General features: G+C 45.9%; 1 protein-coding gene across 1 annotated transcript; it reads right to left on the reverse strand.

Moving 5' to 3' along the window:
- Positions 1-13,215: 13,215 nt before the first annotated feature.
- LOC144692807 (cilia- and flagella-associated protein 45-like) lies at positions 13,216-105,842 on the reverse strand. The gene is made up of 12 exons (XM_078561882.1): positions 105,813-105,842; positions 105,050-105,184; positions 85,692-85,837; positions 85,290-85,434; positions 80,411-80,581; positions 64,909-65,087; positions 57,160-57,289; positions 55,966-56,112; positions 25,872-25,985; positions 19,391-19,584; positions 13,985-14,209; positions 13,216-13,377 (listed from the first exon to the last, which is right to left on the reverse strand). The coding sequence occupies exons 1-12, from the start codon at positions 105,840-105,842 to the stop codon at positions 13,311-13,313; spliced, it is 1,683 nt and encodes a 560-aa protein (XP_078418008.1). The 3' UTR covers positions 13,216-13,310.
- Positions 105,843-144,179: the final 38,337 nt, after the last annotated feature.

The following is a 144,179-nucleotide window of genomic DNA, read 5'->3' on the forward strand; positions in this document are numbered from 1 at the left end:
ATGGGGCGGTAATTGGCCGGGTTGGATTTGTCCTGCTTTTTGTGTACGGGACATACCTGGGCAATTTTCCACATAGTTGGGTAGATACCAGTATTGTACCTGTACTGGAACAGCTTGGCTAGGGGCGCACAAGTTCTGGAGCACAAGTCTTCAGTACTGTTGCTGGAATATTGTCAGGGCCCATAACCTTTGCAGTATCCAGTGTCTTCAGCCACTTCTTGATATCACATGGAGTGAATCGAATTGGCTGAAGACTGGCATCTGTGATGCTGGGGACCTTTGAAAGATGAACCATCTCATTGACACTTCTGGTTGAAGATTGTAGCAAATGCTTCAGCTTCATCTTTTGCACTGATGTGCTGGGTTCCCCCATCATTGAGAATGGGGATATTTGTGGAGCCTCCTCCTCCAGTGTGTTGTTTAATTGTCCACCACCATTCACAACTGGATGTGGCAGGACTGCAGAGTTTAGATCTGATCTGCTGGTTGTGGGATCGCTTAGCTCTGTCTATCACTTGCTTCGTATGCTGTTTGGCACACAAGTAGTCCTGTGCTATAGCTTCACTAGGTTGACACCTCATTTTTAGGTATGCCTGGTGCTGCTCCTGACATGCCCTCATGCATCCTTCATTGAACCAGGGTTGATTCCCTGGCTTGATGGTAATGGTGGAGTGGGGGATATGCTAGGCCATGAGCTTACAGATTGTGTTTGAGTACAATTCTGCTGCTGCTGATGGCCCACAGTACCTCATGGATGCTGAGCCTTGAGTTGCTACATCAGTTCAAAATCTATCCCATTTAGCACAGTGGTAGTGCCACACAACACAAAGGATGGTATCCTCAATGTGAAGGCAGGACTTTGTCTCCACAATGACTGTGCAGTGGTCACTCCTACCGATACTGTCATGGACAGATGCACCTGCGGCAGGCAGGTTGGTGAGGATGAGGTCAAGTATGTTTATCCCTCTTGTTGGTTCCCTCACCACCTGCCACAGACCCAGAATAGCAGCTATGTCATTTAGGGCTCAGCTAGTAGTGGTGCTACACAGCCACTCTTGGTGATGGACATTGAAGTCCCCCATCCAGAGTACATTCCACCCCCTTGCCACCCTCTGCTTCCTTCAAGTGGTGTTCAACATGGAGGAGCACTGATTCATCAGCTGAGCTAGGGTGGTACATGGTAATCAGCAGGAGGTTTCCTTGCCCATATTTGACCTGATACCATGAGGCTTCTTGGGGGTTGGAGTCAATGTTGAGGGCTCCCAGGGCAACACCCTCCCAACTGTATACCACTGTGCCTGCACCTCTGCTGTGGGACAGGACATACCCAGGGATGGTGATGTCTGGGACATTATCTGAAAGATATGATTCTGTGAGGATGACTATGTCAGGCTGTTGCTTGACTAGTCGGTGAGACAGCTCTCCCAATTTTGGCATGAGCCCTCAGATGTTAGTAAGGAGGACTTGGCAGGGTCAACAGGGCTGAGATTGCCATTGCTATTTCTGGTGCCTAGGTTAATGCTGGGTGGTCTGTCCAGTTTCATTACTGGTTTTCATCTGGTAGCAGTTTGTTATAACTGAGTGGCTTGCTTGGCTACTTCAGAGGGCACTTAAGAGTCAACCACATTACTGTGGGCCTGGAGTCACATGCAGGTAGATCCCCATCCCTAAAGGACATTAGTGAACCAGATGGGTTTTTACAACAATGGTTTCATGGTCATCTTAGACTTTTAATTCCATATTTTTTATTGAATTCAAATTTTGCTATCTGCCATGGCAAGATTCGAACCTGCATCCCCAGAGAACAATCCTGGGTCTCTGGATTACAAGTCCAGTGACAATACCACTACGCCATCACCTCCCCCTTTACTAGATTAGCACCTGGACTGATTAGTTGTCTTATGAGGAAAGGTTAGACAGACTGGGTTTATTTCCACTGGAGTTTAGAAGAGTGAGGGATGATTTGATTGAAGTATACAAGATCCTGAACGGCCTTGACAAGGTGGACGTGGAAAGGATGTTTCCTCCGGTGGGTGAGTCTAGAACTAGGGAGCACTGTTTTAAAATTAGGGGTTGCCCTTTTAGGACAGAGATGAGGAGAATTTTTTTCTCTCAGAGGGTTGTGCGACTTTGGAACTCTCTATCTTCGAAGGGGAATGTGGAATTCGAAACACAAACAGATCTGCCATTATCTTATTGAATAGCGAGGCAGGCTCGGGGGGGCCAAATGGCCTAATTCTGCTCCTATTTTGTATGTTTGTATGTAATATGGAAAATTTTCACTAAAGCAACTCTATTCCAGAACAGTGGCATAAAATAATGTCAGCTGTACTGGACTCCTGTGTGCAGACCATTAGTTCAAGCATCACGTGGGGAAGATGTTTCCATTAGTAGGAGAGACTAGGACCCGAGGGCACAGCCTCAGAGTAAAGGGAAGACCTTTTAGAACAGAGATGAGGAGAAACTTCTTTAGGCAGAGACTGGTGAATCTATGGAATTCATTGCCACAGAAGGCTGTGGAGGCCAGGTCATTGAGTGCATTTAAGACCAAGATAGATAGGTTCTTGATTGGTAAGGGGATCAAAGGTTACGGGGAGAAGGCGGGAGAGTGGGTTTGAGAAACTTATCAGCCATGATTGAATGGCGGAGCAGACTCGATGGGCCGAATTGCCTAATTTCTGCTCCTATGTCTTATGGTCTTATCATCGTCAATGAAAATGATGCTGAAATATGTGACCTCCTTGAACAAAGATGGGCAGCCTTCTTTGCCTGGCAGAACAAACCAAGGTTGCAAGTCAAGAAGGCAGTATTCTAACAGCTCAAGGCTGATGCTTAGGGGCAAATCCATAAGATAAGGAACATGTGGTTGGAAGAGAAAGTTAGACCAACAAAATGCTGATCAGCATGACATGCAAAGCTTTTGTGAAGCCAACAGGACTATCTATAAGCCAAGGTCAAATGGAAAAAATTCCCTTCACTCACAGGATGGCTCTTCTTAAGGATGACGACACTGGAAGGAACATTTTCAACAGCTCCTCAACTGTGAATCCACAGTGGCAGCTGATACGGTCCAGGCTATCCCCCTGTACCGTGTGGTATAATCTATACCAGAGCTGCAGGAAGCAATCAAATGGGCAAAAAACAACAAAGCCTGCCAACCCAGTGGTATTTCAGCTAAGGTCTTCAATGCTGGTGGGCTTCTTGCTCACATCAAGACTCCGTGCACTCATCTTACGGCAGCAGCTGTTTGACAACAAAGACCTCCGCAAGTCAACAAAAATACTAATCTACAGAGTAGCTGTTGTAGCCACACTGCTGCACTACAGTGAGACCCGCATCTTCTGGATTAAATGGGAGCATCTTTTAACAAATTTAATCCTTCTTGAAGCCAGCTCCACAATCATTCAGGGAAAACTCCTGCAAAATCAACTATGATGGATTGGACACTGTATCCAGATGGCCAAAAGCCACCTCGTCCATCAGGTCGTGTTTTCTGAACTCTCAATGGCCATCATTCCAGGGGTGAAAATAAAAATGCTTCACAGACACTCTGAAGCTCTCCTTGAACACAGAAAGGTTGACATTACTGACTGTGTGGAGCTTGCTACCAATTGTTCAAATGGCAACAACCTGTCCAACAAGCTGCATCACTCTTTGAGTCACAATGTTTAATGATGAGGCACAGCAGCAGAAGGTCATGTTTGACAAATTTGATTACGTTTTTTGAGGAGTTAACAAGGAGTGTTGATGAGGGTAATGCATTTGATGTGGTCTACATGGACTTTAGCATGGCAGTCTGGTCAAGAAAGTTAGAGCCCATGGGATCCAAGGCAAAGTGGCACATTGGATCCAAAATTGGCTGAGAGGCAGGAAGCAGAGGGTGATGGTAGAGGGATGTTTCTGTGACTGGAAGTCTGTTTCCAGTGGGGTTCCGCAGGGCTCGGCGCTGGGGCCCTTGCTGTTTGTGGTGTGTATAAATGATTTGGACTTAAATGAAGGGGGTCTCATCAAGCCGTTCGTGGATGACACGAAAATTGGTGGGTAGTAAATAGTGAGGAAGATAACCTTAAACTGCAGGAGGATATCAATGGACTGGTCAGATGGGCAGAGCAGTGGCAAATGGAATTCAACCCAGGAAAATGCGAGGTAATGCACTTGGGGAGGGCTAACAAGGCAAGGGGTTACACTATGAATGGTGGGGCCCTGGAAAGTATTGAAGATCAGAGGTACCTTGGAATTCATATCCACAGATCCCTCAGGGTAACAGGGCAGGTAGTTAAGGTGGTTAAGAAGGCATATGAGATACTTGCCTTTATTAACCGAGGCATAGAATACAACAGCAGGGAGGTTACACTGGAACTGTATAAAACGCTGGTTAGGCCACAGCTGGAGTACTGTGTGCAGTTCTGGTCACCATATTATAGGAAGGATGTGATTGCACTGGAGAGGGTGCAGAGGAGATTCACCAGGATGCTACCTGGGCTGGAGGGTCTGATCTATGAGGAAGGATTGGATAGGCTGGGGTTGTTTTCCTTGGAGCAGCGAAGGTTGAGAGGGGACCTGATAGAGGTGTATAAGATTATGAGGGGCATAGATATGGTGGATATGAAGGCATTTTTTCCATTAGTAGGAGTGTCAATAACCAGGGGGCATAGATTTAAGGTATGAGGTAGAAGGGTCAGAGGGGGGCTGAGGAGAAAGCTTTTCACCCAGAGGGTGGTGGGAGTCTGGAACTCACTGCCTGAAAGAGTAGTTGAGTCAGAAACTCTCGCAACATTTAAGATGCATTTAGATATTCACTTGCATTGCCATTGCCTCCATGGCTATGGGTCAAGCACTGGAAAATGGGATTAGTGTAGTCAGATCTTTGTTGACCGGCGCAGACACGATGGGCCAAATGGCCTCCTTCTGTGCTGTAAACATCTATGAGTCTATGAAGGAAAGAAAAGGAAGTAAATCCTGCATTTCTGTTCCTACTATCCTGTGGGACATCCTGCCCCATGTGCTTAAAGACCTGTGGGTCAAGAGTCATCCTGCTCAGTCACATGAAGACCCACGGTAGAAACTTATGATCCTGAGTAGATGTCATCCTCGAATTGAAGGGCAGGCGATGACTTCACTGAAGACACTCTCACTAAAATCTGTCACCTGCTGCAGTCTTTGCTCTGGCAAAACTGAAGCGGTATCAGCAGAATTTTCAAATTTACAATCCCTGTTTTAACCCTGTCTTCAGCTTTCTGTCATTTTAACTGTATTACACGCATTTCCTTGTAGAAGTGCCTTCTCTCTTACTGTCTGCTAAAGAACTGAATACACTAAGAGTTCTGTGTGTTCTCTTGCAGCATTGCAGACTGAATCACCATACCTCCATTAGCTTCTATTTGCCTTTTTTCAGTTACCTAGCTTTCATGTCCATAGCAACCTCAAGTCACTTGGTCACTTCTCAGAAATGACCTCACAACCATGAAATCCAATTACATCCTCCTTTCCAGAGTTATTTTTGTTTCACTTTGGCCCAAGGATGTATCAAAAATACAAGCTTCTTGCAAACTGCAGAGTTCATAATAACAGTGGCTGGTGTCTCCCAGTTTCTCTCTCAGGGAGATAGCTGAACACTGACTAGTTTCTCTCCCTCCCTTCTCTTCGGGAAATATCATGGACACTGACTGTTGTTTCTCAGTCACTCTGTGTGTGCTACCCATACATGGCTGGTGTCTCTCAGCTCCCTCCTATGTACAATGATTGGCGTCTCTCATTCTCCTTACTCTCAGGGAGAAATCTGTACACTAACTGATGTCTCTCAGTCCCTTTCCCTCAAGGAGACACCTGTATACTGACTGGCATCTTTCACACCCCCTCCCCCTCACTCAAGAGATATCTGTAAACTGAGTGGTGTCTCTCACTCCCTCCCTCTCTCAGGAAGATGTTTTACACTTAATGGTGTCTGACTGCCCCTTTCCCTCAGGGAGAAATCTGTACATGGACTGGTGTCTTTCAGTCCCTCATTCTCCCAAGGATCTTTCAGTACCTCTTCCTCTCTCAGGGAGATATCTCAACTCATTGTTGTGGTTCAATCCCCTCGCTCTCAATGAGATATCTGCACAACGACAGGAGTCTTTCAGCCCTTTTGCTCTCAAGGAGATAATGGATAATGTGGAGTTTCTTGAGTGTTTTTGGAGCCAATTCATCCAGGCAAATGGAGAGTATTCCATCACACTCCTGATGCCTTGTAGATGGTGGACAGACTTTGAGAGAGGTGAATTACTCGCTGCAGAGTTTCCAGCCTCTGACCTGCTCTTGTGACCACAGTATTTATATGGCTGGTATAGTTCAGTTTCTGGTCAATGGTGTTCCCTAGGATATTGATAGTAGAGGATTCAGTGATGGTAATGCCATTGAATGTCATGGGGAGATGGTTAGATTCTCTCTTGTTGGAGATGGTGATTGCCTGACACTTATGTGGCATGAATGTCACAAAATGTATTGCCACTTGTCAGCCCAAGCCTGAATGGTGTCCTGGTCTTGCTGCATTGGGCATGGACTGCTTCAGTATCTGAGGAATTATGAATGGTATTGAACATTATGTGATCATCAGCAAATATTCCCAATTCTGCCCTCATGATGGAGGGTAGGTCTTTGATCAAGTAGCTGAAGATGTTTGGACCTAGGAACTCCTGCATCAATGCCCCAGGATTAAGATGATTGGTCTCCAACAACCACAGCCTTCTTCTTTTGTGCTAGTTATGACCCAATCTGCCAATTCCCATTGACTCCAGTTTTGCTAGGGTTCCTTGATGTCACACTCTGTCAAATGCTGCCTTAAACTCAAGGGTAGTCACTCACAACTCAACTTCTGAGTTTAGTTCTTTTGTCCATGTTTGGATCGAGGCTGTAATGATGTTGCAAGCAGAGTGGCCCTGGCAATACCCAAACTGAGCCCATTATTGCTGTGTAAGTGCCACTTGATAGTACCTATAATGTTTGCTGATTATTGAAAGTAGACCGATTGGCTGATGATTGACTAGGTTGGATTTGTCCTGATTTTTATGCACAGGACATGCTGGGCAATTTTCCACATTGTTGTGTAGATGCCAGTGTTATACCTGTACTGGAACAATTTGGCTAGGGACGCAACTAGTTCTGGAGCACAAGGGATGTTGTCAGGCCCATAGACTTTGCAGTGTCTAGTGCCTTCAGCCGTTTCTTGATATCACGTGTAGTGAATTGAATTGACTGAAGACTGGCATCTGTGATGCTGAAACCTCAGGAGCAGGCCAGATATCTGTACACTGACTGGTATCTCCCAGTCCCTTCGCTCTCAGTGAAGTGTCTTCTCATGGACTGGTGTTTTTCAGTCCTTCCCACCCAGGAAGATATTTGTATACTGACAGGTGTCTGCCAGTTACTCTGTCTTTCAAGGAGATATCTGTACACTGGTTTCTCACACTCACTATACTCTTAGGAAGATAACTGTGCACTGACTGGTACTTCTCAGTCATTCTCCATCAGGAAGATATCTAAACACTAATTGTTGCCTATCAGCCCTTCTCTCTCAGGGAGGTATCTGTACACTGACTAATGTTGCTCAGTTGCTCTCGCTCGGGGTGATATCTGTACATTGACTAGTGTCTCTTGGTCCCTCCCTCGCAAGGTGATATCGGTACACTGACTAGTGTATCTCAGTCCCTCTGTCAAGGAGATATAAGCACATTCAGGTGTCCTGAGGTCTTTCTCCCTAACGGAGATGTTTGTACAGTGACTGCTAACTTTCAGTATCTCTTTCTCTTTCAGGATGAGCCTCAGTCCACTCACTCTCAGGAGATATCTATATACTGATTAGTGCCTCAAGTACCTCATTCTCAGGAAGTATCTGTATACTGACTGGTGTCTCTCAGTTCCGTCTCATAGGCAATAACTGCTCTGATTGGTATATTCAATCCTGCTTCCTCATGGAGATAGCTGCACACTGACAGGTTTCTCTATCTCAGGGAGGTATCTGTACAGTGGTGTCTCACAGTCACCGTACTCTCAGGGAGATAACTGCACTGACTGATGCCTCAGTCCTTCACCCTTAGGGAGATATCTAAACACTGACTGATGTCTGCCAGTCCCTCTCCCTCAAGGAGATATCTGCACACTGAGTGGTGTCTCTTAGACTCTCTTTCTCTGTCAAAGAAATATCTGTGCATTGGTGTCTCTCAGTCCCCTCACTCAGGAAGATAACTATACACTGTTGAGTGTGTCACAGCCCTTTGGTTTATGTAAAGAAATATCATTTTTTCAAAAATATGTGGGATACTGTGAAGCAGGCTTGTGGGGACTGTGTGTATGTTTTATATGTGTGTGTGTGTGTTTGTGTGTGTGTGACTAATTTAATTAAACTAAAGGCAGTCAGACTGAGAGGTTTAGCTCATCAAAGGGGTTAAGTGCAAAGGCAGGCATTTTGAAATAGAAATGGACAAGTTAATATGGGATACAAGTAAATACAACATGAATAGGAATTTGCATTAGGAGATGAATGGTGAGTTGAATTTTAAGCTGTGGAATTTACTGACAAAGAAAAAAGGTAGATAAATCCCCCGGGCCTGACATGATATTCCCTCGGACCTTGAGGGAGACTAGTGTAGAAATTGCAGGGGCTCTGGCAGAAATATTTAAAATGTCCTTAGCCACAGGTGAGGTGCCGGAGGATTGGAGGGTAGCTCATGTTGTTCCGTTGTTTAAAAAAGGCTCCAAAAATAAACCAGGTAATTACAGGCCAGTGAGCCTGACGTCAGTAGTAGGTAAATTATCGGAAGGTGTTCTGAGAGATCGGATATACAATTATTTGGACAGCCAAGGGCTGATTAAGGATAGTCAGCATGGCTTTGTGCGTGGTAGGTCGTGTTTAACGAACCTTGTAGAGTTTTTCGAGGAGGTTACCAAGAAAGTAGATGAAGGAAAGGCTGTGGATGTTGTCTACATGGACTTTAGTAAGGCCTTTGACAAGGTCCCACATGGGAGGTTAGTTCAGAAGGTTCAGACACTTGGTATCCATGGAGAGGTTGTAAACTGGATTCGAAATTGGCTGTGTGGGAAAAGACAGAGAATGGTAGTGGATGATTGCTTCTCAGACTGCAGGTCTGTGACTATTGGTATGCCTCAGGGATCTGTGCTGGGACCATTGTTCTTTGCTGTCTATATCAATGATTTGGATGATAATGTGGTAAATTGGATCAGCAAGTTTGCTGGTGACACTAAGATTGGAGGCATTGTGGACAGCGAGAAAGGCTTTCAAAGCTTGCAGAGGGATCTGGACCAACTTGAAAAATGGGCCATAAAATGGCAGATGGAATTTAATGCAGAAAAGTGTGAGGTGTTGCATTTTGGAAGGACAAACCAAGGTATGACATACAAAGTAAATGGTAGGGCACTGAGGAGTGCGGAGAAACAAAGGGATCTGGGAGTTCAGATACATAATTCCCTGAAAGTGGCGTCACAGGTAAACAGGGTTGTAAAGAAAGCTTTTGGCATACTGGCCTTCATAAATCAAAGTATTGAGTATAGGAGTTGGGATGTTATAGTGAGGTTGTATAAGACATTGGTGAGGCCAACTTTGGAGTATTGTGTGCAGTTCTGGTCGCCTAACTACAGGAAGGATATCAGTAAGATTGAGAGAGTGCAGAGAAGATTTACTAGGATGTTGCCGGGTCTTAAGGAGTTGAGTTACAGGGAAAGATTAAACAGGTTAGGACTTTATTCCTTGGAGCGTAGAAGAATGAGGGGTGATTTGTTAGAAGTTTACAAAATTATGAGGGGTATAGACAGAGTAAATGCGAGTAGGCTCTTTCCACTTAGATTAGGAGAGATAAATACGAGAGGACATGGCTTTAGGGTGAAAGGGGAAAGGTTTAGGGGGAACATTAGGGGGAACTTCTTCACTCAGAGAGTGGTGAGAGTGTGGAACGAGCTACCATCTGACGTGGTAAATGCAGGCTCACTCTTAAGTTTTAAGAATAAATTGGATAGATACATGGATGGGAGAGGTCTGGAGGGTTATGGACTGGGTGCAGGTCAATGGGATTTGCGGAATAATATTTCGGCATAGACTAGAAGGGCTGAATGGCCTGTTTTCTGTGCTGTAGTGTTCTATGGTTCTATGGTTCTAAGATCATAAATAAATAAAGCAAAATTATTAAGTTTATTTTTCCCAAAAGTGGTGGTCATAAAGACAACATGAAAGGTTTTAGGTTCTAGGAAAGGTAACTTTCAAAAGACAGTTAAAAGCAATGGGTTTAAAGATGAGAGGGGAAAAACGTATTTAAGGAAAGATTGAAAGCTGTATGAGGTGTGTGTGACCATGTGATCTTGAGGAAAGTGCTGTGCGAGAACAATCTTGTGAAGGAAACAGCTTTCAGCCACTCAGAAAGTAAGGTTTTGTTACAAGCCTTGGATTTCCATTGTCGAGTGAGAGGGAGAGATAAGCCCTTATAGCAGCAGTGTGTGCCTTGCAGTAGTATTACTGGATTTTTATAGATTAAGAATCTATAGGGACTGTTGCCTGGAAAATGGTGTTTATTTGTGAGTCTAACTAAGTAGGAATCTTTTGGGAAAGGTTATAAGATTAAATTTAACTGTGTAACTGTAATCTTGTGTGTTTAATTTTTCTTTTCTTTTGTCAATAGATGTTTTAATTTAATATTTAAAATTTTCAAAAGTGGTAGTGGAATCTATACCTCTGACTTCAGTACACATACCTTCTCATAATAAAAATACAAATTGAAAATTATTGCAAGAGCTTGGCCAGGTTTCCCTTTGGGTTTTGGTCAGCACAGCAATTACCACCTGCCATATCATAACAGTTACAAAAGCGGGTATTTAACAGTGGGTAGTTTTTGCAAGGAGAGGTTTTGCTGTTTGACACTGACAGTGGCCAGGAGTCATGGTGAGGGAGTGGCTCCTGTTTTAACTCTCTCTGATGAATGAATAGAAGCAGATGAAGATGAAGACACTATCCCTTGTGGCCATGTGGGCTTCACAAATTGGTAACTGTAGCATGCAGACCAACAGGTCAAATGGCACACTTGCCTTATTGCAGCAGTGTAAGTGCAATGAATTATATAAGGCCTTGGTGAGGCCACACCAGGAGTACTCTGTACAATTTTGGTCTCCTTCCCTAAGGCAGAGCATACTTGGCCTAGAAGGAGTGCTATAAAAGTTCACTAGACTGGTTCCTGAAAATTATCCGATAAGAAGAGATTGTGCAGACTGAAAAGATATAGGGCAAGATTTTATGGTCACCTGTGGGTGGGCTTGCAGGGAGGGCATAAAACTTTGTGCATGTCTTTCTCGCCACCTACCGACCATCCCCGCCCTGGCCACAATTTAAAAACAGCCGGTGAGACCTCTTGCCCTCGCACCATTTGAGGCCCTTATATGGCCAATTAATGGGCAGTTAGCGGCCACTTCCTGTCCGGCCACAATGTTTCAGCTAACAGGAGGAGGCCGATGGTAGTGGGAAGCCTGGCCTGCTAGGACCTTAGCCGGGAAAGAGGGTTTGCCTCCTTCATGGGCTGCATTTTCCAATTGGGCCCCGTTCCCCACCTTTCTCCTTGGATGTCCACTCCCCTCCAGCATCCTGCCACACCGTCCACCACCCTACCTTCCGCCCCCAGCCTCCGATCCTGGCCCTGCCAAGAGCACTCCTCACCTACCTTTCATCTGGATCCTAGCTTTTCTTTGGGGATTGGTTGCCATCCCAGCAGTGGCCACCGCTCCCTGCTGGGACTAGGAAGCTGCTGGCCAATCAGATTGACCAGCAGATTTCGGAGGTGGAACTTCCTCCCCAGATGGCAGAAGGCCATCTCAAGCCAATTAATACTCTTCAGAGTGCGAAATGGCTACAGGGCAGCCTACGAGAGTGGGGGGAAGGGGGGCAAATTTTACAGTGATATTTTCATTAGTGGATGGGAAACCTCACCACCTGTAAAATCCTATCTATAGAATCATAGAAACATTACAAGATAAAGGAGGCCATTTGGCCCATCAATTCAATGCTGACTAGCCCTTCATTCCCTTAAGTTTTTAGAAGAATGAGAGGTGATCTCATTGAAATCTATAAAATTCTTAGAGGATTTGATATGGCAGGTGCGAAGAGGATGTTCACCCTTGCTGGAGAATCTACAACTAGGGGGGTTACAGTCTCAGGATAAGAGATTGGCCATTTAGGACTGACATGATGAAAAATTTCTTCACTCAGAGGGTTGTGGGTCTTTGGAATGCTCTATCCCAAAGACTTCTGGATGTTCAGTTGTTGAGTGTATTCAAGACACAGGTCAATATATTAGTGAAGAATACGGGGATCGGATGGGAAAGTTCAGATGAGATAGAAGGTCAGCAGCCATGATCTTATTGAAAGATTCGGCTAGCTGGCTTAAGGCCTCCTCTTAATCCTATCCCTAATGTTGTTCTAGAGGCAGAGACAGTGACAGAGCAAGCCAGGCAGTGAGAGAGAGCGAGACAAGGAGAGAGAGAGACACAGAGAGAGAGAGGGACAGGGAGAGAGACAGAGTGGCAGAGACAGAGAAAGGTATTTATTGTTGGTTCACTGAATCTGGGGTTTAAGGTGAGTCAGAATCTGGGGTGAGGGGTTATGGTGAGGAGTTGGTGTGAGGCATGAGGGCTTTGGGGCTCTGGATGAGGAATGAGGGGTTGGGGTAAAGATTTTAGGAATGCAAATAGGGTTTAGAAGTGGGGATTTGAGGGGTGCATAGTGGGTGGTTGGTGCTAAGACATGAGGGCTTGGGTATGAGGGGTGTAAGTTTAGGGTTGAAGTGTGAAAGTTGAGGAGTTGGGGGTCTGGGGTGAGGAGTTGCAACTGAGGGGTATGTTGAGGGGAGAGGGTTGAGGGTGAGCGTTGAGGGGGGTCAGGGTTGGGGGTGATAATTTGGTTTATGATTAGCATTAGGGTTAGGGTTCAGCATTCGAAGGTGAGAATTTGGGGTTGGGTGGGGTTGGAGATGAGGATTTGGAGATGAGGAGGTTGGGATGTAGGGATGAAAGGTTAAATGTAAGGGCATGGGGGTGAGGATTGGGGATGCGGAGTGAGGGGTTGGGACTGGGGTGGGGGTTTGTGGTGAGGGTTGAATGGTTCTCAAAGCCAGTGAGATAGCATATAGGAAGCAGATGACAAAACACGGGACTCTTTGCTAAGTTTGAGAGTGGCAATGAGTCACGTGATGTTTAATTTATTCTTTATATGTTTTAAAGACTACATTACACATCAAACATGAAATCTCTGAATGTAGCCACCATTTTAACGCAACTTGTCCCTATGCCGTGACAGCTGCCAATCGCCGCTCAATCTCCCGACAATACTTCTCCGGGAGGCCGACAGACCTGCAAAACAGGGGTCAAAAGAGTTACAGAGACTGGAACTAATGCCAATTCATGATCAAAACACTTCCCACTCACTCCCAGAGTAAACACAGCATCCAGCTGCTTCCCACTCCCACTTAACACAATCTCAGTGGGACCCAAACTCTTTCCAATTTACTCCCATTGTACACAAGCCCAATGGATCAACCACCTTCTCATTCTCTCCCATTGTACACAATCCCAATGGACCCAAACACAATGCCATTCACTCACCCTGTGGACAATATCAATGGAACCCCAACCCCTTCCCATTCACTCCCATTGTCCCAAATTCCAATGGAACTAAGATAAAAGCAAAATACTGCAGATGCTGGAAATCTGAAACAAAAACAAAAATAGCTGGAAAAACTCAGCAGGTCTGACAGCATCTGCGAAGAGGAACACAGTTGACATTTCGAGTCCGTATGACTCTGATGAAGGGTCATATGGACTCGAAACGTCAACTGTGTTCCTCTCCGCAGATGCTGTCAGACCTGCTGAGTTTTTCCAGCTATTTTTGTTTTTGTTCCAATGGAACTAAAACCCTTTCCCATTCTTTCCCACTGTACACCACCCTAATAGACCTGACCTGAGTTCCTCGAGTTTCTTGCGCTTGATTTGGTCGAGACGAAGCCGTCGTTGATAAGCTTCCTCCCTTAGTTGCTTTCCTTCTTCAAAGTATGCTGCCCGCTCCGCTATATGATTCTGCTCCTTCTCACTGATTTGCTCCCGAAGGTCGCTGGCATACTTGGTCCTGCCATACCTCTTGTCCTCCTCCTCTTTCTTCTCCTTCTCGATCTGCTCTTTCTGCACCCTGCAAATTCAGTGCCATCAGTTTCTGGGAGAGCCAGTAAAGTCCCTTACTTTGAACCCTGCCTCTATATAATCGACAGTACAGGAGAACTACCTGTATCTAGTAACTCCCTTAGCCAACATCTCCAGAACCTGTCAACCAGGTGGAAATCCAAAGGGGAAAGGACATTGATGGGCATACTGAGAAACCCCTCAACAACATCAGAACTGATCACCCAGCTCTGTATCATGAGGATCTCTCACACTTTGATGGCCCTCTTCAACAATAATCCAAATATTAACTGAAACTGGGATAAGCATACACTAATAAAGGAAAGTCAACACAAATTTGTTAATGTCAAATCATGATTGACTAGCTTACAGAGCTTTTTTGATCATGTTGCCAAATTCATTAGAGTTTTATGAAGATGTAACAAGCAGGGTAGAGAAAGAGGTACCAGCAAATGTCATGTATTTGGATTTCCAAAAGGCATTTGATAAGGTGCCACATAAAAGGTTACTACACCAGATACGAGAGTGTGGTGTTTGAGATGATATACCAGCATGGATATGGAGGACTGACTAACTAACAGGAAATAGAGTCAGAATAACTGGATCACTTTCAGTTTAGCAAACTGTAACAAGTGGAGTGCCACAGGGATCAGTGCTGGGGCCTAAATTATTTACAATCTATATTAATGACTTGTATTGACTGTATTGTATTCAAATTTGAAGACAATACAAAGATAGGTCAGAAACCAAGTTGAGGGAAAGATACAAAGAGTCTGCAAAGGAATAGGTTAAGTGAATGAGCAAAAATTCAGCAAATGGAGTATAATGTGGAAAAATGTGAGGTTGCCCACTTTGTCAGGAAGAATAGAAAGGAGAATATTATTTCAAATGGAAAGAGACTGTAGAATTCTCCTCTACAGAGGGATCTGGGTATCTTTGTATATGAATGACAAGAAGTTAGCATGCAGGTAACAAGTAATAAGGAAGGCAAATGGAATGTTGGATTTTATTGCAAGAGGGAATTGGGTATAAAAGTTGCAAAGTCTTGCACCAACTGTATTGTGCATTGCTGAGACCGCACTTAGAGAACCGTGTACAGTTTTAGTCTCCTTACTTAAGGAGGCTTCAGAGAAGGTTCATTAGGCTGATTCCAGGGTTAAAGGGGTTTTCTCATAAGGATAGGTTGAGCAGGTTGGGCCTATATTCATTGGAATTAAGAAGAATGACAGTTGATCTTATTGAAACATATAAGATTCTGAGGGGGTTTTACAGGATAGATGCTGAGAGGATGTTTTCCCTCATGGGGGAATCTAGAAGTAGGGGGTTTTTAAACAAGGGGCCTCCCATTTAAGTTGGAGTTGAGGAGAAATTCCTTCTCTCAGAAGGTTGTTAGCCTTTGAATTCTCTTCCACAGAGAGCAGTGGAGGCTGCTATTCAAGGTTGAATTACGCAGATTTTTGGTCTACAAAGAAGTCAAGGATTATGGGGAGCAGACAGGGAAGTGGAGTTGAGGCCATGATCAGGTCAGCCATAACCTTATTGAATGGTATAGTAGGCGCGATGGGCCGAATGGTCGACTCCCTCCCCTATTTCTTTTGATCTTATGTAACAGACAGTGTTGATGAGGGTAATGTGATTCTTGTGGTGCACAGGGATTTAAAAAAGACATCTGATAAAGTACCACACAACAGGCTTGTCAGCAAAGTTGATAAAAAGGGCTGTAGTAGAAAGAATGCAAAATTAATCACAGAATTTTAACGGCACAGAAAGAGGCCATTCTGCCCATCGTGTCTGCATTGGCTCTCCAAATGAGCATTATGGCCTAGTGCCTGCCTTTTCTCTGTACCCCTGCAAATTATTTATATTCAAATAATCATCTAATGTCCCTCTTGAATGCCTTGATTGAACCTGCCTCCACCACACTTCCAGGCCGTGCATTCCAGACGCAAACCACTCGCTGTGTGATAAAGTTTTTTCTCATGCCACATTTGCTTCTTTTGCAAATCACTTTAAATCTGTGCCCTCTCGTTCTTGATACTTTTACAAGTGGGAACAGATCAGGGATAGAAAATAGAAAGTAGTGGTGAATAGCTGTTTTTCAGACTGGAGAGAGGTGGGTTCCCCAGGAGTCAGTACTAGGGCCACTGCTTTTTTGATATGCATTAATGACATGGACTTGGGGGAACAGGGTGCAATTTTGAAATTTACAGATGACACAAAACTTGGAAATGTATCAAATAATGAGGGGGACAGTGATAGACTTCAACAGGACATAAACAGGCTGGTCGAATGGACATGTGACCCATCAAATTCAACTCAGAAAAGTGCGAGGTGATATTTTTTGGTAAGATGAATGAAAAGGGGCAATACAAGCAAAATTATACAATTTAAAAGAGCTGTGGGAGCAGAAAGACCTGGGGCGTTTGAGAACAAATCTGTAAAGGTGGCAGGGTAGGTTGACAAAGTTGTTAACAAAGTATAATGCAATCCCTGGCCTTATAAATAGAGGCATACAGTACAAAGGCAAGGAAGCTCATGCTAATCATTTTTTAATTCATTCGTGGGATGTGGGCATCACTGGCTAGGCCAGCATTTATTGCTCATCCCCAATTGCCCTCGAGAAGGTGGTGATGAGCTGCCTTCTTGAACAGCTGCAGTCCATCTGCTGTAGGAACACCCACAGTGCTGTTTGGGAGGGAGTTCCAGGATTTTGACCCAGTGAGAGTGATGGAACATCGATATAGTTACAAGTCAGGATGGTGTGACCCTTTTCAGGGAGCTTGCAGGTGGTGGTGTTCCCATGTGTCGGCTCCCCTTGTCCTTCGAGGTGGTAGAGGTCGCAGGTTTGGAAGGTCCTGTCGAAGGAGCCTTGGTGAGTTTCTGCAGTGCATTTTGTAAATGGTACACACTGCTGCCACTGTGTGTCGGTGGTGGAGGGAGTGAATGTTTAAGGTGGTGGATGTGGTGCCAATCAAGCAGGCTGCTTTGTCTTGGATGGTGTTAAGCTTCTTGAGTATTGCTGGAGTTGTACTCATCCAGGCAAGTGGAGGGTACTCCATCACACTCCTGACTTGTGCCTTGTAAATGATGGACAGGCTTTGGAGAGTAAGGAGGTGAGTTACTCTCTGCAGAATTCCTAGCCTCTGACCTGGTCTTGTAGCCACATTATTTATATGGCTAGTCCAGTTCAGTCAATGATAAACCTTAGAATGTTGAGAATGGGGGATTCAGTGATGGTAATGCAAGTGAATTTTAAGGGGAGATGGTTAGATTCTCTCCTGTTGGAGGTGTGTGGAGCAAACATTACTTGCCACTTCTCAGCGCAAGTGTGAATATTGTCCAGGTCTTGCTGCATTTGCACATGAACTGCTTCAGTATCTGAGCAGTTATGAATGGCGCTGAGCATTGTGCAATCATCAGTGAACCTCCCCACTTCTGACCTTATGATGGAAGGAAGGTCATTGATGAAGCAGCTGAAGATGTTTGGGCTGAGGACACTACCCTGAGGAACTTCTGCAGTGATGTCCTGGAGCTGAGGTGACTGACCTCCAACAACCGCAACCATTTTCCTTTGTGCTAGATTTAAGTTCAACTTGTGGAGAGTTTTCCCCTTGATTTCCATTGACTCCAGTTTTGCTAGGGCTCCTTGATGCCACACTCGGTCAAATGCGGCCTTGATGTCAAGGGCAGCCACTCTCACCTCACCTCCGGAGTTCAGCTCTTTTGTCCATGTTTGAACCAAGGCTGTAATGAGGTCAGGAGCTGAGTGGCCCTGGTGGAACCCAAACTGGGCGTCAGTGAGCAGGTTATTGCTAAGCAAGTACCGCTTGATAGCACTGTTGATGACCCCTTCCATTACTTAACTGATGATGGATTGTAGACCGATGAGGCGGTAATTGGGTGGGTTAGATTTGCCCTGTTTTTTGTGTACAGGACATACCTGTGCAGTTTTCCACATTGCCGGGTAGATGCCAGTGTTGTAGCAGTACTGATACAGCCAGTCTAGGGGCACAGCTAGTTCTGGAGTACAAGTTTTCAGTACTATTGTCGGAATTTTGTCAGGACCCAAACCCTTTGCAGTATCCAGTGCCTTCAGCCGTTTCTTGATATCATGTGGAGTGAATTGAAGTCTGGCATCTGTGAGAGAGACTGAGGTGGATCATCCACTCACCACTCCTGACGATGGTTGCAAATGCTTCAGCCTTGTCTTTTGCACTGATATGCTGGGCTCCCCCATTATTAAGGATGGAGATACTTGTGGAGCCCCCTCCTCCTGATAGTTGTTTAATTATCCACCACGATTCATGGCTGGATGTGAACGACTGCAGAGCTTCAATCTGATCTGTTGGTTGTGGAATTGCTTAGCTCTGTCCACTGTTCATACTCCTGTAAAAGTCAAACTTTTGAGACCATTTTAAGGCGGAAAATTAAAGGGCCGACTTTTACATGGGTAATGTTTTTTGAGGGGCTTACTTTCAGCTATCAAAGCTTGTGGTTCTCACAGTCAGCAGAGGACTGTGCTGGGGTTTCAGTCTGTTTTCCAAGTTGTTTTCTAGGGGTTTACTCTCGATGGGCTTATTTTCGATGGGCCACACAGACACCTCTCGGGCTGGTGCACACTAACTCTGCAGTTTGTTCCAATCTTACCTCTGTCATTTCAACAAGAAATTAAACTTTTACTAAAGTTCCCCGATATCTCAGTGGGAAAATTGCACTCTGTGTTCTAGCACGGATGCAGAAGGATCAGAAAAACTCCTGCTTCAAATACTGGTTTCTGCTGTGTTACTCTGAACACAGAATGGGGCAGTGAGCTGAGTTGGAACAGAATGTCCTTGGAAAGTCAGGGGTTGGCTTCTACACGAGTTATATGAAAAATTAATGATGTTTTGGCCAAAAGTCAAGGGTCGGCTTTTACATGAGAGTGATTATTATTTGAGTATATACAATGTGTGGTAGAAACAGATTTAATGATAGCCTTCAAAATACTTGATGGAGGAACATTGGAGGGAAATGGAGGTAAAGCAGAGAGCAAGATGAAGTGAAATGGTTTTTGAAAGAGCTGGTGAAAATGCGATGGGCCGAATGGCCTCCCTGTCTACTGCACTATTCTAGGATACATCTGATACACAGTGAAACATGGAGGCTCCGTGTTGCATTTGAAGCCCGGGACCCCAGAATGTCAGTGACCTACTTGAGGACTCTCTCGAATTCCTGTCTTTCCTTGGTGGCCTGCACAACCAGGAAATGCTGCTTCTGCCGGATTTGATCCGAGCGAGATTTCTTCAGTATCGCAAGCACCTCAGCTTTCTTGCGCTTATCCTCCAGTTCCTTCCGGCGCCATTCACGCTCCGTGGCCTCCTGGCTCCTCTTTGCCCGCAGTGCATCCTACAGAAGAGAGAAAAAGGGTTGAGCAATTCTCTCAGTGAGGTATTTATACATTGACTGGTGTCTCTCAATTGTCTTTAACCAGTGGCAAAAGAAAGAAATATGAACTGCTAACTTCTAACACTATAACTGAAACTCTACCCCCTTCTTAAATCCCTATACCCACACACATAAAAGACACATAAGACACACAAAACATGAATTTTAAGGGTGGGTTAAAACAGTTCAACAGCACCAATCTGGAGTACAGGATTCACTTGGTTGATTTTGATCGATGTCTTCCAAATTCCTTTCAGTTCTTGTTGATGACATGAGGTGGTCTTCCAGCACTTTCAGTATTAAGTTCACTGGTTGAGAACTTGCTTTTCAGTGTCTCTAACAGTGATTTTCCCCCTTTCCTTTTTGCAGGGATTTCCTCAGAGAGAGAGCAGGTTAGAGAGATATGAAGAAGAGAGATTTTAGATGTTTTCTCTTTGCAGGCCAGGAGCTTTCAGTTGCCCTGCTCTTCACATAAAACCTTGGTCACCTGGTCAGGAGCTGTGGGTCTGGAGTCATATGTAGGCCAGACCAGGTAAGGATGACAGATTTCCTTCCCTAAAGGACATTAGTGAACCAGATGGGTTTTTACAACAATTGACAATGGTTAAATGGTCATCTTAGACTCAACGCAAACTGGAGGAACAGCACCTCATCTTCCAACTAAGCACTTTACAGCCTTCCGGTCTGAATATTGAGTTCAACAATTTTAGATCATGAACTCTCTCCTCCATCCCCACCCCCTTTCCGATTCCCCCCCTTTTTTTCCCAATTATATAGATTTTTCTTTTCCCACCTATTTCCATTATTTTTAAATGTATTTCCATCCATTGTTTTATCTCTACTTTTTAGCCTTTTTCAATTCCTTCACCCCACCCCACCCCCACTAGGGCTATCTGTACCTTGCTTGTCCTGCTTTCTACCCTTAATTAGCACATTCCTTAGATAATATCACCACCGTCAATGTTTGAGCCAAGGCTGTAATGAGGTCAGGACCTGAGTGGCCCTGGAGGGACCCAAACTGGGAGTCAATGACAGACAAGTAGTGTTGCTCCTGACAAGTCCTCCTGCACTCTTCATTGAACCAGGGTTGATCCCCTGGCTTAATGGTATGGTAGATTGGGGGATATGTCGGACCATGAGGTTACAGATTGTGTTCGAGTACAATTCTGCTGCTGCTGATGGTCCACAGCACCTCATGGATGCCGAGTCTGGAGTTGCTAGATCTGTTTGAAGTCTATCCCATTTAGCACAGCGGTAATGCCACACAACACAATGGCGGGTGTCCTCAATGTGAAGGCAGGACTTTGTCTCCATAAGGACTGTGCAGTGGTCACTCCTACTGTCAAAGACAGATGCATCTGTGGCAGGCAGGTCAAGTGTATTTTTCCCTCTTGTTCGTTCCCTCACCACCTGCCACAGACCCAGTCTAGCAGCTGTGTCATTTAGGACTCGGCCAGCTCGGTCAGTAGAGGTGCTACCGAGCCATTCTTGGTGATGGACATTGAAGTCCCCCTCCCAGAGTACATTCTGCGCCCTTGCCACCCTCAGTGCTTCCTTCAAATGATGTTCAACATGGAGGAGCACTGATTCATTAGCTTAGAGAGGGCGGTATGTGGCAATCAGCAGGAGGTTTCCTTGCCCATGTTTGACCTGATGCCATGAGACTTCGAGGGGTCCGGAGTCGATGTTCTGGACTCCCTGGGCAACTCCCTCCGGACTGTATACCAGTGTGCCACCACCTCTGCTGGGTCTGTCTTGCTGTTGGGACAGGGCATACCCAGGGATGGTGGTGGTGGTGTCTGGGACATTATCTGTAAGGTATGATTCCATGAGGATGACTATGTCAGGTTGTTGCTTGACTAGTCTGTGAGACACCTCTCCCAATTTAGCCCCTAGATGTTAGTAAGGAGGACTTTGCAGAGTCCACAGGGCTGTGATTGCCGTTGTCGTTTCCAGTGCCTAGGTTGATGCCGGGTGGTCCGTCCGGTTTCATTCCTTTTTTGTGACTTTGTAGTGGTTTGTTACAACCGAGTGGCTTGCTAGGCCATTTCAGAGAGCATTTAAGAGTCAACCATGTTGCCGTGGGTCTGGAGTCATATGTAGGCCAGGCTAGGTAAGGATGACAGATTTCCTTCCCTAAAGGACATTAATGAACCAGATAGGTTTTTACAACAATTGACAATGGTTAAATCGTCATCTTCGACTTTTAATTCCAGATTTTTATTGAATTCAAACTCCACCATCTGCTGAACCCGGGTCCCCAGAGCATTACCCTGGGTCTTTGGATTACTAGTCGAGCGACAATACCACTACACCATCGCCTCCCCTGTGGATTCTAGCATTTTTCAATGACGAATATTAGGCTAAGTGGCCTATTGTTTATTGCTTTCTGTCTCCCCCTTTTCTTGAGCAGAGGTGTTACATTTGCGATTTTGAAATCTCCTGGGATCTTTCCAGAATCTAGGGAATTTTGGAAGATTATAACAAATGTATTCAATGTCTCTGCAGCCACTTCTTTCAAACCCAAGAATGCAGACCATCAGGTGTAGGGGACTGTCAGCCTTTAGTCCCATTAGCTATCCTAGTCATTTTTTTTCTAATAATAGTGATTGTTTTGAGTTCCTACCTCTCATTTGCCTCTTGCTTTTCACCATTCTTAGAATACTTTTTGTGGCTTCTACCGTGAAGACCTATACAAAGTGCTTGTTCAAAGTCTCTGCCATTCCCTTGCTTCCCATTATTAATTACCCATTCTCATCTTCTAAGTGACTTATCCTTATTTTAGTTATTCCTTTCTTTTTTCTGAGTTTTAACCGTCTGTTTCTTTGTTTCTTGCTAGGTTACTCTCCTACTCTGATATCTTCCTCACTACTTTTTTTTGTCATCCTTTGCTGGTTTCTAAAATTTTGCAAATTGTCTGGCCTACTACTAAATACCATTCTTAACCTCCTCAGTAAGCCAGACATGGTGCATCTTTCTCAATGGAGTATATCTTTGTTCAGGGTTATGAACTGTCATTTTAAATGCTTGTCCAACATCTATCCTTTTAACCTATTTTCCCAGTCCCCTGTAGCCAATTCTGTTTTCATAGATTTTTACTTGCCTTTATTTACCTTTAAGGCACTAGCTTCAGACCCAAGTTTGTCCCCCTGAAACTGAATGTGAAATACCATCATGTTCTGATCACTCCAGAGGTGAGGTGAGAGTGACTACCCTTGACATCAAGGCAGCATTTGACCAAGTGTGGCATCAAGGAGCCGAGCAAAACTGGGGTCAACAAGAATCAGGCGGAAAGCTCTCCACTGGTTGGAGTCATACCTAGCACAAAAGGAAGATGGCTGTGGTTGTTGGAGGTCAATCATCTCAGTTCCAGTACATCACTGCAGGGGTTCCTCAAGGTGGTGTCCTTGGCCCAACCATCTTCAGCTGCTTCATCAATGACCTTCTTTCCATCATAAGGTCAGAAGTGGGGATGTTCACTGATGATTGCACAATGTTCAGCACCATTCGTGACCCCTCAGATACTGAAGCAGTCCATGTTCAAATGCAGTAAGACCTGGACAATATCCAGGCTTGGGCTGACAAGTGGCAAGCAACATTCACGCCACACAAGTATAGGGCAATGACCATCTCCAACAAGAGAGAATCTAACCACTACCCCTTGACATTCAATGGCATTACCATCGCTGAATCCCCCACTATCAACATCCTGGGGGTTACCATTGACCAGAAACTGAACTGGACTAGCCATATAAATACTGTGGCTACAACAGCAGGTCAGAGGCTAGGAATCCTGTGACAAGTAACTCACTTCCTGACTCCCCAAAGCCTGTCCACCATCTACAAGGCACAAGTCAGGACTGTGATGGAATACTCTCTACTTGCCTGGATGAATGCAGCTCCAACAACACTCAAGGAGCTCAATGCCATCCAGGTCAAAGCAGCTTGCTTGATTGGCACCACATCCACTAACATTCATTCCTTCCACCACCGATGCCATCTACAAGATGCAGTGCAGAAACTCGCCAAAGCTCCTTCGACAGCACCTTCTGAACTCATGGCCACTACCATCTTGAAGGACAAGGAAACCAGATGCATTGAACACCACCACCTGGGAGTTCTCCTCCAAGCCACACACCATCCTGACTTGGAAATATACTCAGCTGGAATATTGTGTACAGTTCTGGACACCATATTATAGGAAAGATGTGAATACATTAGAGAGAGTGCAGAAGAGGTTTACAAGAATCGTTCCAGGGATGAGAAACTTTAGCTATGAGGATAGATTGGAAAGTTTGGAACTGTTCTCCATGGGGAGAAGAAGGCTGAGAGGAGATTTGATAGAAATGTTCAAAATCATGAGGGGGCTGGACAGAGTAGATAGGGAGAAGCTGTTCCCACTCATAAAAGGATCAAGAATGAGAGGGCACATATTTAAAATGAATTGCAAAAGAAGCAAGCGTGATGTGAGAAAAAACTTTTTCACACAACGAGTGGTTCAGGTCTGGAATGCACGGCCTGGAAGTGTGGTGGAGGCAGGTTCAATCGAGGCATTCAAGAGGACATTAGATGATTATTTGAATAGAAACAATGTGCAAGGGTATGGGGAGTAAGGCAATGGCGTTAGGTCATAATGCTCATTTGGAGAGCCGGTGCATACATTATGGGCTGAATGGCCTCCTCCTGTGCCATTAAGCTTCTGTAATTCTGCGATATATCACTGTTCCTTCACTGTTGCTGGGTCAAAATCCTGGAATTCTCTCCCACAGTACTGTGGGTATACCTACACCACATGGACTGCAGCGGTTCAAGAAGACAGTTCACCACCACCTTATCAAGGGCAATTAGGGATGGACAATAAATGCTGGCCTATTCAGCGATGCCCACATCCCATGAGTGAATTTTAAAAAATTGCCTAAATGATCCTTTACCATGTAATTATTAACTCATTCTTTCTCATTACAAATTACCAGGTCTAAAATAGACTTTCCCTGGTTGGTTCCAGAATATATTGTTCTAAGAAACTGTACTGAACATACTCCATGAATTCATCTTCAAGTCTGTCATTGCCAATTTGATTTATTCTATCTATATCAAGATTAACATTTCCCACAATTATTGCAGTGCCTTTCTTCTAAGCTCCCATTATTTCTTGATTTATGCTTGCCGTACAGTGTAGCTACTGTTAGGGATTCTATAAGTTACTCCCATCAATGACATCTTCCTTTGCTATTTCTTATCTCCACCAAAACTGATACTGCATCTTGATCTTCCCAACCAAGATCATTTCTCCCTGCTTTATTGATCTCATTCTTTATTGACAAAGCCACCCCACCTCCTTTTCTTTTCTTCATATCCTTCTGAAGTCAAATTACCTTGAATATTCAGTTTCCAACATTAGTCACTTTGCAACCCTCTGTAATGGTTATCTTATCATAACCATTTGTTTCTATTTGTACTATAATTTATTCATCTGGTTACAAATGCTGCTTGCATTCAGATAAAGTCTTTAATTCTGCCTTTTTAACATTTTCCTCTACTCGGACCTTATTTGCTGGTGCACCCTTAGTCAATGTATAAATAATCACGCTGCATGGCAATCACCTTGTTAAAGACAATTGCTAGTTAAATGGGTAATGGGCATTGATTATCCCATCTAAACAGAATAAAAAGATACAGCTGGAACACTTTGTGTGGAAGTTAGTAGTAATGAGGAGTTATATGGACTTGAAATGTTAACTGTGTTCCTCTCTGCAGATGCTGCCAGACCTGCTGAGTTTTTCCAGGTACATTTATTTTTGTCTTGAAAATAAACCAGTTTGAACCAAAAGGCCAGCCTGGATTAATTCTTCCACTGCAACCTTTTATGTTTGTATGCTCTATCTCTTTCTGTCATGCTCTGGTAATCATGACCTTTATTGCTTTCTGAATTATTACCTTGTCTTTTCTTGTGATTGAAAATTTAGGAAGTTAACATGAACCCTCTTTCCTCTGCTATTTAGTTTAAAGGCCTCTCTACAGTGCTTTATGCTAGGTATGACTCCAACCAGTGGAGAGTTTTCACCCACTTCCAACTGACTTCAATTTTGCTAGGGCACCCTGATGCTAATGGGTCAAATGCTGTCTTGATGTTAAGAACAGTAGCTCTTACCTTACCTCTGCACTGACTGGTCTCTCCTCAGGGATATGTCTGTATGGTGACTGATGTCTCAGCTCTTTCCCAGAGAGAGAGAGACTTCTGTACCTACCTGTTCTGCCTTGTGATCATGTGCTCGTTTTTGCAGGGCCTGCAATCGAGCCACTTCGATAGCCTTTTCCCGCTTCAAGCGATTATGCTGCTCCTCAAATTCAGCTTCTCTTTTCTGGGGAACAAAAGTGCAGGTACAAAATGGGGTTAGTTACTGAATTAAGTTCTCTCCTTCTCTTGCTCCCCTGCACTGTCCCCCTCTCTCCCTCCCTCCATTTCTTTCTGTCTGAATCTCTTTCCCTATCCTGCTCTCCCTCTTGCCCCACCTAGAATTGGAGAGTCTGTATCAGCTTAGATAAATTGGCTTAAAGACAAAGGTGAATCATTTTTCAGACTGGTGGACAGTGGGTGGAATTTTCCCAAACTTGCACTAAGTGTGGTAGTGGGTGAGTTAAACTGTTTTACCTGGTGATGGTGGGTTTTCATGCTGTATTGTACTGAGCCTGCCTCATTATTTATGCACTCCCTGGAAACATGCTATTTCCATGGTGGGTGGGCTCTCATTTGCCTGTCCACCATCACCCTGCTGCTGCATTATGCTGGGCACCATGTTTAAAGTCTAGCCACAAGCACACATCTCAGTACTTCCAGTTCACTGCTGCATGGAAGACATGGCCCTGGGAAGATTGCAGCCCCCTGATTTAATGAGGGGGCTCTTGAGTGATGTTTGGATGCTGTGGAGGCCTGCTGGGATGTCCTGTACCCCTGATCTGGCAGCAGGATAGGCAGCAATGTGACCAATCTGGCTTGGGAGATGGTGGTCAGTGCCAACACCTTCAGAAGAGGACTGCCATCCAGTGCTACAAGAGGATGAATGATCTCTGTTCTGCCAGGGCAAGTCACAATTTTCATTACACTCATGTGCACACCCAACACAGACAGACACACTTTCCCCATCTCTATCCATGCAGGACAAGCTGGCACACTGAGAGGTCGCAGACTGGTGGTGGAATACCAGAAATCAAGGTCCTCGTGGACTTTGGTTCAGTGCTGCTCTACCAAGTGAGGATCCTGCAGTGCATCATCCATCAGACAACCATGCTGTGTACTACCATGTGCGCTCTCTCTCTCTCTCTCTCTCTCTCTCTGCTTTTGCAGGCACATCTGCCAAACAACTGACAGTCCATGACTAGGACCTCCAATCAAGCCTTGAAGAAACCTCAAGAGGAATCTGGAGGCACCCTACCTGAAGTCCCATTACAGCACTCATCCACACCCTCCACCAGCACAGACACACCTTGGTGGGACCTAGATTTAGGGAAGCCTCTGGATCACAATCTGGTGAGCACATCGCACTGTCTGATCCACTGCAGGTGGCAGCAAGGACTTCCCAGGTGTCTGGAACTCAGAGGACTGCTGGAGGCCAGAAATTTGCTGTCTGAATCAGATGAGCCTCTGGACTACTTCATGTCACTGTTGCTGAAGCTGCAAAGGCAAGCTTGGGAACATCAAGATTGCAAGGCACGATGGAGTCTGCCTTCAGTCTGAGGTGATAGTGCTGACATGCCAACACACCAAGGTCAACACTGGTAGGATGGCAACTGCCATGGAGACATTAGTCCAGGATTTTGCTCCTGCACTGCTGAGTGGGCTCAACTCCATTGCTGATGTCATAGTTGACCTCCAGCAGTGTGTACATGAGGGGTGCCAGGCAGCTCAAATCTTTCTCCAGCTACCCCTGCTCCTCAAGGAGTCAGCCTGGGGCCCCTGCACCTCCGTAGGGAGGAGGATCTGCAGGTGCGAACTCTGGGCCCATCCATCCAGGTGATACTGAATGTCTGGCTCATCTGACTCCTCTTTTCCTGTGACCTCAGTAGCTCTACCTCCACAGGCTGGGGAGGGTGCCACTGCCACACAACAGGACCCTGACAGTAGGGCCCTCCAGAGGACACTCACTAAGTTCATCACAGTCAGCAGGCTGCCTCCACCTCCACTGGATGTCCAGGGAGCACCAAGATGTAGCGGCAGGGTTAGGACATTTAAGGAGAACTAGTTGCACAGCCTGGGCATAGGTGTTAATCACTTGTACATACTATTCACTATTGTCCATAAACTCCCAAGAATGTCACCCTGCCTATGGCTCCTTGTTCTGATGAGCAGTGTTCTTGTCACTCAGATGTGAAACCTTTCTGCACAAGATAAAGGCAAGTGTCTCAGTCCAGGGCCTCTTCCCTGGGCTGTGCAGCCTTCAGACCAAAATCATAGTCCTGCCTCTCACTCCCTGGATACATAACTGATGCCTGCACCTCAGCGGTGCAACATCCATCTCATTGCTGCCAGAATGTAGTGGGCAGGCGCCACTGAGTTCTCTTTCTCTGGGTGTGCTCTCAGCACTTTTTTTTATGGAGGGGCTGGCCTCCATCTCTTCAGCATCTGTGGCCAGTGATGCTGTGCACCACCTGCTGAACAGCTCAGGCGCTGAAGGTGGACAAAGTGTTAGATGCTTCTGAAGTTTCATAGCTGCATCTCTTATGATATGATACTGATCATGGAGCACAAGCGAGCTGCCCTCAGCCAGACAGGAGTCAGACATTCTCCGAGGCTGTGTGAAGATTTATGAAATGTCCTCATTGCATGTCGTCATCCTCCTACAACTGAGCAACTATTAGGGCCTCCACTACATTTCCATGATAGGAACATTCTCAGTGGGTATTCGCACTACCATAAGCCAGACTGGAGTCAAATGTTCACAAATGCAAAGTGAGGATCTATGGGGTCACCTCACTGCATGTCGTCGTCCTGGTCCTCCTCCACCACAAATCTGGCAGCTAAGGGCCTCCCAAGTACCTGCCTTGTCTAACCAGTGCAAAGGCCTCAGCCTCATCCCCACTAGCAGCGTCCTCATTGGAGATGTGCAGCTCCTCCATCTCCTTAGCCAGTTCATCTCCGTTGGAGCACCAGGTTCTAAAGGGCACAGCAGACAGTGAGAATGCATGACACCCTCTGCAGGCTGTATTGCAGGGCCCCAGACTGGTCCAGGCATCGGAACCTTATTTTCAACATACCAATGGTCTGCTCCACCTCCTCATTATACTGTTGCTCTCCTGCAGTCCGAGGCAGTCATCAGCAATGGCTTCTGCACGTAGTCATCTTCGAGGAGCCATCCCTGCAGCTTCTGTGGACTCTGGAAGACTCCAGGGATCTGTGACTGACTGAGGGATGTAGACATTGTGCACACTTGCTGGAAACCATGCGCACCTGCAGGATGCGTTTCTGGTGGTTGCACATTCAACAAATAGAAGCCCATGCAGCTGATGCAGTCCACCGTTGCAACAGATGAGTGCAGTCAATCGCACCCTGCACCTGTGGGGAAACACAAAATCTGGGCAAATCTAATCGCTCTTGTATCCTGGCTGTCTTTTTCCCAGGTGAAAGGTTATGTCATCGCAAAGATGGCATCCGTCACCTCCATTAATGCATTTGTGGATGGAGGCTTGAGAGATCCCACAGAGGTCACCTGTGGAGCCCTGAAGGAGCCACTGGCATAGAAGCTGAGCACTGTGGTCACTTTCACAGCCACTGGCAGTGGATGCCTACATGCCCCCTGTGGCACCAAATCCTGCAGTAACTGGCAGATGTGAGTGACCAGTTCCTAGACATTCGCAGTATACAGTGACACTGGTTTTCAGTCATTTTCAGGAATGAAAAGTGATGTCTATAGATACTGGCCTGCAATGGCTCGCTGTGGCTCTTCGTGTACAGGAGCCCCAGCCGCCCCTTCTTTGAGGTTGCTGCTTCTGCCTCTGCGGCCGGGGGCCCCAGTCGCTCTCCTTTTCTTTCTTCCTCCTCCTTCCCCACCCCCCCCACCACAAACTCTTGGTGCTTTGTAGGCCATCAGATATACAGCTAGTTCATCAGGTTCCATGATCCTGATGTACTCATCCTGCAGGATGAAAAAGACATGTGGTTACCATGGATGTACTAGAAACTGTCCTGGTTAAGTGTGACAGCCCCTTAACATTTCCTGGAGAGTGCTGGCTACCACTTGGATGGCCAGAGATTAGTGTGCTGCATGGCTGCCCTGTTAGCTTGAACCATAGGGGAGACTTGTCCAAACCAGGATGCTGGCTAGTGCAAGGGGCTGTGAGCACCTCCAGCAGAGACTGCTACGTGGCCAGCTTTAGTGAGGAGATTGTATGATGTGTGCAGTCCAACTGCTCTGCAGTCCACAAGTGCTCATGAATGTGCCTGGGGCAGGGGAGAGCTGTGGAGAACTTGGCAGCACTTTGATGCCTCAATGTTGCTTGAGTGGGCAGATCAGCTAGGAGCCCAACACAATTGTAATGTGGCTGTGTGAACTTCCTCAGTTTCAGAAGAATGCTCTTTCTATAGAGTCATGAGGTCTACAGTGCAGAAAAAGGCCCTTCAGCCCATCGAGTTTGCGCCAGTCAAAGTAAGTACCCAGCTATTCTAATCCCATTTTCCAGCACTAGGCCCATAGCTGTATGCCATGGCATTGCAAGTGCACATCCAAATACTAAAATGTTAAGGGTTTCTGCCTCTCCCACCCTTTCAGGCAGTGAGTCCAAGATTCCCCCCACCCTCTGGGTGAAGAAAATCTTGCTCACATCCCTCTAAACACCTGGCTCCTACCTTTAAATCTATGCCCCCTGGTTATTGATCCATCCACCAAGGGGAAAAGTTCCTGTCTACCCTATCTATGCCCCTCAATTTTATACACGTCAATCATGTCTCTTTTTCCCCCCACCCCCCTCCCCCTCAATCTCTTCTGCTCCAGGGAAAATAACTCCAGTCTATCCAATCTCCTCATAACTAAGTCTCCAGCCCAGGCAATATCCTGGTAAATCTCCTCTGCACACTCCGGTGCAGGTTCCCAAATGTGTGGCCACTTCCTTCACCCCACCCCCCAGAATCCACCTTATCAAATTACCCTGTATCCCATGTGCCTTTGCCTTCTTTATAAGTCTCCCATGTGGGACCTTCTCAAAGGCTTTGCTGAAATCCATGTAAACTACATCAACTGCACTACCCTCATCTACACACCTGGTCGTCACCTCAAAAAATTCAATCAAATTTGTTAGGTATGACTTCCCTCTGACAAAACCATGCTGACTATCCCTGATCAAACCTTGTCTCTCCAAGTGGAGTTAGATTCTCTCCTTCAGAAATTTCTCTAATTGTTTCCATACCACTGACATGAGACTCACCAGTCTGCAGTTCCCTGGCTTATCTCTACAACCCTTCTTAAATAGCGGAACCACATTAGCTGTTCTCCAGTCCTCTGGCACCTCCCCCATGGCCAGAGAGGAATTAAAAATTTGGGTCAGAGCCCCTGCGATCTCCTCCCTTGCCTCCCTCAGCAGTCTGGGACACAAATCATCCAGACCTGGAGATTTGTCCACTTTTAAGCCTACCAACACCTCCAATACCTTGTCACTCCCTATATCAATTTGCTTAAGAACCTCGCAGTCTCTCTCCCTGAGTTCCACACCTTCATCCTCATTCTCTTGGGTGAAATCGGATGTGAAGTATTCGTTCAACACTCTAGCGATGTCCTCTGGCTCCACCCATAGATTGCCCCCTTGGTCCCTAATGTGCCATACTCTTTCCCTGGTTATCCTCTTCCCATTGATATACTTATAGAATTTCTTGGGATTTTCCCTACTTTTACCAGCCAGAGCTTTCTCATATCCCCTCTTTGCTCTCCTAATTGCTTTCTTAAGCTCCATCCTACAATGTCTATACTCCACTAATGCCTCCGCTGATTTGCTTCCCTTGTACCTGCTAAAATCCTCTCTTTTCCTTCTCATCGTATCCTGAATATCTCTGGTCATCCATGGTTCTCTGGGCTTGTTACTCCTTCCTATCACCCTAGAGGGAACATGGTGAGCCTGTACCCTCCCCATTTCCTTTTTGAATGCCGCCCCCCCCCCCACCCCCACCCCCACTGCTCCTCTGTAGGTTTCCCCACAAGTAGCTGTTCCCACCTTGGCCAGATCCTGCCTTATTTTACTAAAATCCACCCTCCCCCAATCCAAAACATTTTTTATGCAACTTGTCCATCTCTTTGTCCATAACAAACTTAAACTGTACCACGTTGTGGTCGCTATCATTAAAATGCTCCCCCACCACCACCTCAGCCACCTGTCCGGCTTCATTCCCCAGAATTAGGTCCAGCAATGCACCGTCCCTTGTTGGACCCTCTACATATTGACCTAAAAAGTTCTCCTGTACATATTTCAAGAAATCCACTCCATCCAAGCCCTTAAAACTATGCCTATCCCAATTAACGTTGGGAAAGTTGAAATCACTTAATATAATTACCCTATTATTGTTTTTACACACCTCCGCGAATTGTGCACATATTTGCTCCTCAATTTCCCGCTGACTATCTGGGGGTCTATAATAAACACACAATAATGTGGCTGTCCTTTTTTTATTCTTAAGCTCTACCCACAAAGCTTCATTCGATGCCTCCTCCAAGATATCATCTCTCCTTACTACAGTAACTGATTCCTCAACTAATAATGTAATGCCTCCTCCTCTTTTACCCCCCTCCCCTGTCTCGCCTGAAGATTCTATATCCTGGAATATTGCGCTGCCAATCCTTCAACCACATCTCTCTGATGGCTACTATATCACAAATCCACGTATCAATCCTCACCCTTAACTCATCCGTTTTACCTGTAATACTCCTGGCATTAAAGTAGAGGCCATCCAGCCTTACCTTACTCCCCTGAAACTTAAGGTGGGTAGAATGGGCGGGCAAGTGGCAGGAGGCATGTGATACAGAGAAGTGTGAGCTGTTGCATTTTGGCAGAGATAAGGAGGCAAACTGAAATCAATGGCACAGTTCGAAAGAATATGCAGAATCAGAGGGCAGTGGGTTGCATGTGCATCAATCTTTGAAGGTGGCAAGACATATTGAAAGTGTGGATAGCAAAGTATATGGGATTTTGGAATTCATAAATAGAAGTGTTGAGTACAGAAGCAGGGAAGTTCTCCTGAACCTTTATCAAGCTCCAGTTAAACCTTAGGGTATTGTATTCAGTTCCATTTGCACTTTATGAAGGATGTGGGGGTCCATGAAAGGGTGCAGAGGAAATTTACTAGAATGGTTCTAGGGATGGGGAATTTTAGCTGCAAGGTTAGGTTGAAGATGCGCTGGGGTTTTTCTACTTGGAGCTAAGGAGATTTAATAGAGTTGTGTGGGATTATGACACAAGAACACGAGATAGGAGTAGAAGACCCTATAGCCCATCGCGCCTGCTCTGCCATTCAATACAATCAAAGCTTATCTTCAACTCCACTTTCCCACCTGCTCCCCATGTGCTTAGATTTCCTGAGACCAAAAAAATCTGGCTATCCCAGCCTTAAATCTAGTTAACAATGGAGCATCCACAACCCTTTGGGTTAGAGAATTCCAAAAATTTATAACCCTTTGAGTGAAGAATTTTTTCCTCATCACAGTCCGAAATGACCCTTATCCTGAGACTGTGCCCTCATCTTTTAGATTCCCCAGCCAGGGGAAAAACCTGTGTCTACCCTGACAAGCTCCTTCAGAATATTGTATGTTTCAATCAGATCATCCCTCATTCTTTTCAGCTCCAGCGAATGTACCATAGATTGCAGCGTATAAGTCAACCCAGCGTATATGACGACCCCATTTATTCAGCCTGAGAAATCCTGTTTTTGCATATACTCGGTGAATACATTGACCCCGCACCCCCCTGCTTTCAGTCATACATGCTATTAGTCAGCCTCAGTTTTTCACACCACTAATGGATGTTTTATTTATTGGTACCTCATAACTGGGTGCAAGGGATCAAGCAGGCAATACAGGCTACGTTGCGAAGACGCACGGGAGTTTAGCACATGCCCACACAGAGTAGATCCCATGTGGCGAATGACAAAGATGGCAACCACCCACACCAGCAGATCACTTTTATACTCGGCATATAAGTTTGTGAAGGGATTTTGAGGCTTCAAACGTTGTCTTATATGCCAACATCTATAGTAGGCCCAGATGATAGAGCCTCTTATTGTAGGACAACCCTCTAACCCTAGGGACGAATCTAGTGAACCTTCACTGTTCTGCCTCCAATGCAAGCATTCTTCTTTCAGTTCTCTGCCCAAAGGCAGGTCCGATCTACCGCACCACAGCCTCCACCACAGGTAGGGTAAGTAGGCAGGTCCTGAATCCACCCCAGCTGAAATGTGGACTGAACCCGGAGCTGTTGGCACCAATCTGAACCACACTGGCCATCCAACCAACAGTCAACTGGCACCTCAAGGAGTCTGTATTGCTGAGGCAACATACATTTTTACATGCATATTATTGTCTGGATCTATGGAAAGGATCTAATTTTCTTTATATCACATGACTGACCAGGAATCTCTCCTGCTCTTATCACCTGCCATTAGTATATGTTGGAACGGTTTGTAGGTTAACAGTCAACCTGTTTGGCTGTGTTATGAATGCACTTTCCTTGGCCATCAAGACCTGGAGTGGGACTTGATCCCAAAGCTTCTGGCTCAGAGGCAGGGATGCTACCCGCTGCACAACAAGAACTACTATTACAAGTATATCTTCCTTAAATATGGAGACCAAAACTACACACACTACTTTGGGTGTGCTTTCACCAAACTTCTGCATGGAGCTCGATCCCCGTTCTGGCTGGAGGGATTCAGGGCCTACCTTCTTGCCTATCCATGGCAGAGGTCATGGCACTGTGGATCAGACCTGCCTTTCGGCAGAGAACTGAAGAAAAAGAATACTTGCATTGAAGGTAGTACAGCATAATCCAATCCCCTTGCAATAAAGACCAACATGCTGTTTGCCTTCCTAATTGCTTGCTGTACCTTGTTTTAAATTCATTCATGGGATGTGGGCATCACTGGCTAGGCCAGCATTTATTGCCCATCCCTAACTGCCCTTGTTCAGAGGGCATTTAAGAGTCAACCACATTGCTGTTGATCTGGAGTCACATGTAGGCCAGACCAGGTAAGGACAACAGGTAATTCCCTAAAGTAAACCAGATGGGTTTTTACAACAATCAACAATGGTTTCATGGTCATCATTAGACTTTTAATTCCAGAATTTTATTGAATTCAAATTCCACCATCTGTCATGGTGGAATTCAAACTCGACTCCCCAGAGCATTATTCTGGATCTTTGGATTACTAGTCCAGCGACAATATCACTATGCCATCACCTCCACCTGCATGCTAACTTTGCGTTCCTTGTACAAGCACACCCAAGTCTCTCTGAATGTCAACCTTTACAAGTTTCACGCTTTTAAAAAAAAAAAAATATTCTGCTTTTCTATTCTTACGATCAAAGTGTTTAACTTCAAACTTCCTGACTTTCTACGAACATATGAAATAGGAGCAGTAGTAGGTCATTCAGCCCTTTGAGCCTGCTCCAGTATTCAATAAGATCATGGCTGATCTGTTTGTGTTTTGAGTCCTACATTCCCATCTACCCCTGATAACCTTTGATTCCCTTGCCTAACAAGGACCTATCTGCCTCTGCCTTAAAAATATTCAATGACTCCGCCTCCACCACCTTCTGAGGCAGAGAGTTCCAAAGTCGCACAACCCTCTGAGAAAAAAATTCTTCTCATCTGTCCTATAAGGGCGACTCCTAATTTTAAAGCAATGCCCCCTAGTTCTACACTCACCCACAAGAGGAAACATCCTTTCCACGTCCACCTTGTCAATACCATTCAGGATTTTATATACTTAATTTGCCATCTGTTGCCCACTCACTCTACCTGTCTTGCATCTCTCTGTAGCCTTTCTGTGCTATTCTCACAACTTACATTTCCACCTACTGTTGTATCATCAGCAAACTTAGATACATTACTCTCTGTCTCTTCATCTATGTCATTAATATAGATTGTAAATAACTGAGGCCCCAGCACTGACCCTTGTGCCACACACTAGTCACAGTTTCCAACTTGAGAATGCTCCATTTATCCCTACTCTTTGCCTCTTGTCTGATATCAATCCTCTGTCCATACTAATATATTACCCTAACTCCATGAACCCTTGAATCAACCTCTATGTGGCACCTTATTGAATGCCTATAGAAAATCCAAGTAGGCAATCTCTAATTTCTGCATATCTTCCCTACTAGTTATATTCTCAAAACTCTAAGTTTGTCAAACACAATTTCCCTTTCGCAAATGTTGAATTTGTCTGATCATACTATGATTTTCTAAGTGCCTTATAGTAATAGATTCCAGCACTTTCCCAATGTCTGATGTAAGGCTAAAAAAATTGGCCTGTAGTTCCTGGTTTTCTCTTTCCCTCCTTTCTTGAAAAGAGCTGTCATAGTTGCTAACTTCCAATCTGTTGGGACCATGAAGATTCTAGGGAACTTTGGAAAATTACTGCCAGAACATCCATTATTTCTGCAGCTGTCTCTTTCAGAACCCTACCATGAAGGCCATCAGGTCCTGAGGATTTGTTGGATTTTAATCCCTTAAATTTCTCCAGTATCTTTTCTCTGCTGATATTGATTTCCTTAATTTACTTACTCTTTTTAGCACTTAGGTTACCCTCTATTTCTAGTATGCAACTTGCATCTTCTATTGTGAAGACAGACATAAAATATTTTGTGTCTATGTCTCTGCCATTTCCTCATTTCCCATAATTTCTCCTGTCTCTACCTCTAAGGGACCAACATTTACTTTAGCTACTCTCTTCCTTCTTATACAGTTGCAAAAGTTCTTAAATCTATTTTTATATTCTGGGCTAGTTTTCTATCACATTCTATATTTTCCCTTTTTATTAACTTTTTGGTGGCCTACTGCTGGTTCCCAAAACACTCCCAATCCTCAGACTCAGGCTTGTTACTGGGTTTTTCTTTGCAACATTGTAAATGCCTTCTTTTAATCTAATACTATCCTTATAGTGGTACACATTGGTACTAACGACATAGGCAGGAAGAGACAAGGTCCTGCAGCGGGAGTTCAGGGAGTTAGGCAGAAAGTTTAAAAAACAGGACCTCTAGGGTTGTAATCTCAGGATTACTCTCTATGCCACGTGCCAGTGAGGCTAGAACTAAGAAGTTACTGCAGCTAAACACGTGGCTGAACAGATGGAGTAGGAGGGAGGGTTTCCGATATCTGGGTCCTTGGGATCTCTTCCGGGGCAGGTGGGACCTGTACAAGAAGGACGGGTTGAATCGAAACTGGAGGGGCACCAATATCCTGGCTGCAAGGTTTGCTAGTGTCACTCGGGAGGGTTTAAACTAGTATGGCAGGGGGGTGGGAAACAGAGCAATAGGTCAGCAGGTGAAATAAATGACTGGGAGCCAGTGAATATGGCCAGTAGGATAGGAGGAAGAGCAGGCAGGGAGAAATTACTGAACACAGTGGGACTGGGGGTCTGAAATGCATTTGTTCAATGCGAGAAGTATAACAGGCAAGGCAGGTGAGCTTAGAGCTTGGATTAGTATTTGGGACTATGATATTGCTATTACAGAGACTTGGTTGAAGGATGGACAGGATTGGCAGATAAACGTTCCAGGATTTAGATGTTTCAGGCAGGATAGAGAGGGATGTAGAAGTGGTGGGGGAGTTGCACTATTGGTTAAGGAGAATATCACAGCTGTACGACAGGAGGACACCTCGGTGGGCTCATGCAGCGAGGCAATATGGGTAGAGCTCCGGAATAGGAAGGGTGCAGTCACAATGTTGGGGGTTTACTATAAACCTCCCAATTGCCGGCGGGAGATTGAGGAACAGTTATGTAGGCAGATTTTGGAAAGATGTAAAAGCAATAGGGTTGTTGTAGGTGATCTTAACTTTCCCTGTATTGACTGGGAATCACTTAGTGCCAGGGGTCTGGATGGTGCAGAATTTGTAAGGTGCATCCAGGAGGGCTTCCTGAGACAATATGTAGATAGTCCAACTAGGGAAGGGGCAATACTGGACCTGGTATCAGGCAATGAACCCGGCCAGGTGGTCAAAGTTTCAGTAGGGGAGCATTTCGGGAAAAGTGACCATAATTCAGTAAGTTTCAAGGTACTGGTGGATAAGGATAACAGGAGTCCTTGGGTTAAGGTGCTTAATTGGGGGAAGGCTAATTATAACAATATTAAGCAGGAACTGAGGAATCTAGACTGGAGGCGGATGTTTGAGGGCAAATCAACAACTGACATATGGGGGGCTTTCAAACGTCAGTTGATAAGAATTCAGGACCGGTATGTTCCTGCTAGGATGAAGGATAAGCATGGCAAGTTTCAGGAACCTTGGATAACAAAGGATATTGTGAGATTAGTCAAAAAGAAAAGGGAAGCATTCATAAGGGCTAGAAGGCTGGGAACAGATGAAGCCCGTGGAGGATACAAAGAAAGTAGGAAGAAACTTAAGCAAGGAGTCAGGAGGGGTCATGAAAAGTCATTGGCAACCAGGATTAAGGACAATCCCAAGGCCTTTTATACATATGTGAAAAGCAAGAGGGTAGCCAGGGGAAGGGTAGACCCACTCAGGGACAGAGGTGGGAATGTGTATGTGGAGCCAGAAGAAATGGGAGAGATACTAAATGAATACTTCTCATCAGTATTCACCAAAGAGAAGGACTTAGCGGTCGATTTGTCTAGGGAAGAGTGTGTAGATAGCCTGGATCATGTTGAGATCAAAAAAGTGGAGGTGTTGGGCGTCTTCAAGAATATTAAGGTGGATAAGTCCCCAGGGCCAGATGGGATCTACCCCAGAGTACTGAGGGAGGCAAGGGAGGAGATTGCTGGGGCCTTGACAGAAATCTTTGTATCCTCACTGGCTACGGGTGAGGTCCCAGAGGCCTAGAGAATGGCCAATGTTGTTCCATTGTTTAAGAAGGGTAGCAGGGATAATCCAGGAAATTACAGGCCAGTGAGCCAGTCAGTGGTAGGGAAATTATTGGAGAAGATACTTCATGACAGGATTCACTACCATTTGGAAGCAAATGGGCATATTAGTGAGAGGCAGCATGGTTTTGTGAAGGGGAGGTCGTGCCTCACTAACTTGATCGAGTTTTTCGAGAAAGTGACAAAGATGATCGATGATGGAAGGGCAGTGAATGTTATTTATATGGATTTCAGTAAGGCCTTTGACAAGGTCCCTCATGGCAGACTGGTACAGAAGGGAAAGTCACATGGGATCTGAGGTGAGCTGGCGAGATGAATACAGAATTAGCTTGGTCATAGAAGACAAAGGGTAGCAGTGGAAGGGTGCTTTTCTGAATGGAAAGCTGTGACTAGTGGAGTTCCGCAGGGATCAGTACTGGGACCTTTGCCGTTTGTAGTATATGTAAGTGATTTGAAGGAAAATGTAACTGGGCTAATTAGTAAGTTTGCAGACGACACTAAGGTTGGAGGAGTTGCAGATGGTGAAGAGGATTATCAAAGGATACAACGGGATATAGATCATTTGGAGACTTGGGCGGAGAAATTGCAGTTGGAGTTGAATCTGGACAAAGGCGAGGTAATGCATTTTGGAAGGTCTAATAAGGTAGGAATTATACAGTAAATGGCAGAACACTTAAGTGCATCGATGGGCAGAGGGAACTGGGTTTACAGGTCCACAGGTCACTGAAAGTGGTAACGTAGATGGATAAGGTAGTCAGGAAGACATAGGGCATGCTTGCCTTCATCAGCAGGGGTATTGAGTACAAAAGTTGGGAAGTCATGCTGCAGCTGTATAGAATCTTGGTTAGGCCACACTACCAGAAGGATATGGAGGCGTTGGAGTGGGTGCAGAGGAGGTTTACCAGGATGTTGCCAAACTATGTCGCTTACAATTGAATTTCATGTCAAGTTTGAATTATGATCACTAGTACAGAACTTGAGTATTGCTGAGAAAAGAGACTTAAAGCTTTTCATCTTGCACTTATCAATACAATGAGAAAAGAACAATTTATACTGCATGTGAATAAAGTGCTGATTAGTTGGTAGGTGGACTATGATTGGTTGAGGCATTGTCATGGAGAACGCACCAGAGAATCACAGAATCACACAGTGAAGAAGAGGCCCTTCGGCCCATCGAGTCTGCACCAACACATGAGAAGCATCTGACCTACCTACCTAATCCCATTTACCAGCACTTGACCCATAGCCTTGAATATTATGACGTGCCAAGTGCTCAGCCAGGTACTTTTTAAAGGATGTGAGGCAACCCACCTCCACCACCCTCCCAGGCAGCACATTCCAGACCATCACCACCCTCTGGGTAAAAATGTTTTTCCTCACATCCCCCTAAACCTCCTGCCCCTCACCTTGAACTTATGCCCCCGTGTGACTGACCCTTCAACTAAGGGGAACAGCTGCTCCCTATCCACCCTGTCCATGCCCCTTATAATCTTGTACACCTCGATCAGGTCGCCCCTCAGTCTTCTCTGCTCCAACGAAAACAACCCAAGTCTATCCAACCTCTCTTCATAACTTAAACATTTCATCCCAGGCAACATCCTGGTGAATCTCCTCTGCACCCCCTCCAGTGCAATCACATCCTTCCTATAATGTGGCGACCAGAACTGCACACAGTACTCCAGCTGTGGCCTCATCAAGGTTCTATACAACTCCAACATGACCTCCCTACTTTTGTAATCAATGCCTCGATAGATAAAGGCAAGTGTCCCACATGCCTTTTTCACCACACCACTAACATGCCCCTCTGCCTTCAGAGATCTATGGACACACACGCCAAGGTCCCTTTGTTCCCCAGAACTTCCTAGTGTGATGCCGTTCATTGAATACTTCCTTGTCAAATTACTCCTTCCAAAGTGTATCACCTCACACTTTTCAGGGTTAAATTCCATCTGCCACTTATCTGCCCATTTGACCATCCTGTCTATATCTTCCTGTAGCCCAAGACACTCAACCTCACTGTTAACCACCCGGCCAATCTTTGTGTCATCTGCAAACTTACTAATCCTAGCCCCCACATAGTCATCTATGTCGTTTATATAAATGACAAATAATAGGGGACCCAGCACAGATCCCTGTGGTACACCACTGGACACTGGCTTCCAGTCACTAAAGCATCCTTCTGTCATCACCCTCTGTCTCCTGCAACTAAGCCAATTTTGAATCCACCTTATCAAATTACCCTGTATCCCATGTGCATTTGCCTTCTTTATAAGTCTCCCATGTGGGACCTTGTCAAAGACTTTGCTGAAATCCATATAAATGACATCAGCTGCACTACCCTCATCTACACACCTGGTCACCTCCTCAAAAAATTCAATCAAATTTGATAGGCATGACCTCCCTCTGACAAAGTCATGCTGACTATCCCTGATCAAACCTTGCCTCTCCAAGTGGAGATAAATTCTCTCCTTCAGAAATTTCTCCAATTGTTTCCCTACCATTGACCTGAGACTCACTGGACTGTAGTTCCCTGGCTTATCTCTACAACCCTTCTTAAATAGCGGAACCACATTAGCTGTTCTCCAGTCCTCTGGCACCTCCCCCATAGCCAGAGAGAAATTAAAAATTTGGGTCAGAGCCCCTGAGATCTCCTCCCTTGCCTCCCTCAGCAGTCTGGGACACAAATCATCTGGACCTGGAGATTTGTCCACCTTTAAGCCTGCCAACACCTCCAATACCTTGTCACTCCCTATATCAATCTGCACAAGAACCTCTCAGTCTCTCTCTCCCCAAGTTCGATACCTTCATCCTCATTCTCTTGTGTGAAGACAGATGTGAAGTATTCATTCAACACTCTAGCAATGTCCTCTGGCTCCACCCATAGACTGCCCCCTTGGTCCCGAATGGGCTCTACTCTTTCCCTGGTTATCCTTTTCCCATTGATATACTTATAGAATTTCTTGGGATTTTTCCCTACTTTTACCAGCCAGAGGTTTCTCATATCCCTTCCTTTAATTGCTTTCTTAAGCTCCACCCTGTACTTTCTGTACTCCACTAATGCCTCCGCTGATTTGCTTCTCTTGTACCTGCTAAAAGCCTCTCTTTTCCTTCTCATCGTATCCTGAATGTCTCTGGTCATCCATGGTTCTCTGGGCTTGTTACTCCTTCCTATCACCCTCGAAGGAACATGTTGAGCCTATACCCTCCCCATTTCCTTTTTGAACACCCCCCACTGCTCCTCTGTAGATTTCCCCACAAGTAGCTGTTCCCAGTCTACCTTGGCCAGATCCTGCCTTATTTTACTAAAATCCACTCTTTCCCCCAATCCCAAACATTTTTTTTGCAACTTGTCCATTTCTTTGTCCATAACAAGCTTAAACTGTACCATGTTGTGGTCACTATAAAATGCTCCCCCACCACCACCTCAGCCACCTGTCCGGCTTCATTCCCCAGAATTAGGTCCAGTGATAGTGACTGACAGTTAACTGCCAAGCAGTGTTTGAAATTTAAACCAGGCAATTTGACCCTGATTGGTCAAGGCATTACTCTGAGGAATGAGGCAGTGAATGGCTGTCACTTACTTTGTTCAGCTGAAACAGGCACAATGTGTGTACATGTTCTTCCTGTCTGCGATGAACAAGACCCTGTGTATTAATATATGTAGCTTCCAGTACACACACATGCGCCACACTGCGCGCCCGACTGACAATCTTAAATTGGTTGTCAGGGTAATTCTTAGCACACTGAGGATTATTTAGCAAATTGCAGAAAGACATCTAATGTTGAACACTGTTTTGAGTTTTGCAAGTACGGGCTGGTTGGGTACCGTCAATACTTTGCCCTTTGCGAACAGTGGCCGGGACATGCTGTTTGATCCGATCTGCCAGTCTTTGGGATGTACGGCCTACATACCCAGCATCACACTGACACTGAAATTCATATACCACATCACTCATTTGTGTGATAGGCAGAAAATCTTTTTGGCTTGACGGCAGCATCCTGTTAGTGGCGAATACCACTCGTGTTGCTACTGCATAGTAGCAGCGTGAAACAGCGAGCTTCACCTGTTGCTCAAGTTTTTGAGATACCTTGTCCTTCAAGGATAATCAGAGGTAGATTTGGCATTTTTCAGGGCTGAAAGTGACGGCCGTAGACCTGTTCATGAGTTTGTGTGATATTCAGTGAGAAATAATCTCATCAGGGTAGCCATTATTCTGCAGGATGTTTTTGATGCGCCCTATTTTAGCATCAAGCTTGCATGGTGAGAAAATGCTCGGGCCCTATTTACAAGGTTACTGAGAAGGCCAATCTTATAGCGTGTGGAACTGTAAGAATCCCAACCTGTTTTATGGCCAGAGAAGGCATGCTTGTGGTAGACCTTGGTAGAGGAGGGGAAGTTCATTTGATGGCTCCATTTCAAAGGTGAATTTGAGCGCAGGATGCAGCCCATTAAGATATAGAACCATGGAACCATAGAAAAATTAAGGCGCAGAAAGAGGCCATTCAGCCCATCATGCCTGTGCTAGCCGGAAAAAGATGAAAAGAAGCTAGCTGCTCATTTTATCCCCACTCTCCAGCACCTGGTCCGTAGCCTTGCAGGTTACAGTGCTTCAGATGCAGATCCAGGTACCTTTTAAATGAGTTGAGCGTTTCAACTTCAACCACCAACTTAGGCAGTGAATTCCAGATGCCCACCACCCTCTGGATGAAAAAGATTTTCCTCATGTCCCCTCTAATCCATCTACCAATCACCTTAAATCTATGCCCCCTGGTAATTGATCCCTCAGCGAGGGGAAACAAGTATTTACTGTCTACCCTATCTAGGCCCCTCATAATTTTGTGCACCTCAGTTAGGTCATCTCTCAGCCTCCAGTTCCATCATTACATCCCTGCTTTTGTATTCAATACCTCATCCAATAAAGGAAAGCATTCCATATGCTTTCTTTGCCACCTTATCCATCTGTCCTGACACCTTCAGGGACCTGTGAACATGCACTCCAAATTTTTCACTTCCTCAACGCCTCTCAATATGCTCCCATTTATTGAGTATTCCCTTGCTTTGCTTGCCCTCCCCAAATGCACTACCATTACCTTTTCTGGATTGAGTTCCATTTGCCACTTTCAGCCCACTCAACCAAACCATTGATATAATTCTGGAGACAACAGCTACCCTCACTGAATCTTAATGGCACAGAAGGAGGCCATTCAGCCCATCGTGTCTGCACCAGCTCGCCAATGATCATTATGACCTAGTGCCACTGCCCTGCCTTTTCCCTGTATCCCTGCACCTTGTTTCTATTCAAATAATCATCTAATGCCCTCTTGAATGCCTCGATTGAACCTGCCTCCACCACACTTCCAGGCAGCGCATTCCAGACCCGAACCACTCGTTGTGTGAAAAAGTATTTTTCTCACGTCACACTTGTTTCTTTTGCAAATCACTTTAAATCTGTGCCCTCTCATTCTTGATCCTTTTATGAGTGGGAACAGCTTCTCCCTATTTACTCTGTCCAGCCCCCTCATGATTTTGAAAACTTCTATCAAGTCTCCTCTCAGCTTTCTCCTCTCCAAGGAGAACAGTCCCAATTTTTCCAATCTATCGCCATAGCTGAAGTTTCTCATCCCTGGGACCATTCTTGTAAACCTCTTCACTCTCTCCAATGTGTTCACATCCTTCCTATAATATGGTGCCCAGAACTGTACACAATATTCCAGCTGAAGTCTGATGAGGATCTTGTATAAGTTCCGCATAACCTCCCTGCTCTTGTATTCTATGCCCCTATTAATAAAGCCCAGGATACTATATGCTTTATTAACTGCTGTCTCCGCATATCCTGCCACCTTCAATGATCTACGTACATATACACCCAGGTCTTTCTGCTCCTGTGCTCCCTTCAAAACTCCACCCCTTATTTTATATTGTCTGTTAATGTTCTTTCTACCAAAATGCATCAGTTCTCCGCATTGAACTTCATCTGCCACCTATCTGCCCACTCCACCAACTTGTCTTTGTCCTCTTGAAGTTCTACACTGTCCTCCTTGCAGTTTACAACACTCCCAAGCTTTGTATCATCCACAAATTTTGAAACTGTCCCCTGTATACCAAGATCTAGATCATTAATATATATCAGGAAAAGCAAGGATCCCACTACCAACCCCTGGGGAACTCCACTACAAACCTTCCTCCAGCCCGAAAAATATCCATTGACCATTACTCTCTGCTTCCTATTTTTCAGCCAATTTTGTATCCACATTGTTACTGTCCCTTTTATTCCATGAGCAATAACTTTTCTCACAAGTCGGTTGTGTGGCACTGTGCCAAAAGCCTTTTCAAAGTCCATGTAGACCACATGTCAACAGCATTACCCTCATTGATCTTTTCTGTTACCTCTTCAAAATACTCCAGCAAGTTAGTTAAACACAATTTCCTCTTTAGAAATCCATGCTGGCTCTTCCTTTTCACCCCATATTTTTCCATGTGACTACTAATTCTATCCCAAATAATTGTTTCTAGAATCTTGCCCATCGCTGCAGTTAAACTGACTGGTTTGTAATTGGCTTATCCTTACAACCTTTTTTGAACAAGGGCCTAATGTTTGCAATTCTCCAGTCCTCTGGCACCTCCCCTGAGTCTAGGGAAGACTGAAAAATTATAGCCAGTGCCCTTGCAATTTCTACTCACTTCTTTCAATATCCTTGGATGCATCTCATCCGGTCCCGGTGCGTTGTCAACTTTCAGTACCAACAGCCTATTCAACACTTCCTCCTTATAAATTTTGAACCCTCTTAGTGACAGAGTTTCCTCATCTTTCACCATGGCCTGGGTAGTATCTACCTCCTTGTCAAAGACGGATGCAAAGTATTCACTTAATACCTCAGCCATAGCCCCTTCATCCACGTGTAAATTCCCTTTTAGGTCGCTAATCGGCCCTGCTCCTCCTTTTACCACCCTTTCACTATTTATATGCCTATAGAAGACTTTGGGATTCCCCTTTATGTTGGCTGCCAGTCTTTTCTCATAATCCCTCTTCGCTTCTCTAATATGCTTTTTCACCTCCTCTCTGAGCCTTCTGTATTCCTCTTGGTTCTCAATTGTATTTTCTACCTAACACCTCTTCACGATCAACTACATGGCCAATTTATGTGTCATATGCAAATTTCCCCATCATACTTCCCACATTTATGTCCAAATCATTAATATATGCAATAAACAGCATACTGAGCCCTGTGGAACACCACCAGAAACCATTTTCCATTTGCGAAAACATGCAAGGAAATTATTACATGCAGCTGCGGATTTAAGTATAGGAAACGTATCATCTGCATACCAGAAATATGCGAGGGGTAGGATGTTAGGTGTCATTCCATCGAAGAGACGTTTCTCATGGAACCCAATAAAGATGTTTGCGAGAGCTAGGCCTAGAGAGGGTCCCATGGCAACACCATCTATTTGAGCATACATGGCATCACTAATTCCTCAGTGGATCTTTTACTGTGAGATTACATGATTCTAGATCTAAAATAGCATTATTACTAATTGGTTCCACAGTATATTGCTCCAGGAAACTATCATTAAAAGATTCTGCAAACTCATCTTCTGGAACACTCTTGCCAATTTGATTGGTCCAGTCTACATGAAGGTTAAACTTCCCCACAAGTATTACCTTTGTTAACTGCTCCAATAATTTCTTGTTTAGTGCTCTGTCCAACAGTATAACTACTGTTAGGAGGCCTATAAACTACTCCCACCAGCGTTTTCTGGCTCTTGCTATTCCTAATCTCCACCCCTACTGATTCTACTTCATGATCTTCCGAGCCAAGATCCTTCCTCACTAATGTCTTTATGAACTTATATACATACGAACATACGAATTAGGAGCAGGAGTAGGCCACTCGGCCCTTCAAGCCTGCTCCGCCATTCATTAAGACCATGGCTGATATTGTAACCTTAACCCCACATTCCTGCCTACCCTGGATATCCTTTCACCCCCTTGTTAATCATGCATCTATATAGCTCTGCCTTAAAAATATTCAAAGACTCTGATTCCACCACCTTTTCAGGAAGAGAGTTCCAAAGACTCATGACCCTCAGAGAAAAACATTTCTCCTCATCTGTCTTAAATGAGCGACCGCTTATTTTTAAACAGTGACCCCTAGTTCTAGATTCTCCCACAAGAGGAAACATCCTCTCCACATCCACCCTGTCAAGGCCCCTCAGGATCTTAAAGGTTTCAATCAAATCCCCTCATACTCTTCTAAACTCCAGTGGATACAAGCCTAACCTGTCCAGCCTTTCCTCAAGAGGAAACCCACCCATTCCTGGTATCAGTCTAGAAAACTGTCTCTGAGCTGCTTCTAATGTATTTACATCCTTCCTTAAATAAGATCACCAATACTGTACACAGTATTCCCGTTGTGGTCTCACCAATGCCCTGTACAACTGAAGCATAACCTCTCTATACATTTGGAATCAATTCCCCTCACAATAAATGATAAAATTCTATTAGCTTTCTACTTACTTGCAGTACCTGCATACTAGCCTTTTGTGATTCATGTGCTAGGACACCCAGATGCCTCCGAGTCTCACAGCTGCATCTTTTACAATCAGGGCTACCCATCCTCCTTTGTCATTCTGTCTATCTTAACAAAATATCACAAATGCTAGGATGTGTATTTTCCAACCTTGCTTACCTTGTAACCACGTCTCTAATGCCGATTAGATCTAAACCATTTATTTCTATTTGTGCCACCAGTTCATCTATTTTATTGACAGGTTTGGATAAGATAGACAAGGAAAATCTGTTCCCATTAGCTGATGGTACGAAGACTAGAGGACACAGATTTATGGTACTGAGCAATAGATGCAGGAATAATGTACGGAAGAACTTTCTGACACAATGAGTTATAGCAACTTGGAACTCACTGCCCTTCCATTTTGGAAGCGGAGATGATGAATGGTTTCCAAAGGAAATTGGATAGGCACTTGAAGGAAATTGCTCCACAGAGAGCTGGCATCAACTCGACGGGCTGAATTTTTAAAAATTCATTCATGGGATGTGGACTTCGCTGGCTGGACCAGCATTTATTGCCCATCCCTAGTTGCCCCTGAGGAGGTGGTGGTGAGCTGCCTTCTTGAACTGCTGCAGTCCATGTGGTGTAGGTACACCCACAGTGCTGTTAGGAAGGGAGTTCCAGGATTTTGACCCAGCGACAGTGAAAGAACGGCGATATATTTCCAAGTCAGGATGGTAGGTGGCTTGGAGGGGAACTTCCAGGTGATGGTGTTCCCATCTATCTGCTGCCCTTGTCCTTCTAGATGGTAGTGGTCATGGGTTTGGAAGGTGCTGTCAATTCCTGCAGTGCATCTTGTAGATGGTACACACACTGCTGCTACTGTGCTTTGGTGGTGGAGGGGGTGAATGATTGTGATTGTGAATGTGGTGCCAATCAAGCAGGCTGCTTTGTCCTGGACAGTGTCAAGCTTCTTGAATGTTGTGGGAGCTGCACTCATCCAGGCAACTGAGGAGAATTCCATCACACTCCTGACTTGTGCCTTGTAGATTATGGACAGGCTTTGGGGAGTCAGGAGATGAGTTCCTCATCACAGGATTCCTAGCTTCTGATCTGCTCTTGTAGCCACAGTATTTATATAGCTAGTCCAGTTCAGTTTCTGGGTGTTGATGTTGATAGTGGGGGATTCAGTGATGGTAATGCCATTGAACGTCAAGAGGCGATGGTTAGGTTCTCTCTTGTTGGAGATGGTCATTGCCTGGCACTTGTGTGTTGCAAATTTTACTTGCCACTTGTCAGCCCTAGCCTGGATATTGTCCAGGTGTTGGTGCATTTGGACATGGACTGCTTCAGTATCTGAGGAGTCGCAAATGGTGCTGATCATTGCGGAATCATCAGTGAACGTCCCCACTTCTGACCTTATGATGGAAGGAAAGTCATTGATCAAGCAGCTAAAGATGGTTGGGCTGAGGACACTGCCCTGAGGAACTCCTGCAGTGATGTCCTGGAGCTCAGATGACTGACCTCCAATAACCACAACCATCTTCCTTTGTGCTAGGTATGACTCCAACCAGTGGAGAGTTTTCCCCCTGATTCTCATTGACTCCAGTTTGGCTAGGGTTCCTTGGATGTTATACTCAATCAAATGTGGCCTTGATGTCAAGGGCAATCACTCTCACCTCACCTCTGGAGTTCAGCCCTTTTGCCCATGTTTGAATCAAGGCTGTAATGAGGTCAGGAGCTGAGTGGCCTTGGCAGAACCCAAACTGGGCGTCAGTGAGCAGGTTATTGCTAAGCAAGTGCCACTTGATAGCAATATCAAGTTGATGACCCCTCCCATTACTTTACTGATGATCGAGAGTAGAATGATGAGGAGGTAATTGGCCGGGTTGGATTTGTCCTGCTTTTTGTGTGCAGGACATACCTGGACAATTTTCCATATAGCCGGGTAGATGCCAGTGTTGTAGCTATACTGGAACAGCTTGGCGAGGGGAGGGGCAAGTTCTGGAGCACAAGCCTTCAGTACTATTGTTGGAATTGTGAGTGCCCATAGCCTTTGCACTATTCAGTGTCTTCAGCCGTTTCTTGGTATCACGTGGAGTGAATTGAATTGGCTGAAGACTGGCATCTGTGATGCTGGGGACTTCCGGAGGAGGCCGAGATGGATCATCCACTCGGCACTTCTGGCTGAAGATTGTAGCAAATACTTAAGCGTTATCTTTTGCACTGATGTGCTGGGCTCCTCCATCATTGAGGATGGGAATATTTTTGGAACCTCCTACTCCAGTGAGTTATTTAATTGTCCACCACCATTCACGACTGGATGTGGCAGGACTCCAGAGCTTAGATCTGATCCGTGGGTTGTGGGATCGCTCAGCTCTGCTTACCACTTGCTGCTTATGCTGTTTGGCACGCAAGTAATCCTGTGTTATAGCTTCACCAGGTTGACACCTCATTTTTAGATATGTCTGGTGCTGCTCCTGGCGTGCCCTCCTGCATTCCTCATTGAGCCAGGGTTGACTCCTTGGCTTGACGGTAATGCTAGAGTGGGGGATATGCCGGGCCATAAGGTTACAGATTGTGTTCAAGTACAATTCAGCTGCTGATGGCCCACAGCACCTCATGGGTCCCCAGTCTTGAGTTGCTAAAACCGTTCGAAATCTATCCCATTTCGCACGGTGGTTGTGCCTCACAACATGATGGAAGGTATTCTCAATGTGAAGATGGGACTTCGTCTCCAAGTCTGTGTGCAGTGGTCATCCCAGTGCAACTCCCTCCCGACCATATGCCACTGTGCCGCCGCCTCTGCTGGGTCTGTCCTGCCAGTGGGACAGGACATATCCAGGGATGGTGGTGTCTGGGACATAATCTGTAAGATATGACTCCGTGAGGATGACTGTGTCAGGCTGTTGCTTGTCTAGTCTGTGAGACAGCTCTCCCAATTTTGGCACTAGCCCCCAGATGCTGGTAAGGAGGACTTTGCAAGGGCAACAGGGCTGAGTTTGCCATTGTCGTTCCCGGTGCTGAGGTTGATGATGGGTGGTCTGTCTGGTCTCATTCTTTTTTTGAGACTTTGTAGAGGTTTGATAGAACTGAGTGGCTTGCTAGGCCTGTTCAGAGGGCATCTAAGAGTCAACCACTTTGCTGTGGGTCTGGAGTCATGCGTAGGCCAGACCAAAAATGGGCATCAGATTTCCTTCCCTAAAGGACATTAGTGAACCAGATGGGTTTTTACAACCATCATAAGAACATAAGAAATAGGAGCAGCAGTAGGGTATTTGGTCCCTCACGCCTGCCCCGCCATTCAATAAGATCATGGTAGATCTGCCCCAGGCCTCAACTCCTCTTAGCCCTCAACTTCTCCATATTTCTAAAATCTATCGACCTCCTCTTTAAATACTTTCAGTGATCGAGCCTCCACGACTCTCCATGGTGGAGAATTCCAGACATTCACTGCCCTCTGAGGGAAGAAATTCCTTCGCATCTCAGTTTTAAATGTGTCTCCCCTTATTCTGTAACTATGTCAACCTAGTTCGAGATTTCCCTACTAGTGGAAACATTATCTCAACGTCTACCCTGTCAAGACCCCTCAGAATCTTGTACGTTTAATTAAGATCACCCCTCATTCTTCTAAATTCTAATGAATAAAGGCCTAACCTGTTTAGCCATTCTTGACAAGTTAACCCCTTCATCCCAGGATCAGCCTAGTGAATCTCTTTTGAACTGCCTCCAATGCCAGTATATCCTTTCTTAAATACGGGGACCAAAACTGTACACAGTACTCCAGGTGCGGCCTCACCAACACCCTGTACAGTTCTAACAAGACTTCCCTATTTTAAAACCCCAACCCCGAGCAATACAGGCCAAAATTCCATTTGCCTTCTTAATTACTAGCTGCACCTGCATGCTAACTATTTGTGTTTCATGCACAAGAACACCCAGATCCCTCTGTGCTGCACTTTTTTGGGGTCTCTCTCCATTTAAATAATAGTCTGCCTTTTGATTCTTCCTGCCAAAGTGCATGACCTCACACTTTCTTCCGTTAAACTCCATCTGCTAAGTTTTCGTCCACTTACTCAACCTGTCAATACTTCAATCAACAATGCTTTTATGGTCATCATTAGGCTTTTAATTCCAGAATTTTTTTTTATTCGTTCATGGGATGTGGGTGTCGCTGGCTAGGCCAGCATTCATTGCCCATCCCTAATTGCCCTTGTTCAGAGGGCATTTAAGGATCAATTACATTGATGTGCATCTGGGGTCACATGTAGGCCAGACCAGGTAAGGACAGCAGATTTCCTTCCTAAAGGGCATTAGTTAAAAAGGTGGGTTTTTACAACAATCGGCAATGGTTTCATGCGTCATCAGACTTTGAATTCCAGACTCTTTATTATTGAATTCAAATTTCACCATCTGCCATAGTGTGATTCAAACTCATTCGGGTCCCCAGAGCATTACCTTGGGTCTCTGAAATACTAGCCAGTGACAATACCACTATGCCACCACCTCCTCAGCAACAATACCACTACACCTCCTTCTGTGCACTAAAAGACTCCTCCCCTACTTCCCTGCCCACTTTGTGTTTCTGTGTCTCTGTGCGTCTGTCTCAAACACAGAATCACAGTGCAGAAGAGGCCCTTCGGCCCATCGAGTCTACACCGACACGTGAGAAACACCTGACCTACCTACCTAATCCCGTTTACCAGCACTTGGCCCATAGCCTTGAATGTTATGACGTGCCAAGTGCTCATCCAGGTACTTTTTAAAGGACGTGAGGCAACCCACCTCCACCACCCTCCCAGGCAGCGCATTCCAGACCATCACCACCCTCTGGGTAAAAAAGTTTTTTCCTTACATCCCCCCTAAACCTCCTGCCCCTCACCTTGAACCTATGCCCCCTTGTGACTGACCCTTCAACTAAAGGGAACAGCTGGTCCCTATCCATCCTGTCCATGCCCCTCATAATCTTGTACACCTCGATCAGGTCACCCCTCAGTCTTCTCTGCTCCAACAAAAACAATCCGAGTCTATCCAACCTCTCTTCATAACTTAAATGTTTCATCCCAGGCAACATCCTGGTGAATCTCCTCTGCACCCCCTCCAGTGTAATCACATCCTTCCTATAATGTGGCGACCAGAATTGCACACAGTAGTCCAGCTGTGACCTCACCAAGGTTCTATACAACTCCAACATGGCCTCCCTACTTTTGTAATCTATGCCTCGATTGATAAAGGCAAGTGTCCCATATGCCTTTTTCACCACCCCATTAACATGCCCCTCCGCTTTCAGAGATCTATGGACACACATGCCAAGGTCCCCTTGTTCCTCAGAACTTCCTAGTGCCATGCCATTCATTGAATACTTCCTTGTCAAATTACTCCTTCCAAAGTGTATTAACTCTCACTTTTCAAGGTAAAATTCCATCTGCCACTTATCTGCCCATTTGACCATCCTGTCTGTATCTTCCTGTAGCCCAAGACACTCAACCTCATTGTTAACCACCCGGCCAATCTTTGTGTCATCCACAAACTTACTAATCCTACCCCCCATAGCCCCTACTCATAGCCATCTATGTCGTTTATATAAATGACAAATATTAGGGGACCAAGCACAGATCCCTGTGGTACGCCACTGGACACTGGCTTCCAGTCACTAAAGCATCCTTCTGTCATCACCCTCTGCCTCCTACAACTAAGCCAATTTTGAATCCACCTTATCAAATTATCCTGTATCCCATGTGCATTTGCCTTCTTTATAAGTCTCCCATGTGGGACCTTGTCAAAGGCTTTGCTGAAATCCATGTAAACTACATCAACTGCACTACCATCATCTACACACCTGGTCACCTCCTTAACAAATTTGACTGAATTTTTTGGGCATGACCTCCCTCTAACAAAGCCATGCTGACTATCCCTGATCAAACCTTGTCTCTCCTTCAGAATTTTCTCCAATAGTTTCCCTACCACTGACGTGAGACTCACTGGCCTGTAGTTCCCGGGCTTATCTCTACAACCCTTCTTAAATAGCGGAACCACATTAGCTGTTCTCCAGTCCTCTGGCACCTCCCCCGTAGCCAGAGAGGAATTATAAATTTGGGTCAGAGCCCCTGAGATCTCCTCCCTTGCCTCCCTCAGCAGTCTGGGACACAAATCATCTGGATCTGGAGATTTGTCCACTTTTTAGCCTGCCAACACCTCCAAGACCTTGTCACTCCCTGTATCAATTTGCTTAAGAACCTCGCAGTCTCTCTCCCCAAGTTCAATACCTTCATCCTCATTCTTTTGGGTGAAGACGGATGTGAAGTATTCATTCAACATTCTAGCAATGTCCTCTGGCTCCACCCATAGATTGCCCCCTTGGTCCCGAATGGGCCCTACTCTCTCCCTGGTTATCCTCTTCCCATTGATATACTTATAGAATTTCTTGGGATTTTCCCTACTTTTACCAGCCAGAGCTTTCTCATATCCCCTCTTTGCTCTCCTAATTGCTTTCTTAAGCTCCACCCTGCACTTTCTGTACTCCACTAATGCCTCTGCTGATTTGCTTCCCTTGTACCTGCTAAAAGCCTCTCTTTTCCTTCTCATCGTAACCTGAATATCTCTGGTCATCCATGGTTCTCTGGGCTTGTTACTCCTTCCTATCACCCTAGAGGGAACATGTTGAGCCTGTACCCTCCCCATTTCCTTTTTGAACACCCCCCACTGTTCCTCTGTAGATTTCCCCACAAGTAGCTGTTCCCAGTCTACCTTGGCCAGATCCTGCCTTATTTTACTAAAATCCACCCTCCCCCAATCCAAATCATTTTTTTTGCAACTTTTCGATTTCTTTGTCCATGACAAACTTAAACTATAACATGTTGTGGTCGCTATCACTAAAATGCTCGCCCACCACCACCTCAGCCACCTGTCCGGCTTCATTCCCCAGAATTAAGTCCAGCAATGTACCGTCCCTTGTTGGACCCTCTACATATTGACCTAAAAAGTTCTCCTGTCCACATTTCAAGAAATCCATTCCATCCAAGCCCTTAACACTATGTCTATCCCAATTAATGTTGGGAAAGTTGAAATCACTTAATATAATTACCCTATTGTTATTGTTTTTACACACCTCCACAAGCTGTGCACATATTTTCTCCTCAATTTCCCGCTGACTATCTGGGGGTCTATAATAAACACCTAATAACGTGAAACAAAAATAGAATTACCTGGAAAAACTCAGCAGGTCTGGCAGCATCGGCGGAGAAGTAAAGAGTTGACGTTTCGAGTCCTCATGACCCTTCCGCAGAACTGAGTAAAGTTAGGAGAGGGGTGAAATATAAGCTGGTTTAAGGTGGGTGGGTGGGTGGGGGGGGGGGAGGTGTGGGGGTGGAAGAGACGTTGGTGGGGGGGGGGGCGGTGGTTGTAGGGACAAGCAAGCAGTGATAAGAGCAGATAATCAAAAGATGTCACAGAAAGAAGGAACAAAGATGTGTTAAAGGTGGTGATATCTAAGAGAATGTGTTAATTAAGAATGGATGGTAGGACACTCAAGGTACAGCTCTAGTGGGGGTGGGGTGGAAAGACTGAGGGCATTACAGATTTAAAAATAATGGAAATAGGTGGGAAAAGAAAAATCTATATAAATTATTGGAAAAAACAAAAGGGAGGGGGAAGAAACAGAAAAGGGGTGGGGATGGGGGAGGGAGTTTAAGATCTAAAGTTGTTGAATTCAATATTCAGCCCGGAAGGCTGTAAAGTGCCTAGTCGGAAGATGAGGTGCTGTTCCTCCAGTTTGCGTTGGGCTTCACTGGAACAATGCAGCAAGCCAAGGACAGACATGTGGACAAGAGAGCAGGGTGGAGTGTTAAAATGGCAAGCGACAGGGAGGTTTGGGTCTTTCTTGCGGACAGATCGCAGGTGTTCTGCAAAGCGGTCGCCCAGTTTGCGTTTGGTCTCTCCAATGTAGAGGAGACTGCATTGGGAGCAACGAATGCAGTAGACTAAGTTAGGGGAAATGCAAGTGAAATGCTGCTTCACTTGAAAGGAGTGTTTGGGCCCTTGGACGGTGAGGAGAGAGGAAGTGAAGGGGCAAGTGTTGCATCTTCTGCGTGGGCATGGGGAGGTGCCATAGGTGGGGGTTGAGGAGTAGGGGGTGATGGAGGACTGGACCAGGGTGTCCTGGAGCCAACACATTCTCTTAGATAATATCACCACCTTTAACAAGTCTTTGTTCCTTTTGTCTGTGACATCATTTGATTATTTGCTCCTATCACTGCTTGCTTGTCCCTACAACCACCACCCCCCCCTCCTTCTCTCCCCCCTCCAATATTAAACCAGCTTATATTTCACCCCTCTCCTAACTTTACTCAGTTCTACGGAAGAGTCATGAGGACTCGAAACGTCAACTCTTTTCTTCTCCGCCGATGCTGCCAGACCTGCTGAGTTTTTCCAGGTAATTCTATTTTTGTTTTGGATTTCCAGCATCCGCAGTCGTTTTTTGTTTTTACCTAATAATGTGGTTGCCCCTTTTTTATTCCTAAACTCTACCCACAAAGCTTCATTCGATGCCCCCTCCAAGATATCATCTCTCCTTACTGCAGTAACTGACTCCTTAACTAATAATGCAATGCCTCCTCCTCTTTTACCCCCTCCCCTGTCTCGCCTGAAGATTCCATATCCTGGAATGTTGAGTTGCCAATCCTGCACCTCCCTCAACCACGTCTGTGATGGCTACTATATCACACTCCCAGGCCCCTCTCTCTTCTCCACTGTCATCGCCTTTTACCATCTTGGCGTCCTGGAATTCCCGAACTTTCTGGTCGGCCTGCCGGTCTTGCTCTTGCATCAGCTCCTGATGTTGCTGCACCTGTTCATTGGACTCTTTGATCTCCTGGTGCCTCCTCCTCTGTTTTCGACGCTTCTCCTGCAAGTTCTGTGCATGGGACAGGTTATTGAGGAGAGGGGAAGAGCAATTCGAGGGGATAAATGGTGAGGTTTTGAGGTGGGAAAGGGAGGAGAGGCAATTGATGTGAGAAGGACATTGTTGGAATGGGAAGAGGGAATGAGATTAGTGGGAGGGAAGGCAAAGAGTATGGAGGTTCAGAAGGGCTGGGGAAGAAGAAACAGAGAAGGTAGAAAGAGGGGAGTGGAGGAGGGAGGAGAGATGAAGGGGGTGAGTGGAGAGGAGCAGAGGGGAGGATAGGGAAGAAGGGGCAAGGGATGGAGGGATTGGCAAACGGCGCTATAGTGAGAGGGGGAGGGAGAGGTGGGAGGAATAGAAGTGGAGGGTTCAGATAGAGGGAAGGGAAAGAGATGGAGGAGGGTAGGAGGACAGGGAGAAAGAGGAAGGTGAAAAGGAGGAGCGGGAGACAAGGTGGGAGGGTAGAGGGGACAAGTGGGAGAGAAGAGTGAGAAAGGGGAAGAGGGAGGGGTGAAAGGAGGAGAGGGAGAGTGTGAGAGGAGAGTAGGAGGAGGGAGTTTGGAGGGGTGAGAAGGTGAGACGGTGGGAGAGGAGGAGGGCGGGGGAGTGGGAGGAGAGAGGGGGAGTTGGAGAGAAGAAGGGAGGAGAGGAATGGGGAGAGTTGGGGGAGCAAAGGAGAGGCAGTGAGCAGGAGATGGGGAGAGAGGGAGGGGGTGGAGTGGGAAAATGGGGACCGGACAAAAAGAGGACAATGAAAGGGGGAAGGGGCTAAGGGAGAGAGGGGAGGATCATGGGAGGGAGAGGAGAGGGGGTGAATTGGAGCAGAAAGTCGAGGGTTAGGAGGGAGGGGAGTGAGGTTTGATTTGATTCCTCTTTTTAGCAATTCTCCCAGGTTCATTCTTGTACTCTCACATGCTTTCTCTTCCTCTTTCACTCTTACTTTCGCTCTTGCTCTTGTTCTTTCGCTCTCTCACTCAATCTCACTCTCACTTCCTGCTCTTTATTTTCCACTCAAGGTCTGTGACTCTCGCACTTGTTTGCTCACTCTTGCTCTCTCACCTCCAGATCTTCCTGCTGCATTTTCTCCATTGCCTGAACTCTCTCCGTCGCCTGCAATGCTTTATGTTCCAGTTGCAACATCCGTTCTTGTTCCCTCTCCTCAATCTGCTGAATGACGTGAGCTTTGGCCCTGAGACAACAAATGGCAGAATTAGACCCAATTATTCCCTCCTGTCCTCTCTTTCCCATCCTCTTTCTTTCTATATTTGTTTCCTCCCTCCTCTCCATGTCTCTGTCACTGTCTTTCCCTGCCCTCTCTCACTGCATCTCAGCCCATGTCCATTCTCTGCCTCTCTTCCTCTCGCTCTCTCTCTCTCTAGCCATCTATCTCAGGCTGCCTGTTTGTTTCTCTCTCATTCCCTCTGGCTGTCTTGCTCTCTCACTTTGCCCTTAGTCCATGCCTCACTCTCTGTCTTGTTCTCTTAGTCCTCATCTCTCTCTTTGTTCTTTCTTTCTCTCCCTCTCTCTGTCTTGTTCTCTCAGTCTGTCTGTTTGTCTCAGTCCATGCCTCACACTCTCTCTCTCTCTCTCTCTATCTCGCTCCCTCTTTGCCTCGCTTCCTCTCTCTTGCTCCCTCTCTGTCTTGCTCCTCCTTCCTCTGTCTCACTCTCACCCACTCTCCCTCAGTCCAAGTCTTGCCTTCTAACTTGCTTTCTCAATCTGTATCTCCAGAGTCACAGAGTTATACAGCACTGAAACAGGCCCTTCGGCCTATCATGTCTGTGCCGGCCATCAAGCACCTATCTAGTCTAATCCCATTTTCCATCACTCGGCCCATAGCCCTGTATGCTATGGCATTTCAAGTGTTCATCTAAATACTTCTTAAATGTTGTGAGGGTTCCTGCCTCTATCACACCTCCAGGCAGTGTGTTCCTGATTCCAACCACTATCTGGGTGAAAAAATTCTTCCTCAAATCCCCTCTAAACCTCCTGCCTCTTACCTTTGTTAGGGGGGAATATAGGGGTACATTAAGAACTTACTGAAAGGGAATGGACCACTTAAAATATCCAAGCAGCCAGTGCCTGCAAGTACAGTTAAAGGCCAGGCTGGACAGAGAGGAATCTGAACCTTGAACACCCTCCGAGCCTATGACCATCAGCAAGGCCAGGCCGAACAGAAAGGAATGTAAATATGATAGATTGGGTGTCTTAGGAGTCAGACCAGAGTCTTAGGTTGAAAAACAACAAAGATTGGGTCTGTTTATAGCAGATAGGGAAAGAACAGATGGTCCTAGTTGAGATAGGAGGGAAGGTCTCCGCCGGGGGGGAAAGTAGGGAAAGATGATGCCTGTACCTTGGTACCTTTGTTACTAGAGAGATGTCTGTTTAATGTAAACCTATATGTTGACGAGGTCAGAATCTGGAAACTGTTCTTGTATGTGATCAATAATGTATAAATATGATGAACACTTGTAGTTTAGCAAAGTACTGTCTAAAGCTGTATTGAGATGGTGCTCTCCTTGCAATTGCTCAAATAAACGATCGAAACCTGTACCTGAGACTCCTGTGGTCCGTTTATCAAAGACACCACAACACCTTAAATTTATGCCCCCTGGTTATTGACACCTCCGCTAAGGGAAAATGTTTCTTCCTATCTATGCCCCTCATAATTTTGTATACCTCTATCAAGTCCCCCCATCAACCCTCTCTGCTCAAAGGAAAACAACCCTAGCCTATCCAGTCTCTCTTTATAGCTGAAATGCTCCAGCCCAGTCAACATCCTTGTGAATCTCCTCTGTACCCTCTCTAGTGCAATCACATCCTTCCTATAGTGTGGTAACCAGAACTGCACACAGTACTCCAGCTGTGGCCTAACTAGCATTTTACAAAGCTCTGACATAACCTCCCTGCTCTTACATTCTATGCCTCAGCTAATAAAGGCAAGTATCACTTAGGCCTTCTTAACCACCTTATCTACCTGTGGTGCTGCCTTCAGAGATCTATGGACATGTTTGAGACAGGATAGAGAGGGATGTAGAAGAGGTGGGGGAGTTGCACTGCTGGTTAAGGGGAATATCACAGCTGTACGACAGGAGGGCACCTCGGTGGGCTCATGCAGCGAGGCAATATGGGTAGAGCTCCAGAATAGGAAGGGTGCAGTCATAATGTTGGGGGTTTACTATAGGCCTCCCAATTGCCGGCAGGAGATTGAGGAACAGTTATGTAGGCAGATTTTGGAAAGATATGGGTTGTTGTGGTGGGTGATTTTAACTTTCCCTATATTGACTGGGAATCATTTGTGCTAGGGGTTTGGATGGTGCAGAATTTGTAAGGTGCATCCAGGAGGGCTTCCTGAGACAATATGTAGATAGTCCAACTACGGAAGGGGCAATACTGGACCTGGTATTAGAGAATGAACCTGGCCAGGTGGTTGAAGTTTCAGTAGGGGAGCATTTCGGGAAAAGTGACCATAATTCAGTAAGTTTCAAGGTACTGGTGGATAAAGATAACAGGAGTCCTCGGGTTAAGGTGCTTAATTGGGGGAAGGCTAATTATCACAATATTAGGCAGGAACTGAGGAATCTAGACTGGAGGCGGATGTTTGAGGGCAAATCAACAACTGACATATGGGGGGCTTTCAAACGTCAGTTGATAAGAATTCAGGACCGGCATGTTCCTGCTAGGATGAAGGATAATAAGCATGGCAAGTTTCAGGAACCTTGGATAACAAAGGATATTGTGAGATTAGTCAAAAAGAAAAGGGAAGCATTCGTAAGGGCAAGAAGGCTGGGAACAGATGAAGCCCGTGGAGGATACAAAGAAAGTAGGAAGAAACTTAAGCAAGGAGTCAGGAGGGCTAAAAAGGGTCATGAAAAGTCACTGGCTACCAGCATTAAGGAAAATCCCAAGGCCTTTTATACATATGTAAAAAGCAGGAGGGTAGCCAGGGAAAGGGTAGGCCCATTCAGGGATAGAGGTGGCAATCTGTGTGTGGAGCCAGAAGAAATGGGAGAGATACTAAATGAATACTTCTCATCAGTATTCACCAAAGAGAAGGACTCGGTGGTCGATTTGTCTAGGGGAGAGTGTGTAGATAGCCTGGATCATGTTGAGATCAAAAAGGAGGTGTTAGGCGTCTTGAAAAATATTTAGGTGGATAAGTCCCCAGGGCCAGATGGGATCTACTCCAGAGTACTGAGGGAGGCAAGGGAGGAGATTGCTGGGGCCTTGACAGAAATCTTTGCATCCTCACTGGCTACAGGTGAGGTCCCAGAGGACTGGAGGATGGCCAATGTTGTTCCATTGTTTAAGAAGGGTAGCAGGGATAATCCAGGAAATTACAGGCCGGTGAGCCTTACGTCAGTGGTAGTGAAATTATTGGAGAAGATTCTTCGTGACAGGATTTATTTTGTGACGGGGAGGTCGTGTCTCACTAACTTGATCGAGTTTTTTGAGGAACTGGCAAAGATGATCGATGATGGAAGGGCAGTGGATGTTATATATATGGATTTCAGTAAGGCCTTTGACAAGGTCCCTCATGGCAGACTGGTACAGAAGGTAAAGTCGCACGGGATCAGAGGTGAGCTGGCAAGATGGATACAAAATTGGCTTGGTCATAGTAGACAAAGGGTAGCAGTGGAAGGGTGCTTTTCTGAATGGAGAGCTGTGACTAGTGGTGTTCCGCAGGGATCAGTGCTGGGACCTTTGGTGTTTGTAGTATACATAAATGATTTGGAGGAAAATGTAACTGGGCTAATTAGTAAGTTTGCAGATGACACTAAGGTTGGAGGAGTTGAAGATAGTGAAGAGGATTGTCAAAGGATACAACGGGATATAGATCGGTTGGAGACTTGGGCGGAGAAATGGCAGATGGAGTTTAATCCGGACAAATGCGAGGTAATGCATTTTGGAAGGTCTAATACAGGCAGGAGTTATACAGTAAATGGCAGAACACTTAAGTGCATTGACGGGCAGAGGGATCTGGGTGTACAGGTCCACAGGTCACTGAAAGTGGCAACGCAGGTGGGTAAGGTAGCCAGGAAGGCATATGGCATGCTTGCCTTCATTGGCAGGGGTACTGAGTATAAAAGCTGGGAAGTCATGCTGCAGTTGTATAGAACTTGGTAAGGCCACACTTGGAATATTGAGTGCAATTCTGGTCGCCACATTACCAGAAGGATATGGAGGCGTTGGAGAGGGTGCAGAGGAGGCTTACCAGGATGCTGCCTGGTCTGGAGGTTATTAACTATGAGGAGAGGTTGGAGAAACTCGGATTGTTCTCACAAGAGCGATGGAGATTGAGGGGCGACTTGATAGAAGTTTACAAAATTATGAGTGGTATGGACAGAGAGTCAATTACTAGGGGACATAGATTTAAGGTAAGAGGAGAAAACTATAGAGGAGATGTGCGGGGCAAGTTTTTTATGCAGAGGGTAGTGAGTGTCTGGAATTCGCTGCCAGAGGAGGTGGTGGAAGCAGGTACGATAGTGGTGTTTAAGAGGCAGCTTGACAAATACATGAATAGGATGGGAATAGAGGGATACGGACCCCGGAAGTGCAAAATGTTTTAGTTGACGGGCAATATGATCGGCGCAGGCTTGGAGGGCCTAAGGGCCTGTTCCTGTGCTGTACCTTTCTTTGTTCTTTGTACACCAAGGTCCCTCTGATCCTTCGTACTTCCTAGGGTCCTACCATTCATTGTGTATTCACTTGCCATTTTAACACTCCAAAAATGCATCACCTCACACTTCTCAGGATTAAATTCCATTTGCCACTGCTCTACCCATCTTACCAGCCCATCATACCTCTTTTATTCATGTCTAAGTCATTAATGTACAATAGAAACAGCAAAGGTCCCTGCATCGATCCCTGCAGTATACCACTCGTCAGAGGCTTCCAACCGCAAAACAACCTTCGACCATCACCCTCTGCCTCCAGCCACGAAGCCAATTTTGGATCCAATTTGCCAAATTACCCTGGATCCCATGGCCTCTTACCTTCTTGACCATTCTCCCATGCGGGACCTTATCAAAAGCCTTACTGAAGTCCATGTAGACTACATCAACGACACTACCCTCACCTACACAACTAGTCACCTCCTCGAAAAATTCAATTAAATTTATTAGGCATGATCTCCCCCTGACAAAGCCATGCTGACTATCCCTCTCCAAGTGGAGATTAATCTTGTCCCTCAGAACTTTTTCCAATAGTTTCCCTACCACTGATGTTACACTCCCTGGCCTGTAATTGCCTGGTATATCTCTACTATGCTCCTTGAAAAATGGTACTACATTCGCTGTCCTCCAGTCCTCTGGCACCTCTCCTGTGGCCAGACAGGGTTTGAAAATTAGTGTCAGAGCCCCTGCAATCTCCTCCCTTGCCTCACATAGCAGCCTTAGATGCATCTCATCTGGGCCTGGGGATTTATCTTCTATTAAGCTCACTAAAACTGCTAATACCTCCCCCTTTTCAATGCTAATTTGTTCAAGTATATCACAATCCCCCTCCTTGATTTCTACACCTACATCGTCCTTCTCCATAGTGAACACAGATGAAAAGTAATCATTTAAAACCTCACTACATCCTCTGGCTCTATGCACAGATTGCTACTTTGGTCCCTTAATGGGCCCTCCTCTTTCCCTGGTTATCCTCTTGCCCTTAGTATATTTATAATGTATATTTGTAATTCTGCCCCCTCTAAGCCTTTCACACTAAGACTATCCCAGTTAATATTGGGGAAGTTGAAATCCCCTACTATTATTACCCTATTATTTTTACACTTCTCTGAGATCTGCCTACATATCTACTCCTCTATCTCCCCCTGACAGTTTGGAGGCCTACAGTACATTCCCAGCAAAGTGATTGCCTCCTTTTTGTTTTTAAGTTCTACCCATATGACCTCATTTGAGGAACCTTCTAAGATACCATCCCTCCTTACTGCAGTAATTGACTCTTTGATCAATAATGCAATGGCACCTCCTCTTTTACACCCACCCCTGTCACGCCTGAAGATTCTATACCCCGGAATATTGAGCTGCCAGTCCTGCCCTTTCCTCAGCCATGTCTCTGTGATAGCAACAATATCACATTCCCATGTGTTAATCAATGCCCTCAATTCATCTGCCTCATTGTAAGACTCTTTGCATTAAAATAGATGCAGTCCAGCCTTGCATTATTCCCTTGTGCTTCAACAGGTCTATATTTTCTCTGCCTTCCAGACTCACTTAGTTTCTCTTCTATATTTGGCTGTGCATCACCCCCTACTGTACCTGCACTCTATATCCCATCTCCCTGCCAAATTAGTTTAAATCCCTCCAACAGCCACTAGCAAACCTACCCACAAAAATGTTGGTCCCATTCCGGTTCAGGTGTAACCCGTCCGACTTGTACAGCCCCACCTTCGCCAGAAACAGACCCAGTGATCCAGGAAGCTAAAGCCCTCCCTCCTGCACCGTGTCTTCAGCCACACATTCATCCTCTATATCCTCCTATTCCTATACTCACTAGCACATGGCACAAGGAGTAATACAGAGATTACAACTTTTGAGGTCCTGCTTTTTAATCTGCTTCCTAGTTCCCTATATTCTTGTTGCAGGACCTCATCCCTCTTTCTACCTATATCGTTGGTACCAATGTGAGCCACTACCTCTGACTATTCACCCTCTTTCTTCAGAATGCCCTGAAGCTGTTCTGTGACATCCTTGGCCCTGGCACCAGGAAAGCAACACACCACCCTGAAGTCACATCTACAGCCACAGAAGTGCCTGTCTGCACCCCTCACTATTGAGTCTCCTACCATTATTGCTCTTGCGCTCTTACTCCTCACCCCTTGAGCAGCTGAGCTATCCACAGAGCCATGAACTTGGCTCGTGTTGCACTCTCCAGATGAACATTCACCCTCACATTTTTCCAACACAGAAAAATGGTTCTTCAGTGAGAAGCATCCTGGGGATTTCCTGACTACCTGCCTGCCTCCCTTCTTCTGACTGGTGGTCACCCATTCCCCCTCTGATTGCACTTCCTTAAGTTGCAGAGTGACCACATCTAAAAACATGCTGTCCATGTAATCCTCAGCATCGTGGATGTGTCTTCAGCTGATGCTCAAGCTCTGAAACCCGTTGCTCAAGTTGGTCAAGCCAGTGGCATTTCCTGGACTTGTGGTCATCCAGACTGCAAGGAGTAGATAAAAATTCCCAAATGCTGCAGGTCGTACAACACACAGGACTGAGCTCCCTTGTCATACTTTTTGTTTGTTTTTAATTAAGACTATTTCCTTAAATTTAAGCCCTGCTCTGCTGAGTGAAGTCTCTCTCTTTACAGCCCTGCTCTGCTCACTGAATCTCTCTCTTTACAGTCCCACTCTGCTCACTGAATCTCTCTCTTTACAGTCCCGCTCTGCTCACTGAATCTTTCTCTCTTTACAGTCCCGCTCTGCTCACTGAATCTCTCTTTACAGTCCCGCTCTGCTCACTGAATCTCTCTCTTTACAGTCCCACTCTGCTCACTGAATCTCTCTCTCTTTACAGTCCCACTCTGCTCACTGAATCTTTCTCTCTTTACAGTCCCGCTCTGCTCACTGAATCTCTCTCTTTACAGTCCCACTCTGCTCACTGAATCTCTCTCTCTTTACAGTCCCGCTCTGCTCACTGAATCTCTCTCTTTACAGACCCACTCTGCTCACTGAATCTTTCTCTCTTTACAGCCCCGCTCTGCTCACTGATGTCTCTCTCTTTACAGCCCCACTCTGCTCACTGATGTCTCTCTCTTTACAGCCCCTGCTCTTTTTTTCTTTCACTCTGTCTCTCTCACCTCAGCCCATTTTCTTTTCTGATACGTTCAAGCTCATCCTGCATCTTGATGGCTTTCTGACGATCCACTTCCATCATCTTATCGAGTCGTTTTTCCTCCTCCAACATTTCTTTCTCGATCTGCTCCTTCTCCAGAATCTGGGCATCCCGGATTGCATGACACCTGGCATCTGTGATAGTCTACAAAATTACAGGACCATGAACAGAAATGTTCCCTCTACACAGTCCAATCACACACTTTTTTATTCTTTCATGAAATGTGAGCATCGTTGGTCAGGCCAGCATTTGTTGCCCATCTCTAATTGCCCTTGAGAAGGTGGCAGTGAGCCTCCTTCTTGAACCGCTACTGTTCATTTGGTATAGGTTACACTCTCAGTGCTGTTCGGAAGGGATTCTAGGATGTTGACCCAGCAACAGTGAAAGTACCACAATATAGTTCCATGTCAGGATGATGTGTGGCTTGTGGGGGAAGTTGCAGGTTGTGTTCCCATGCCTCTGCTGTCCTTGTTTTTTTAGATGATAGAGGTTGTGGGCTTAGAGGGGTTTGTCAAAGGAGTTTGGCAAATTGATGCACTGCATCTTGCACATGGTACACAATGCTGCCACTGTGCATTAGTGATGGAGAGAGTGAATGTTTAAGGAGGTCGATGGGCTGCCGATCAAGCGGGCTGCTTTGTCCTGAATTGTGTTAAGCTTCTACAATTTTGTTAGAGCCGCACTCATCCAGGCAAAGTTCCAACACACTCCTGACTTGTACGTTGTAAATGTTTTGGGAGTCGGGAGGTGAGTTACTCACTGAAGAAATCCTAGCCTCTGATCTGCTCTTGTAGCCACAGTTTTTTTAATTCCTTCATGGGATATAGGCGTTGCTGGCAAGGCCAACATTTGTTGCCTGTTGCGATATGACGATATGTACTTTGAAGAGGCTGTATCTTCAACTATTGTCAATCATTACATACCTCAATGGGATGTTATATATTAGTCCCAAGGCTTGTAGGCAATCTATGAACAGCAGTGGTAAAAGTCAGATGCATAATCCTTAGGCTCCGAATGAATATTATCCGTATATAGTTTCATCTTCAAATAAAGAACTCACATTGTTGTTTCACCAGTCCTGGCAAATGATTGGTATGTTTACATCAAAGAGAAGGACATAGCATGGTGGCAAGGTGGTAGCACATTTTCTGAAGATTTTACAGAGTAAGATACAAGCCTCAATCTTTCATATGCAGCAGAAGAGAACAACTTGTGTGAAAGTGAAATAAACATCAAGCCTAACCATGTGTAAGTCACTCTGCAGCTCAGTAGGAATTCTACGTGGATCGCACCTCGCTCCAGGCAGCAGGCACCTGGTCCTGGTAAGGTTCAAATCTGGGAGAGCTTAATTAGTAAAAGTCTAGCTGCTCCAAAGTTCAAACAGGAACAAAAATTAAACAGCAGACTACAGGTGGTCTCACTTTAAGTAGAACAGCATAGACATGAAAATTCATTACAGCTGAAGCTAAATACTGCAGCCTGAGCTAAAAAGAATAAGTCCATCAATTAACAGCTCCAAAATTTACTGTTTTATGGGCAGAGTTAGAGATAAACCAGGAAAAATCAGAACTAACTCAACAACGTCACCATCGCAGTCAAGCAGTAACCTATAAGTCTCCCACCCCCACCGGGCCACCCAACTACTGTCTTGCCCGCCCCGCCCCCCCCCCCCCACAAACAACCCCAACCTGACTACCCCAGACAACCACCCGACTATCCCACAACGTAGCTAGTCCCCTGGACACTGGACTATGCCCCGACCCAACCAGGCTACCTGCCCTGACCTGAAAACACCCTTGACCAGACTACCCTGACTGCCACCCTCGACCCAACTACCCTCATACCAAACCGTCCCCCACCCACTGACCAGACCTGACGAGCCCCCGAGCAGATTACCCCTCCCAACCCTACAACCTCCTGACCCACCAACCCATCTACTCATGCTAACATATGTAGGTGTGAACATTCTAATTAGGAGCAGGAATAGGCCATGCCATTCGCTCCCTCAAGCCTGCCCCACCATTCAATAAGATCATGACTGATCTGATTGTGGCCTCAACTCCATGTTTTGCCTACCTCTGATAACCTTTGCCTCCCTTGTTAGTGAAGAATCTATCAACGTCTGCCTTAAAATTATTCAATGACCCTGCCTCCAACGCTCTCTGGGGAAGAGAGTTCTAAAGACTCGTGACCCTCTGGGAGAAAAGCTTTCTTCTCATCTCCATCTTAAATAGGAGACCCCATATTTTTAAACTGTGTCCCCTAGTTCTAGTCTCCCCCACAAGGAGAGACATCCTTTCAGGATCCAGCCAGTCAAGTCCCCTCAGGATGTTATGTTTCAATAAGATCACCTCTCAATCACCTAAACTCCAATGGATATAGGTCCCGCCTGAACAAACTTTTCTCATGAGATAGCATCCCCCCGCCAGGTATTAGTCGAGTGAACCTTCTCTGAACAGCTTCTAATGTATTTATATCATTTCTTAAAAAAGAGACCAAGCTGTACACAATACTCCAGATGTGGTCTCACCAACGCCCTGTACAACTTTAGAAAAACATCCCTATCTTTATGTTCAATTCCCTTTAAACCACAGTAAACGACAACATTCTATTTGCCTTCCTAATCACTTGCCATGCCTGCATACTAACTTTTTGTGATTTATGTACCATGATACACAGATTCTTCTGTACCGCAGAATTCTGTTATCTCTCACCATTTAAATAATTTGCTGCTTTTCTATTCTTCCTGCCAAAGTGGACAAGTTCACATTTTTCCACTTTAAACTCCATGTGCTAAGTTTTTGCCCACTCACTTAGCCTATCTATGTCCCTTTGCAGACTCCTCATGTCCTCTACACAACTTACTTTCCTATCTATCTTTGTGTCATCAGCAAATTTAGCAACCAAACATTTGGTCCCTTCATCCAAGTCATTGATATAAATTGTAAACAGTTGAGGCCCCAGCACTGATCCATGTGGCACACCACATCTTGTCAACCCAAAAATGACCCATTTATGTCTACTTTCCATTTCCTGTTAGGTAACCAATCCTTTGTTCATGCTAATATGTTACTCCCATGAGCTCTTAATTTGTGTAATAATCTTTGATGTGGTAACTTGTCAAATGGCTTCTGGAAATCCAAGTACAGCACATCCATAGGTTTCCCTTTATCCACATTGCTTGTTACTTCCTCAAAGAAATCTAATAAAATAATCAAACAGGGTTTCCCTTTCACAAAACCACGTTGACTCTGCCTGATTACATTGACATATTCTAAATCCCCTGCTATAATCTCCTCAATGATAGATTCCAGCAATTTCCCTACAACAGATGTTAAGCTAACTGGCCTGTAGTTTCCTGCTTTCTGTCTCCCTCCTTTCTTGAATAGGAGAGTCATATTGACTATTTTCCAATCTGATGGCACCTTTCTAGAATCTAGGGAGTTTTGAAAATTTAAAACCAATGCATCTGCTATCTCAGCAACCACTTCTTATAAGACTCTAGGATGAAGTCCATCAGGACCTGGGGCTTGTCAGCTTTTAGTTCTAATAATTTTCTCAGCACCATTTCCTCGGTGATTGTAATTGTTTAAAGTTCCTCCATCCCTTTCAGCTCCTGATTCACAATTATCTCTGGGATGTAGTTTGTATCCTGTACTGTGCAGACAGATGAAAATTATCCACTCAATTCATTAACCATTTCCTTATTTTCTATTATTAATTCAGCAGACCAGAAGGAGTGAGTGTTTGTGGAAGGGGTGTCAACCAGCCGGCTGCTTTGTTCTGGATGGTGTCAAGCTTCTTGAGTGTTTTTGGAGCTGCACTCATCCAGGTAAGTGGAGAGTATTCCATCACACTCCTGACATGTGCCTTGTAGATGGCAGGGAGGCTTTGAGGAGTCAGGAGGTGAGTTACTCGCCACACGAATCAGAGCCTCTGATCTCTTATGGACTCATAGATGTTTACAGCACAGGAGGCCATTCAGCCTATCGTGTCCATGCTGGACAACAAAGATCTGACTACACTAATCTTATTTCCCTGGGGGCTATGGCAAGTGTGTGTCCATAGATCTCTGAAGGCGGAGGGGGCGTGTTAGTGAGGTGGTGAAAAAGGCATTTGGGACACTTGCCTTGATCAATCAAGGCATAGATTACAAAAGTAGGGAGGTCATGCTGGAGTTGTATAGAACCTTGGTGAGGCCACAGCTGGAGTACTGTGTGCAGTTCTGGTCACCACATTATAGGAAGGATGTGATTGCACTGGAGGGGGTGCAGAGCAGATTCACCAGGATGTTGCCTGGGATGAAACGTTTAAGTTATGAAGAGAGGTTTGATAGATTTGGGTTGTTTTCGTTGGAGCAGAGAAGACTGAGGGGCGACCTGATCGAGGTGTACCAGATTATGAGGGGCATGGACAGGGTGGATAGGGAGCAGCTGTTCCCCTTAGTTGAAGGGTCAGTCACAAGGGGACATAAGTTCAAGGTGAGGGGCAGGAGGTTTAGGAGGGGTGTGAGGAAAAACTTTTTTACCCAGAGGGTGGTGATGGTCTGGAATGCGCTGCCTGGGAGGGTGGTGGAGGCGGGTTGCCTCACATCCTTTAAAAAGTACCTGGATGAGCACTTGGCACGTCAAAACATTCAAGGCTATGGGTCAAGTGTTGGTAAATGGGGTTAGGTAGGTAGGTCAGGTGTTTTTCATGTGTTGGTGCAGAATCGATGGGCCGAAGGGCCTCTTCTATGCTGTGTGATTCTGTGAAATTAGAGACGCATGCAATAAGGGTAAAACTGTAATCATGGGTAAATTTATTCTACATATTGATTGGACAAACCAAACTAGCAATAATATTGTGGAAGACGATTTCCTGGAGTGTGTACATGATTGACTTTTAGAGCAATACATTGAGGAACCAACTAGAGAGCAGGCTAGACTATCCTAGCCTGGGTATTGTGAAATGAGAAAGGATTAATTAACAGTTTTGTTGTCTTGCTGTGCGGGGTCCCTTGGGGAAGAGCGAGCATAAAATGATAGAATTGTTCATTAGCATGGAGAGTGAAGAAGTTGAATCCAAAATTAGGGTCCTGAATCTAAATAAAGGGAACTACAAGGTTATGAGGCGCGAGTTGGCAATGATGGATTGGGGAACCTTACTAAAAGGATTGATGGTGGATAGGCAATGGCTAATATTTAAGGAACATATGCATGAATTACAACAATTATTCATTCCTGTCTGGCGCGAAAATAAAACAGGAAAGATGGCTCAACCATGGCTTACAAAATAAATTAGGGATGGTATTAGATTCAAAGAGGAGAGATGTAAAATTGCCAGAAAAAGCAGCAAGCCTGAGGATTGGGAGCAGTTTAGAATTCAGAGGAAGTGGACAAAAAGATTAATCAAGAGGGGGAAAATGGAGTATGAGTGTAAACTTGCAGGGAACATAAAAACTGACTGTAAAAACTTGTATAAATATGTGAAGAGAAAAAGATTAGCACAGACAAATGGAGGTCCCTTACAGTCGGAAACGGGGGAAATTATAATGGGAAACAAAGAAATGGCAGAAGAATTGAATAAATATTTTGGTTCTGTCTTCACAAAAGAGGACACAAATAATTTCCCAGAAATGTTAGGGAACCAAGGGTCTAGTGAGAGGGAGGAATTGAAGAAAATCAGTATTCGTAAAAAAATATAGTGCTGGAGAAATTAATGGGATTAAAGGTTGAAAAATCCCCAGGGCCTGATAATCTACATCCCAGAGTACTAAAGGAAGTGGCCCTGGAAATAATGGATGCATTGGTGGTCATCTTCCAAAATTCTATAGACTCTGGAGCAGTTCCTACAGATTGGAGGGTGGCAAATGTTTAGAAAAAAGGATTTTATTTAAAAAAGGAGAGAGAGAAAAAACAGAGAATTACAGACCAGTTGGCCTAACATCAGCAGTGGGGAAAATGCTAGAGTCTATTATAAAAGACGTGGTCACAGAACGCTTGGAAAGCATTAACTGGATTAGACAAAGTCAGCATGGGTTTATGAAAGGGAAATCATGCTTAACTAATCTACTGGAGTTTTTTGAGGATGTAACTAATAGAATAGATAAGGGAGAACCAGTGGATGTGGTGTATTTGGATTTCAAGAAGGCTTTTGATAAGGTCCCACCTAAAAGACTAATGGGCAAAATTAAAGCACATGGGATTGGTGGTAATATACTGGCATGGATTGAGAATTGGTTGACAGACTGGAAACAGAGAGTGGGAATAAATGGGTCTTTTTCCGGGTGGCAGGCGGTGACTAGTGGGGTACCGCAGGGATCAGTGCTTGGGCCCCAGCTATTCACAATATATATAAATGATTTGGATGAGGAAACCAAATGCAATATTTCCAAGTTTGCTGATGACACAAAACTGGGCGGGGTTGTGAGGAGGATGCAAGGATGCTTTAGGGTGATTTAGACAAGTTGTGTGTGTGGGCAAACACTTGGCAGATGCAGTATAACATGGATAAGTGTAAAGTTATACACTTCGGTGTGCAATACAGAAATCAGAGAAATGTGGATGTCCAAAGGGACCTGGGTATCTTTGTACACCAGTTAATGAAAGTAAATAGGTAGGTGAAGCAAGCAATTAAGAAGGCAAATGGTATGTTGGCCTTCATTGCAAGAGGATTTGAGTTCAGAAGTCAGGATGTCTTACTGCAGTTATACAGGGTCTTGGTGAGACCACACCTGGAGTATTGCGTGCAGTTTTGGTCTCCCTACCCAAGATAGGATATAGTTGCCATAGACGGGAGTGCAGCGAAGGTTCATTAGGCTGATACTGGGGATGGCAGGACTGTCGAATGAGGAGAGATTGGTTCAACTGGGCCAGTATTCACTAGAGTTTAGAAGGATGAGAGGGGATCTGATTTGAAACATATAAAATTCTAACAGGGCTAGACAGCCTGGGTGCAGGGAGGACGTTTCCCCTGGTTAGGGAATCTAGAACCAGGGGCCACAGTCTCAGGATATGGGACAGGCCATTTAGGACTTAAATTAGCAAAAATTTCTTCACTCAGAGTGTGGTCAACCTGTGGAATTCTCTACCATAGAAGGCTGTGGAGGCCGGGTCACTGAGTATAGTCAAGAAAGAAATTGATAAATTTTTGGATTTAGGGGTATCAAGAGGTATGGAGAGAAAGTAGGAATATGGTGTTGAGATAGAGCATCAGCAATGATCATATTGAATGACGGAGCAGGCTCGAAGGGCCGGATGGCCTCCTCCTGCTCCTAGTTTCTATGTATCTATGTATGTAGATTCAATCGATTCTTTCAAAGAGAATCAGATCATTATCTGAAGAGGAAAATGTTCATGGCTTAGAGGAAAAGGCAAGGGAGTGGCCCTGGGTGAATTGATCTTGTTGACACGATGGACCAAATGGCCTCCTTCAGCGCTGTCTCCGGTCCGTGATTCGGCGCTGTCTCCGGTCCGTGATTCGGCGCTGTCTCCGGTCCGTGATTCGGCGCTGTCTCCGGTCCGTGATTCGGCGCTGTCTCCGGTCCGTGATTCGGCGCTGTCTCCGGTCCGTGATTCGGCGCTGTCTCCGGTCCGTGATTCGGCGCTGTCTCCGGTCCGTGATTCGGCGCTGTCTCCGGTCCGTGATTCGGCGCTGTCTCCGGTCCGTGATTCGGCGCTGTCTCCGGTCCGTGATTCGGCGCTGTCTCCGGTCCGTGATTCGGCGCTGTCTCCGGTCCGTGATTCGGCGCTGTCTCCGGTCCGTGATTCGGCGCTGTCTCCGGTCCGTGATTCGGCGCTGTCTCCGGTCCGTGATTCGGCGCTGTCTCCGGTCCGTGATTCGGCGCTGTCTCCGGTCCGTGATTCGGCGCTGTCTCCGGTCCGTGATTCGGCGCTGTCTCCGGTCCGTGATTCGGCGCTGTCTCCGGTCCGTGATTCGGCGCTGTCTCCGGTCCGTGATTCGGCGCTGTCTCCGGTCCGTGATTCGGCGCTGTCTCCGGTCCGTGATTCGGCGCTGTCTCCGGTCCGTGATTCGGCGCTGTCTCCGGTCCGTGATTCGGCGCTGTCTCCGGTCCGTGATTCGGCGCTGTCTCCGGTCCGTGATTCGGCGCTGTCTCCGGTCCGTGATTCGGCGCTGTCTCCGGTCCGTGATTCGGCGCTGTCTCCGGTCCGTGATTCGGCGCTGTCTCCGGTCCGTGATTCGGCGCTGTCTCCGGTCCGTGATTCGGCGCTGTCTCCGGTCCGTGATTCGGCGCTGTCTCCGGTCCGTGATTCGGCGCTGTCTCCGGTCCGTGATTCGGCGCTGTCTCCGGTCCGTGATTCGGCGCTGTCTCCGGTCCGTGATTCGATGATTCTTATAAGAACTCGGAAAGAAAGGTATAAATGTTGTTACAAAGTGATTTGATACTTTAGTCAGCAACTTGGTCAGCTGCTGGAAGATACAGGAGGTTGACCACTGCTAGGTGATTTCTTTTAACGTATGTGACTAATGGTTTTGTTAACGAGTGTATTGTATTAAAATTTTCAAACATAGAAAAGACATTATTGTTTAATTTGAGCATTGTCTCATTATTTCTTGTCTTTCTCATGTCCAAACAATAGAGTAACCTGTCAGCAGTAGAACCTTCTCTTAACAGTCTCTCTCTCTCTCTCTTTCTGTATCTTCCTTTTCTCTCTTGCTCTCTCTCGCTCATTTCCCCCCTCCCCCTCAGCTCTGTCTGTTTCTCTCCCTCCGTCTTTCTGTCCGTCCGTCTCTGTCTCTCACCCTCTGTCTCTCCAGCTCTCCATCTCTTTCTCTGTCTCTCTCTATCCCTCTTAGTCTCCCCCACTCTGTCTGTCTCTCCATCGCTGGCCTGAATTTTACAGACTGGACAGACGTGCACGTTTCCGGCACACTTGGGCCCATTAAGAACTGCCAGCCCCATCAGAAGGTCAGCAGCGCCACCAGGAGCGATGGTTGCTGCTGAGGCAGGTGGAGGTCCTGCAGCCAACATGAGAACATTTTTGAAGTATTGCAGGCTGAGTGCTGGAGAGGAATTCAATGGAGGCTGCCTTCCCCTCCGAAGGCCTCCTCTTTACTTTATAAAACTATCCCCTCATCCCAACCACCATTTTTTTATTCATTCATGGGATGTGGGCATCACTGGCCCATCACCCTCATTATCCTTGTTCGGGGGCATTTTAAGATCCAACCACATTGTGGGTCTTGAATCACATGTAGGCCAGACCAGGTAAGGGCAGCAGATTTCCTTCCCTAAAGAACTTCAGCAAACCAGATGGGTTTTTACAACAATCAACAATGGTTTCATGGTCATCATCAGACTTTCAATTCTAGATTTTTTTTGAATTCAAATTTCACCATTTGCCGTGGTGGGATTCAAACCCAGGTCCCCAGAACCTTACACTGGTAAGAGTACCCTGTGTTTTGAGAATACCATGACAGTGACAATACCACTGGGCCACCACCTCCCCATATTACAGACATATGAATTTGGAGTAGGAGTGGGCCACTCGAGCTCGCTCCGCCATTTAATAAGATCATGGCTGATCTAATCTTAACTCAACTTCACATTCCTGCCTAGCCCCAATAACCTTTCACCTTCTTGCTTATCAAGAATCTATCTACTTCTGCCTTATAGATATTCAAAGACTCTGCCTCAACAACCCTTGGAGGAGGTGAATTTCAAAGACTCACGACCCTCTGAGAGAAATTTTTTTTCCCTCATCTCTGTCATAAATGGGCGACCCCTTATTTCTAGATACCCCTAGTTAGAACAAAGAACAAAGAAAAGTACAGCACAGGAACATACCCTTCGGCCCTCCAAGACTGTGCCGATCATATTGCCCGTCAACTAAAACATTTTGCACTTCCGGGGTCTGTATCCCTCTATTCCCATCCTATTCATGTATTTGTCAAGCTGCCTCTTAAACACCACTATCGTACCTGCTTCCACCATCTGCTCTGGCAGCGAATTCCAGACACTCACTACCCTCTGCATAAAAAACTTGCCCCTCACATCTCCTCTATAGTTTTCTCCTCTCACCTTAAATCTATGTCCCCTAGTAACTGACTCTTCCACCCTGGGAAAAAGCTTCTGACTATCTACTCTGTCCATGCCACTCATAATTTTGTAAACTTCTATCAAGTCACCCCTCAATCTCCATCGCTCTAGTGAGAACAATCCGAGTTTCTCCAACCTCTCCTCATAGCTAATAACCTCCAGACCAGGCAGCATCCTGGTAAACCTCCTCTGCACCCTCTCCAACGCCTCCATATCCTTCTGGTAATGTGGAGACCAGAATTGCATGCAATATTCCAAGTGTGGCCTAACCAAGGTTCTATACAACTGCAGCATGACTTCCCAGCTTTAATACTCAATACCCCTGCCAATGAAGGCAAGCATGCCATATGTCTTCCTGACTACCTTATCCACCTGCATTACCACTTTCAGTGACCTGTGGACCTGTACACCCAGATCCCTCTGCCCGTCAATGCACTTAAGTGTTCTGCCATTTACTGTATAATTCCTGCCTGTATTAAACCTTCCAAAATGCATTACCTCGCATTTGTCCGGATTAAACTCCATCTGCCATTTCTCCGCCCAAGACTCCAACTGATCTATATCCCGTTGTATCCTTTGACAATCCTCTTCACTATCTTCAACTCCTCCAACCTTAGTGTCATCTGCAAACTTACTAATTAGCCCAGTTACATTTTCCTCCAAATCATTTATGTATACTACAAACACCAAAGGTCCCAGCACTGATCTCTGCGGAACTCCACAAGTCACAGCTCTCCATTCAGAAAAGCACCCTTCCACTGCTACCCTCTGTCTTCTATGACCAAGCCAATTCTGTGTGCATCTTGCCAGCTCACCTCTGATCCCGTGCGACTTTACCTTCTGTACCAGTCTGCCATGAGGGACCTTGTCAAAGGCCTTACTGAAATCCATGTATATAACATCCACTGCCCTTCCATCGTCGATCACCTTTGTCACTTCCTCGAAAAACTCGATCAAGTTAGTGAGACACGACCTCCCCTTCACAAAACCATGCTGCCTTTCACTAATACGCCCATTTGCTTCCAAATGGTAGTAAATCCTGTCACGAAGAATCTTCTCCAATAATTTCCCTACCACTGACATAAGGCTCACCGGCCTGTAATTTCCTGGATTATCCCTGCTACCCTTCTTAAACAATGGAACAACATTGGCCATTCTCCAGTCCTCTGGGACCTCACCCGTGGCCAGTGAGGATGTAAAGATTTCTGTCAAGGCCCCAGCAATTTCCTCCCTTGCCTCCCTCAGTACTCTGGGGTAGATCCCATCTGGCCCTGGGGACTTATCCACCTTAATATTCTTCAAGATGCCCAACACCTCCACTTTTTTGATCTCAACATGATCCAGGCTATCTACACACTCTTCCCTAGACAAATCGACCGCTAAGTCCTTCTCTTTGGTGAATACTGATGAGAAGTATTCATTTAGTATCTCTCCCATTTCTTCTGGCTCCACATACACATTCCCACCTCTGTCCCTGAGTGGGTCTACCCTTTCCCTGGCTACCCTCTTGCTTTTTACATATGTATAAAAGGCCTTGGGATTTTCCTTAAACCTGGTTGCCAGTGACTTTTCATGACCCCTTTTAGCCCTCCTGACTCCTTGCTTAAGTTTCTTCCTACTTTCTTTATATTCTCCACAGGCTTCATCTGTTCCCAGCCTTCTAGCCCTTATGAATGCTTCCCTTTTCTTTTTGACTAATCTTGCAATATCCTTCGTTATCCAAGGTTCCTGAAACTTGCCATGCTTATCCTTCATCCTAGCAGGAACATGCCGGTCCTGAATTCTTATCAACTGACGTTTGAAAGCCCCCCCACACGTCAGTTGTTGATTTGCCCTCAAACATCTGCCTCCAGTCTAGATTCCTTCGTTCCTGCCTAATATTGTGATAATTAGCCTTCCCCCAATTAAACACCTTAACCCGAGGACTCCTGTTATCCTTATCCACCAGTACCTTGAAACTTACTGAATTATGGTCACTTTTCCCGAAATGCTCCCCTACTGAAACTTCGACCACCTGGCCGGGTTCATTCCCTGATACCAGGTCCAGTATTGCCCCTTCCCTAGTTGGACTATCTACATATTGTCTCAGGAAGCCGTCCTGGATGTACCTTACAAATTCTGCACCATCCAAACCACTGGCACTAAGTGATTCCCAGTCAATATAGGGAAAGTTAAAATCACCCACTACAACAACCCTATTGCTTTTACATCTTTCCAAAATCTGCCTACATAACTGTTCCTCAATCTCCTGCCGGCAATTGGGAGGCCTATAGTAAACCCCCAACATTGTGACTGCACCCTTCCTATTCCGGAGCTCTACCTATGTTTCCTCGCTGCATGAGCCCACCGAGGTGTCTTCCTGTCGTACAGCTGTGATATTCCCCTTAACCAGCAGTGCAACTCCCCCACCTCTTCTACATCCCTCTCTATCCTGCCTGAAACATCTAAATCCTGGAACATTTATCTGCCAATCCTGTCCATCCTTCAACCAAGTCTCTATAATAGCAATAACATCATAGTCCCAAGTACTAATCCAAGCTCTAAGCTCATCTGCCTTGCCTGTTATACTTCTCGCATTGAAACAAATGCATTTCAGACCCCCAGTCCCATTGTGTTCAGTAATTTCTCCCTGCCTGCTCTTCCTCTTAGTCCTACTGGCCATATTCACTGGTTCCCAATCATTTATTTCACCTGCTGACCTATTGCTCTGGTTCCCACCCCTCTGCCACACTAGTTTAAACCCTCCTGAGTGACACTAGCAATCCTCGCAGCCAGGATATTGGTGCCCCTCCAGTTTAGATGCAACCCATCATTCTTGTACAGGTCCCACCTGCCCCGGAAGAGATCCCACTGATCCAGATATCGGAAACCCTTCCTCCTACACCATATGCTCAGCCACGTGTTTAGCTGCACTATCTTCCTATTTCTAGCCTCACTGGCACGTGGCATAGGGAGTAATCCTGAGATTACAACCCTAGAGGTCCTGTTTTTTAACTTTCTGCCTAACTCCCTGAACTCCCGCTGCAGGACCTCGTCACTCTTCCTGCCTATGTCGTTAGTACCAATGTTACCACGACCTCTAGCTGTTCTCCCTCCCCCTTCAGAATGTCCCGTACCCGATCAGAGACATCCTGGACCCTGGCACCAGGGAGGCAACATACCATCCTGGTGTCTCTTTCACAACCACAGAAGCGCCTATCTGAGCCCCTGACTATAGAGTCCCCCCTATGACAATTGCTCTTCTGTGCTTTGACCCCCCCTGCTGAACAACAGAGACAGCCGTGCTGCCACTGCTCTGGCTACTGCTGTTGTTTTCCCCTGATAGGCCATCCCCCCCCAACAGTATCCAAAATGATATACCTGTTAGAGAGGGGGACAGCCACAGGGGATTTCTGCACTGACTACCTGCCCCTTCTATTGGGCACCCATCTATCTGTCTGTACCTTGGGTGTGACCATGTCTCCAAAACTCCTGTCAATGACGCTTTCCACCACCTGAACGCTCCTAAGTGCATCCAACTGCTGCTCAAACCGATCCATGCGGGTCTGTGAGGAGCTGCAATTGGGTACACTTCCTGCAGATGTAGTTGTCTGGGACACTTGAAGCGTCACAGATTTCCCACATCCCACAGGTGAAGCACTTCACCCCAGCAACTACCATTTCTAGAATTATTTAATAAATTAATTTAAATCTCATAACTGCTTATTGACTCCTTATTAACTATACGTTCCCCAGGGCTAGATTTCTACTATAAATGCTAAATTCTAAGAACAGTAATCCCCTGATTCTGGTCTAGATACCTTCTACTTATTAATTAAGTGATTAATTTATTTGGTTTAATTAGTTTAACAATGTTTTAGTTTCAAATTCAGTGTAGATTCTCTACCAGCCAATCAGGTCCCAGATTTACCATGACGCCACTTTTAATTTTTTTTTAAGACCCGAGGTCCGCGAATCCCCGAGGTAAGGTTTTTATACTCACCTCTCTGGAACTGCCCCCCGGAACTCTGCCCCCCCGGAACTCTGCCCCCCCGGAACTCTGCCCCCCCGGAACTCTGCCCCCCCGGAACTCTGCCCCCCCGGAACTCTGCCCCCCCGGAACTCTGCCCCCCCGGAACTCTGCCCCCCCGGAACTCTGCCCCCCCGGAACTCTGCCCCCCCGGAACTCTGCCCCCCCGGAACTCTGCCCCCCCGGAACTCTGCCCCCCCGGAACTCTGCCCCCCCGGAACTCTGCCCCCCCGGAACTCTGCCCCCCCGGAACTCTGCCCCCCCGGAACTCTGCCCCCCCGGAACTCTGCCCCCCCGGAACTCTGCCCCCCCGGAACTCTGCCCCCCCGGAACTCTGCCCCCCCGGAACTCTGCCCCCCCGGAACTCTGCCCCCCCGGAACTCTGCCCCCCCGGAACTCTGCCCCCCCGGAACTCTGCCCCCCCGGAACTCTGCCCCCCCGGAACTCTGCCCCCCCGGAACTCTGCCCCCCCGGAACTCTGCCCCCCCGGAACTCTGCCCCCCCGGAACTCTGCTCCCCGGAACTCTGCCCTCCGACTCTGCTCCCCGGAACTCTGCCCTCCGACTCTGCTCCCCGGAACTCTGCCCTCCGACTCTGCTCCCCGGAACTCTGCCCTCCGACTCTGCTCCCCGGAACTCTGCCCTCCGACTCTGCTCCCCGGAACTCTGCCCTCCGACTCTGCTCCCCGGAACTCTGCCCTCCGACTCTGCTCCCCGGAACTCTGCCCTCCGACTCTGCTCCCCGGACCTAGTTCTAGATTTTATCACAAGAGGAAACATCCTTTCCACATCCACCCTGTCAAGACCCCTCAGGATCTTATATGTTTCAATCAAGCCACCTCCTTACTCTTCTAAACTCCAGTGGAGACAAGCCTAGCCTGTCTAAACTTTCTTCATCAGACAACCCACCCATTCCAGGTATTAGTCTAGTAAACCTTCTCTGAACTGCTTTCAATGCATTTACATCTTTTCTTAAATAAGGAGACCAATCCAGTGCACAGTACTCCAAATGCAGTCTCACCAATGCCCTGTATAACTGAAGCATAGCCTCCCTACTCTTTTGTTCAAATCTCCTTGCAATAAACAAAAACATTCTATGAGCTTTACTAATTACTTGCTGCATCCGCATACTAACCTTTTGCAATTCATCCACCAGGACACCCAGATCCCTCTGCCACTGGCAGGCCACCTCCATTTTGCAGACAGCCTCCTGACATGGTAAAAAGCAGCATAAAATTTCCCCCAAATTGGGCCTTTGTTTATCAAAATTTGCAGCCCTTCTCTTTGGGATTTTTCACCTGTGTACCAATGGTGGGACAGGGTTAGGTGGGTTCAAACTGACTCAGCATCTTCCAATTTTACTGCTTTCCACACTGCCTCCCGAGGGCCAGTAAAATTCACCATTCTCTTCTCTCACCTCATTGATCTGTTTAATCTCATCCTCCTGCTCTAGGCGCAAAGTATTCGCTCTTTCCAGCAGGTACAGTGCCCTGTCCCGTGCCGCCTCTTCCACTTCATTCAGCTTCTCATTCTTGCGTCTCTGAAGCTCTTGTGTTCTCATGAAGCTTTTCCGTTCACCAGCCATTTCCTGAAACAGGAATGTGATGGTACATGAGATGGAGGGACAGAGGGAGGGAGGGAGGGGGGGACAGGGAGAATGAGACACAGAGACAGACAGAGAGAGAGAGAGAGAGACACAGATGGAGAGACAGAGACTGAGAGACAGTGTGAGAGAGGGAGAGATAGAGAGAGAGGGTAGAATTTTTCCTGAATTTGGCAAAGTGCGTTAGCGGGCGTGAAAAAAAACTAGTCGCCCCCCAGCTGCAATGGCATTCACTTCCCAGCTCGTACCCCCTCATTAATAATGCATTCATGGGAAACATGGCAGGTCGCTGATGGGCGGGCTCTGCTTTGCCCGCCATGTCATGACCTCAGCGCTTCCTCACTCTGGGCACTATATTTAAAGCGCACCAGAGTGCAGCCTACTTCACATCTTCAGACCAGGACCACTCCAGATGATAGATGGCACCAAAATTCAGGAAGACAGAAAGACGGCAGCCCCCAAATGTAGTGTCGCATCACTGGAGCGCCTTTTGGATGCTGTTGAGGCCCGCCACAATGTCCTCCACCACTGTTCTGGCCATAGGAGGACCACCAGAGTGACCAAGCCGGCCTGGGAGCAGTGGAAGCAACGGTCAGTGCCAATGGAGCACAGAGGAGGTCAGCCATCCAACGCATGAAGAGGATGAATGATCTCATCCATTCCGCCAGAGTAAATCAACCACTCTCAAAACACTCCCAAACACATCACACATCCACATGGATCTCACACTTCAAGGGCCAACACCATTATCTCTCACATCTCCGTCAGGCTCATGTCCTCTGGAGCCCATGTGCCCATCCCGCCCATGGCTCCACTCACCATAGGAATGTTCCACACATCCTTATCATCTGCCATGGTATGCATCCTGCTCACACTCTCTCCACCTGTTTGCATGTAGGAGAAGCTGTTGTGAGCAAGCAGTGGGTGGTCCCAGGCCAGGGGTGAAGTGGCTGATACTAGGTCCCTAACTCACATTGCGCTGGTTGGTGAGGACATGGACTGTTCCTGCAGCGACGGTGAGATCGGTGGCAAACACTCACATGAGCATCCTGCGCCAGATCATCCCTCTCTCAACGCAACTGTGAGCCCTCTCTCTCCTGTTTTTAACTCTGCTGCCATGCACTGATTAACTCTGCTTTGGTTCACAGGGAGCTCTGCCAAGCGACCGATGCCCTCAGCCAACCAGTCCCTCAGCTCCATCCAGGTCCTCACCTCCAGCCAAGAGGTCACCTCCTCCATTGAACAGCTGGAAATAAGCAGCCTGGATGACCCGTTACAGCATTTACCCACACCTTCCACCGCCTCAGAGACACACATCTCGGTGGGACCTAGATGTAGAGCAGGCTCGGGTTCACAATTTAGTGGTCACCACATGGACACACGTCCACAGCATAAGGAGGTGGGTTCAGTTGAGCTCCCCAGCACTCAGAACTGCTGGGGGAGAGGTATCTGTGAGGTCCGGGTCAGATGATGAGCCTCTGGATTTGGCCTTCCAACTCATTGTGGAGAGTCATTAGTAGGTGGTGGAACATCATGCAGAGCTGTTGGAAGCCCTCAACAGAGCAACACATGAGTCAGAGGAGTGCATCTGCCTGCTCTCTGATGAAGTGGTGTCCACATGTGCACGCATGGAGGTGTCCACGGAGAGGAGGATAGTTGACATGGAGATCCTGGTCCAGCAGAATACGGATTTGCAAGCAGATCTGCACTCCGTCGAGGTAACCATGGTTTAGTTCCTGCAGTGGCAACATGAGGAGGCAACGGGGCACCTTGGTGCCCTTTCAGGTGTTCCTTCCACTCAGGCCCAGGCCCTTGGACACCTAAAGGGAAGAGGAGTGGCAGCTGGACACCCCTGGGTCATCAACTCAGGAATCTCAGAGGCTGTCCCCTCCCTCTGAGTCCCCTTTGCCTGTGACCCCCTCAGCCTCATCCTCTGTCCCAGCAAAGGGAGCAGCTGGCCCACAAGAGGGCAGCCAAAGCAAGCCGGGGCCCTCAAGGCCTCAGCTCTCCAGAGGTCGCACGCCAAAGTCATTAAAGGCAACAGGGTCAACCATTGCACAGGCTGTCTCCACCCATGCTACGGATGGCAGGGCAGCACCTAGAAGTGGTAGGACTAGAAAAGTCAAGACATTTTGATCACAAGTGGTTGCACAGGTGAACACATTTTGTCACTTTATAGTCTGAAAATATATCCACTTTCACTGAATAATGTTTAATATTGTCTTTCAGCTTCATTTACAGGGTACACAAGTCCTCCCCTGCACCCCTCCCCCACCTCTACTAGCAGTTTAGCTGCATGCAGCTGGACCAGGAGTGAATATGGAGGGAGAAACATGTGTGTGGGGCAGAGCATTCAGAGCCTCGCGCAAGCACTCCCCCATGCACGCAGAGCCTTCATCCATCACACTCATCTCACTGTACCGAGCATTTTCAATGCTGCCTGCTGGAGTTCTCTTTCAGTTGTCCATCTGAGCTGAGCTGCATCTTTGCCCACCCACTGATCGCTTTCCCATGCAGCAGCACCTGTGCCTGTCCAATACGGGGCTCGGCTCACTTTTAATTTGTGTGAAATGGTAGTCGTCAAGTTTCTGGTAAGCTCTCCCAGCATTTCCCCTCACCCAGTCACCTATGTCCTTTTCCCCCATCACAGTGAGCCTTCGGCATCACCTTCCAGCTCCCCACCATTACCCTACAGTCCAAACCCTTCTACTTCAGAAATGTCCAGGTGAACGTGCACGTTCCTACCTTCATGAGAATCCTATCGCCATCCACATTGACCTCCCTGACCCCCTCCTTCCCACCCGCATGGTCAGTGTTTGCCTCTGTGTGCTCACCAAACACCCTCGCTGCTCCTTCTACGAATGTACCCTCACCCTCCCGGCCCCCTCTCACACTCACCATTCCCTCCTACCATGCCCAACCTGAGTTCGCTCCCCAGTAGGCTTACATTGACTCCACAAGTCCCCTCCCTTGCACGTTCACCTGGACATTCCACACCCCTCCTTACACCTACCCCGACTCTGTACACCTTCCTCCCGTTATGCCTTCACCCACACACCCCTCCCAACTTCATTCCCCCTCCCAACTTCATCCCCCCAACACCTTCGCCGCACCCCCCCCACCCCCCAAACCTCACCATTCCCCCACAACCCCGGTACACCTTCCTCTCCCACTCATGGACCTCTGCTGCTCGTCTTTACCTGCCCATGAAAGATGGTGCGAGTCCATGGCAATGACCCTGAAGTCCCAAAGCATCAGCAAAGTCCATGGAGATCCGAAGCCTCAGCAAAGTCGAAGCTGCTGCGTGGAGACCTCCCATCTTCCAAGAGCTGCTTTGTGGCGGAGCCATGAGCATGAGGATCCACCCATCATGCAATGCACGTGTTCCTCCAGGGTCCAGTAGCTGTAGGGCGCCAGCATTTTCTTCTCCTCAGTTGTCCGTGATCTGAGCAAGGCCCTAAAAGGTAAACCCCAACTTTTGCACATCACGTTTGTCCAGACACGTTCTGGACCGATGTGTTTTCCTGCCAGCGTAATGGTAAATTGGGCGTGGGGACAATTCCAGTCAATCCCATTAGTGGGATGCAAATCGGTTTCACGCCGGCCTCCAGTGGGATTCACAACCCGCCATGGTGGAAACCATCAGATGATCCCCTGTGATTTCACTCCCGCGTGAAAGCGATTTCTGTCCCTCCCACCGAATATCCCCCCCCGACGCCTGCAATGACTCGCCGCACATGGGAGCGCAAAATTCCAGCAAGAGACTGAGAGAGACAGATGGACAGAAAAAGGGACAGAGAGTGAGGGAGAGATACAAGGGAGTTAAGGGTTATAGATGTAGGCAGGAAAGTGAAGTTAAGGCCACAATCAGATCAGCCATTATCTTATTGAACGGCGGAGCAGGCTCATTGGGCGCTGAATGGCCTACTTCTGAAAGAGTGAGAGAGATAGAGAGAGAAGGTCGGAGAGGGAGAGACAGGCTGACAGGGATTAAGGGAAAGAGTTACAGAGAAAGGAGAGAGAGAGGAAGAGAGACAGGCATCAAGAGACAAAGAGACAGATATAGAGAGAGGGAGAACAAGAGAGAGACAGACAGACGGACAGATTAGCCTTGCGACAGCCAGTGTGTTCTAGAGTGAAACAAGAACTTGGGCAGAAACATGAAGTCCTGCTGATATGGACACTGACTGCAGCAGTAATCACAGGATAGCTGATACACACTGACTGGACAAGATACTAAAAATTAGGCCAGAAATTAATGTATAAGGTAACCCAAAGTATATGGACAAACCAAGAGAGAGAAGGAAAACTTTGAGCTTGTTAAAGGACGAAGTAGGGTATAAGCGGAGACATCTTGCACTCCTAAAGGTAGTAGATGGAGAGAATACATGCCCTACATGTATCACTCTAATATTCCACTTGTAAATTGCTCTTTATACTGAATTTAAAGAATAAGTTGACTCGAACTATCATCTGACTTTAGTACTACTCAAACCAAATTGCAGAATTTTGTGTTTTAATCTGTCAGTGGGTAGGCACAAGGTGGTTAGGATCAGGGGAAGGGTGAGGACACTGGCAGCAGGGGCAGGGTCACTGGCAGGAAAGAAGCTAATGGTGGAAGAAGGAGTCATGCATCAACCAGCAAACAATGAGCCCCCAGGCTGCACTGACCCCCGAGAGGACCTTGACCTACCACGGCCTGCATTCTCTCTCCATTCCTCGCCACACGCATGGCCTCACGCTCCTCCTCACTGATCACATGGGACGCCTGCTTGATCCGTTCAAACTCATCAGGGCTCATGATCAGGGTCTTGCCTGAGGGATCCTCTGTGGGAATACTGAGAAAGAAAGAGTGAGTGAGTAAGTGAGAGACACAGAGTAACAGAGAGAGAGAGAAATGATAGAGAGATGAAGCAAGTTGACAAGTGAGAAACAGGCAGAGACAGAGACGGGGGGGGGTGGTTGGTGAGGAGAGGGGATTTGAGAGAGACAGAGTCGGATGTGGAAAGAGAGAGAGACTGGTGCCTCTCACACCTTTAACCTGACTGCCCACTCCTAACTGGATCACCCTGTGCGCTGAGTGACGGTCACTTACATCAGGTCTCGGATGATATCCTTAGTAATGAGTCTGATACTCTCCTTGGGCTTGTTTTTGTTGGGGGCAGGATACAGCAGTTTCCCCAGGACCTCATCTGAGCATGGGTCGAATTCCGCACTAACCTGGGTCGCAGGATCCGATTTCTGAAAGACCATGAGAGTGGACTTTAACATATATCATCTGTTGCTGCTCCTCACTCCACAGAATATGGTCACAGAGGGCCCACCTGGAGGCTATGGGCTGGTTTTTAGGGGAGACTCTGGAGGGGTGGGAATGGCTGCCGGGACCCAGTTCCAGGATTCCTGACCCCGTTCCCAGGGTTTCTGATTTTCAGGAGTGTCTTTTAAAAGGTGCAGGCCAGATTGGGTCACCAGCCTGCACCCTGCACTCCCCACCTGGCCGGCTCCATTGTGGGGATAGGCATGTCCTAATCCTCCACAATTTAAGGAGTCAAGCCAGCTTCTCAAAGAGTCGTGATTCACGGCACCTCAGAGGGTGTCGCGAACCACAGTCTGCATGAGGGAACCTTTTAAAGATAAGTTCAAAAGGTCCTCCTCATGCCCCCATGCCAAGAAATGCTCCCCCCCCCACTCACCCCTTGTGCCTTCATGCCCCCCATGCCAAGGTATGCCCCCCTACCCATCCCCTATGGCCCCTCATGCCCCCATGTCAAAGTAGGTATCCAACTCACCCCCTTTGGTTCCTCATGCATCCCATGCCAATTTATGCCCCCCACCCACCTCCTATGGCCCCCCATGCTAACCTATGGCACTATCCTGCCCATTCACCCACTATACACTGTATAGAGCAATGAACCCTATAGTGACAAAAGGATGTGTTAAAAAAGCTTAAAAAAAACATTCATTGATTACTCTCCACTTTCTTAAAAAAACACCTTTAACTACAGGCCAATAAAAGTGTCAATTATCCAGACCCTTAAATGTATCAATAGCTGAATCTGCAAGTACTTGAGACCTCTTTAACTTGTGTAAATAAACACGGTGAAATTGACAAAAGAGATCAGAGAGCCAGATCTGCCAAATGAGTAATGTTTTCCCTGGAGGGTCAGTTGTTTCAGTACTCCAAAGGATTCTTGGGCTCTCAACCAAGCCTCATTATGCATTTTATCTTTCTCTAAATAGGAGCAGTAATTCAAAATAGTACTTGGGAGATATATGACTGTATGAAATTCAGAGCTTAACTAGTTAAACTACTTAATACAACTACAAATTATTGTTGAGTGAGATATTTCTAAACTTGTAAATAAACAAAATACAATAAATATGTCAAGGCAGGTGTGGTGTTGCAGCTGTAGCATGTAGTAGCTGGTGGACACCAGTGTGATCCACAGCAACCACAACTGCAATAACTGTCTGCAGCTTGAGGAACTTCAGCTCAGAGCTGATGAGAACATGAGAGCATAGGAAATGGAAGCGGCAGTAGGCCATTTGGCCAATCGAGCCTGCTGCACCAAGCAATAAGATCATGACTGATCTGATTGTGGCCTTAACTCTACTTTCCTGCCGGTCCCCCATAACCTTTGATTCCCTCATTTATCAAAAATATGAAACACAGCCTTGAATATATTTAATGACCCAGCCTCCAGAGTTTTCTGTCTGAGGTCCAAAGATTAATGACTCTCTCCTCATCTCTGTCCTTAAAGGGAGACCATTTATTTTCAAACTGTGCCCCCTAGTTCTGAAAAGAGGAAATATCCTCTCAGCATCAACCCTGACAAGCTCCCTCAGGACCTCATATGTTTCAAAAGATCACCTCTCATTCTTACATATGAACATAAGAATTAGAAGCAGAAGCAGAAGTTTCTTCTAAACCCCAAACAGTATAGGCTCAACCTTTCCTTAAAGACAATCCGTTCATCCCAGGAATCAGGTTAGTGACCTTCTCTGAGCTGCTTCCAATGCAAATATACCCCTCCTTAAGTAAGGAGACTAAAATTGTACACAGTTCTCCAGGTGCTCTCTCACCAGTGCCATACAAAGTTGTAGCAAGACTTCCCTACTTTTATACTCCATCTCCTCCTTCCAATAAAGGCCAAAATTTCATTTTCCTTTCTAATTACTTGCTTTACCTGCATGCTCCCTTTTTGTGGTTCATGTAAAAGGACACCCAGATCCCTCTGTGTTGCAGCATTCTGCAGTCTATCTCCATTTAAATATTGTTTTTCTATTCTTCCTGAAAAAGTAGACAATCTCACAAACTCCTAGTGCCAAAATTATTCAATCTGTACACAGAACAAATATTCAGGGAATTTGGTGTACTTTCAGGGGTAAAAATGGGAGGCAAGAACGTAACAAACTTGCAGTATACTGGCGACACAGCCCTACTTACAGAATCAGAAGAGACTCTATAAAATATAGATCAAATAAAATCTTGCAGTTTAGAATATGAATTGAGTATAAATACCAAAAAAACAAAAACAATTGTAGTTAGAAGGAATATATTAGAAGAAAGAGTGAAGACTGAAGTGGAATATGTCACATTGGAACAAGTAGATAAGTTTGTCTATTTAGGACAAATGATAACAGAAGATGGCAGACATGATGCAGAAGTTTGAAGGGTAGAGATGGCCAGAAGTAATTCTGTAAAGATGAACGATGTGTTAACATAAGAAAACTCAAGCTTTCAACAACAAGGAAAAGATTCATAAGATGCTATATGTTATCCTCTTTCCTGTATACCTCAGAATGCTGCACAATAAAGATCTGTGGAAGAAAATAGAGGCCTTTGAAATATGCATGCTAAGATGTTTGCTGAAAATTCCATATACAGGCCATAAGACAAATGAAGAGGTGCTTGAAATTGCAAGAGCAAAAAGAACTCTCAAAAATGACATCCAGAAAAGAAAATGTCAGTATTCCAGCCATTTGGTCAGACCTGAAAAGCTACAGAGATCTCTTCTAGAGGGCAAACTAGAGGGAAGCAGAAAGAGGAATCGACCTAGGTGTAGTTGGATGATGGACTTCACAAAACGGTTGCACATGGGCTACATTGGATGTGTGAGGATAGCGCAAGACAGATGAGCATGCTTACCATGACGGCAGATCGCCTGGTAGGATTAGCTAGAAGCAACAGCAGCAGCTGCCAACAATTTTTTGTCCACTCACTTAACCTAGCTATATCCCTATGCAGGATTCTTTGTATCCTTCTCAAAGCTTGCTTTTCTAGGTATCTTTGTATTGTCAGCAAATTTGGTTACAGTACACTCAACCCCTTCATTCAAGTCATTAATATGGATTGTAACAAGTTGTGGCTCCAGCACTAATCCCTGTGGCACTCCACTAGTTACAGTTCACCAACCCGGAAATGACCCATTTACCCTGACTCTCTGTTTCCTGTTAGTTAGCCAATACAATTACCTGTAGTTTGAGCTTCAGACACTGCGATGCAGCAGTTGGGCCGGGGGCTGGAGGGGAGATGGAGGGGGAGAATGTTACCTAAATACTTTGTTCCAGGAGGCAATTACACACCTTAGGCTAAGTACTTCAGATTTGGTCAGGGACAGCAAGGTATGACTACTACTGAGGCAGGTATGGGGATCCAGAAGGTAGCACTGGTGAAGCCCTCAGCCCTTGCACTTATCCAACAGATTCAAGGTTCTTGTAGCCTGTGTGGACTGCGGGGGGAGATGAGCAAATTGACCACAACACTGCGGTAGAGGGAGCAATTCAAGTGGAGAGAGTAAAAAGGAATGTAATAGTAGTGGAGGACAGTATAGTTAAGGGATAGATATTGTTCTCTGCAGCCACGAGGATGACTCCTGATGACTGCATTGCCTTCCAGGTACACTGGTTAAGGACATCTCTCGGGGCTGGAGAGGAACTTGGAGTGGGAGGGGAAGGATCCAGTTGCCCATGTGAGTACCAATGACATAGGTGGGATTAAGGAAAAGGTACAGCTAAGGGAGCATGAATGGATAAATTTAAAAGCAGAACCACAAAGGTAATAATCTCTGGATTACTACCTGCTCCATCAGCAAATTGGTATAGGGTCAATAAGATCAAATATTTGTGTGGGATTAAAGGGTTTGATTCATGGGACACTGGCACCAGCACTGGGGAAAAAGGGAGCTGTACAGTTGGGATGGGCTTCACTTGAACTGCGTTGGGATTGGTGCCTTGGCAAAACATAAAACTAGGATTGTAGAAATGGCTTTAATGTAAATTGTGCAGAGGGATGGTGGGGAGGATTCATGTGAGTGGAGGATAAGAAAGTTAAAGAGAAAGAACAAAGCAATAATGCAGGATACAGGTACTAATAACCAAGTTTGACAGGAAGGGACAAAGCATACAAACATAAGAGTGCACAAGCAAATAAGGTCAGAGTAGGGAAAGTGGTAAAAAGACAGAATTAAAGACTCTTCATCTGAATGCACACAGCACTTGTAACAAGATAGATGAATTGCTTACACAAATAGAAATAAATGGGTATGATATGATAGCCATTACAGAGACATGATTGCAAAGTGGCCAAGGCTGAGAACTGAATATTCAAGGGAATTTGATGTTTTAGAAGGATAGGAAGAAAGGAAAAGGAAATGGGGTAGCTCAATTAATAAAGGATGAGATCAGTACGCAAGTGAATATCATCTCGGCTCAGAAGATCAAATATAGAATCAGTTTGGGTGGAGGCTGTTACTCACAATAAGAGGTTGTGGTGGAAATATTAGTCCAGGCTGGTCTTTCAAATTGGTTTATTTAAGACAACTCCCCAGTGCTACTGGTGTCAGCTGTGGCTCAGTTCATAGCACCCTCGCCTTTGAATCAGAGAGTTGTGGGTTCATGTCCCACTCCCGGAAACCAAGAACTGTGATTGTACTCGAAAGAGATGCAATCTGTGACTGTTGATAACTCGAAAGAGTTTCCAAGTAGCTTCCACACAAAGTGTTCCAGCTGTATCTTTTTAATCTGTTTAGATGGGATAATCAATGCCCATCACCTGTTTAACTAGCAATTGGCTTTAACAAAGTGATTACCATGCAGTGTGATTATTTATACATTGACAGATCCCCTCTTTTCTTTTTAAATTAAAACCTTGGAAGAAAACTGAAAGAACATTTTTTTAAACAAACAGAAGGAAATAAAGCTCGTATTTCCACATCTATAGTTCCCGTATTTCCTTTACCAAATATATATAGAACAAAAAAAAGTTTTTTCATTGCATCATTATAACATAAGACACCCCACTTCCAATACATTTAATAATTTCTTAGAACAGGCACTTCTTTTCGTAAAACAGTCTGATAGTTGGTGACTTGTGTTAACCCATTGTATTTTAGAGATCTCTCTCCTCTCTAAAATTTATTTTATGCTGGCTCGGTCTATTTGTAGCCTTTTTTCAGCGACACTTTTCATGGAATGAACATTGTCCCAAAGAGACCGGTTATCAACATAACAATCCATTGGCAAATTTTTCTCCCATTGCCCCTTATATATTTCTGTTAGTATATTGGATAGGTAAACCCCCATATCTAATGCTTCTACTAAGGCCAGTGTTTCTGCAGCTAAGGGGCATTTCACAACATTTTTTATTTTCTCAGCCTCCCAAGCCAGCGGACAACATTTATCATTCTTTCCCACCAAGAATATGATAAACCCGGCTGTGCTAGAGAACCCGTCTGGAAGATTGGCATGTGAAGCATCACTAAAAATGACCAACCTCATCTTCTGGATCACCCAAGACTGGAAACTTGAGCACACATCTCAGAATTTAATTTTTTTAAGTGTTTTTTAAATGCTGAAGGTAAGCATGCAGGTGTAGCAGGCGGTAAAGAAGGCAAATGGTATGTTGGCCTTCATAGCCAGAGGATTTGAGTACAGGAACAGGGATGTCTTGCTGCAATTGTACAGGGCCTTGGTGAGACCACACCTGGAATATTGTGTGCAGTTTTGGTCTCCTTATCTGAGGAAGGATGTACTTGCTATAGAGGGAGTGCAGCGAAGGTTTACCCGACTGATTCCTGGGATGGCGGGACTGACATATGAGGAGAGATTGAGTCGGTTAGGATTATATTCGCTGGAGTTCAGGAGAATGAGGGGGGATCTCATAGGAACCTATAAAATTCTAACAGGACTAGACAGGGTAGATGCAGGAAGGATGTTCCCGATGGTGAGGGAGTCCAGAACCAGGGGTCACAGTCTGAGGATATGGCGTAGACCATTTAGGACTGAGATGAGGAGAAATTTCTTCACCCAGAGAGTGGTGAGCCTGTGGAACTTGTTACCACAGAAAGTAGTTGAGACCAAAACATTGTATGTTTTCAAGAAGGAGTTAGATACAGCTCTTGGGGCGAAAGGGATCAAAGGGTATGGGGAGAAAGCGGGAGCAGGCTATTGAGCTGGAGGATCAGCCACGATCATAATGAATGGCAGAGCAGGCTCAAAGGGCTGAATGGCCTACTCCTACTCCTAGTTTCTATGTTTCTATGTTCTCAGAACTCCCTCAACTGTAGCATGTTTCATCATGGCACTCGGCTCCAACACATCATAACTAGTGTCAGGCCTAGTCTGAGTGCACAACCAGTTCAACTGCCCAACCAAACTTCTCAGCTGTTCCGTTTCTTCCTTGGTAGCAGGATCCTCTTTATGTGAGGATCTAACCTGAGTTATTGGGATATGATTAACATTTTCTAGATAAGGTTGTTGATTCAATGTCAGTTCTAACTTGCTCTGTTAATGTCTAAACCTATGTATTTAAAGGCCCCTGAAGCCTGACTTCCCGACCTGGGATTCTTTCTTTATCTTCTTGATTACCCATTGTTCCAATTCTACAGAGCCTCCCCACAGAAAATCATCACACGCACGATAAAGATTCAAGCTAGTTTCTCTTTTTGGTACCAGCAGAACATCTCGGGATCTGCCTTTAACTGAATGCAACCTGTTTTTAACAGGACAGACCTCACGGAAAAATACCAAACTCTTGATGCATCATTCAACCCTTAAACACACTTGTTAAATTTCCATAACTTTCCTTCTACATTCCTGGCTTCTTTGTGCGGTTTCAAATAAAAATCTTCCCTTTGAACATTCTGCACCTGTAAAAACGCAGCCTTTATATCAATCCATTTGCACTCCCAGGAATAGGATGCCAAAATAGCTTAAAAAAATGTTAAAACTCACTTTTCACACAAAAGGCGAGTCCACTCTGACATCCTGATCTCCTAGGGGAGAATTTTCCCCATGTCGGGCGGGCCGAGCAGGAGCGGGCGAGTGCGGGCGCGGACCTGATGGCTGCCCGTGATCGGGTCCGCGCTGGCATTTTACACAGGCGGGCCAATTATGGCCCGCCCAGCGTAATGCGTAACTCCCAAGGTTAGTGGGAGTGGGCGGGCGGTGGCGGGAGTGCAAACTGCCGGCTCCAATGGTGACTCAGCAGCCCATTTAAATGAAGCACTGGCAGTGTTTGCAAGGCTGTTCATAATGGCAAGTAGAAGGGCTCACCAGAGGGCTTCTGGTGAGCAGGCCAGTCCGGAGGGTAAGCCAGTGGAGCAGGCCAGGCCGGAGGGTAAGGCAGCAGGACAGGCCAGGCCAGAGGGTAGGGCAGCGGGGCAGTGTGCCCCTTGTTTTTCGGATAAGTGCCTAGCTGCCCTCCTGGAGGAGGTGGAAGCACGGCGGGAGGTCCTGTTTCCGAGGGACGGGAAGCAGAAGCACCCCTACCTGACCAAACGTGCCTGGGAGGAGGTGGCCGAGACAGTGAGCTCCCATGATGTGGTGCGACGCACGTGGGTCCAGTGCCGCAAGAGATCCTCCTGCGCTTGGGAAGGGTGAGTACCATGTTGGCAGAGGTCACTTAATGCAGCCATCAGCCTTTCCCCTAAGGCGCCACCGCCCCACCCCTCCCCCCAACAACTCTGAGTGCAGTTACAGCATTGAATCCTACACAGCATGTTTCCCTCGCTCAGTGGACCAGCAGATATTGCCCATGCCTAGTTCACCCTGAGAGGGTAGTGCTGAGATGGGTTTTGCACCTGCAGCATGTGTGACACTGACACCCACAGTATAGATTCAGGGGCAAACTCAAGGATCTGCACCTGGGCACAGTGCTGGAACTGCAAAGCATGTCAAAGTCAGGATGCTAACATGCTGGGAGGGGAGCTTCCAGGTGGTGGGACACCAAGCCATCTGCTGGCCTTTGCATTCCACGTGCTTGTGCCTCCTTGCTTTGCAAGGTTAGACCGTGTGCTGCCAAATGTGATGGAGGCAGCATTTGGGCAAGTGGGGGGTCAGCCCTGGCTTCTTTGTGTGAGTGTGTGTCAGCTGCGGGGACAAAGCACTGGAGCCCTGCAATGTCCCACTCAGGTTGGGGTGGCAGGAATGCGATGGGAATCCAGGTACAGGCTAGACTAATCAATGCTCTTCTCTCCTTTTCAGGAGAAGATTACATACAATTCCACCAAGCGGATGCGGACTGACGGAGGCCAGGCCCAGTTGGCCATCGTGACGCCATTCGAGCAACAGGCCATGGATCTGGAGCGGCGCCATGCGACCAGGTCCACCGGTGGCGGTGAGGCTGGGGTGCCACAGGGAGGTATGTTTGACGAGCACTGAGGTCACCATGTGTGTCCCAGCAGCCATGGTGCTGTTGAATGCTCAGTGATTGAAGTTTGCAACATGGGTTGACCATTGATTATGGAAGGATGAGCGCATAATGATCCGGGCGACAAGCATGCACATTTTCTCCACTTTAACTAATCAAACGTCCTTATTCTTCCTTTCAGCATCACCGGAGCAGGGCCGGGAGGAGGAGGCAGAGTGGCCACCTCTCACATCCGAGGGCCCTGAACATTTTGACTCACCAGCGTCACACCATCTCTGCCAGGCAGGCACCAACGCAGATACTAGCATCTCAGTGGGAATTAGATCATCAGCTAGTGTCCCGAGGCACAACAGTGAGGGCATTTCGCCCTCGCTTGAGGAGCGGGCGGAGACGGAGAGTGCCCATGGCGCCAGCAGTCGGAGGACTGCAGGGGACCAAGCACATGCTTGGTCAGTGGCTGATGATGTGCCTCTGGAGTTGTCCATGAGGCAGCAAACGCTGGAAGTGCAGCATGGTATGCGGGAGGATCTGGGGGAGATACATGAGGCAATGCGTGGCATGGTGCCTGTGCTGGAGGTGTCCACGTGGAGCATCACTGATGCAATGAGCATCATGGCCGAGTGCCATGCTTCCTCCATGGACAGATTGGTGAATCTCATGGAGAGGCTCCTCCAGAAGACCAATCAAGGCCTCCTGGGGTTGCGCTCGGACATGCAAGCCCTCACATCAGCAATGATCTCAGCTGATCAGTGCCTGTGCGGGAGATGGTTTGGGCACCAAGTATCCCAGCTCGGTACCCATCCATCTACGGTGAGCAAGGTGGTCCGATGCGACCTCACGTTGGCGCAGCAGCTGCCTGTCGTCTCTGCAGGCTCCTCTCAGGGCACTCCAGATGAGGGCAGCAGCTCTTTCGCCCCTCTGCCAGTGACTGTGGCAACCAAAGAGGCTGCGGCGACTGGGGAGATGCCAGCTGTGGAACTGGCCGCTCCCTCCCAGGCGGCGCCGGCACAGGCTCCAAGGGCCAGAGGACGTCCGCTAAGGTCATCGAGGCCAACAGGACAGCACAGTGAGCAGGCTGTCTCAGAAGCTAGTGCCAGCGAGGGGGGAGCACCTAGACATATCGCTCGTAAGTGTAAATTTAAGGCACCTTAGGCACACCATGGTTTTCTCACTGGTGCTTTTATGTTGCCCCACTATTCATTCATGACCGCTTGGTGTGATGTGCAACACCTTTCTAATTTTTTTTTCCTTAACTTCATTTTGTTATATCACAGAATCCCAGAGTGCAGAAGAGGCCCTTCGGCCCATCAAGTCTGCACTGACACGTAAGAAACACCTGACCTACCTACCTAATCCCATTTACCAGCACTTGGCCCATAGCCTTGAATGTTATGACGTGCCAAGTGCTCATCCAGGTACTTTTTAAAGGATGTGAGGCAACCCGCCTCCACCACCCTCCCAGGCAGCACATTCCAGACCATCACCACCCTCTGGGTAAAAAGGTTTTTCCTCACATCCCCCCCCTAAACCTCCTGCTCCTTACCTTGAACTTATGTCCCCCCGTGACTGACCCTTCAACTAAGGGGAAGAACTGCTCCCTATCCACCCTGTCTATGCCCCTCATAATCTTGTTCATCATTAAATTTTGATATGTAAGCATGGCTCAGGGTGATTCCTTACCTCTGCAGGTGGACAGGAAGCCATGATGTTATGAGTGAGTTGTTTGACGTTGAGCTTTATTGACAAGGCCCTTAGTTAATGTTCCTATCCAAGCAGATTTTGCACTCAGGTATCGAGTATGGAACCTGCAGCCCCGGCATGTGTTGAAGATCCATCTGTGGTGGGCTTGCTGAAGGTTCATTGGATTAAAGCCTCTCGGGTGTCCTTGCCTCCCTGGAGTATGCCCGGGTCAGCGTCTATCCTCTCAGCGTTCTTCTGTGTGTGCTCATCCTTGGACTCACTGCTGGACTCATTGTGTGCAGCCGGAGCAACTTCGCTCACTGAGTCGCCCCTTTCCAGCGCAAGATTGTGGAGCGCGCAGCATGCAACCACTATCACCGAGACACGATCTCAGGAGTGCGCCCCCTGAATGGTGCAGGCATCGGAAGCACATCTTGAGAAGACCGATGGTTCTCTCCACCACAGCCCCTGTGGGGGTGTGGCTCCTATTGTACCGCTGCTCAGCTTCTGTTCTTGGATGGTGGAGAGGCATCATGAGCCACCTTCTGAGGGGGTAGCCCTTGTCACCCAGCAGGCATCCATCCAACCGGGCTGGAGCACTGAAGAGCCCCGGCACCTGGGAGTGTCTGAGGATGTAGGCGTCGTGGGAGCTGCCTGGGTACCTTGCACAGACTTGTAGAATCAGCATCCTGTGATCACACACTATCTGCACGTTCATGGAGTGGAAGCCCTTCCTGTTGATGAAGGCACCGGGCTCACCCGCTGGCGCCTTGATGTCCACATGTGTACAGTCTATAGCACCCTGGACACGGAGGAAGCCAGCAATGGCCACGAAGCCTCTGGCTCGCTGTGCCTGGCTGGCCTCGTCCCAGCAGTAGTGGATGAAAGTCAGTGCACACCTGAACAGAGCATCAGTCACCTGCTTGACACAAGTGTGGACAGCTGTCTGGGATCTCCCACTGACCCCTGGAAAGAGCCAGAGGCATAGAAGTTGAGGGCAGCTGTGACCTTCAGAGCTACTGGCATGGGGGTCCCACCCAAACAGTTGGCGCAGATCTCAGGGCTGATCATCTGAGATGTAGTTGACTGTCTCCGTTGAGAGATGGAGCCTCCTTCGGCACTGCACCTCAGACATATTGAGGTAACTGCTTCGCCGCCTGTAAACCCTGGCAGCAGCATAGTGGCATCATCTATGGCCCCTTCCGCCTTGGACTTCCTGTTGGCCCTGCGCTCCTTATGTCTGCACCTCTGCTCCCAAAGGTGGCTCCCCTGGAGGCTGAATGTGGACTCCTGGCCTCCTCCCCCTTCTGGCCCTCCCTTTCTCCTCAGAGGAGGTTCCTCCAGTGGAGAGTTCAAGTCCCATTCCCAGGCTAAGGGAAGGCTTCCTGAAACCTGCAGGCCCCAAAACTGATTGTTACTGTAGAGTCCTGACCTGAAGGCTGTTACTCCTGTCCAAGCAGCTGTGAAGAGTTTTGAAGTATTCCTGCTCACAAAGGTAAGTGTCAGTAACTTTCACAATCAAATATCTAACAGATACCACTCACGACCTCACTCACCCCTCTTATCCTGCCCATGGATGACATTTATACAAATGTGCCCTGCCCGCCTGCCCATTGCGTCCTTGTGATGTCCTGAAGATCGCACGGGCCCTGAAAAATAGCAGACAATTGCTGCCTCAAGGGCCTACTGGCTGATTAATGAGAGGCATGCATCAGAGATCATCCCACCCACCTAAATATCGCGACGGCACACGGTGACGTTGGGATACTCGCTCGACGTCACCTCGCGTCGGCGTGCAGGGCCCACCCCTGCACATCAACAAGAAAATTCTGGCCCTGGTCTCTCTTCAAAGTCTCGGGCTACTAATCTTGGTTTGGCCTTATACGTGCCATACAGATCGTTGTCCCATTCGAGCAGAACCACGTTCGCAAGTCTGTGATTTTTTTCTAGGGTCACAATCACATTCTGGTCCACTGTCAGAACTCATACTGCACTTTCTGGCTTTCCACATCTTTACCTCGGTTTGCTAATCGATAGGTCTTGTCTCCTGTCCTTCATCCTGTACATTTAGCCAATGTTTGTATTTACCAGTGGCCTTTCCTGCTCTCCCTATGATACTGGCATCCCTCCACACACTGATGTCTTCTGGTATGTATGTCTCCTTTGTTCCTACTTTAGGTAGTTGCCCTTTTGGACGAATAGCGTTGTTCTGTACCTCAGTATTACTTTGTTCATAGTCAGCCAACCCTGTATCTGCCATTGTCTGCTCCTCATAACTACTGTGTGTGTGTGTGGGTGTGTGTGTATCACATGGTGCCTCCTCACGTTCTATGTCCTGTTCAGAACCTGTAAGGGTATAGTCAGTTCCAATTAACCTCGAAGAATGCACCCTAACAGTTTGATTGCTGTGTTGCACAATTACTACTTTCCCATCACTCCCTATTACCTTGCCAGGTCCTTTCCACTCTTTCCGGCTTCCCTTTTATAATATACCATGTCTCCTTGTCTAAACTGTATTCCTGATGGCCTTATGTGGTGCTGTAGGGCCTGCCCAATTTTCTCCAAAACCTCAGCTTTAATGAAAGCTTTTCTGCCCGCATGCAAAGCGTTCAGATGAGCAGAAAAGGTGGAGCTAATGCCAGTCCCTTCTAGAGCAGGGAGAGCATCTGACAACACCGAAGGTAAGTTTGGATTTCTTCCATACACCAACTGGTACGGACTGTACCCCCCAACCGTTTGCAGAGAGTTTTTTGTGTGCACCGCCCATGCTAGCACCATTTGCAGTTTACAATCTGGTTGATCAGCTAATATTTTATGTAACATGTCATCTATTACCGCATGATTTCTTTCACAAAGACCATTACTAAACGGGATCTCAGCTGCAGTGTGCATAACTATGATGTTTAAATTTTTGAACATATCTCGAAATTCCTCATTGGCGAGTTCCCCACCATTATCTGTGAGGAACTTCATTAGTATTCCCAACCCTGTTCTTACCCATTTCTCCATGACCTTATTGACAATGGCCCTTTTGTCATGTATCACAGTGGATAGGCTAAATCTGGTTTCCATATCTACGAAGTATAGTAAAGAAAATACCCCTATCCCTGTCCCAAACTTTCAAGTCCATTGCCACTGCATTGTTAAACTCCCTGGCTCCTGACAAGCTCACAACAGGCGGTGTCTTGCAATATTTAAGACAAATTTCACACTGAGCAGTGATTTATTCAATAAGGTCATCATATCCTTTATCGACCACTCCCACATCTCGAAGTAGAGTCTTCAGTTTCTGTGCTGCCGGATGTGGAAAATTGTGTGTGTCATTTCTAAGTGATCTTCTTTTAGTCCACTAAATTCTTATTCTCAGCAGTTAACAAAACTTCATGAACTTTTTGATGAGAAATCTCTGGCTTCCGTAGTGGCAACTGGTAATAGCCCGACCGAGTAAAATGTAGATCCACAATTTTTCCAAACACAACTGCCCTATCATTCCTCATATCTAGCATCATCTGAGCCTTCTTCATCGCAGAATGGTTTAACAGTAGTATCTCGCTAGAAACCACATCAGTTCTGATAAACAGATTGACCCCTGCTATCTTACAAGGGAGGACCACCTGTTTGGAGGATGTTAATGTATTGTTGTCTCTGAACCTGAAGCGGGTAGGGCTTTCATACTCCTTGACCTTCCGCCAGTCTGCCTCATCGAAAGACTCCAGATAGCAGTCAAGCCAGTCCATGCCACATGCCATAGAAGTTCAACTACAGTCCAGAGCTGCACAGTTGAAGGAATCTACCATCAAGATACTCTTCACCGGATTCAAACTCTCAGTGATCAATACAATTCCATCATGGCAGTCACCATCATCATTTTCAGTTTCAGATAAATCAATCTCATGGGTCACTTCAAAAATGCGATTCCTTCGCTGTGAACAGTTCATCACGTAATGATGCTGGGAATCACTCCGAAAATGCTGATTAACCCTACCCCGTGCATTTCTTGGGTTTAAACGGTCATCGTCCCAGACACGCCTTTTGTCCTGACTCTCAAATTGGCTAGGGTTACGACCATTTTTATACCTCTTGTCATTAACCCCATCGTTGTATTGGAATCTTCATCTAATATTTGGTCGATCTCAAAATTCGGCCACCATTGAATCCTCTATCCTTTGTTTCACAGCATTGTTGTTCACTTTTGCTAAAAATTGTCACAGAAGGTTCAATCCTTCATGATCCAAATCATCCACTTTCCACTCTGAAAATACCTTACTTCTTATCTTACTTTTGGCTGGTAATGATAACACCAAAGCCATACCTTGCTTCTTCCGGGGTACTGAAGTAACCCAAATCCACATTTCAACTTCAGCCTTCCATTGCTGAACCTTCAGAGTCAGAAAAAAATTGGAAATATAATCGCTGTTCCTTCACTGGCGCTGGATCAAAATCTTGGACCTCCCTTCCTAACGGAACTGTGGGTGTACCTACACCACAGGGACTGCAGCGGTTCAAGAAGGCAGCTCACCACCACTGTCTCAAGGGCAACTAGGAATAGGCAATAAATGCTGACTCAGACAGTGAAGCCCACATCCTGTGAATGAATTAAAAAAAAATGAAACTGGAGGACCTCAAGTCCCCTGGACCTGATGACCTGCATCTTAGGGTCTCAAAGAAAGTAGCTGCAGAGGTAGCAAATGCATTGAGTTGTGATCTTCGAAAATTCCATAGATTCTGGAAAGGTTGGCACTGTAAAAATCAAATATAAAACCTCAATTCAAGACAGGAGGGAGACAGAAAGCAGGAAACAAAAGACCTGTTAGCCTAACATCTGTCACTGGGAAAATATTGGAATCCATTATAAAATCAGAATACAATCAAGCAGAGTCAACATGGTTTTATCTAAGGGAAATGACGTTTGATGAATTTAATAGAGTTCCTTGTGGATGTAACAAGCAAGAAACAAGTAAATGTAGTGTACTTGGATTTTTTTAAAAAGGTGTTCAATAAGGTGCCACATAAAAGATTACCACACAAGATAAAAACTCATGGTGTTGGAGGTGATATATTAGCATGGATAGAGAATTGGCTAACTAACAGGAAACAGAGATTCAGGACAAATGGATCATTTTCAGATTGTCAAACAGTAACTAGTGGAGTGCCACAGGGATGCGTCCTGAGGCCTCAACTGCACCAAAGCATCAGACTTGATTTTTGCGTACAAGCCCTAGCAGGGAACTTGAACTCAGAACCTTGTGATTCACAGGCCAGAGTGCCACCAACTGAGCTATAGCTGACTGAAGAATCGAAAAGTTGAATATTATTTAAATGGGGAGAGACTGCATGCAGTACAGAGGGATCTGGATGTCCTTGTACATGAATCACAAAAAGTTAGAATGCAGGTATAGCAAGTGTCATGAGAGGTGTTAATGTGCATAATGTTATTGGAAGTTATTTTTAAATTGGAATTGTAGTAGGGTCTGTGTCAATGTGTGTGTTTATGTGTGTGACTATTTGCGGTTTAATTGGATTAAAGGCAGCTAGTCTGGATGCTTGATGTATAGTAGTTTTGAGATGTTAATTAGGTAAACATAAGGAGGAGAAGATAAAGTGTAAATTTGCATTTGTTGAATAAACCATTCAAAAGAATGGGTAAGATCTTGCACCTTGCTGGGTGACGCCAAGCAATGTGTTTATATTACTAATAAAATTAGTGGGATGAAAATATTATTGTTAGGAGGTGTAATGTTACAAGCTTGATGATACAATGGAAAATTTACATTCAAAGGAAAAGCTAGGTATAAACAGAAAGGAGTTTGTGTGTGTAAGGCAGAGGCATTTAAGGTCTAACCAGCCTGTAAGCCTACAATTGTGTCTGCAAAGGAACCAAACTGCAAGAAGCCTCATTTTGAATTTGTAAGGTCAAATGTACTTTTTCTGGTGTCTATTTAAAGTCTCTGGGTTTTTATTACCTTGGTGAAGATTTACCTGTGTGTGATTAATTTGGGGATTTGTTTAAAAGTTATTATGGTAGTAATTTGTAGACATGTGTATGTGTTTAATTTGTTGTTAAATTATTAAATGTTTAATTTAGTTTTATATAAAAACCCTCTTGAGACTTGTTGGTCTTATTCCTGAATTCAGAGCTGCATCTCAAACATAGCAATTGAAAATATAGGTTATGACATTGTTCAAGTTTCCCTCTGGGATTTAAACAACTCAGCCTTTACCAACTGCTGTGTCATAACACAAGTGATTAGGAAGGCAAATGGAATGTTGACCTTTATTGAAAAGGGATCCAGTATAAAAGTAGGGAAGTCTTGACACGACTGTAAAGGGCATTGGTGAGACCACACCAAGGGTACTGTGTACAGTTTTGGTCTCCTTACTTAACGGGGAGTATACTTGCAATGAGGGCAGTTCAGCGAATGTTCACTGGGCTGATTCCTGGGATGAAGGGGCTGTTTTATGAGAAAAAATTGATCAGATTGGCACCTAAACTCATTGGATTGTATGAAAATGAGTGGTAATCCTACTGAGACATATATAATTCTGAGGAAGCTTGACAGGGAAAAAGTGAGAGGATTTTTTCCCTTGTGAGGGAATCTAGAACAAGGGCACAGTTTCAGAATAAGGGGTCTCCCATTTCTTCTCTCAGAGAGTAGTTAATCTTTGGAATTCTCTACCCCAGAGAGCAGTGGAGGCTGGGTCATTGAATTTATTTTATATTTAAATCATGGGGTGGGGGCATCACTGGCTGGGCCAGCATTTATCGCCCATCTCTAATTGCCCTTGAGAAGGTGGTAGTGAGCTGCCTTCTTGAACCGCTGCAGTCCATGTGGTGTAGGTACACCCACAGTGCTGTTAGGAAGGGAGTTCCAGGATTTTGACACAGCGACAGTGAAGGAACGGCGATATATTTCCAAGTCAGGATGGTGAGTGACTTGAAGGGGAACTTCCAAGTGGAAGTTCCATGAACTGCTTCAGTATCTGAGGAGTCACGAATGGTGCTGAAAATTGTGCAATCATCAGCGAACATCCCCACTTCTGACCTTATTGATGAAGCAGCTGAAGATGGTCGGGCCTAGGACACTACCCTGAGGAACTCCTGCAGTGATGTCCGGGAACTGAGATGATTGACCTGCAAGTACCACAACCATTTTCCTTTGTGCTAGATATGACTCAAACCAGCTGAGAGTTTTCTCCCCGATTCCCATTGACTCCAGTTTTGCTAGGGCTCCTTGATGCCGCACTTGGTCAAATGCAGCCTTGATGTCAAGGGCAGTCACTCTCACCTCACCTCTGGAGTTCAGCTCTTTTGTCCATGTTTGGACCAAGGCTGTAATGGAGGCTGTAAGCTGAATGACCCTGGCGGAACCCAAACTGAGTGTCAGTAATCAGGTTATTGCTTAGCAAGTGCCACTTGATAGCACTGTTGATGAGCCCTCCCATCACTGTACTGTTGATTGAGTAGACTGATGAGGCGATAATTGGCCGGGTTGGATTTGTCCTGTTTCTTGTGTACAGGGCATACCTGGGCAATTTTTTACATAGATGCCGGATAGATGCCAGTGTTGTAGCTGTGCTGGAACAGCTTGGCTAGGGGCGAGGCAAGTTCTGCAGCACAAGTCTTCAGTATTATTGTCTTCAGTCTGTTAGAATCAAATCTCTCAATCCTGAAGTTTTATTTTACAAAATGGAAGGATTTGGCATGATCTGGATGCTAACCTGGGATTTTTTTTTAGAGGTCATAAATTCAACTTGGAACTGTAAACAAGCAGGCCTCTTCCAAGAAATCACCTGCCCTATATGGTACTTGAGAAGGAGTTGTTTGTTTGTGTTGAACTGTGAAGAACTATAATTAATGTAAAGCTGGGAGACAAAAAGGCAATCGCATGGGAGAGAGAAAAAAATTTAAATTGTGAACCTGCTGTTTTGATGGCAGTCTTGTTGGAGAATGAGCTGAGGAAAGAAGCCTACCTTGGCTAGCTCCCTATTTCTATCCTGCCTAAAATTGTGTGTAGCTATCAACCTGTAGCCAGAGGACCCTCATCTGAGTGTAACTGATCTGCATTTGGACCTGAAAAGCTGAGACCAGTGGTGAGAACATCCAGGCATCTACCAGGACCAGCGGGTCTGCACATGACAGAACTCCAGGTCGACAGCATCAAGACCCTGCGGGTTTTAGCGTTTATTTTATAACACCCATCCTCCAAAGCCCATCTCTGCAGAGAGACTGTTTGTCCTCTGTATGTCTTTGTGTGTGTCTGTGTGTATGCTGGGGGAACTCTTTAGGAAGAGATAGATAGTTATACTTTCCAATTACAATTGTGTGTTAACCAATATTTTCAACTCGTTAAAATAAGTTTTGTTTTAAAATAAATTAATCATTCTGAGTTTTTGAAAGAAGATTGGTCAGAGTCTCCTTTCTTCTGGGTACTAGAGGGTTAGGTAAACAATTGGCCATTTCAGTGAGAAAATTAAACATTTAAATTAATGGTTCGGCATGCGGACTAGCGGGGCTTAATAATTTGTGCACTCCTCCCATCCCGGTCATGACAAGTACTATTGCCGGAATATTGTCAGGGCCCACTGCCTTTGCAGTATCCAATGCCTTCAGCTGTTTCTTGATATCACGTGGAGTGAATCGAATTGGCTGAAGACTGGCATCTGTGATACTGGAGATCTCCAGAGAAGGCCGAGATGGATCATCCATTCGGCACTTCTGGCTGAGGATTGTTGCAAATGCTTCAACCTTATCTTTTGCACTGATGTGTTGGGCTCCCCCATCATTGAGGATGGGGATATTTGTGGAGCCTCCTCCTCTAGTGAGTTGCTTAATTGTCCACCACCATTCACGACTGACACAATATATTCAAAGCTTAGCTACATTTTTGATCTGCACTAGAGTCAAGGATTATGGGGTGGTCAGGCAGGAAAATGGCATTAAGGCCACTTTCAGATCTTATTGAATTTGTGAGGCAGGCTTGAGGAGTTAATGGCCTAATCCTGCTCCTATTTTTTATGTTCTTACCTCCTCCAGGAAGAGGGTAATGTAAGTTGAGATCTCGGTGTGTCTGTGTGCGGGGCTCAGTACCACACAGCATAGGCCCATTCTTGAATGACATTACCTGAAGACGGTTTCCAAACAGAGTCTCATCAACTTGAGAGTTTGAGGCCTTGGTCCGATATCGACGTGAACGGCTGAGGCTTGTTGAGGAAGTGCCCTGAACCTCAGGGCCACAAGTTCCGGGAGGACACACTGACTGAAAGACAGCAGGAGGAATCAACAGGAACTCTCTCACACCCATACAGCACAGTATTACATTGTATGTACAGCATAAAAATAGACTGTTTGCCCCATCTTGTCTATGCCAGTGTTTAAGCTCCACGTGACTTTCCTCCTCCCCTTCTTCATTTCATAATATAAGCATATCCTTCTATTCCTTTCTCCCTCATGTCTTTATCCATTCCCTCTTAAAAGTATCAAAGCTATTAAACTCAACCACTCCCTGTGGTAGTGAGTTCCACATTCCCACCACTTCTCAACGACAATTTGAAATGGGCAATAAATGTTAGCCTTGCCAATGATGCTCAAATCTCACGAATGAATAATAATAAAAATAGTTTCTCCTGAATCCCCTATTAGATTTAATAGTGTCTATCTTGTACTGATGGTCCCTATTTCTAGCCTTGCTGTAAGTGGAACCATCTCAACCTCTACCCTTTGAAACCCCATCATATTCTTACATTTTTGCATTATTATATGAAGACCAGAACCGTATGATTCAAGTGAGGTAACCATTTAAGAACATAAGAAATAAGAGCTTGAGTAGGTTATTTGGCCTTTCGAGTCTGCTCCACCATTCAACAAGATCATGGCTGATCATTTACCTTAACTCCAGCTTCCTGCACTATCCTCATAGGTCTTAATTCCTTTAGTACCCAAAAATCTGTGGGGATCTCTGTCTTGAATATACTTAATGTCAGAACATCCACAACCCTCTGGTGCAGAGAATTTCAAAAATTCACAACACACTGAGTGAAGAAATTCCTCCGCATCTCAGTCATAAGTGAATGACCCTTTATCCTGAGACTGTGCCCCATGTTTTAGATTTGCTGACCAGCGAAAACTCCAGTTCTAAACTCCAGAGAATATAGATCCAATTTACTCAGCCTCTCATCATAAGACAACCCAGGAACCAGTCAAGTGAACTTTGTTACACTCTCTCTCGGAAATGTATCTATAACTTTCTACATATGAACATCGAATTTGGAGCAGGTGTAGGCCATTTGGCCCCTCAAGTCTGCTCCGCTATTTGATAAGATCACAGCCGATCTGATTGTGACGTCAACGCCACTTTCCTGCCTACCCCCAATACCTTTTGACTCCCTTGTTAGTCAAGAATCTATCTAAATCAGCCTTAAAAATATTCAGTGATCCTGCCTCCAACACTCTCTGGGGAAGGGAATTCCATAGATTCACGAACCTCTGAGAAAAAAATTCTTCTCATCTCTGTTTTAAATGGGAGATCCCTTATTTTTAAATGGTGCCCCTAATTCTAGATTCTCCCACAGGCAGAAACATCCTTCCAGCATCCACCACGTCGAGACCCCTCAGGATCTTATATATTTCAATAAGACCACCTCTCAGTCTTCTAAACTCCAATGGATACAGGCCTAATTTGTCTAATTTTCCATGATAAAATAATCCCTTCATTCCAGGAATCAGTCAAATGGACCTTCTCTGAAATGTTTCTAATGTATTTACGTCTTTTCTTAAATAAGGATGCCAAAGGATACACAGTTTTCCACACGTGTTCTCATCAACAGCTACAGTAAAACTTACTTACTTTATACCCCTTGCGATAAATGACAAGATTCCATTTATCTTCCTAATCACTTGCTGCATCTGCATACTAATGTTTTATGATTCATGTACCAGGACACCCAGATCCCTCTGTACTGAGCTCTGCAATCTCTCTGCATTTAAATAGTATAGTGTTTCTATTTTTCCTGTCAAAGTGAATAAGTTCGCATTTTCCCACATTATACTCCATCTGCCCAATCACTTAACCTATTGATGTCCCTTTGCAGACTCCTTATGTCCTCTTCACTCAATCTTCTACCTAACTCAGTGTCATCAGCAAATTTAGCAACGATACATTAGGTCCCGTCATTCAAGTCATTAATAACTTGCAAATAGTTGAGGTCCCAGCACTGATCCTTGTGGTACATTGATGGCCACTCTCCGTTTCCTCCGTTAACCAATCTGACTGAAGCTGCTGACAATCCCCAAGCTGCGGCCCGGACAGTGTCCCGCTAAATTACAGAGAATATCTGACCCCTCAGAGGCTGCTCTCTGCATCCCCCCCACCAAACTGAGGCTGCTCTCTCCATCTCCCCCCCCCCCAACTCAGAGGCTGCTCTCTCCATCTCCCCCCCACCCCCAGAGGCTGCTCTCTCCATCTCCACCCCCCAACTCAGAGGCTGCTCTCTCCATCCCCCCCCCCCAGAGGCTGCTCTCTCCATCTCCCCCCCCCAACTCAGAGGCTGCTCTCTCCATCCCCCCCCAGAGGCTGCTCTCTCCATCCCCCTCCCTCAGAGGCTGCTCTCTCCATCCCCCCCCCTCAGAGGCTGCTCTCTCCATCCCCCCCCCCAACTCAGAGGCTGCTCTCTCCATCCCCCCCCCCCCTCAGAGGCTGCTCTCTCCATCCCCCCGCCTCAGAGGCTGCTCTCTCCATCCCCCCCCCTCAGAGGCTGCTCTCTCCACCCCCCCCTCAGAGGCTGCTCTCTCCACCCCCACCTCAGAGGCTGCTCTCTCCATCCACCCCCCTGAGGCTGCTCTCTCCATCCCCCCCCCTCTCCTCAGAGGCTGCTCTCTCCACCCCCCCCCCTCAGAGGCTGCTCTCTCCATCCCCCCCCCTCAGAAGCTGCTCTCTCCCCCCCCCTCAGAGGCTGCTCTCTCCATCCCCCCCCCTCAGAAGCTGCTCTCTCCCCCCCCCCTCAGAGGCTGCTCTCTCCACCCCCCCCCTCAGAGGCTGCTCTCTCCATCCCCCCCCACCTCAGAGGCTGCTCTCTCCACCCCCCCCCCTCAGAGGCTGCTCTCTCCACCCCCCCCCTCAGAGGCTGCTCTCTCCATCCCCCCCCCCTCAGAGGCTGCTCTCTCCACCCCCCCCCTCAGAGGCTGCTCTCTCCATCCCCCCCCCTCAGAGGCTGCTCTCTCCATCCCCCCCCCTCAGAGGCTGCTCTCTCCACCCCCCCCTCAGAGGCTGCTCTCTCCACCCCCCCCCTCAGAGGCTGCTCTCTCCACCCCCCCCCCTCAGAGGCTGCTCTCTCCATTCCCCCCCCCCTCAGAGGCTGCTCTCCCCCCCCCCTCAGAAGCTGCTCTCTCCACCCCCCTCCCTCAGAGGCTGCTCTCTCCATCCACCCCCCCCTATCTCCCATATATTATCTATCAGACAGATCTTCACATTTTACATCTCCCCCTCCCTCCACACAGTTTAGATTCAAACTGAAGTTTCCCACCATCTTCTCTCTCCTTCCTCTTGTTGTTGTTATGCCGGTTGCTGTGGAAACTATCGGGTCGGGATCAGGCCGCCAGTGACGCGCTCCCTGTTCCATTGGATCAGCGCTGTGGGCGGGGTCAGTCTCCCCAGCCCCTTCTACCAGCGATAGATCCCACCTCCGCTCCGTAACCAGCGATAGGCCCCGCCCCGCTCCGTCACCAAGGAGGCTCCGCCTACCACTCCGTAACCAGAGATAGGCCCCGCCTACCTCCGGGGGGGGGGGGGGTGGTTCAGCGACAGGCCCCGCCTACCTATCCGTCACCAAGAAAGCTCCTCGCAACTCAGGGTTCCAGCGACAAAGCCCCACCCCCGCTAGGTTACCAGCGACAGGCCCCGCCCACTCCCGCGCTCCGTCACCAGACCCCGCCCATGTCTTGGTCAGCACGAGACTGCTCTCTGTCACCCAACAACAGGACCTGCTCTCACCCCCGTTACCAAGGAGGACCCGCACTCTTCCCATCACCTAGCAACAGAAAGCAGGTGGAGATGGAATTGTAAAATAAAGGGTAAAATGATGTTATAGGGTGGCCGAGTTGTATTGTTAGTGATAGAGTTGATCTACAAAGGTTTTTAACCTTTTATACCCTCTGAGCCTAGCCTCTGCAAACTTGTTTCAGCCAGTTCTCCAATTAACTAGCTGCAAGCAGAGCCTATATGAGCCCTGTTTAAGGCTGGCCTAAAACTCACTTTCTAACCCTAACAGCAACTTTTAGTTAATTGCTAAATTAAAGAAAAACAAGACTTTAGATAGAATTTAACCCTAAATTTAACCTGTAACCTCCCAGTCACCAATCTCCAACTGAAGCTCTCTACTGCAGCCAAACAGCACTCTTGTACAGACATTGTACACCTTTACTTTCAATTTGATACAGTATACGAAATAAGGTAAATGAGCTTGTGGCGCAGATTGAAATTGGCAGGTATGATGTGGGCATTACGGAGACATGGCTGCAAGGGGATCAGGACTGGGAGTTAAATATCCAAGGATATACATCCTACCAAAAATATAGGCAGGTTGGCAGAGGGGGTGGGGTTGCTTTGTTAGTAAGAAATGAAATTAAATCAATAGCAAGAAATGATGTAGGGTCAGATGATGTAGAATCTGTGTGGGTAGAGTTGAGGAACCGCAAAGGTCAAAAAAACCATAATGGGAGTTATGTACAGGCCTCCGAACAGTAGTCAGGATGTGGGGCACAAGATACACCAGGAGATAGAAAAGGTGTGTAAGAAAGGCAAGGTTACAGTGATCATGGGGGATTTTAATATGCAGGTAGACTGGGAAAAACAGGTTGGTAGTGGATCCCAAGAAAAGGAATTTGTGGAATGTCTACGAGATGGCTTTCTGGAACAGCTTGTGGTGGAGCCCACTAGGGAACAGGCAATTCTAGATTTAGTGATGTGTAATGAGGCAGATTTGATAAGGGAGCTTAAGGTGAAGGAACCCTTAGGAAGAAGTGACCATAATATGAAAGAATTTACCCTGCAATTTGAGAGGAAAAAGCTGGAATCAGATGGAACGGTATTACAGTTGAATAAAGGCAACTACAGAGGCATGAGGGAAGAGCTGGCCAGAATTGACTGGGAGATGAGCCTAGCAGGAAAGACAGTGGAACAGCAATGGCAGGAGTTTCTGGGAGTAATTTGGGAGACACAGCAAAAATTCATCCCTAGGAAGAAGAAGCATACTAAAGGGTGGACGAGGCAACCATGGCTGACAAGGGAAGTCAGGGACAGCATAAAAGCTAAAGAGAAAGCATACAATGCGGCGAAGAACAGTGGGAAACCAGGGGATTGGGAAGCCTACAAAGACCAACAGAGGACAACTAAAAAAGAAATAAGGAGGGAGAAGATTAAATATGAGGGTAAACTAGCCAGTAATATAAAAGAAGATTGCAAGAGTTTTTTTAGATATATAAAGGGTAAGAGAGAGGCAAAAGTTGACATTAGGCCGCTGAAAATGACGCTGGAGAAGTAGTAGTGGGGAACAAAGAAATGGCGGAGGAACTGAATAGGTACTTTGCGTCAGTCTTCACAGTGGAAGACACGAGTGACATCCCCAAAGTTCAAGAGAGTCGAGGGGCAGAGGTGAGAATGGTGGCCATTACCAAGGAGAAGGTGCTATGAAAACTGAAAGGTCTGAAGGTGGATAAATCACCTGGACCAGATGGATTACACCCCAGAGTTCTGAAGGAGATACTAAAGAGATAGTGGAGGTGTTAATGGCGATCTTTCAGGAATCACGGGAGTCAGGGACGGTCCCAGAGGACTGGAAAATCACTAATGTAACCACCCTTTTTAAGAAGGGAGTGAGGCATAATAGGATGGATGAATTGATAGCACAAATAGAAATAAATGGGTATGATATAATAGCCATTACAGAGACATGGTTGCAAAGTGATCAAGGATGGGAACTGAACATTCAAGGGTATTTGACCTTTTAGAAGGAAAGGAAGAAAGGAAAATGAGGTGCAGTAATTCTGTTAATAAAGGATAAGATCAGTATAGTAGTGAGAATTGATCTTGGCTTAGAAGACCAAGATGTAGAATCAGTATGGGCGGAGATTAGAAATAGTAAGCAAAATAAGTCACTGGTGGAAGTAGTTTATAGGCCTTCTAAGAATAGCTACGCTATAGGACAGAGTATAAATCAAGTAATAATGGAGGTATGTATGAAAGTACTGCAATAATCTTCAGTTGGATTGGATGAATGAAATTGGCAACGGTAGCCTTGAGAATGAGCTCACAGAGTGTATTCTGGACAGTTTCTTAGAACAATGCATTCTGGAAACAGCCAGGGAACAGAATATTTTAGGCCTGGTAATACGTAATGAGACAGGATTAAGTAATGATCACATGGTAAAGGAACCTCTGGGCAAAAATGATCACAACATGATAGAATTTCACATTCAGTTTGAGGGTGAGAGATCTGGGTAGTATATTAAACTCAAATAAAGGTTATTACAAAGTTATGAATACAGAGTTGGTTCCAATGGACTGATAAAATAGGTTACAAGGTAAGATCATAGAGAAGCAGTGGTAGACATTTAAGGAGATATTTCTTAATTCTCAATAAAGATAAGATTCTATCAGAAGGTTGCACCATCCATGGCTAACTAAGGAAGTTAAGAATAGACCATAAGACCATAAGACATAGGATCAGAAATTAGGCCATTCGGCCCATCGAGTCTGCACCGCCATTCAATCATGGCTGACAAGTTTCTCAACCCCATTCTCCCGCCTTCTCCCTGTAACCTTTGATCCCCTTACCAATCAAGAGCCTATCTATCTCAGTCTTAAATACACTCAATGACCTGGCCTCCACAGCCTTCTGTGGCAATGAATTCCACAGATTCACCACTCTCTGGCTAAAGAAGTTTCTCCTCATCTCTGAAGGTCTTCCCTTTACTCTAAAGCTGTGCCCTTGAGTCCTAGTCTCTCCTACTAATGGAAACATCTTCCCCACGTCCATTCTATCCAGGCCTTTCAGTATTCTGTAAGTTTCAATCAGATCCCCCCTCAGCCTTCTAAACTCCATCGAGTATAGACACAGAGTCCTCAAACGTTCCTCATATGTTAAGCCTTTCATTCCTGGGATCATTCTCGTGAACCTCCTCTGGACCCTCTCCAGGGCCAGCACATCCTTCCTGAGATACGGGGCCCAAAATTGCTCACAATATTCCAAATGTGGTCTGACCAGAGCCTTATAAAGCCTCAGCAGCACATCCCTGCTTTTATATTCTAGTCCTCTCGAAATAAATGCCAACATTGCATTTGCCTTCCTAACTACCAACTCAACCTACAAGTTAACCTTAAGATAATCCTGGACCAGGACTCCCAAGTCCCTTTGCACTCCAGATTTCTGAATTCTCTCCCCATTTAGAAAATAGTCTATGCCTCTATTCTTCCTACCAAAGTGCATGACTTCACACTTCCCCACGTTGTATTCCATCTGCCACTTCTTTGCCCATTCTCCTAACCTGTCCAAATCCTTCTGCAGCCTCCCCGCCTCCTCAATACTACCTGTCCCTCCACCTATCTTTGTATCATCTGCAAACTTAGCCAGATTTCCCTCAGTTCCTTCATCTAGATCATTAATGTATAAAGTGAAAAGTTGTGGTCCCAACACTGACCCCTGCAGAACTCCACTAGTCACCGGCGCCATCCTGAGAAGGACCCCCTTATCCCCACTCTCTGCCTCCTGCCAGACAGCCAATCTTCTCTCCATGCTAGTACCTTGCCTCTAACACCATGGGCTCTTATCTTACTGAACAGCCTCCTGTGCGGCACCTTGTCAAAGGCCTTCTGGAAGTCCAAGTAGATAACATCCATTGGCTCTCCTTTGTCTAACCTACTCGTTACCTCCTCAAAGAATTCTAACAGATTTGTCAGGCGTGACCTCCCCTTAATGAAACCATGCTGACTTTGCCCGATTTTACCATGCACTTCCAAGTATTCTGAAATCTCATCCTTAATAATGGACTCTAAAATCTTACCAACGACCGAGGTCAGGCTAATCGGCCTGTAATTTCCCGTCTTTTGCCTCACTCCCTTCTTAAGTAAGTCGCTTCTTACTCTTCTAAACTTCAGTGGATATAAGCCTAACCTGTCCAATCTTTCCTCATAAGACAACCTGCCCATTCCTGGTATTGGGCTAGCAAACATTCTCTGAACTGCTTCAAATGCATTTACATTCTTCCACAAATAAGGTGACCAATACCGTACACAGTACTGCAGATATGGTCTCACCAGTGCCCTCTACAACTGAAGAATAAACTCTCCACCTTTGTATTCAATTTCCCTTACAATAAACGATAACATTCTATTATCTTTCCTAATTACTTGTGGTACCTACATACTAGCCTTTTGTGATTCATGCGCTATGGCACCCAGATCCTTTTGCCTCTCAGAGCTCTGCAATCTCTCACCATTTAGATAATTTGCTTCTCTTTTATTCTTCCTGCCAAAATGGACAATTTCACATTTGCCCACATTATACTCCATTTGCCAGATCTTTGTCCACACACTTAAACCACGTACCTTTGTACATAAGAACATAAGAAATAGGAGCAGGAGTAGGCCATCTGGCCCCTCAAGTCTGCCTCACCATTCAATAAGATCATGGCTGATCTGCCCCAGACCTCAACTCCTCTTTCATGCCAACCTCCTCATTGGCCTCAACTTCCCAATACTTCAAAAATCTATCTACTTCCTCTTTAAATACTTTCAGTGATCTAGCCTCCACAAATCTATGAGGTAGAGAATGCTAGACATTCATTACCCTCTGAGAGAAGAAATTCATTCGCATCTCAGTTTTAAATGAGTGTCCCCTTATTCTGTAATTATGTCCCTTGTTCGAGATTCTTCTCAACATCTACCCTGTCAAGCCCCCTCAGAATCTTGTACGTTTCAATAAGATCACCCCTCATTCTTGTAAACTCTGATGAATAAAGGCCTAACCTGTTTGGCCGTTCTTGATAAGTCAACCCCTTCATCCCAGGAATCAGCCAAGCAAATCTCTTTTGAACTGCCTTCAATGCCAGTATATCCTTTCTTAAATACAGGGACAAAAATTGTACACAGTACTCCAGGTGAAGCCTCACCAACACCCTGTACAGTTGTAACAAGACTTCCCTATTTTTAATCTCCAACCCCCTAGTAATACAGGCCAAAATTCCATTTACCTTCTTAATTACTTGCTGCACCTGCATGATAACTTTTTGTGTTTCATGCACAAGAACATCCAGATCCCTCCGCAATGCACTTTTTTGGGGTCTCTCTCCATTTAAATAATCATGATATTTCCTACCAAAGTGCATGGCCTCACACTTCCCTATACTAAACTCCATCTGCAGGTTTTTGTCCACTCGCTCAACCTGTCTATATCCCCTTGCAGATTCCTTATGCCCTCATTACAACATGCCCGTCCACCTATTTTTGTATCATCAGCAAATCTGGATACATTACACTCTGCCCCCACCTCCAAGTCATTAATATGGATAGTAAATAATTGAGGCTCTAGGACTGATCTTTGTGGTACTCCACCAGTTAGGGCTTCCCAACCTGAGAAAGACCCATTAATCCCAACTCTGTCTTCTGTGTGTTAACCAATTCTCAATCCATGCCAATACATTACACCCAATACCGTGAGCTCTTATCTTATGCAATATCCTTTTATGTGACACCTTATCGAATGCCTTCTGGCAATCCAAATACACTACAGCTACTGGTTCCCCTTTATCAACTCTGCTTGTTATATCCTCAAAGAACTCTAGCAAATTTGTCAAACATGATTTCTCTTTCACAAAACCATATTGATTGCGTTAATCTTTTCTAAATGCCCTACTCGTTCTTCCTTAATAATGGAATCTAGCATTTTCCCAATGACAGATGTTAGGCTGACTAGCCTATAGTTTCCTGCTTTTTGTCTGCCTCCCTTCTTGAACGGGGGAGGGGGGGGGGGGCGGGTCACATTCGCGGTTTTCCAATCTGCTGAGACCCTTCCGGAATCCAGTGATTCTGGAATATTTCGGCCAATCCCTCCACTATCCCTGCAACCACTTCCTTTAAAACCCTTGGATGCAGGCCATCAGGTCCTGGCAACTTGTTTGCCTTTAGTCCCATTAGTTTGTCAAATACTTTGTGCCTCATGATAGAGACTGTTACAATATCTCTCTTCCCATTAGCTCCTTGCTTATCTGAAACCTGTGGGATGTTTATAGTGTCCTTCACCGTGAAGACCGATGTAAAATATTGGTTTAAATTATCTGCATTTCCCTGTTCCCTGTTATCAATCCTCCAGTCACATCCTCCAAGGGTCCCATGTTCACTTTAGCCACTCTCTCTCTTTTTATATACCCGTGGAAGCTCTTGCTGTTTATTTTTATATTTCTTTTCAATTTACTTTCATAATCAATTTTCTCCCTTTATTAGCTTTTCCGTCATCCATTGCTGGTTCCTAAAAAATTCCCAATCCTCTGGCCTCCCACTAGTTTTTGCCGCTTTGTAGGCCTTAGTTTTTGATTGGATACTCTCCTTGACCATCTTTGTTAACCACGGGTGGTTCATCCTTCTCATCGAGTCCTTCTTTTTGACCGGGATAAATTTTCGCTGAGTGTTATGAAATATCTGCTTAAATGCCTGCCACTGCTCATCTACTGACCTTCCCATTAGTCTTTTTTCCCAGCCTACTTTAGACGACTCTTTCTTCATACCTCTGTAATTGCCCTTAGTTAAGTTGAGGACACTGGTTGAGAGCCGAGTTGCTTGCCCTCAAACTGAATTTGAAATTCTACCATGTTGTGATCGCTACGCCCTAGAGGATACTTAACTACGAGATCTCTTATTATTCCCACCTCATTACACATTACTAGATCTAAAATAGCCTGTTTCTGGGTAGGTTCTGCAACATATTGCTCTAAGAAACAATCCCTGATGCACTTTGCAAATTCGTCTTCCATGTTACCCCTGACAATCTGATTTGTCCAGTCAATATGCAAATTATAATCACACATGACAACTGTAGTGACCTTCTTACATTATTTCCCGGTTTATACTTTGTCCTACAGTGAGGCAACTCTTTGGGGGCCTATAGACGACTCCCACTCGCGACTTCTTCCCCTTGCTATTCCTTATTCCCACCCAAACTGGTTCCACATCATGATCTATTGGACCTATATCACTACTCACCACCACACTGATACCTTTGTTTATTATTAAAGCTACCCCACCTCCTTTTCCCTTTTGCCTATTTTTCCAGAACATTGAATACCCTTGAATATTGAGTTCCCAATCTTGGAAACCCTGCAATCACATTTCTGTAATAGCTATCAAGTCATATTCATTTATTTCTACTTGTGTTGTCAACTCATACCTTGTTACAAATGCTGCGTGTATTCAGACAAAGAGCCTTAAGCTTTGACTTTTTACTCATTCTGGTTCTGATTTCTGCTGCTCTCTTCTGCTTATATTTTCTGCCCCTTCTTGTCACGTTTTGATTATCATTCACTTCTTCACTACCCTGCACCTCTGCTCTCTTGTTTCTTTTTGATTTTTTAAACTTCCCTTCAATTGAACCCTGTCCCCCAACTAGTTAGTCAGAGCCAAGTTTGTGGCACCACGAGCAGTTCGGCTGTAAAGGAGGGTAGAAAGAGAAAAGGAAGAGATATAGTGATAGGGGATTCATTGGTTAGGGGAACAGACAGGCGTTTCTGTGGCCGTAGATGTGACTCCAGGATGGTTTGTTGCCTCCCTGGTGCCAGGGCCAAGGATGTCACAGAGCGGCTACAGGACATTCTTCTGGGGGAGGGTGATCAGCCAGAGGCTGTGGTCCACATTGGGACCAATAACATGGGTAGGAAGGGGGTGTGGTCCTGTAATCAGAATTTAGGGAGCTAGGTAGAAAATTAATAAGCAGGATCTCTAATGCAGTAACCTCCAGATTGCTCCCAGTGCCACGTGTCAGTGAGTACACAAATAGGAGGATAAGGAGGATAAGGTAGACGAATGCGTAGCTAGAAAGATGGTGCAGGAGGGAGGGCTTTAGATTCCTGGGACACTGGGACTGGTTCTGGGTGAGATGACACCTGTACAAGTCGGACGGGTTGCACCTGAACAGAGCTGGGACTGAGTTCCTTGTGGGGCATTTTGCTAGTGTTGTTGGGAGGGCTTTAAACTAATTTAGCAGGGTTGTGGGAACCAAGAGAAAATATTAGAGAGGAATACCAGGGTGCACAAAATACTGGGAGGGACTAGCACTAGCTATAGTATAGTGCTCTCCTTAACCAATACCGCCACTCCTCCTCCTTTCCTTCTTTTCCTATCTCTTCTGAACACCTTGTACCCAATTGTTAATAGGTAAAGTTGGGCTAAGGGAGAAAGTAACAAAATCTAAATCAGGGTTACTGTGCATGTAGTGAATGGACGGAGTATAGTAAATAAGATTGGGGAGTTACAGGTGCAGATTGCCATGTGGAAATATGATGTTGTGGCGATAACAGAGACCTGGCTCAAGGAAGGGCAGAACTGGGTGTTAAATATTCCCGGGTACAAGATGTTCAATAAGATAGGAAAGGAAGGAAAGGAGGAGGAGTGGTGGTATTGGATAAGGAGAGCATCACAGTGCTGGAGAAAGAGGATGTCCCAGAGGGTTCAAGGGCAGAATCAATTTGGCCAGAGCTAAGGAACAAAAACGATGCAATTACATTGCTCGGTGTAGTCTGCAGACCGGCAGCTAGTGAGAAGGATATAGAAGAATAAAGCTGCAGGGAAATTACAGAGAGATGCAGCATTATAGAGTGGTTATAATGGGGGACTTTAATTACCCGAATGTAGACTGGGACAGTGGTGGTGTAAAGGGTGGAGAGAGGTAAAAGTCCCTAGATTGTGTTAAGGAGAATTTTCTACAGCAGTATGTGGCCAGTCCAACAAAAAAAGACACACTAAGATAAAAGCAAAGTACTGCGGATGCTGGAAATCTGAAACAAAAACAAAAATAGGCGTAAAAACTCAGCAGGTCTGACAGCATCTGCGGAGCGGAAGACAGCTAACATTTTGAGTCCATATGACTCTTCATCAGAACTAAAGAAAAATAGAAATTAGGTGAAATATAAGCTGGTTGAGGGGGGTGGGACAGGCAGAGTTGGATAGAGGGCCAGTGATAGGTGGAGGCAAAGAAGAGATTGCCAAAGATGTCATAGACAAAAGGACAAAGGGGTGTTGATGGTGGTGATATTATCAAAAGGATGTGCTAATAGTAACATTAAGGGTAGAAAGCAGGACGAGCAAGTGACAGATGGCTCAAGTGGGTGTGGGGTGGGGGGAAGGGACCGAAATAGGCTAAAAGGTGGAGATAAGACAATGGATAGAAATAAATTTAAAAATAATAATAGAAATAGGTGGGAAAAGAAAAATATATTTTAAAAATATATAAATTATTAGAAAAAAGGGGGGTCGGAAAGGGGGTGGGGATGGGGGAGAGAGTTCATGATCTGAAGTTGTTGAACTCAATATTCAGCCCGGAAGGCTGTAAAGTGCCTAGTCGGAAGACGAGGTGCTGTTCCTCCAGTTTACGTTGAGCTTCACTGGAACATTGCAGCAGGCCAAGGACAGACATGTGGGCATGAGAGCAGGGTGGTGTGTTGAAATGGCAAGTGACAGGGAGGTCTGGGTCATGCTTGCGGACAGACCGCAGGTGTTCTGCAAAACGGTCACCCAGTCTGCGTTTGGTCTCTCCAATGTAGATGAAACCACATTGGGAGCAACGAATGCAGTAGACTAAACTGAGGGAAGTGCAAGTGAAATGCTGCTTCACTTGAAAGGAGTGTTTGGGCCCTTGGGCGGTGAGGAGCAGACACACTGTTTGACCCGGTTCTTGGAAATGAGGCGTGCCAAGTGGGGGAACATTTGGGAGACAGTGATCATTGTATTGTACCTTTTAGGATGATGATAGAAAAGGATGATAGGCAATCCAGAGTAAAAATAATTAACTGGACAAGAGCCGACTTCAATGGGGCAAGAACGGAGCTGGGCCAGATAGACTGGACAGAAAGATTGGCAGGAAAAACTGTAGCTGAACAATGGGCTACCTTCAAAAAAGGATTAGTTCGGGCACAGTCAAGGTATATTCCATGGAAAGGGAAAGGTAGGGCAAACAAATCCAGAGCTCCCTGGATTAAAAAGGAGATAGAAATTAAGATAAAGAAGAAAAAGTGTGTTTATGACAGGTGTCAGGTAGAATATAAAATTGAGAACCAAGAGGAATACAGAAGGTTCAGAGGGAGGTGAAAAAGCATATTAGAGAAGCAAAGAGGGATTATGAGAAAAGACTTGCAGCCAACACAAAGGGGAATCCCAAAGTCTTCTATAGGCATATAAATAGTAAAAGGGTGGTAAAAGGAGTAAGGCTGATTAGGGACCTAAAAGAGAATTTGCACATGGATGAAGGGGCCATGGCTGAGGTATTAAATGAATACTTTGCATCTGTCTTTACCAAGGAGGTAGATGCTACCTAGGCCATGATGACAGACGAAGAAACTCTGTCACTAGGAGGTTTCAAAACTGATAAGGAGGAAGTGTTAAATAGACTGTCGGTACTTAAAGTTGACAAGGCACCGGGACCGAATGAGGTGCATCCAAGGATATTGAAGGAAGTGAGAGTAGAAATTGCAGGGGCACTGGCCATAAACTTTCAGTCTTCCCTAGACTCCGGGGAGGTGCCAGAGGACTGGAGAATTGCAAACATTAGGCCCTTGTTCAAAAAAGATTGTAAGGATAAGTCCAGCAATTACAGACCAGTCAGTTTAACTTCAGTGCTGGGCAAGATTTTAGACACAATTATTCGGGATAGAATTCGTAGTCACATGGAAAAATATGGGTTGACAAGGAAGAGCCAGCATGGATTTCTAAAGGGGAAATCATGTTTAACTAAATTGCTGGAGTTTTTTGAAAAGGTAACAGAAAAGGTCGATGAGGGTAATGCTGTTGATGTGGTGTACATGGACTTTCAAAAGGCATTTGACACAGTGCCACACAACAGACTTGTGAGAAAAGTTATTGCTGATGGAATAAAAGGGACAGTAGAAACTTGGATATAAAATTGGCTGATAAATAGGAAGCAGAGAGTAATGGTCAATGGATATTTTTTGGGCTGGAGGAAGGTTTGTAGTGGAGTTACCCAGGAGTCAGTTTTGGGACCCTTGATTTTCCTGATACATATTAATGATCTAGATCTTGGTGTACAGGGGACAATTTCAAAGTTTCTGGATCATACGAAGTTTGGGAGAGTTGTAAACTGCAAGGAGGACAGTGTAGAACTTCAAAGGGCATAGACAAGTTGGTGGAGTGGGCAGATAGGTGGCAGGTGAAGTTCAATGCGAAAAAGTGTAAGGTGATGCATTTTGGTAGGAAGAACATGGACAGACAATACAAAATAAGGGGTGCAATTTTGAAGGTGGTGCAGGAGCAGAAAGACCTGATGTATATGTGTATAGATCATTGAAGGTGGCAGGACAGGTGGAGAGAGCAGTTAATAAATCCTGGCTTTATTAATAGAGACATAGGGTACAAGAGCAAGGAGGTTATGCTGAATTTATGTAAGACGCTCATTAGACCTCAGTTGGAGTAATGTGTACAGTTCTGGACGCCACATTTATAGACTCAGATGTTTACAGCACAGAAGGAGGCCATTCAGCATGTTATGTCCGTGTTGGTCAACAAAGATCTGACTACACAAATCCCATTTTCTAGTGCTTGGCCCATAGCCCTGGAGGCTATGGCAACACAAGTGAATATCTAAATACTTCTTAAATGTTATGAGAGTTTCTGACTCAACCACCCTTTCAGACAATGAGTTCCAGACTCCCAGCACCCTCTGCATGAAAGATTCTCACCTCAACTCCCCTTTTAGCCTTCTACCTCTTACCTTAAACCTATGCCCCCTGGCTATTGACCCTTTGAAAAATGGAAGAAGTGCCTCCCTATCCATCCTATCTATGCCTCATAATCTTATACACCTCTATCAGGTCCCCTCTCAACCTTCACTGCTCCATTATAGGAAGGATGTGAACACATTGGAGAGAGTGCAGAAGAAATTTACAAGAATGGTTCCAGGGATGAGAAATTTCAGCTATGAGGATAGATTGGAGAGGTTGGGCTGTTCTCCTTGGAGAGAAGAAGGCTAAGAGGAGATTTAATAGACATGTTCAAAATCATGTGGGGCTGGACAGAGGGGGAATAACTGTTCCCACCCATAAAAGGATCAAGAATGAGACAGCACAGATTTAAAGTGATTTGCAAAAGAAGCAAATATGACATGAGAAAAAAACTTTATCACACAACGAGTGGCTCAGGTCTGGAATGCACGGCCTGGAAGTGTGGTGGAGGCAGGTTCAATCAAGGCATTCAAGAGGGCATTGGATAATTATTTGAATAGAAACAATGTGCAGGGATACCGGGAGAAAGCAGGACGATGGCACTAGGTCATAATATTCATTTGGAGAGCCAGTGCAGACACGATGGGCCGAATGGCCTCCTTCCGTGCCGTTCAAATTCTGTGATTCTGTGATACACATAACTCTGGTTCCTAACACTGCTGAACCCACACAAAAAAAAGCAAAGACTGTTTGACTGCAGAAGCTATTGCAGCTGCTAACCAGACCTCAAGTTTCTAACCCTCAGGAGCTCAAGAATGAGCCTGCAATGATATCTCACGGACTGGTATGAAATCTCATCTTTAAGTATCTTTTTATATTAATCTGCTTTCAATCTTTGTGCCTGTATTTTTTAGTTAATAATTATCACTTTTGACTTAAGTAACTTCCAGCAGTAGTTTTGTAATAAGCTAACCCATCTTGTTTTAGACTAAGGGTGGAATTGTCCCAGATTTGCATTAACTGCAGTAACCTGCAGGTAAAACGACATTTTACCTGCCGGCTGTGTTGGTGGGTTTTCACACTGTATCATCCCAAACCCACCACGTTATTTATGCATTTCCAGGAAACATACCGTTTCCATCACCTCGCTGCTTCATCATGCTGGGCATCGTATTTAAAGTGCAGCCACGTGCACATCTCAGTTCTTCCAGGCCACGACTACTACAGGGAAGATATCCACGAAAGGCAAAAAGACTGCAGCCCCCAAGCAATGTGTCACTGGAATGCTTTTTGGACAACGTGGAGGCCCGCCACGATGTCCTCTGCTCCCGCTCTAGCCGCAGGATGGGCAGTGGCGTAACCAACCAGACTTGGGAGGCGGTAGCAGTGGTGGTCAGCGCCAATGCCCTTTAGAAGAGGACAGCCACCCAGTGCCCAAAGAGGATGAATGATCTCCTCCATTCCACCAGGGTTAGTCACTATTCTCACACTCTCAACTCACACATTCACAAACCCATCACACACCCACAGGGCTGTCACTCACTGCCAGTGTGAGGGACATCACCATTCACTCTCTCACACTCACCGTCATTGTCCTCATCCCATCCATGGGACCACTCACCACCCACACATGCCAGGCTTACTTATCATCTGGCCTGCTTACACTTTCTCCATCTCTATTCATGCAGGACAAGCTGGCACATAACAAAAGGGAGAGGACGCAGGCTGTTGGAGGAATGCCTGAAATCAAGGTCCGCATGGACTTTGTAAACAGAGCCATCTAGCTGGCCGGCGATGACCGGGACCGGTCCTGTGCTGACGGTGAGGTCGGCGCTGCTCTACCAAGTGAGGATCCAGCAGTGCAACATCCATCAGACAACCAGGCTGTGAGTGATGTGTCCTCTTTCACAGGCCACTGCCCTGCACTAATTATCTCCCCTTGCTTTTACAGGCATATCTGCCAAACAGCCGACAGAGTCCATGACCCAGGGCCTCCAATCAAGCCCCCAAGAAATCTCTGAAGAAGAACCTGGAGGCACCCTCCTTGAAGTCCCATCACAGCCTCACCCACACCCTCCACCAGCGCAGAGACACACACCTCGATGGGACCGAGCTTTAGAGTAGCCTCAGGATCACAATCTGATGAGCACATCACACTTTCTGATCCACAGCAGGCGGCGGCCGGGACTTCCCCAGGACACCAGCACTCGGAGGAGCTGCTGGAGGCCAGAACGTTGCTGAGTCCGAGTCAGCTGATGAGCCTCTGGACTCGGTCATGTCACAGTTGCTGGAGCTGCAAAGTCAAGCTCGGGAACATCAGGAAGGGATGTCCACTGAACTCCTCAGATTGTAAGGCACAATGGAGGAGTCCATCCGCCTTCATTCTGAAGTAATAGGGCCGGCATTGCAACGCACCGAGAACAACACTGGTAGGATGGCGTCCATCATGGAGACTTTAGTCCAGGACGTCACTTGCTGCACAGGCTTAACTCCATCGCCGATACCATAGTTGGCCTCCAACAGTGTGTATGCGAGAGGGGTGCCGGGCAGCTCAATCTCACTCCAGCTACCCCTGCTCCTCAAGGAATCAGCCTGGGGCCCTCGGGCTCCCATAGGGAGGGGAATCAGCAGGTGCTCACTCCGGGACCATCCACCCAGGTGACTCTGGGAGTGACCTGCCTATCTCACTCACCTCTTCCTGTGACCTCAGCAGCTCCAGGTCTACAGGCCGAGGAGGGTGTCACTGCCACACAGCAGGACCCCAAAAGCAGGCCAGGGCCCTCCAAGTCTCAGCCCTCCAGAGACGCCCGTCAAAGTCATCACAGACAGGGTGTCACAGTCAGCAGGCTGCCTCCACCTCGACTGTGGATGTCTGGGGAGCACTAAGACATAGCGGCAGGGTTAGGAAAGTTAAGCCTGCGCATGGGTGTTAATCACTTGGATATGCTGTTGTTCACTATTGTCAATAAACTCCCTGGAATGTCTCCCTGCGCATGGCTCCTTGTTCTGATGAACTGTGTTCTTGTCACTCAGATGTGAAACCTTTCTGCACAAGATAAAGGCATGTGTCTCAGTCCAGGGCCTCTTCCCTGTGTCTGTGCAGCCTTCAGACCACAGCAATGGTCCAGCCTCTCACTCCCTGGACACATTACTAATGCCTGCACCTCGGCGGTGCTGGTCATTGCTGCCAGAATGTAGTGGGCAGGCATCACAGAGTTCTCTCATTCTCTCTGTGTGCTCTCAGCACCTTTAATGTGGGGCTGGCCCCCATCACACCAGTATCTGTGACCAGTGATGCTGTGATCCTGAAGGGTTGAGGTGCTGAAGGCAGACAAGTTATCAGATGCTTCTAAAGTTTCATGGTGGCGTCTCTATGTTATGACCCTGACCAAGAGCGCAAGTGATTTTCCCTCGGCCAGACAGGAGTCAGACATTCTCAGAAGCTATTTGAAGATTTATGGAGTGTCCTCACTGCATGTCATCATCACTGACCTGCAATAAAGTGACTATTAGGGGTTCCACTGCGTCTCCGTGACAGGAGCATTCTCACAGAGGGTATTGGTGCTGCCATAAGCTGGACTGGAGTCAAACGTTCACAACTGTGATGTGAGGATCTATGGAGTCACCTCACCGCATGTCATCATCATCCTCCACAAACCTAGCAGCTATGAGGCCTTCCCGAGTGTGCCTACCTTGTCTAGCCAAAGCGAGGGCCTCATCCCTATCATTGTTTCCTTCGAGGACCTCCTCACCTCATCCTCCTCAGTGTCCTTCTCATCCGAGGAGACCTCCAGTTCCTCCATCTCTTCCCCAGCCAGCTCCTCACTCTGTTGCAGCAGACGACGACGATGTGTGATACCCTCTGCCCTCTGTGGACTGTATTGCAGGGCTCCACCAGACTGGTCCAGGCACTGAGGAATCACATCCTCAGCATCCCAATGTTCTGCTCCACCAAGGTGCAAGCTGCAACATGAGCCTCATTATAGCGTTGCTCTGCTGCAGTCTGAGGCCGCCGCACAGGTGTCATCAGCCACAACCTCTGCGGTAGTCCATGTCCCCAAGGACACAACCCTGCAGCTTCTGTGGACTCTGGGAGATGCCAGGGATCTGTGACCAACTGAGGATATAGGAGTCGTGCACAGTCCTTGGAAACCATGCACAGACCTGCAGGGTGCATTGCTGGTGATTGCAAACCAGCTGCACATTCAACGAATGGAATCCCTTGCGGTTGATCTAGTTGACCTCATGTTGCGACAGAGATCTGAGCGCCGTGTGAGTGCAGTCGATGCCACCCTGAACCTGTCGGTATCCCGAGATCGGGGCAATTCTAATCGCTGTAGCATCCTGAATGTCCTGGTCCTGGGCGAAATGCACAAAGTTGTGTGCCCATGAACTGGCATAGAAATTAATCGCTGCTGTTGCTTTCATGGCTATGGCAGTGGATGCCCTCCATGTCCCCATGGCGCCAAATCCTGCAGCAGGTGGCAGATGTGACCAACCAGTTCCCTAGACATTCGCAGTTTTCAGTTTCACTGGTTCTCAGTCATCTGCCTGGGTGTCGCTAGACCCTGACCAGCGACAGCTCCTTATGGCTCTTCAGTGGCGTGTGCCAGATCCCCAGCCGCCCCTTCTTCCTGAGGTTGCTGCTCCTCCCTCTGCGCAACCAGGAGCCTCAGTCACTCTCTCCTCCATCGTCTTCGCTCTCTGTACACCATGAGGCAAACAGCTAATTCATCAGGCTCCATGATCCTGATGTACTCCTCCTGCAGGATGAAAGAGAGGAACACATGGTTAGCTAGGGTGTCCTAAGAACCTGTCCTGGTTAAGTTTGAAGGCCTCTTAACGCTTCCCAGAGAGTGCTGGCCACCACTTAAATGTACAGAGATTAGTGAGCTGCATGGCTGCCCGAGACCCCGCCCACCTTCACCTGACCGATTGGCAGCAGCTTTGCCCACTGGACTGCAGGCTGTGCTCTCAGCTTAGGCACAGGCATTCTCCTAACCTGCACTGCAAGGCTGCACTGTTAGCTTGAACCATGGGGGAGGCTGGTCCAAACCGTGATGGTGAGATTGTAAGGGGATGTGAGCACCTCCAGCAGTGACTGCTCCATGGCCGCTTTAGCAAGGAGATTGTACAACGTGTGCAGTCCAACTGTTCTGCAGGCCCCTAAAATGCTCAAGACTTTGCAGTTTGTGCCGGGGAGCGGAGGGGGCAGGTGGGGGTTTGGTGAAAAGCTCTTGAGTACTTGGTGACACTTTGATTCCTCTGTGTTTCTTGAGTGGGCAGATAAGCTAGAAGCCCCCCTCCAATCATATCAATGGCTGCTCCTGAACTGTCTCAGTTTCAAAGGACTGGTCACTTTATACAGGTTTTCCTAATGCTCGGCTGCTTCCCTCGCCCACCCTACGCCCCACCCCGAATGCTTGTGCACTACGTTCAACCACAAGGCAGCCCTTGTCCCCCCGACAACATGTCTCAAGCTTGAAGTTCAACAGGTGACCCTGGCGAGTATTACACATCGTTGCTGTGTACTCACCTCCGAGCTCCCCTCTAAGTGTAGCCTGCCAAGTGCACGCCTTTTATATGCTGTTGTGAAACACATCAGTGTGCTTTCCTGCCAACGTGGATGGACGATCCAGCAGGCGGGGTGGGGATGATTCCGGCAGGCTGGCCTGACACTGATAAGCAGATGTATTACAGTGAGGTTCCCGATGTCCGATGGTGGGAAATGCAGCCTGCCATTGACAGGCTGAATGGACAATCACAAACTGGCTTCACGCTGTCATGACAACAATTGTGCCATATTGTCTGCTCACGCCACCAAACACATCCAACACTGGAGGGCACAGAAAATCCTGGCCACAGACAGGTTAAGGGAATGGACAATAAGATGGGGGGAAGTGTGAAGTTATTCACTTTGGTTGTAAGAATAGAAAAGCAGAATATTTTTAAAGGGTAAATATTGTAAATGTTAACGTTCAAAGAGACTTGGGCAATTTAGCAATAAATTTGGCATTTATTGCTCAAGGAATAGAGTATAAAAATAGGGATAAAAACAAAAAACTACTGCGGATGCTGGAAATCCAAAACAAAAACAGAATTACCTGGAAAAACTCAGCAGGTCTGGCAGCATCGGCGGAGAACAAAAGAGTCGACGTTTCAAGTCCACATGACCCTTCAACAGAACTGAAGTATAGTTAGGAGAGGGGTGAAATATAAGCTGGTTTAAGGTGGGGGGGCGGGGGGAGAGAAGTTGAGGGTGGAGTGGTTGTAGGGACAAGCAAGCAGTGATAGGAGCAGATAATCAAACGATGTCACAGACAAAAGGATCAAAGAGGTGTTGAAGGTGGTGATATTATCTAAGAAAAGTGCTAATTAAGAATGGATGGCAGGACACTCAAGGTACAGCTCTAGCGGGGTTTGCCATTTTAACACTCCACCCTGCTCTCTTGCCCACATGTCTGTCCTTGGCTTGCTGCATTGTTCCAGTGAAACCCAACGCAAACTGGAGGAACAGCACCTCATCTTCCGACTAGGCACTTTACAGCCTTCCGGGCTGAATATTGAATTCAACAACTTTAGATCTTGAACTCCCCCTCCCCCCATCCCCACCCCGTTTCTTCCCCCTCCCTTTTGTTTTTTTTTCAATAATTTATATAGATTTTTCTTTTCCCACCTATTTCTATTATTTTTAAATCTATAACTAATACCTTGTCAGTCTTTCCACCCCAACCCCACTAGAGCTGTACCTTGAGTGCCCTGCCATCCATTCTTAATTAGCACTTTTCTTAGATAATATCACCACCTTCAACACCTCTTTGATCCTTTTGTCTGTGACATCTTTTGATTATCTGCTCCTATCACTGCTTGCTTGTCCCTACAACCACCCCACCCTCAACTTCTCTCCCCCCGCCCCCCACCTTAAACCAGCTTATATTTCACTCCTCTCCTAACTATACTTCAGTTCTGTTGAAGGGTCATGTGGACTCGAAACATCGACTCTTTTCTTCTCCACCGATGCTGCCAGACCTGCTGAGTTTTTCCAGGTAATTCTGTTTTTGTTATAAAAATAGGGATGTGTTGTTACAATTGTACAAGGCATTGGTGAGACCGCACCTGGAGTACTGTGCACAATTTTGGTCCCCTTACTTGAAGAAGGATGTAGTTGCTTTGGAGTTGGTTCAGAGGAGAATCACTAGATTGATTCCAGAGATGCAGGGCTTGTCTTATGAGGAGAGATTGAGCAGTTTAGACCTATACTCGCTGTGGTTTAGAAGGATGAGAGGAGATCTAATTGAGGTATATGAAATGCTAAAGGGGATAAATAAAGTAGACGTGGAGCGGATGTTTCCCCTTCTGGGGCATTCTAGTACAAGAGACCATAGTTTTAGGCTGAGGGGTGGTAGATTTAAATCAGAAATGAGGAGGAATTACTTTTCTCAAAGGGTCGTGAATCTGTGGAATTCACTACCTCAGAGTGCAGTGGATGCCGGGACGCTGAATAAATTTAAGGAGGAGATAGACAGATTTTTAATTAGTAATGGGTTGAAAGATTATGGGGAGAGGGCAGGAAATTGGAGTTGAGGCCGAAATGAGATCAGCCATGATCGTATTGAATGGCGGAGCAGGCTCGAGGGGCTGAATTGCCTACTCCTGCCCCTAGTTCTTATGTTTTTATGTTCTCATGCAAGGAACAGAGAAGGTTAGCATGCAGGTGCAGCAAGCAATTAGGAAGGCAAATTGCATTATGGCCTTTATTGCAAGGAGATTGGAGTACGAGAATACAGAAGTCTTACTACAGTTGTATAGGGTTTTGGTGAGGTCACATCTGGAGTACTGTGTGCAGTTTTGGCCTCCATATTTAAGAAGGGATATACTTGCATTGGAGGTGGTATAGCAAAAGCTCACAAAATTGGTCCCTGGGCAGAGCAGGTTGTCCTATGATGAGAGGCTGAGTAAACTGGGCTTATATCCTCTGGAGTTCGAATTCTCCAGAGTGCAACTTCACAGAGTGAGCAGCCGCGACTTTGGTGAGTGAGGGAACCTTAAGAGTTAAATTCTTTTTAAAAATCTAGTTTTGTTTGCATTTAGCATTCAACTAAAATTTACTGTTTAAATTAAGTTTAAATTTCTTCCAGTCTTCCAGAGCTACCACCAGGAGTTACAAGAACAAAAGAATTCCTCTCTTAGCCAGTGGAATCTCACATCTCATTGTACAGGCCCGTTGTAATCAACGGAGGCAGAGGAAGTGCAGATGAACTGATTCTCCCAACATGAACTATCACAATAGAGAGAGAGAGATTGAAACTCATTATACTGGAAGAGATGCTGATAACCACCTCTTCTTTCTCCTAAGCTGAAACAATGGAATTCTGACCAGAAGCACAGAAACTGATTGATAAGCTACAATTAACCATTAATGGGCCATGGCACATTACTCAAGCCTCTAGTCTTTTTGGATAGTTTAACATTACATCTTTGGCATCACAGGGAGTCTGCTGTTTAACATCCAACCAGTGAATTCCCAATAAGCAGATCTCCAGGCAGAACAGTTGCCTGCTCCTTGAAGCTTGTCTCTGCTGGAATATCTCCTACCATTGCCTGTAGAACTGAGCCATTCTCTGTGTACCTACTTCATCTGCAGTATAAGTGCCAACTGTAAAGAAATCTGACTCTGGATCCTGAAAACCACGCAAACTAATATCCATTTCTGTGGTTCTTGTACTGTTACTATCCATAGTTGTAACCCCCCCTTTACTGTGTTTGTGTATGTATGTGTGGTGGAGTGGGAAGCTGTGAACACTCATCCCCTGGGTTTTGAATGTGGACTAAACCAACCGCCTGAGTTAATCATAATGTGAGTTTCCTGCAGGTTTGTAGTAAATTGAATCTCACACACTGAAAAATGTGCTACTATGTGCTTAAAAAATAATTCAAAACACCTCCTGCTTACAGACAGTTGGTTAAAGGAAATAAGTACAGACTGCCTGTCTCCCCCCTGTCCATAGCAACAGATTTTAGGGAAATAAAGAAAAATGCATGACCTCAAAAGCAGTAACCCCAGTGCTACATGCCAGTGAACATAGTTTTTTTAAAAATTTTATTCAGTCACGGGATATGGGTATCGCTGGCTGGGCCAGCATTTATTGCCCATCCCTAGGTGCCCTTGAGAAGGTGGTGGTGAGCTGCCTTCTTGAACTGCTGTAGTCCATGTGGTGTAGGTACACCCACAGTGCTGTTAGGAAGGGAGTTCCAGGATTTTGACCCAGCAACAGTGAAGGAACGGCGATATATTTCCAAGTCAGGATGGTGAGTGACTTGAAGGGAAACTTCCAGGTGGTGGTGTTTCCATCTATCTACTGCCCCTGTCCTGCTAGATGGTAGTGATCGTGGGTTTGGAAGGTGCTGTCGAAGTAGCCTTGGTGAATTCCTGCAGTGCATCTTGTAGATGGTGCACACTGCTGCTACTGTGCGTCGGTGGTGGAGGAAGTGAATGTTTGTGGTTGTGGTGCCAATAAAGCGTGCTGCTTTGTCCTGGATGATGTGAATCTTCTTGAGTGTTGTTGGAGCTGCACTCATCCAGGCCAGTGAGGAGTATTCCATCACACTCCTGACTTGTGCCTTGTAGAAGGTGGACAGGCTTTGGGGAGTCAGGAAGTGAGTTACTCATCACACAATTCCTAGCCTCTAACCTGTTCTTGTAGCCACAGTATTTATATGGCTAGACCAGTTAAGTTTCTGGTCAATGGTAACCCCCAGGATGTTGATAGTGGGGGATTCAGTGATGGTAATGCCATTGAACATCAAGGGGTGATGGTTGGATTCTCTCTTGTTGGAGATGGTCATTGCCTGACACTTGTTTGGCACGAATGTTACTTGCCACTTGTCAGCCCAAGCCTGGATATTGTCCAGGTCTTGCTGCATTTGGACATGGACTGCTTCAGTATCTGAGGAGTCGCGAATGGTGCTGAACATTGTGCAATCATCAGCGAAGATCCCCACTTCTGACCTTATGATGGAAGGAAGGTCATTGATGAAGCAGCTGAAGATGGTTGGGCCGAGGACACTACCCTGAGGAACTCCTGCAGTGATGTCCTGGAGCTGAGATGACTGACCTCCAACAACCACAACCATCTTCCTTTGTGCTAGGTATGACTCCAACCGGCGGAGAGTTTTCCCCCTGTTTCCCATTGACTCCAGTTTTGCTAGGGCTCCTTGATGAATCATAGGAATAGGAAGATTGAGTGATTAAAAATGTGGTTGAAGAATTAGTCTGGGAGGGAGAGCATCAGATTTCTGAGGCATTGGGACTAGTTCTGGGGCAGGTGGGACCTGTACAAGATGGACACGTTGCATGTTAGCAAGACTGAGAATAACATCCTCACAGGGAGCTTTGCTAGTGTTGTTAGGGAGGATTTACACTAGATTAGCAGTAGGGTGGGAGTCTGAGCAGGAGATCAGATTGGCAGGAAGCAAAGCTGGTATCAGGAAATAGAAAATTAGTAAGCAAAATTAGAAGGCAGATGAAGTGAAGCATCAAATAGGATCAGAATGCAGAATAATGTAACAAAGACAGTTAAGGGCATTGTATCCAAATGCATGCAACATTCACAACAAGGTAGACCATTTGAAGGCACAAATAGAGGTAAATGTGTTTGATTTATTTGCCATTACAGAGCCATAGTTACAAGGTGACCAAGACTGAAACTGAATATTCAAGGATATTCATCACTTAGGAAAGATAGGCAAAAAGGAAAAGGAGGTGGGTAGCACTGTTAATAAGGGACAAAATCAGTACATTACTGAGAGTGAATCTCAGAACAAAAGAGCAAGATGTAGAATCAGTTTGGATGGAGCTAAGAAAGGGCAGCAAACATTGGTGGGAGTTATTTATAAGCCACCAAACTGTAGTGGTAATGTTGGGCACAGTATAAATCAGGAAATTAGAGCTGCATGTAACATGGGTAATACAGTAATAATGGGTGACTTCAATTTGCACATAGATTGGTTAAAACTAATTAGCAATAATGCTGTGGAGGATGAATTCCTGGAGTGTGTACGAGATGCGTTTCTTGAACAGCACTTTGAAGAATCAAGGGATAGGGCTATTTTAGATGTAGTATTATGTAAAGAGAAAGGGCTAATTAATAATCTTGCAGTAAAGAAGTCTTTGGATAATAGTGACTATAAAATAATAGAATTTTACATTAAGTTTGAATGTGATATAGTTCATTCTGAAACTAGCGTCTTAAATCTGATCAAGGGGAACTATGAAGGTATGAAGGGCAAGGTGAATTGGGAAAATACATTTAAAAAATTGATGGTAGACAGGCAAAGGCTAGTATTTGAAGAAGTATTACATGGTCTACAACAGATTTGTATTCCTCTAAGGCACAAACACATAATGGGAAAGGTGAATCAACTGTGGCTAACAAAATAAGTTAAAGATTGCATTGGATCAAATGAAGTGGCTTATAAGGATGCCAAAAAAAGTGATAGCCTGAGGATTGGGAGTAATTTAGAATCCAGAAGAGGATGGCCAAGAAATTGCTAAAGGGAGAAGAGAATATGAATGCAGGCTAGCGAGGAACATACAGACGGACTGTAAAAGCTTCTTTAGGAATGTGCAAAGGAAAGATTGTATAGGACAAATGGGGGCCTATTATAAGTAGACCCAGGAGAATTTATAGTGGAGAACAGGGAAATGGTGGAGAAACTAAACAATTACTTTGTGTCTGTCTTCACAGAAGAAGATACAGAAAATCTCAGAGAAATACTAGGCAACCAAGGGACTTGTGAACCTGAGGCACTGAAAGCAATTAATATTAGTATAGAGGTAGTACTTGAAAAATTAATTGGATTGAAATTTGAGAAATCCCCTGGACCTGATGAACTACATCCCACAGTGCTGAAGGGGGTGGCTACAGAGATAATGGATGCATTGGTAATTATCTTTCAAAATTCTATAGATTCTGGAAAGGTTCCTGCAGACTGGAAGGTAGCAAATGTAGCCCCACTATATAAAAAGGGAGGGAGACAGAAAACAGAGCTAATAGCCCTGTTAGTTTGAGGTCAATAGTAGGGAAAATGTTAGAATCTATTATAAAGGATGTGATAACTGGACAAAAGTAATGATAAAATTTGGCAGACTCAAGATGGATTTATGAAAGGCAAATCACGTTTGGTTTGTATTTTCATTTTCCAGCTGCAGATATGGTTGTCATGGATCAGACAGGTGTCGGCCTACATTCTGTAGCTGCAACACATCACCTGCCCTAATTAGGTTTCAAGTTTAGAAATATCACCCAACGATTATCTGTAGTTATATTATGGAGTTTAACTAGTTGCATCATAAATTTAATATAATCCTTATATTTCCCCAATACTAGATTAAACAACTGCCCCAGTTTAGAAAGAGAAACAAAACATGAAACTCACTAATCACCTACCTGATCACCTGATTTATTCCTCCAGTCTTCAGGTCTCAGGTCTCACTGTCCCTGGCTCCCCCTCTTGGACCGCTCCGTTTTTTAGTAAAAGGACAAAAAAGCACCTGTTCCCTCATTGCACAGAATTCCCTCACTTACCAAACTCCCAGAGTTAAGCAAAAACAAAAATAAAAATACCTGGGAAAACTCAGCAGGTCTGACAGCATCTGCGGAGAGGAACACAGTTAACGTTTCGAGTCCGTATGACTCTTCATCAGAACTAAGGAAAAATAGAAAAGAGGTGAAATATAAGCTGGTTTAAGGGAGGGTGGGACAGGTAGAGCTGGATAGAGGGCCAGTGATAGGTGGAGATTGCCAAAAGATGTCATAGACAAAAGGTAAAGAGGTGTTGACGATGGTGATATTATCTAAGAAATGTGCTAATAGGGACATTAAGGGTGGAAAGCAGGACGAGCAAGGTACAGATAACCCTAACCCTAACCTTAACTCTAACCCCTGCCCGTCCCTCTGCCCCCATCCCGTCTTCCAATCCCAGCCCCGGCCGTGTAAGCACCATACCCCCTGACCTTCCCCTTTCTGATGCTGAATGTTCAGTGCTCAGCAAATGACTCAGTTTCATACCCTTACGCCCTCATCTCAATGAATTTCGAGCTCGGCACGATGCTGAACTCTTCTTCCGCCGCCTTCGTCTCCGTGCTCACTTCTTTGGGCAGGAGTCCTCTCCCCGTTCAACGGATCCTTTTACCCACCTCCAATATTCTCCCTCCACCTGGATTCTTATCTTCTCTTGATCTTTTCATTGAGAACTGTCGTCGTGACATCAGTCATCTCAATTTCTCTGCTCCTCTCACCTACTCTAACCTGTCTCTCTCTGAACTTGCTGCACTCCGTCCTCTCAGGTCCAACCCTGACATTGTCATCAAACCTGCTGACAAGGGTGGTGCTTTTGTTGTCTGGTGCACTGACCTCTACCTCGCAGAGGCTGAGCATCAACTCGCAGACACTTCCTCCTACCTCCCCCTGGACCATGACCCCACCACTGAACATCAAGCCATTGTTTCCAGGACTGTAACTGACCTCATCTCCTCTGGAGATCTTCCTTCCACAGCTTCCAACCTCATAGTCTCCCAACCTCGGACGGCCCGCTTCTACCTCCTACCCAAAATCCACAAACAGGACTGTCCCGGCAGACCGATCGTGTCAGCCTGTTCCTGGCCCACAGAACTAATTTCTTGCTATCTTGACTCCATTCTTTCTCCCCTTGTCCAGTCCCTTCCCACCTACATCCACGATTCCTCTGACACCCTACATCATAGCAACAATTTCCAGTTCCCTGGCCCCAACCGCCTCCTCTTCACCATGGACGTCCAATCCCTCTACACCTCCATCCCCCACCGAGATTGCCTGAGGGCTCTCCGCTTCTTCCTTGAACAGAGGCCCGAACAATCCCCATCCACCAATACTCTCCTCCGTCTGGCTGAACTTGTTCTCTCACTGAACAATTTCTCCTTAAACTTGTCTCACTTCCTCCAAATAAAAGGTGTGGCTATGGGTACCCACATGGGCCCCAGTTATGTCTGTCTCTTTATGGGGTATGTGGAACATTCCTTGTTCCAGTCCTACTCCGGCCCCCTCCCACAACTCTTTCTCCGGTACATCGATGACTGCTTCGGTGCTGCTTCATGCTCTCGTCTGGACATGGAAAAATTTTATTAATTTTGCTTCCAATTTCCACCCCTCCATCATTTTCACATAGTCCATCTCTGATACTTCCCTTCCCTTCCTTGACCTCTCTGTCTCAATTTCTGGTGATAGACTGTCCACCAATATCCATTACAAGCCTACCGACTCCCATGGCTACCTTGACTACAGCTCCTCACACTCCACTTCCTGTAAGGAGTCCATCCTATTCTCTCAGTTCCTTCGCCTCCGTCGCATCTGTTCTGATGATGCCACTTTTGAAAACAGTTCCTCTGACATGTCTTCCTTCTTCCTTAAGCAAGGTTTTCCACTCACAGTGGTTGACAGGGCCCTCAACCGTGTCCGACCCATCTCCCGTGCATCCGCCCTCACACCTTCCTCTCCCTCCCAGAAACATGATAGGGTCCCCCTTGTCCTCACTTATCACCCCACCAGCCTCCGCATTCAAAGGATCATCCTCCGCCATTTCCGCCAACTCCAGCATGATGCCACCACCAAACACATCTTCCCTTCACCACCCCTGGCAGCATTTCACAGGGATGATTCCCTCCGGGACACCCTGGTCCACTCCTCCATCACCCCCTACACCTCAACCCCCTCCCACGGCACCTTCCCATGCAACCGCAGAATGTGCAACACCTGCCCCTTTACATCCCCTCTCCTCACCGTCCAAGGGCCCAAACACTCCTTTCAAGTGAAGCAGCATTTCACTTGCACTTCCCTCAATTTAGTCTACTGCATTCGCTGCTCCAAATGCAGTTTCGTCTACACTGGAGAGACCAAACGCAGACTGGGTGACCGCTTTGCAGAACACCTTCGGTCTGTCCACAAGCATGACCCAGACCTCCCTGTCACTTGCCATTTTAATACTCCACCCTGCTCTCATGCCCACATGTCCGTCCTTGGCCTGCTGCAATGTTCCCGTGAAGCTCAACGCAAACTGGAGGAACAGCACCTCATCTTCCGACTAGGCACTTTACAGCCTTCCGGACTGAATATTGAGTTCAACAATTTTAGATCATGAACTCTCTCCACCTTTCCGATCCCCCTTTTTCCCAATAATTTATATATATTTTTCTTTTCCCACCTATTTCCATTATTTTAAAATGTATTTCCATCCATTGTTTTATCTCTACCTTTTAGCCTATTTCGATTCCCCCCCACCCCACCCCCACTAGGGCTATCTGTACCTTGCTCGTCCTGCTTTCCACCCTTAATGTCCCCATTAGCACATTTCTTAGCTAATATCACCACCTTCAACACCTCTTTGTTTTTTTGTATATGACATCTTTTGGCAATCTCCACCTGTCACTGGCCCTCTATCCAGCTCTACCTGTCCCACCCTCCCTTAAACCAGTTATATTTCACCTCTTTTCTATTTTTCCTTAGTTCTGATAAAGAGTGATTCGGACTCGAAACGTTAACTGTGCTCCTCTCCGCAGATGCTGTCAGACCTGCTGAGTTTTCCCATGTATTTTTATTTTTGTTTTGGATTTCCAGCATCCGCAGTTTTTTGCTTTTATCCCAGAGTTAAGCATTTGGTCTTGCTGCACTCAGTCTCGAGCTGCACCTTTGTGCAACTTACTTTGTGTGTCTGTTAAACCACTTCAAGAGCTTATCCAAGTATTTTTTATATGTTACGAGAGTTTCTTCCTTTACTCCTCCCCACCCCTTTTCAGACAGCGAGTGCCAGATCCCCAGCACCCCCTGGGTGAAAAGTATTCCCCTTGAATCCTCTAAATGCCCTACCTCTTAACCTAATACTAACATAGGAACTGGGGTAGTCCATTTGTGCTGTCGAGCCTGCTCCATATTCAATTATATCGTGTCTGATCACCTACCTCAACGCCAATCTCTCGCACTATCCCCGGATATCATTAGTATCCAGAAATCCATCGATTTCTGTCCTGAACATGCTCAATGATTGAGCTTCCACAACCCTCTGGGCTAAAGAATTCCAAAGTTTCACCACCCTCGGAGTGAAGTATTTCCTCCTCATTTCAGTCTTAAATGGCCTGCTTCTTATTCTGAGATAATTTTCCATGTCCTCTGGTTCTAGGCTCATCAGCCAGTGGAAACAATGTCTATATCTACCCTGTCATGCCTGTAAGGTTTAATGAGACCACCTGTCATTTTTTGAAAGCCTAGAGAATACAGGCCCAGTTTCCCAAATCTCTGCTTATAAGACAATCCTGCCACCCCGGGGGTCAGTCTGCTGAAACTCTATTGTACTCGATCAATGGAGAAAATATCCTTCCTTAGATAAGGAGGCCAAAGCTGTACACAATACTCAATACAATTGCAGCATGATATATTAGATATTAAATCTGCCTGTGATGAAGGCCAATATACTATTAGACTTCCTAATTGCTTGCTGCACCTGCTTTTAGTGACTCATGAACAAGGACACCCAGGTGTCTTCAACACTTCCCAACCTCTGACTGTTGGGAAAGCTATATCTTCATGAACTGGATTTTTCTTTTAAAATTTGGATGGACATTGCATTATTTGGACCTTTGAATGCTGACCTGGAGGTTTGTTTTAAGATAATGGTCGTTTGGACTGGGAACAGTGCTTTTTTCAAGAAATCACCTGACCAACATTGTACTTGAGGGCAAAGAGCTGATTGTTTGTTTTGAACTACAATCACTTTACTTGATGGGGGGAAAAATGTAAAAAATCAATGGCTAGTGACTTACTGGAAATCACATGACAAAGGCAAGCTTTAGGCTTTTGAGCCTGTTGTTTTTGAACTCAGTCTTTTGAGGAATAAGCTGAGAAGGAAGGCTGCCCCAACTGACTCTCTCCCTGCCTTGTCTGAAATTCCATGTGTGGTTATCAACCTATAGCCAGAGAATCCTCATCTGAGTGTAACTTGTCTGCATTTGGAAATTTTCAAAGCTGAGAAAAAGAATTGATCCAGCTCTATCTATTCCTCCATGCCAAAGCTCCATTGGTGAGAACCTCCAGACATCTACTGGGACCAGCAGCCCATTTTCACGAGGGAGCTCCAGATTGATGGCATTGAGCCCTATGAACTTTATCCTTTTCTTATAAAGTTTTTTCCTAACTGCCCATCTCTGCAGAGACAACTTGTGTGTCCTTTGTTTGTCTCTGTGTGTGTGCTGGGGAAGTTTTAATAAAAGATAGATAGCTATACTTCCAGATTACAATTGTGTGTTAGCCAGTTCTTACAACTTGTTATAAAGAGGGTTTGTTTTATAATACATCACTGTTTAAAAATAAGGGGTCGCCCACATAAAACAGAGATGAGGTGAATTTTTTTCACTCAGAGGGTCGTGAGTCTTTGGAACTCCCTTCCTGAAAGGTGGTGGAAGCAGAGTCTTTGAATATTTTTAAGGCAGAGGTGGATAGATTCTTGGTAAACAAGGGGGTTATAGGTTATCGGGGTTGGGCAGGATGCAGATTTCAGGTTACTATCAGATCAGCCATGATCTTATTAAATGGCGGAGCAGGCTCAAGGGGCTGAATGGCCTACTTTTGCTCTTATTTTGTATGTTTGTACTTGCATTGAAGTATACATCCTTGAGAACTGCAAAACTCTCCTTTTTATTTTCTATCTTTTGTTTCCCCTGCCTTCCAGAATCACTCACTGATTTTTGTCTTCCACTACCATTGCTGATTTTACCCCATCTGAGTCTACTATCAGGTTCCCATCCCCCTGCAAAGCTAATTTAAACCCTCCCCAGGATTTATCCTGCTTTTTTGGACAGGACATACCTGGGCAATTTTCCACATTGTTGGGTAGATGCCAGTGTTGTTGCTGCACTGGAACAGCTTGGTTAGGGGTGTGGCTAGATCTGGAGCACAAGTCTACAGTACTATTTCCAGACTGTTGTCAAGGCCCATAGCCTTTGCAGTATTCAGTGCCTTCAGCCATTTCTTAATATAATGATGGGTGAATCGAATTGGCTGAAGACTGGTATCTGTGATGCTGGGGATCTCTGGAGGAAGCTGAGATGGATCGTCCATTTGACATTTCTGGCTGAAGATAGTCACAAATGCTACAGCCTTCCCTTTTGCACTGATGTGCTGGGCTGCCCTTTCATTGAGGATGGGGATATTTATGGGGCCTCCTCCTCTTGTTAGCTGTTTAATTGTCCACCACCATTCATGACTGGATGTGGCGGGACTTCAGTACTTTGATCTGATGCATTGGCTGTGGGGTTCCTTTGCTCTGCCTATCACTTGTTGCTTCCTCTGTTTGGCTTGCAAGTAATCCTGTGTTTTGAACTTCAACAGGTTGACGTCTCAATTTTAGGTATGCCTGCTGGTGCTGCTCCTGGCATGCTCTCCTGCATTCCTCATTGAACAAGGGTTGATCCCCTGGCTTGATGCTGATGGTAGAGTGCGGGATATGCCAGGCCATGAGGTTACAGGTTGTGGTTTAATACATTTCTCCTGTTGCTGATGGCCCATTGGGTCTTATGGTGCTCAGTTTTGACTTGCTAGATCTGTTCTGAATCTATTTCATTTAGCATGGCGTTAGTCCCACACAACCTAATGGAGGTTGACTGCAGTTTGAAGATGGGATTGTGCAACGGTCGCTGCTACCAAATAGTTTCACAGACAGGTGCAAACTGCAACAGGTACATTGGTGAGGGTGAAGTCAAATAGGTTTTTCCCTCTTTGTTGTTTCTCTCACCGCCTGCAGTAGGCACTGTTTGGGAGCCTTTCAGGACTCTGAGCCATTCTTAATATTGCACACTGAGTATCCAGAGTACATTCTGTGCCCTAACTTCTCAGTGCTTCTTCCATGTGGTGTTCAACATGGAAACATTCTCTGTGTATCCACTCTATCAAAACCTTCCATTATGAAGAGAGATTTGGCTGATTCGACTTGTATTCACTGGAGTTTAGAAGAGAGAGAGAGGATCTCATTGAAACATACAAAACTGACAGGGATGGGCAGACTGGATGCAGGGATGATATTTCCTCTGGCTGGTGGCCCAGAACAAGGGGTCACAATCTCAGGATACGGGGTAGGCCATTTAGGATGAGGATTGAACTGAGGAGAAACTTCTTCACTCAGAGGGTGGTGAACCTATGGAATTCTCTACCACAGAGGCTGTGGAGGCCAAGTCACTGAATATATTTAGTAAGGAAATAGATGGATTTCTAGACTCTAAATACATCATGGGGTATGGGGAAAGAGCGGGAGTATTGTCAGGAAGATATAATCATTCTCATAATGTTATTGGAATTTATTGTAAAACAGTGGTATCTGTGTTTATGTGTGTGTGTTGTGTGTGTGTGTGTGTTGTGTGTGTGTGTGCGTGTGTGTGTGTGACTTAATTGGATTAAAGGCATCTGGTCTGAAGGCTTTGATGTAAATATGGTAAACAAGGGGGATGTTTAAATGTAAGGTGTAAAAGGACATTTGTATCTTTAAATAAACCACACTAGATTGTTTTCAAAAGAGGGAGTGAAATATTACACTTAGCCTGGTGGCGTTTAGAAACAGTGTGTTTCCTAAAGATTACTGGTAAAACTTAGTACTATGCTAAATTTTTATGATCAGAAAGGTAAAGTCCAAAGACTTAGTGAAACAATGGGTATTTGCATTCAAATGGGAAAAATACGTATAAAAGAACAAAGGCTGTGTGTATGGGTAGGCATTTTAAGATTTAACAAGTGTGAAAAGCCTTCAGCATCTATGCCTCAAGCTGTTGTTTTCAAAGAACTGAAGTTCAGAGAACTCACTTTGAATTCGACTGGTTCAGGTTATTGTGTGTCACTTTGCCAGGGTCTTTTAAAATCTATGTTCTTAATGTTGCCTTAGTGTAACTGATTAATTAGGGGATTTAGAAGTTATTATAGTGGTAATTTTTAGACATATGTATGTGATTAAAATCATTTATCTTATTAATAAATGTTTCATTGAGTTTTGTAAAAACCTATAAGACTTGGTGGTCTTATTGCTACTGAATTCAAGGCACATATCTCGAAATTTATACAAATTACAAAACAAGTTGTGGCAGTTGTTTCAAGTTTCCCTTTGGGATATGAACAACTCAGCATTTACCATCGGCTGTGCATTAACAGAACGTTGTTGAGATAGAGGATCAGCCATGATCATATTGAATGGTGGAGCAGGCTCGAAGGGCCCAATGACCTGCTGCTGCTCCTATCTTCTATGTTTCTAATTTAATGACCTCTATTTGGTCACCTCTCAGCCTCCTTCTTTGAAGATGTTAGGAAATAGAGATAGATTAAATAAGGTATATGTGTATTTGGGTGTGTTAGGAATAAGGTATATCTTTAAGTTTTAAGTTTTTTTTTTTCTATTTGTGGTTAAAAGGTGAACCTGGGATCTAGTTTCATTTTGAGTGGAGACATCAGGTCTAAAGCTGTTTGTATACCTGCATTTTTAATGAGTGTTATGACTCTAAGAGAAGTTAAAGCAAACACAAGAGTAGAAAACACTGTGCTGTTGCCTAGCAACAGGGGTCCAGAGAGGCAGGCCCCACCCACACACATGCACAGAAAAGCTAAAGAGAAAGCAGTTTGAACTCAGTTGAAAGAAGCTGCCAGAGTGAGACTGGAGCAAAGGGACAGATAGCAAGTCCCAAGCTAAAGAAGAAAGTCCCCAAAATCCAGGGGAGTGGAACAGAAGGAAGTCCCAAGAAGACCTTCTAGTCAAAGGAAGGACAGGAACCTTGAAAAGGTCTTGTGAAGTAATTTTCAGGGGGCATTCGATAAGGTGCCACGTTCGATAAGGTTATTGCAGAAGATAGGAGTTCACGGTATTGGGTGTAATGTATTAACATGGATTGAGGATTGGTTAACACACAGAAGACAGAGAGTCAGGATTAATGGGTCTTTTTCAGGTTGGAAAGACATAACTAGTAGAGTGCCACAAGGATCAGTCCTAGGGCCTCAATTATTTATTATCTATATTAATGACGTGGAGGAGGGGACAGAGTGTAATGCATCCAAATTTGTTGACCATACAAAAATAGGTGGGAGGGCATGTTGTGATGAGGACATAAGGAATCTGCAAGGGGATATAGCCAGGTCGAGTGAGTGGGAAAAAAACTTGGCAGATGGAGTTTAATGTAGGAAAGTGTAAGGTCATGCACTTTGGTAGGAAGAATCAAAAGGCAGAATATTATTTAAATAGAGAGAGACTCTAAAAAAGTGCAGCACAGAGGGATCTGGGTGTTCTAGTGCATGAAACACAAAAAGTTAGCATGCAGGTGCAGCAAGTAAGTAAGAAGGCAAATGGAATTTTGGCCTGAATTGCTAGGGGGTTGGAGTTGAAAAATAGGGAAGTCTTGTTACAACTGTACAGTGTGTTGGTGAGGCTGCACTTGGAGCACTGTGTACAGTTTTGGATCCCGTATTTAAGAAAGGATATACTGGCATTGGAGGCAGTTCAATAGAGATTCACTAGACTGATTCCTGGGATGAAGGGTTTGAATGATCAAGAACAGCTAAACAGGTTAGGCCTTTATTCATTAGAGTTTAGAAGAATGAGTGGTGATCATATTGAAATTTATAAGATTCTGAGGGGGCTTGACAGGGTAGATGTTGAGAAGATGTTTCTACTAGCGAGGGAATCTCGAACTAGGGGACATAGTTACAGAATAAGGGGACACTCATTTAAAACTGAGATGCAAAGGAATTTCTTCTCTCAGAGGGTAGTGAACATTTGGAATTCTCTACCCCAAAGAGTTCTGGAGGCTAGATCACTGAAAGTATTTAAAGAGGAGATAGATAGATTTTTGAAATATCAGGGAGTTGAGGACTATGAGGAAGTGGCATGAAAGAGGAGTTGAGGCCTGGGGCAGATCAGCCATGATCTTATTGAATGGCGGGGCAGGCTTGAGGGGTTGAATGGCCCACTCCTGCTCCTATTTCTTATGTTCTTATGTTCTAAGTGAAGTTAAGAGTGAGGAGCAGAGGAAGGCTCCAAGCTTCAAGCTTAAAGGAAGGAAAGCTGCAGGAAGAAGATTTAAAGTGAGAGGCCAGAAGGTCCAAGGAGATAGCTGAATGTCTGTAACTCTTTGCATTGGGCATGTGAAGCAGTGTGTACTGTTGGCACAGCTGAGTCAGAGAGAAGAGAGTGCGTGAAACAAAGCTTGAATGCGCATGGTGACACAGGGGAAAGGAACATCCGAAGGACAGTTTCAAACCCTGGTGGTGGACCCTTGCAGAAGGTGTCTGAGAGAAAACGTGAGTTTGGAAGAAGATTACAAAGCAAGTTCTTGGAGAGTGAAGATTGGAAACCCTTGTGTGAAGGATGGAGTTCAGTGAGGCCAGTTGGCTCACAATGTGACAAGTGTCTGGGGACATTTGAGGAGAGACCCATAGCATCTGTGTTAGGTGGCATCTGTCACTTGTTTTCAGAGTGTGGTGTGTCTGACCACAGGTCACCAAGTGGTTTGCATGGACTGTGAACTTCTTGTGAACATTAGAGTATAAGATAGTTTTTGTAACTTGTGTTATCTTTACAAATCTGTATATATTTGTAAAGTTATAGTTGTGGGTGAAGGAGTATTGTAATATAGTTCATCTTTTCTTGTTTAATGAATGTTTTATTCTTTTGTTAAAAGTTCATCAGCAGACTCCTGTGACCCTGTTCAGTAGCCATTCTCCACATATCTAAACAAAAATTAAAAGTTAGGATCTATCAAGCTGGGTTCTACCCTGGGGTCAGACTTGTCCAGGGGTAACCTCAGGTGGGAACGTAATAAAGAGAAAAGAGATCCAACCTGTAAAACATTTCCTTTCCACACATTCCTCTTATCATCCTTGGAGGGCCTCTCTGCATCCTCTCTAGTGCCTTTATATCCTTTTACTAATTTGGCGACCAGAACTGCATGCAATACTCTAAGTCTGGTCTAACCAATGGTCGATACAGGTTTAGAACAACTTCCTTTTTCCCTCGGTTTTCTTTCGACTTTCCCCTGTTCCAACTCCCCTGGATTTTTGGGGTTTCCTTTAGCTTGGGACTGACTGTTCCCTTTGCTTCAGTCTCTCCTGGCAGATACTTTCAGAACCAACTGCACTCAAACAGCTTCCAAAACAACCTGCTGTTTCTCTTTTTCTGTGTGTGTGTCTGTGGGAGGAACTTGCCTCTCTGGTTCACAATGGTGGGAAGGCAGGTCATGATCGTCTGCTCGCTGATGGCGGGCTGAATTTCCCTCC

Source organism: Cetorhinus maximus, chromosome 17 (genome assembly GCF_964194155.1).
Source record: "Cetorhinus maximus chromosome 17, sCetMax3.hap1.1, whole genome shotgun sequence".
In the NCBI taxonomy this organism is placed as follows: domain Eukaryota; kingdom Metazoa; phylum Chordata; class Chondrichthyes; order Lamniformes; family Cetorhinidae; genus Cetorhinus; species Cetorhinus maximus.

Coding starts and splice junctions, on each gene's coding strand:
- LOC144692807 (XM_078561882.1), bottom strand. CDS start 105,842: ATGAGGATAGTGCAGGAAGCTGGAGTTAAG. Junction 85,435..85,691: donor GATATCATCCGAGACCTGAT/GTAAGTGACCGT, acceptor TTTCTTTCTCAG/TATTCCCACAGAGGATCCCT. Junction 25,986..55,965: donor AATTCCAGGACGCCAAGATG/GTAAAAGGCGAT, acceptor TTTGTTCCCCAG/AAAAGAGAAGCTGAATTTGA.